This window comes from Mustelus asterias, chromosome 20 (assembly GCF_964213995.1).
Source record: "Mustelus asterias chromosome 20, sMusAst1.hap1.1, whole genome shotgun sequence".
NCBI lineage: Eukaryota > Metazoa > Chordata > Chondrichthyes > Carcharhiniformes > Triakidae > Mustelus > Mustelus asterias.
In genome coordinates, this window is record NC_135820.1 from 49,924,448 (window position 1) to 50,068,626 (window position 144,179).

General features: G+C 42.7%; 1 protein-coding gene across 1 annotated transcript; it reads left to right on the forward strand.

Moving 5' to 3' along the window:
* Nucleotides 1-4,845: 4,845 nt before the first annotated feature.
* Nucleotides 4,846-104,881, forward strand: jph2 (junctophilin 2). Its single transcript, XM_078236515.1, has 6 exons — nt 4,846-5,599; nt 20,886-21,696; nt 69,274-69,392; nt 90,865-91,808; nt 100,769-100,861; nt 101,652-104,881. The coding sequence occupies exons 1-5, from the start codon at nt 5,221-5,223 to the stop codon at nt 100,847-100,849; spliced, it is 2,334 nt and encodes a 777-aa protein (XP_078092641.1). The 5' UTR covers nt 4,846-5,220; the 3' UTR covers nt 100,850-100,861; nt 101,652-104,881.
* The last annotated feature ends 39,298 nt before the right edge of the window (nt 104,882-144,179 follow it).

A 144,179-nucleotide genomic window follows, 5' to 3' on the forward strand; every position in this document is an offset into this window, starting at 1 on the left:
TTTAAAAAGGCTATTAAAAGATTAGCTGGGTGGGAGTTCACAGCCTCACTTGAGCGAGATCGGAAATTCCTGCCCGAGGTCAATGGATATTTCCGTTGTCCGCCCCTCGTCTGGTCTGATTCCGTGGCGGGCGGGGCGGTAGAATTCCGACGGCTGTCTTTGATGCAGGGAATAGAAAATGAGAAATTAATCACTTTAGAATGCTTTCAAGTTTTTAATTGATATAAATGTGAGTTTTTTCTCCATCAAATGTGTGTGAGTAAGGGTTGTATTAGATAATTAGAAGTTGTTTTTCATATCCACATGGCTCCAGAGATCTGTCCATCATGTATATTGGGTGAGTGGCTAGGAGGTGGCATGGAGGGTGTGAGAGCCATGTGGGATGAATGGGGGGAGTTGGCATTGAGTTGGCATGAAGGGTGTGAGGGGCCATGGGGGTGATTGAGGGAGAGGGCTTGAGGACCTAACAGCTTCTGATACAGCTGGGATGAAGTCCAAGCGAACGGAGGCATGGCTTCTAATCAGACTTCTTCAACACTTGCCCGTCTCTGTGGTCACTGATGCTCTGCTTCTGGGGTTGGTGAACCCAACTCCATCCCGCACCCCTATCACCCCACCCTACCTTCATCCCCCTGAGCAAATATCATGCATGATTTGGGCTACTTTTTACTGGAGTGAGTCAAGAAATTTCTCAACCCAAATCACCCACCTTATTAGTGGCAATCTAGCCGATAATGCCAGATTTTTGATCCTTTCTTGCATTCTGTGCATTTCTGGCAAACTGGGGCCTGATCAAGGAAACTCCTGTTTGAAACATGTGTAAATGGTATAGCAGCACTGTTCTAACATCCCAGACATATTTTTTGTTTGTTTAATAACAAGTCAATGCTGCTCGACAACAACAATCATTTTGAAGGTGGAATCTAGTGTGGCTGAATGCTGATCAAGGCAGCCAAATGGATGTGAACGACTATAGAAAAGACTCCTTTATCAGTCTGGAGAACACTTATGGCCTGCTTCTTTTTAATTTGTTGTTCTCCTAACACTTAACTGTTCTAAAACCTTGTGAAATTCATTTTTTATTTTGTTCGCAGCACAGTTACTAACATCAGGGGAATTGTACTATGAAAAATGCTGGGAAGAAAAGAATCACCAAAATGAACTTGGACTAGGTGGACAAGTGATGACTGTTCATTGGCATTTGTTCAGCTGCATTTGCAAATAAAGGTGGCCAGAACTCAGTATAATTAGTTCATGAGAAGACTCCAATTCTCAAGCTAAGTTGTGACAGCAAACTCAATGACAAATGTGTGTGCAGGCCAGACTAACTATTATACTGGAATGTTCTTCAGAAGCACCCTAATTAAGTCATGCTATGTTTTACTGCACAAAAAAAAAGAGATGCCAGGATGAACATCAGCCAGCAAATCCTGATTGGCCACACCAATCAGAACATTGTCAAAATTACCTGACAACAGCTGTGGGTAAGTGCCTACGCAGATTCTGGGGGAGCAGAATGCGCTAACTGCAAAGTTGTAACATCTACCATAAGGACATCTTTGGCAAACATGTATCAGAATTAGTCAGCTGCAGCCTCAAACCTGCAGAATGCCTCCTTTCTTTTTAGATTTGGGTGTCGTTTTTTAATCCTCTGTTTGCCTGACTTTGTATATACTCATGAGTTCTAATGCCGTTTGAGTTTTCTAAAGAAATTCACAATTTTAATGACACCCCCTACCACCACCCCAACCATTTGGACAACTCCATTCATTTTCCCTGGTTGGTTTACATTTCACAAAAATGCAACTTTTCATGCCTGTAAATAATTCCCACTGCCCTGAGCTACGGAGGAAGGGGGGGGGGGGGGGTGATCTACAAGTAATGATGAAAATAAGTTGATTCAAGAGGTTTGAGTGCCGTTAGGGCATTAGCATTCAGGTGGGATCAACACTTTTTACACATAATTTTCAAAAGTAGAGGAAAATCGGTCACAATCTTCTGACCTGTTTTCAGAGACGTTGCACACTTTGTGCTTTGAGATTTAGATTTCTATTTATTCTTTACTACAGTACAAACAGTTGCACAAAGTTATTGTAGCTTTTACCAGAAGGAAATTATTGCCAGACCATTATAAATCAATGTATTTGACATTTTAAAATTAATTTTGTTTTTTCAGATTACTGTTGCTAATTTATGACATTAATTTCTAGCTGCATATTCTTTGGCTGAGAAAGGAGAAAATGTTATGATAAAACTCAACATTCAAACTCCTTTAAAACATAGATAAGAGAGGGCAGGAAAGATGAGAAAAGTTGAATTGTTTTGTCATGAGGAAGAATGGCAAAGAAAATTAAAAGGGCACCAAAACCTCAAAGGTTAGCTTGTAAAGTTTTCTGTTATCCAAACAGGCAGCCTGATATTGTATTGGTGCCTTGCAAAACACTTTTGCATCATAGAAATCACACTGCCTAACTTGCACATGTCATTGTGTGTCATATTTGTCATAACTATATACAAAACCTCCCTTTGCAAGATGATAATTTCATCCATTTCACTACAAGATATTTTACCTTAATTTTGCTAGTAGACTGATTTTATTGTGACACACCATAAAGTTCTCTCAGGTGAGACATGTTATTACATTCTCTTTACTGGTTGGTACTGTCCAATATAATTTCATTTAATTCCAGGTGAATCTTCATTTTGAATTTAATATATTGACTGATTAAACAAATTAATATTTTCATTAATGTCCAATAATATCATAAAATATATTAAATATTTGCCAGCTAAAATCACCAATAGTAATTTCTACTCTTTGATTCTATGCAGAATGGCATTACAATGCTTAAGGACTGTAAGAACTTACAAATGGCAGCTCATATTACTTGTGTTAGTTACCAATTTGTACTTTTGGAAAATAGTACCCCTACAAATTTTCATTGTCTATGTTTAACATGAACAGTAAGTGTTCTGTGGGAGTATATCTATCTATATTAGCTGAGTAAGCTCTATCTGGACACGAGGGTCATCTAATGTGGAATGAGCCTGTACAGACCACCTGTCTGAAATAGGCTCTGCGAGATCCAATTTTTAGCCCATGCCACCTTAAGTTCATATTTTTTTATTCATTCATGGAACATTAGTGTCGCTGGCTGGCCAGCAGTTATTGCCCATCCCTAGTTGTCCTTGAGAAGGTGGTGGTGAGCTGCCTTCTTGAATCGCTGCAGTCCACGTGCTGTGGGTTGACCCACAATGCCAGTAGGAAGGAAATTCCAGGATTTTGACCCAGCGACTGCAAAGGAATGGTGATATATTTCCAAGTCAGGATGGTGGGTGGCTTGGAGGGGAACTTGCACGTGGTGGTGTTCCCATGTATCTACTGCACTTGTCCTTCTAGATGGAAGTGGTCCTGAGTTTGGAAGGTGCTGTCTAAGGATCTTTTGGTGTTGTGATAGAATCTTTTTTTTATTTCTAACACTTCGTGGACACAATACAGGGGGAGCACAAAATTCCTGTAGTTATGTTCATAAACGTACATCTATAAAGTATTTAACTGTCATTTGCAATGGTGCCATAATATGGGAATGTCATTGTTTTGTTGCTGGCTTTTAGAAATTTAAATGTAATTTTCGCCTGTTGCGAGAGGGGGCTCCCTGCACGAGGAACTGTTTCCAGATTTGCTCTTATGCTGGGTCCCTCCGCTTGGAAATTAAACTTTGTAATCCGTGTCAACACTTCGTCGGGGAGTGGGAAACTATTACGGATGTGAACTCATTATCAACCAAAATATTACGGATGTGAACTCATTATCAACCTTGCTGCCTACGTATATAACTATATGGGAATCTGTCCTTCAATACACAATAGGTCCACATGCAAGGAAAATGTTAATACTCCCGGAAACTTCAGTTCCACCACATATAAATAATCTTTACTCACTGGTGTATCCAGAGCGACCAATTAAGGATCGAAACAAAAAAATGATAATTGCAGCAAGATGTACGTTTTAAGTGTAGTAGATGTTCTTGAAAATGAAAAATGTATATAATGTAAAAAGATGCTGAAAGGTGGATGCAGTGTAAATAGAATAGTTTATAGGGTTAATGACCATTGTAGTTTGACTGGGGCGTGAGTCAATCACAGTGGCTGAAGCTTTAGTGTATCACACTTACATTTTGTCGGCTTGCAGTGGTGGGAATTGCAAGGTGCTCCCACCCACGGCGTAGGACAAGCTCGCACCCTTGAACCTTTGAAACAGTTATCTGAAGAACAGATTTAGCAAAGGAAACCACTCCTTCGAAACAGCAAAGGCTATCCCATTCCACGTCCAATTAAAGAGAAAAGGGAATTTCAGTGACACATGAGAAATTTACAGAACAGCTTTGGAGAGAGACCTGTCACTGGAGACGATTCCTGGTGGAGTGGGGGGGGGGGGGGGGGCATTTAATTGTTGCTTCAGTTTCTGGGAGGCTTAAGTGAAAGGCAAAACTGCAGTGTGGTGAGCTGATAACACTGGGATGAGATACAAGAAAACACTAAATTGAATGATGAAAACTGATGGGTGAAGGAGGGGAATTCAGAATTAAAGAAAAATGATTAATGCCCCGAAGTGTGAAATGCAGCGAGATGTCACTACATATTTTTGAAGTAAAAGAAAGGACTTTGGTTCATTGCATTGTGTGCTCACTGTTTGAAATATTAGTCCAGCTACCACCCCAATCCTCCACCCCCTCCTCAAGGATGCGGGTAAAAGGCGTTTGCGGAGATTGTTGATTGGGTTTTATTTTTGGAGGCGAGTGGGATCTGATAGCCTTGTTAGGTATGTTATAACATTCCGGCTGTGGAGAGAGAGAGAGAGGAGAGAGAGAGGAGGGAGAGAGTCGCTGACTGCTCCCCACACTGAGGACTGGCTGTTGGTCGGGAGAGGCAGCGTTCAAGTCGGGTTACCTGCTGTAAGGAGGGATCGCCCTGTGTCACCCCCAACCCTCCCCAGCCATCACTCTCCTCTGGTCAGGTTCGCCTCCCCCACCCCCTCCTCTTCCTCTCCCCCCCCCCCCCCTCTCTCTCCCCTTTCCCCACCCCACCTATCTGTTTATTATCTCCCTCTGTGCCCCCTCCGGGGGTAGTAACACTCACCCTCTCCCCACCCATCCATCACCCTCACCCACCCACTAAACAACACACTCCCCCACCAACCCCCCACCCCCCGATTCATGCATGAGCGGAGGAAGGTTTGACTTCGACGATGGCGGGGCGTACTGCGGGGGCTGGGAGGGTGGCAAGGCTCACGGCCACGGCATCTGCACCGGCCCCAAGGGCCAGGGCGAGTACTCGGGCTCCTGGAACTACGGCTTCGAGGTGGTGGGCGTCTACACCTGGCCCAGCGGCAACGCCTACCAGGGCTACTGGTCGCAGGGCAAGAGGCACGGCCTGGGCTCGGAGACCAAGGGGCGCTGGCTGTACCGCGGCGAGTGGACTCACGGCTTCAAGGGCAGGTACGGGGTCCGCCAGAGCCAGGCCAGCGGCGCCAGGTACGAGGGCACCTGGAATAACGGTCTCCAGGACGGCTACGGCACCGAGAAATACGCCGATGAAGGTAAGATCGCTCCCCCCCCCCCCCACCTCGCCATTAATAATCATCATAATAATCGTAATCATTATTGACAATAAGAATCATAATTATTAATAATAAATAATCATAACAATCTCAATTATTCTTGATAATCAATAAGAATCACAATGATCAATAATAAGTAAAAAACCATTATTAATAAATAATATTGATAATGTATAGAAATCATAATTCTTAACAACAAATAATAATTATTGATAATTAACAAGGATCACAATTATTGATATAAAATCATAATTATTAATAATAATGAATAGAATCACAATTATTGATCATTATTATTGATAACTGATAAGAATCATAATTGTTGATAATAAATAGCAAGAATCATAATTATGAATAATGAATAAGAATCAGTTATTAATAATAATCACGATAAACGTAATTATTATTGATAATAAGTACCACAATTATTAATAATACATAAGAATCAATTATAATTGATTAATAATCACAATAATCAATAATGAATATAATCATAATTATTAATACATCATAATTATCAATAATGAATAATAATCATAATTGTTATGATAATTGTAAGAATCAATAATTAGGATTCTTATTCATTATCAATAATTATTTAATAATAAATCACAATAAATAACAATTATGCCTTTATTATGATCCTATTAATTATCAATAATTATTAATAAATCACAATAAATAACAATTATGCCTTTATCATTTATTATTAATTATTATTAATAATTAATAGGATCGTAATTATGAATAATAATAATAAATAATAATAATCACTGACAACAAATTTCCCCAGACTCAACAACCATCACATTTTATATTAAAAGAGACAGTCCCCCCCCCCCCCCAGATGATCAACATTCACATTTGTAATATTCCCCCGCTTCCCAAAAAAGGAGGATATATTTGCGATCGGGTTTGTTTTTATTTGTGTAAACAGTGTGTTTTTTAATTGGGCTGTTTTGATTTGAATTTCTTTCCCGGCCTCTTGTCAACGGTATTTGTGATTTTTCTTCCCACGCGTTGTCATGGTAACCGCATCAACACGAACCGCCAGCACAGAACTTGGGTGTAAACTGTTTAAGCTAAATGGACTGCTCCTCTTTCATTCTCTTTTTTAAAAACATGGTCTACGTGTTGGATGGGTTGGTGTGAGAGGAAAGGATTTGTTATTTTTGCTCAACTCACGTGGACCTCTTTGTTGGAGCTGCCAGCAGGAATCAGTTTTTGAAAACATGTGGTGATGTTATCTTAAAAAAAAAGGTTTATCTACTTGAGTTGAGGAAATAGGAATCGGTTTGAAGGCTGGGGAAATAATTCCTCTCATTGCTGTGTGTACATGGTGGGCCAGGGAAGGCCTTGTTCCTCTCATCGCTTAGAAAGAAGAGTTTTTTAAAATCCAAATTTAAATTTGTTTGTTGCGGGGGTGGAGTGGGGGGGGGGGGGGTTGGTGGGGGTGGTGGGGGGGGGGGGGGGTGGTGGGGGTGGGTGGGTGTGCTAAGTCAGAGACTCAGGGTCAAGATAGTTCCACGAAATCGAGCCAGGTGTCAGTGATGGAAGTTCAGAACCAAGTCAACCCTCTCCAGCAAATTTGGTAATCCAATGTCTCACACCCAGCCAGGCCCACAATGCTCCATCCAGGTCACAGCTGATAAACTTTGACCATCCAGACTGCTCCACCAGAGGAACCCAGAGGGGTAGGTATTTCAAACAGGGGAGCTGAAATTCTTCAGATTCCCCTGCAAGCCGATGCACTAATATTAGGGTGATGGTAACAGAGGAGGGAAAAGCTAGACAAGCAAAGGAGGGAAAAGCTCTGGTAAACTATGGTTAGAACTGGTTAAACTCCAACAGCATCCCTGCGTGCACCACGCCCTTCGTGACTTTGTAAGTTTATACTTAAGATGGACATGAACAAGTGGGAGCTGTCCTGACAAAGTGTGCACAACATCTGGAAAAATTAGAGATCCTATTTGGTGAGTGTGTTTTCCCAGTAACTTAATTTGCACATTCTTTGTCATGGCGATGAGGAATATCAAACTTAAAAAAGTATCAATTTTGAAGAGAGAGTTTTTGGTTTCCAGTTTTCTTCTAGCAACACATAGTTACAACATGAAAATAAGCCATTCTGGCCAATCAGTTTGCCAATGTTTAACTTCACAACGGCAGCAAACAGTTCTATTCTTGTTTACCCATCTTATTCTGATCTCCCTTAAGCCATTTTTTCTTCATCCAACAATCCAATCTAACCTTGAACATTCACAATTTCTGCCTCAACCATCAATCCTAACCATGAATTCACGGGGCGGCACGGTAGCACAGTGGTTAGCACTGCTGCTTCACAGCTCCAGGGTCCCAGGTTTGATTCCCGGCTCGGGTCACTGTCTGTGTGGAGTTTGCACATTCTCCCCGTGTCTGCGTGGGTTTCCTCCGGGTGCTCCGGTTTCCTCCTACAGTCCAAAGATGTGTGGGTTAGGTTGATTGGCCAGGTTAAAAATTGCCCCTTAGAGTCCTGAGATGTGTAGATTAGTGGGTAAATATGTGGGGGTAGGGCCTGGGTGGGATTGTGGTCGGTGCAGACTCGATGGGCCGAATGGCCTCCTTCTGCACTGTAGGGTTTCTATGATTTCTATATCTTTAAAGCTCTGAATGTACAGAGGTTTCTCTTGTTCTACATCTCTTACATTTAATCTCGTATGCATGGCCCCTTTTGACTCCTCAACTAGTGAAAACTACTGTCCAATTTTCCCTATCTCAAGCTTTCATTATCTGAAACACTTTAATAATATGATACGATAGCAGCATTTAAGGGGCAACTAGATGAACACATGAATAGGATGGGAATGGAAGGATACGGACTCTGTAAGTGCATACGGTTTTAGTTTAGGCAGGCATCATGATTGGCACAGGCTTGGAGGGCCGAAGGGCCTGCTCCTGTGCTGTACTTTTCTTTGTTCTTTGTTCTTTGATATCACCTCATATCTGTGTTATTCTAATGATGACACAATTTTTCATATCATTTGTACTTAATTTTCTTCATAACCAGGCATTATCCTAACAAATCTGTATTATACTCCTAAAGCCTTAACATCTTTTCTTTAGTGTGGAGCACAGGGCTGCACATAGAACTTTAATTCTTATTAAGACTTTATATAGGTTTATCATTGGTTCATAAGATATAGGAGCAGTATTAGGCCATTCGGCCCATCAAGTCCATTCTGCCATTCAATCATGGCTGATATGTTCCTCATCCCCATTTTCCTGCCTTCTCCCCAGAACCCTTCAACCCATTAACAATTAAAAATCTGTCTAACTCCTCCTTAAATTTACTAATTGTCCCAGCACCCCACTGCACTTTGGGGTAGCAAATTCCATAGATTCACAACCCTTTAGGAGTAGTAGTTACTCCTTAACTCTGTTTTAAATTTGCTACCCCTTATCCTAAGACTATGACCTCTTGTCTTAATTTATTCATACCTTTTATCATCTTGTAAACCTCAATTTGATCTCCCCTCATTCTTCTAAATTCCAGAGAGTATTGGCCTAAACTGTTCAATCTCTCTTCATACGACAAACCCCTCATCTCTGGAATCAATCTAGTGAACCTCTTCTGAACTGCCTCCAATGCCACTACATCTTTCCTCAAATAGGGGGACCAAAACTGCGCACAATACTCCCGGTGCAGCCTCACCAATGCCCGGATTAATTGCAACAATACTTCCTTTCCTTTATATTCCATTCCTTTAGCTATAAATGCCAACATTCCGTTTGCTTTCTTTGTTATCTGCTGTACCTACAAGCTAGCTTTCTGTGACTCATGAACGAGAACACCCAGATCCCTCTGCACCCCAAAGTCTCTCCCCATTTAAATAATAAGTCGCCTTCTCATTTTTCCGACCAAAATGCATAACCTCACACTTATCACACATATGGGCAGCATGGTGGCACAGTGGTTAGCACTGCTACCTCACAACGCCAGGATCCGGGTTTGATTCCCGGCTTGGGTCACTGTCTGTGTGAAGTTTGCACATTCTCCCTGTGTATGCATGGGTTTCCTCCAGGTGTTCCGGTTTTCTCCCACAGTCCAAAGATATGCAATTTAGGTGAATTGGCCATGCCAAATTCTCCCTCAGTGTACCCGAACAGGTGCCGGAGTGTGACGACTAGGGGATTTTCACAGTAACTTCATTGCAGTGTTAATGTAGGACTACTTGTGACTAATAAATAAACTTTAACTTATCCACGTAAAATTCCATCTGCCACATTTTGGCCCACTCTCCTAACCTATCTTTATCCATTTGTAAGGTTCTTATTTCCTCATTGCAACTTACTGTCCTGCCTATTTTTGTGTCATTACCTCTTGGCTTTAATATTCTCGACCTTATGATGAAACCCAGAAGTTTATTTGCTTTTTTTAAACAACCTTATTAATCTTAGACACTTGTGTTCTATGAAACTGCACTCCAGAGTTTCTCTGCTTGTCCAAAGTGTCAAACCTACTTGCATTTACTAAAATGCATCGCATCACACTTACTGACATTGAATCCCACCTATTACTTTTTAGCCCATTCCCTCCTCATATCAATATTCCATTGCTGTTTCCTTTCTCATTGAAAAAGACTTAGCTAAACCTCCTATTTTGGTATCATCTGCAAATTTTAACTCTCTGTTGGCCTGTATCCAAATCATTGGTGTTGACAGTGAACAGAAATGGCCAAGAACTGAACCTTGAGAGATTTGACTATTTACTTCCAAACGTTCTGAAAAGAACCCATAATGACTAGTCTAATTTCTGCTTTCCTACAGTTTTCAATCTAGCTTGCTATCCCCCTATCGATTCCACTTCCCCCGTTTAATCTGTTCCAGTAATTTTCCATATGGTACCTTGTCAAAGGCCTTTATGAAGTCTATGTACCCTATACACAATCACTCATTAATGCATAATTACCAAGCTTCGGTCTTCTTTTCAAAAATGGGCACCAAATCAGCCAGTTGAATCCTGAATCCCCAAGGATCTCTTTCCCTCACCTGTGGATTGCAGGTATTGAATGACTGTTTCCTATTTGAAAAAAGTACACCGAGAAATATAGAAAATAAGAGTACGAGTAGGCTACTCGACCTTTCGAGCCTGCTTCACTTTTCATTATGATCATGGCTGAATCTCCAACTCGTAACCTGTTCTCACTGTCCCCCCATATCCTTTGATCCCTTTAGACCAAAGAGCTATGCCTAACTCCTTGGAAATAAACTTTTGAAAATATATTATGAAAACATTATGAAAAGCTTATTCAACAATATGATCTCAGAATTCAGTAGCTCCTGTAAATTGCAACCAGCTGAATCTTACATTTTCTTGGCCCAATCAGTATAATTATTACCCTAATAGGAATTCTATTGCAGCTACAGTGGGCTATCTGTCTGCCAAGTCTGTAGTCTGCTGCTTATGTTATAACAATAGGTGTTTCCTTTAACATCTCAATCTCCTTTTAACCTGACCTCCAGGGCTGCATTTCTGTAAGCTGTAATATATTTGAACTTAGATTTCGAACTGCAAATTAAATTTTTCAGGTAATCCGCATTTTATTCTAAGGTAGAATGTTCATACATAACTGGATATTGATAATTACTTCTAATTGGGCTGTTGTTACAGTTGATTACTCTATTTAGAACATGATTGGTTTGCTCAAATTATCTTTGATATTTTGGAAGTTAAGTATGCAGCCTTTAGGTTAGTGTACAGCTAGCGATTAATGAACGACCAGTAATTATTGAACATCTGTCATCAGTTCTCAGAATGATTCTAGTCTGGAAAGTGAGGTGTTATTGGACTCAAATTGGAATAAATTCTCATAAATATTGCAATTTAATTTTCTTTGATCAAATTATTAGGAGTCAACATTATCAAAACATTATCAAAACTAACACTTCAAATAAAGATGTATCAGACGAATTCATGTCCACAATTCAGTTTTACATTTTATAGCTAGCAGCAAGGAAATTACAAATACAGAGATTTATAAAATCCATTATACAGCCTATCAAAATATCTAGTATAGATCTTGGTTAAATCAATTGATGGGAAAAAAAAATTCTTCCATTAAAATTATTACAGAGAATCATTACGCATGAATAGACATTAAATTTGTTTCTGTAAATAAATTTTTAAAATTGTTCCAATCAAAAATATCTCTCATATTATTAGTTACAAGAACATAATCAACATTAGTCCCTTCATGTGCCAGATTATTGTAGCAGTTAATACAGTGTGTCTAAATTAATAAAATATTCCAATTTAGATAGCAATTTAACATTTTGTGTACTGAGTGCACTAAACAGTGATGTTGCCAGAGGTGTTGGCTGGTTTCCATAGTAACAAATCAACCCACACTGCATAAACTCTTAGCTGCAAGATAAAGCTGCAGTATTCATATATAAATGAATATCTTTGAGAAATGTTATTCACATGTATTTTATCAAGACTAAAAACAGATCAATTTATAAATCCAGAGCCCGAGGGCAAGATCTGGGTACCTGGGTTAAACACCCACCATGGCAGCTGGTAAAATTGAATTCAATGACAATCTGGAATTTAAAAATCTAATGATAACCATAAATCGATTGTCGTAAAAACTCATCTGGTTCACTAATGAATATTCAGGAAGGAAATCTGCTATCCATACCTGGTCTGGCCTACATGTGCCTCCAGATCCATAGCAATGTGGTTGGCTCTCAAATGCCCTCAAACGTACAGTTAGGCCCAGTCTGTGATGCTCACGTCCCATAACATGAATAAAAAAACATGTTGAATCAGTGTACAGTTATGGGTAAAGATTACTTTGGATGACCTAAGCCAGTCTAATTCATACAGGATTATAGCTTCATTTTCATTTTGCTAAAGTGTTAAAAATCTACATTCTGAAAATTCACAACTTCAACTGAAAACCACAATAAATAATGTATCAACTAAATTAGTGCCTTTAAGTGACTATAGTATTCTTTCCGGATGTTGTTTAGTTTTACACTTTATAGTTGGCATCAGGGAAGTAACAAATGTCATTTTACTATCCATTAATTAGTTGTTAATATCATTCCTAATGTATGGTTACATTTAGTTTCAAACCTGACACTGAATAGCTTAGCATGAGAGCTGCCGGTTATACAAAGGCAAGACAATGGCTGGGATTTGCCCCCCCCCCCCGCCCCAGGGAGGCCGAGGCCAAGGGGGCGCCCACTGGGCAGTGCCAGGGTGCGGGGCCTATGGAGGATGGGTCTATGGCGGTCGGGACACATGGAGGACAGGGCACATGGGGCGGAGCCTGAAGTTGCTGGGCCTGAAGGGGCGGTCTGATGGGGGAGGGGGACCCACTCCAGTGTGCAATGTGATTGGATCAGGGGGAGGGGGACCTGCTGCCGCCCTGCAACATGATTGGATCAGAGGGAGGGGGGCCTGCTGCCGCTCTGCAACGCAATTGGATTGGGGGGGAAGGGGGGACCTGCTGCCACTCTGCAACACAATCGGATTGGGGGAGGGGGGGTACTGAATGCGGCGGGAGCTGCATCTCGGGTGGTGTGGGGCTCGCGATTGGCTGAGGGCCCCCGCAATTGCGGTGTTGTGGGGGCGGGGGGGGGCGGGGGGGGAGAGAGTTTGTGAGGCTGCCTGCAATAACAGTGGCTTGACAGGTCTGCACATGCGCAATAACTCCCTCTACAGGCTGGCTGGTGAATTAAGCCCAGCCCACTACCTGTAACAGCTAGAAACTGTCAAGCCCATATTTTCAACTCAGTGCATAACCCTGAAAATTTGCCCAAAGAATGGATCAGGAACTCTCTCATTTTCACACTAGCTGGACACTTCGAATCAATCTTGTAAAATTCCGCCCAGTGTATCAGAAAATAAAGAAATTTTAAAATGTCAGTGTAATAATCAAATTATAGGTATGCAGGTTCCATGTTTTGGAATCCCAGAGACCATCTTACACTTAGTTTTATTTGATATAAAACTCCTTTGTGTGTTGAATACTTTCAGGTGTCAATCTTCGTACTGTGGTAACACTTTGATCTCTGAATTGGAAGATTGTAGGTTCAAGTTCCACACCAGAGATTTGAATGCATAACCCAGATAGGCACTCTAGTGCGTTACTGAGGAAGTACTACACTGTTGGAAATGCTGTTTTTCAGATGAATTTTAAACCAAAGCGCTGCCTGCTCTCTACAGTGAATATAAAATATTTCATGTCATATATATGATACATTTGACAGAAGAAGCCAGCTCTCCTGTTGTTTTGGCCAAAATTCATCCCTCAACGAATTTCCCTAAAAGATTATCTGGTCATTATGTTACTGCTGTTTGTGGATACTAGCTGTGAGCAAATTGACTACTGTGTTTTTGCGCTACTTCAAAACATACTTCTTTAGTTGTAAAGCATTTTGGGATATCCTGAGAGCTGTGTAAGTGCAAGTACTTCCTCACTTTCTGTCAGTGATTCTTTCTTGGCCTGTTACATTTTAAATTATTTCTAATACTTTACATTTCCGATTTAAGTTAGTAGATTGAAACACTAAAAGTGGAGATGTTATTAACGTGTAACCAGAAATAGTACATTTCAGTGTTCTAGAAGGTTTAGTACTAACTTAATGATCAAAATAAATCTGCTGCAACATACTTTCTACAAATATTTTGAGGAGTGTGCAGTTTTGTATCGTATATGCAAGGATAGCTCAGGAGTAAATGGACAATATGTTATTGGCCATTAGTTATTTACCCACCTGATATTCAGTTTCATTGACTGCAGTACAACCCATTTTGCACTACTGTAAAGACAAATTTCTATCTCAATGAGTTTGCAATTAAACCTATGTCATGTTGTGAAAACCAGGCCTTTCTTTCGAAGTTAAGAGCTCTTTCATATCCTAGTGGTTGATCGTAACATGATATTGGTAAAGCTACAAACAGATCTTCTCAGCCTTTTAACCTAAAGGTTTGTGAGGCATGGGTAGGCTCCAGACACATGTTTGCTCTGTGCTTAATGGGCAATAAACGCTGGCCAGCCAGTGAAGCCCATATTGCACAAATTAATATAAAAAAAGAATATGAAAATATAAAATATAAAAAACTCTCATTCAATTAAAATCTTAAAATGCTGAGGTTTGTCAAATGATCTCTTCCATAAATTAAGTATTCGTTCTGATGACAAAGGGGTACATTAGCCAATGATCAGTGTCTGTCTCCGTCCCCATTCTTAAGTTGACTGTTTTAGAATCATCATTGTGTTTTGAAATTTTACAACTTATTCTCCCTTTGGAATTGGTATAACTGTTCCAGCTTTAGCGAAGGTAAACAGGCTTTTTAGCTAAGCTTGTCATTTAAGACAAATATCCAACCTAAAAGCCACAATTTCTTTACAGCACTTAGGCCTTATATCAGATATGTCTAAGTCTGTAACAAAACCTGATTTTTATCAAATTGATGATTGAGTAGATTGTAAAGTTCGTATCGGACACTTTTGGGAATGGTCACAATTAACTCTTCTTAATAATTATATGAGTTGCAGGACCCTATTTTAACTGGCACACTCTATTTTAACTGGCACATCCCTGCCTTCACCTCGTCAGAATCAGACAGGGCAGTTAAAATGGAATGGGAGAACTACCCATTAATTTTCCGTCCTGATCTGACTGCCTCCAATTTAAACTTTCAGGTCGATAGGACCTCCACCCCATGTATATCAGCCTCCAATGATAGAATTGACAATATCTTTGCTCACACTTGGAAAGGTTACTTTTTCAGAGAGACAAAGTGAGTATAATGAAAACAGAGGATTTGCTTCTTATCATAGGTCAAGGTGATCACACTACTTCCAGATGAGTTGGAAGATTTTCAGTTTTCTGTATGTCGAATTTATTCAGATACATTTCAAATTATTGTACCTATTGTATGCTTTATTTATTTTAAAATGATGACGCTATATTTACATTTATTCTGTTAAATGTGATATCAAACTTATCATAGAATCATAGAATCCCTACAATGCAGAAGGAGGCCATTTGGCCCATCGAGTCTGCACCGACCCTCTGAAGATCATCCCATACAGACCCACCCCTAACTCTAATACCCTGCAACCCAGCACATCCATCATAACTAATACACCTAACGTACACATTAGGGGCAATTTAGCGTGGCCAATCATCTACCCTGCACATCTTTGGACTGTGGAAGGAACCCGGAGCACCCGGAGGAAACCCACGCTATTATTGCTATTAACATTAACTGAGTTATCTGTTTTTCAATGCTTTCTCTATTGTATTCATCCATTTCATTCTATAGTAACTTCACATGTAGGAACCACTTTAAACAAGTCAACATATTTTTTTCTTAACTAAATTATCGTACCATTTAAATTGTAATAAAAATTAATCTCGAGAATTATAATGAACTAGATTCCAAAGGTTGCTGTTAGTAACAATAGTTAAAGTTGACAATTTTTTTATCATTGCTACCGTAAAATGTAGAAATCCATAAGATGCTGTCAGTAACTCTATGCTTCTCCATGGGATGCATGATTGAAGTTCCCACATTGTCTGCGATTAATAAAAAAAAAACGGAGTTGCTGAGAATCTGCCTTTTATGATATTATTCTCACTGTAAAAACCCTTGAAAAAGCCAAAAGCTTATTGTGAGGTGAATCTGGCTCTTTAATGGCATATTAAGTTCATAATTCATGCTGAACAGTCTTGCTGACTGAAAAACAAATTTGATGTTTGTGAAATATCAAATTTCTCCATTATGATAAAATCAGATCTTTAAAATAATGTTTTAAATGTTTATGATTTTTCACTGTAATCCCATGAGTCTGTCCCAATCATTTTTATTCAGCTCTGTAACATTTGATTAAGAGTGAAGAATAGTCAGTGCATGTACTTCTGAGGTTTTCTGTCTGTGAGAAGTGATTGACTGCTTCAGTGTGATTGACTGCTTAATGACTTAAGAACTAGGAGCAGGAGTAGGCCATCTGGCCCCTCGAGCCTGCTCCGCCATTCAATAAGATCATGGCTGATCTTTTTGTGGACTCAGCTCCACTTACCCGCCCGCTCACCATAACCCTTAATTCCTTTACTGTTCAAAAATGTATCTATCCTTGCCTTAAAAACATTCAATGAGGTAGCCTCAACTGCTTCACTGGGCAGGGAATTCCACAGATTCACAACCCTTTGTGTGAAGAAGTTCCTCCTCAACTCAGTCCTAAATCTGCTTCCCCTTATTTTGAGGCTATGTCCCCTAGTTCTTGTTTCACCCGCCAGTGGAAACAACTTCCCTGCTTCTATCTTATCTATTCCCTTCATAATCTTATATGTTTCTGTTAAATCTCCCCTCATTCTTCTGAATTCCAATGAGTATAGCCCCAGTCTACTCAGTCTCTCCTCATAAGCCAACCCTCTCAACTCTAGAATCAACCTAGTGAATCTCCTCTGCACCCCCTCCAGTGCCAGTATATCCTTTCTAACGTAAGGAAGCCAAAACTGTACACAGTACTCCAGGTGTCGCCTCACCAGCACCTTATACAGCTGCAACATAATCTCGCTGTTCTTAAACTCCATCCCTCTAGCAATGAAGGACAAAATTCCATTTGCCTTCTTAATTACCTGCTGCACCTGCAAACCAACTCCTTGAGATTCCTGCACAAGGACACCCAGGTCCCTCTGCACAGCAGCATGCTGCAATTTTTAACCATTTAAATAATAGTCCATTTTGCTGTTATTCCTACCAAAATGGATGACCTCACATTTACCAACATTGTACTCCATCTGCCAGACCCTCGCCCACTGACTTAGACTATCTATATCTCTTTGCAGACTTTCAGCGTCCTCTGCACACTTTGCTCTTCCACCCATCTTAGTGTCATCTGCGAATTTTGACACACTACACTTGGTCCCCAACTCCAAATCATCTATGTAAATCGTAAACAATTGCGGTCCCAACACTGATCCCTGAGGCACACCACTGGTCACTGATCGCCAACCAAAACAACACCCATTTACCCCCACTCTTTGCTTTCTGATAGTTAACCAATCGTCTATCCATGCTAATACATTATCCGTAACACTGTGCACCTTTATCTTATGTAGCAGTCTTTGGTGTGGCACCTTGTCAAATGCCTTTTGGAAATCCAGATACACCACATCCACAGGTTCCCCATTGTCCACTGCACCTGTAATGTTCTCAAAGAATTCCACCAAATTAGTCAAACATGACCTGCCCTTCATGAACCCATGCTGCGTCTTACCAATGTGACAATTTATATCCAGATGTCTCGCTATTTCTTCCTTGATGATAGATTCAAGCATTTTCCCTACTACAGAAGTTAAGCTAACCGGCCTATAGTTACCTGCCTTTTCTCTACCTCCTTTTTAAACAGTGGCGTCACATTTGCTGTTTTCCAATCTGCGGGATCCACCCCAGAGTCCAGCGAATTTTAGTAAATTACCACCAGTGCATTTGCTATTTCTCCCGCCATCTCTTTTAGTACCCTGGGATGCATTCCATCAGGATCAGGAGACTTGTCTACCTTTAGCCCCATTAACCTGCCCAACACTACCTCTTTTGTGATAATGATAGTTTCTAGGTTCTCACCTGCCATAGCCTTCCTGTCATCAATTTTTGGCATGTTATTTGTGTCTTCCATTGTGAAGACTGACACAAAATACCTGTTGCTAGATGTCTGGGGATCCTCCTTGGTGCCTGATTCAAACTTACTTTGGAAAGGGGGAAATCCATGCCACTGAGAACACCAAATCTCTGTGAGCAGTTTGTTTTGAGGTCAGTGATGAGTGCTGCGAAATCCAGGCCATAGAGTTTACAACACAGGAAATGGCCATTGGAAACAGAATCACAGAATTGTTACAGTGCAGAAGGAGGCCATTTGGGCCATCATGTCTGCACCGGCTCTCCAAATGAACATCATGTCTCAGTGCCATTTCCCTGCCTTTTCATTGTTTCTATTCAAGAAATCATGTAACTCCCTCTTGAATGTCTCGATTGAACCCACCTCCACCACACTTCCAGACAACGCATTCAAAACCCGAACCACTCGTTGCGTGAAAAAGTTTTTTCTCACATCACATTTGCTTCTTTTGCAAATCACTTTAATCTTTACCCTCTTGTTTGTGATCCTTTTATGAGCAGGAACAGTTCCTCCCTATCTGTTCTGTTCAGCCCGCTCGTGATTTTGAACAACTCTGTCAAATCTTCTCTCCAAGGAGAACAGTCCCAACCTTTCCAATCTATCCTCACAACTGAAATTTCTCAGCTCTGAAACCATACTTGTAAACCTCCTACACGCTCTCCAATGTGTTCACTTCCTTCCCATTTGATGGAATTACACACAATTACATATGGAACTACACACAATATTCTAACTGATATCTAACAAGTATCTTGTATAAGTTAAGCATAACCTTGCTCTTGTACTCTATGCACCTATTAATAAAGCCCAGGATACCATATACTTTATTAACTGTTCTCTCTACCTTTCCTGTCAACTTCAATGATCTATGCACATATACACCCGGGTCCTTTTGCTTCAGCACCCGTTTACGAATGTTACCCCTTATTTCATGTTGTCTCGAGACGCAACCAGTCATGCTTCCACAAGCATTCTGTCAAAATACTTAATCTTACCCAAACGTAATGCCTTCTATTCCCTGCTCTCTCATGTACTTATCTAGCTTTCCCTTACATATATCCATATTGTTTGCCTCAACTGTGTGGATATGGTACTGAGTTCTAACCACACTTAAAGTTTTTCTCCCGAATTCCCTACTTAGTTTATAAGTGAGTGTTTTGTATTTATGATCCTTAGTTTTGGGCTCATACTTGGAAACATGTGGGAGATTGGTTTTGGTGGGGCAGGAATGGGGTGTGATTGAGAATCGATTGGGAGTCCTCAAATGGCTTTTACGCTGGTGGGATGTCCTGTTCTGCCCCACCACCCGCATCAATGACACAATGGTGCTCCTGCCATGAAAGTTGCCATACATTTAAATATCATTCGCAGACTTCCCCACTGCATTGTCCCCACTGAAAGGACTGCGCCCCCCCCCCCCCCCCACTCCCCCTCCACTGACATGAAGTCACATCAGTGGGGTTTACAACATCTTTTGACAAACAAGGACTTAGCGATAAGTGCAGCCTGCAGGAGGAGAGGGTTATGCCTGGGCCTTGTCAGTGCCAGAGACCAGTGCCAGGGACTGGCTTCTGTTGGGGAAATTTGGGGTTGGAGATGGGTGTCTGTGAGGGAAGGGGTTCTGTTTGCAGGGCAGAGGGTGTGATCCTTTGTTTTATTTTGTTTTCAAATCAGGGTGCCCTTTGAAAAGGATGCTTTGATGTGTCAGGATGGAGGTTGCTGGTGGGGTGGGTTCATCCAGTATGACGTTGTGGGTCCCGCCCTTTTCTCTTTGTTTCAAAGTGGTTGAAAATTTGGTAAGGTTGCTGGTGAGCTACTTTCTGCTTTTCCCGCCTGAGACAGCACTTTGAAAACAAATGATAAAATTTTGCCCATTATCTCTACATCGACCGTATCAAATTGCTTTCATTTCAAATACATCTATTAAGTCAACCTTCTCTTTTCTAGAGAAAAGAATGTCCAGGCCATTCAGTTTTGCATGATGGCTATAACCTTTCAGTTCTTTGTAATGTGCCTTCTGCAGTGTGTCTATATCCTACATGGAGATCAAACTGTGACAGTACTCTGGAAGTGTGTTCTATCAAAGATTCTAAATTCAGTAGGATGTCTTTTCTTTAAAAGGCACTTCTCACTTTTGGGTTAAAGATAAATCTTGCATTTATATAGTGAGAAGTCTCACAACACCAGGTTAAAGTCCAACAGGTTTATTTGGTATCACGAGCTTTCAGAGTGCTGCTCCTTCATCATGCACCTGATGAAGAAGCAGTGCTCCGGAAGGTCATGATACCAAATAAACCTGTTGGACTTTAACCTGGTGTTGTGAGACTTCTTGCTGTGCCCACCTCAGTCCAATGTTGGCATCTCCACACCTTGCATTTATATAGCCCTCTCAGGGTGTCTCACTCCATAGATAGTGAATGATTCACTTCTGAAGTGTTAAGTAAGCAAGGATTCACAACCAGCAATGAGGGTCATGACCAGACATCACCCTTAGCTATGAGCTATCTATTCAGATGATTTTCACTAGTCTGGGGATAATTATTGGGGCTATCTATTAATGAGTATTTATTTTCTGATTGCATTTCCAGGTACATACCAGGGCCAGTTTACAGGAGGGATGCGCCATGGATATGGAGTACGCCAGAGTGTTCCCTATGGGATGGCCACCATGATCCGCTCACCCCTGCGCACCTCACTTACCTCCCTCCGCAGTGAGCACAGTAACGGGACCGTGCTGCAACTGGAGCCACCAGCTGATTCGCTGGCCTTGGCCACCCCCTCTGCCGCCACTGCCTCAGCCTCTGCCTCCGCCATCGGGCCGAGTCGTGGCGGTTTCGCCCTGAGCCTCCACAGTGCTGGTGATGCTGAGCAGAAGCCTAAGAAGAAGGGTCTATTCCGGCGTGGCTCACTGCTGGGCAAGCTGAGAAAGAGCGAGTCCAAGAGTTCACTATCCAGCCAAAGGAGCAAGCTCAGCTTCCTCAGGAGTGATGCCGGCCTCAGCTCGGCTGCCAGTGACGCCAACTCCACTGTCAGCCTGGGTGAAGGCGGTGACGACTTCCCGCCTGTTGAATCTGACATCGACGCCACCACCACCGAGAGTTACATGGGCGAATGGAAGAATGACAAGCGCTCAGGATATGGGGTCAGCGAGAGGTCAAGTGGCCTCAAGTACGAGGGCGAGTGGTACGACAACCTGAGGCACGGCTATGGCTGCACCACCTTCCCAGATGGCCATAAGGAAGAGGGCAAATACAAAAACAATGTGCTGGTGAAGGGCAAGAAGAAGCACCTGATACCCCTGAGGACCAACAAGCTGAGGGAGAAGGTGGAAAGGAGCATGGAAGGGGCACAAAGGGCAGCAGCTATTGCTCGGCAGAAGTCAGAGATCGCCTTGTCCAGGTAAGCAAGTCTGAAACATTTGCGGTTTAGAAACCAAGCTTGGATCAATAGAGGAAAATAGGTGATATTGAATTAAATAGCCATCATAAGTAACTTCTGAAAGTTCAGTCCCTATTCCTGCAGACAATCTGATATCACCTATTTTGCGTCACTGCCCAAGATCAATTTCTACCCTTGGTTCCAATTTTGGGGAAGGAAAATTGGACTACCAATCACTGACATAAGAATCAAATAGTAATGCTGAAGAATACTGAAATAAGTAACTTAATAAATAAGTGGGTTTCCTGTGGGGGCTCCGGTTTCCTCCCGCAGTCCAAAGATGTGCGGGTTAGCTTGATTGGCCATGCTAAATTTACCCTACTGTCAGGGGGATTAGCAGAGTAAATATGTTTGGGCCTGGGTTGATTGCGGTCCATGCAGACTTGATGGGGTGAATGGCCTACTTCTGCACTGTAGGGATTCTATGATTCTATTCCCTGACCTTCCAGCTGAGCTATGGTGTTGCCAAGAGTTGAGAATGATAAGTGTTCAGAAGTTCACCAGTGAGGATATCATGGGTAAGAAATGTGGGTGCTTGGGACATAGGAGCCCAAATGTTCACTGTGGGGCCAGGAAGTGCAGGTAAACCTACTAAACAGAGTTCTTCCTGAACATTTATTTAAATATGGAAGCAGGTACCCAGTTCAGTCAGCATTTAAAATGCCATTGAGATCCTAATGAACTAACAGGACAGTTGGCTTCTGTTAATGATTAAGCAGCCATCTATAGCAAAATGTCCAGTTAAAGTGGTGACAGGCAGGAATCGAGTGAGAACAGGACAATACGTTTTTGGAGACAGGTTTGGTAAAACTATTTCTGATGTTTCCTATTTGACTTCCTCTACCTCGTCTCACCTTCTTGTTAAATTCTGCATTTCTTTAATCACTGGTACTAGTCTGAAGTTCATTCAGTTGCTATTCTATTCTTTTCATTGCTGTTAACAGGGTGTTCCTCTCTGGGTATTGTTTTATACATCTTTCTCACTGCTCTGTCTTAACTCTCTGTCTTAACTCTCTGTCTTGCTTCTCTGTAATATGATTGATATTCCTGTCATCCACCCGTTCCTTTTCTGGTGTAGCTATTTATTTTGGTTTATCTCTCCAGGACTGAATTGGATCTCTGTCAACTTCCTTCTCAAGTGGGATTTTATATCACTGTCAGATGCCTGGCCATCTCTTTTGCTGCCTCTCTTGCACAACTATTTGCCCTTCTTGCCCTATGTTCACTAAATATGTATTTATCACCTTTCTGTTTCTCTCCTGCGTACTCTGTGCTTCTATTCATTTGTCTGCCTCTGTTAAAATTCCTTAATTGTGCCTGTTTTCATCATTCTGTTTCTTTCTTTGACATATCTAAATTATTTGTTTTTTTCTCTTATTAAATTACTTTGTCCATCCCTTTTGCGACATCCATTTCCCTTTTAAATACCACTTTTCAATCTTGGGTGTCTGTTTGTCTCTTCCACATCTCTGAGGCTCTGATTTCTCTCTTAAATATTATGATCTGCTGCTTCTTTGTTCCATCCTTGTGTCTTCCATCTATCAGTCCTTTTCTTTCAGCTCTTCAATGCCCACCATACCATTATTCACAACTTATTGATCTCCTGCTGCTAAGTATCTCTTGTTTATTTAACACTGACTGATCTTTCCTCTTCTTCCTAGTTTATTTGGCACCATGACAACATTATATTACATCACATCACGTTATTCAGTCAATATAGTTGCCAAAACCAACTTGACTCTTAGTAATTAGTACATTGAAACCAACATGTACATCTGAAGTACCAACATAATATCCAACTGAAAGTTTGGATGAGGTTTTACATTTCCTTAAATTTTCTTCTCACTGTTCCCAAGCAGAGGCACAAGATGGATGCTAAACCTTTGCCAAAAGTGAAGGATGGAAAATTACACTAATTGTTAACTCAGCTAATCTCACTTCCTAATGACAAAATACAGAGTACCTTTGGCAGAACAAGTTACTTGTTCTACTCCCAAACAGGGGATTGTGCTTAATGGGGATAAACCTCAAAAATTGTACTGTGGGAGTGAATACAAAATAAATTCAAAGTGAAAATTTAGAAAAAGTAAACTGAGTCTAACATTTTACCATCACTGGTTGACCTGATACTTTCTGTACACTTTTAAGGAGCAATTTTATAAAGTTGCCAGGACTTCCAATAGAACACTTGGGCATTTTTAAGTAAAGCTAATATTTCACAAGGTTATTTGGCACTTAATGCAAAATTAAAAATTTAAGAGACTACTTTCTTGCGTTTGTCTCACTTCAGTGCAATGAAAGAATTTTGTTATATTAAGCTGCTGGTTCATTGAAAAGTTTATGAATGTGCTTGTGGAAGTAAATTTTCAGTAGAAACTTGAAACCAAACCTAGCATTCCATGTGCATTTTGGGGTAGTTTCCTGATTGCACACATCAACCCCCACCCCACTCCTCCCTATCTCTTTGGTGGGTGTGTTTACTTGTTCTTGGCTTTACCTTTGCTCCGTGTCGGAGAACCATAACCAAAATGACCAACTTTACCAAACAATCCCCAAAATGAAGAAATTGCCAACAAGGGGGCAAATTTGACCACCTAGGGACTAAGACTCACTTGGGGGGTGTGGGGGGGGGGGGGGGGGGGGGGGAGGTGGTGGGGGAAAGGGGAGGTGGAGAGCAGAATAGTGGAATGTTACCCACTATGGAGGCCAGCAGGAAAACGCGCCAAATCCTCTGTCCCAATCTCATTAATTATGCACTTGGGTCTTTTGCGCCGTATTCTGTGGCAGGGCAGACCTGATGGCGTGTAATACTTCAAATAAAATATAAATTTCATTTTAAATTGTTGATTCAACAAAGATATGTCATACACAAACACAAGTATCCCACCCACATCCCCACAGACATATGGCACCATGTGCATCCAAAATTCTCCAACTCAGCCTCTGGTATGTAGGATCTCTCATGCTCCCACTCAATCAATGTGACCCCAGAGTTACATTCATCAGCAGCTGCAATCCATCCCTGGTCCCCAAAGAAGGTCACCACCCAAATGGTACATTGCTTCAAAACCTCTTTAGCTGGGTTCATGACATTCTTGATGGCACAAATTCCCTAGAGATTCCTTTAGCTATTTCTTTTAATAAAACCTCATTTATCAGTCTGGTCGGCTGTGGTAAAACTGAAGCATAGCAGTGGAATTATCCAATTCACAATCCCTGCTCTAACCATGACTTTTTTCTCTCCTTTTTAACTGTATTACACACACAACTCCTTGTAAATGTGTCCTCGCTGTTCTGCTTTACAGTTTCTTTGCCTCTGGCTTCATGGCATCCGTAACTTAACTTTCTTTGGTACTGCTTGCTTCAGGTCAAGGGTCACTTCTGGACCAGTACTTCTTACTAGTCAAGAAAATTATAATTGATTGCATTACAATTGATGCAAACTTTTTGAAATCCCTTTCAAACATTCTTAAAAACGATTACAGATTCCCTAGACATTTTAAAGAAATTATAATGTTCCTTACTGTTTCAGTTCAAGGGTCATAACACCTTTCTTTCAGATTACTTCTAGCTACAAAAATAAACTGGCCTATTGCAATTTTTTGTCTCAAGGTCTGGGCAAGCGCTGTCTCATAGTCATCTGTTCTAAACTTCAGAGTCCCCAGACATTGGGGGTGGCCAGGATGTCAACTTCCTCCCCCCCCCAGAATGTGAAGGCACATTTCACTGTTATCCAAATAAATGGAAGACATCCTAGCCAATGTGTATGGGATGAAATAATTTACAATCATTGTATTGGTTGTCGACCTAGCCTGTCTGATTTCACTATGTATATTCAATGTGTATAGCGTGGGGCCTTGCTTTTAAACTTGTGCAAATTGATATTGATATGTAAACTGGTATATTAAATCAACATGTTATGACATTTTTGCACGTATACCGAAATGTTCTTTTCTCAACAAAAAGCTAATAGCAAACTTATTGCAGCGATAATGAACTGATCGAAAATTGACAAGCCCAAATTTTTAACTTTCTGAATGGGCCGTTAAGTCAAAAGCAATATAATTGTGCTGGCAATTTTGCATAAACATTTTAAAAAATCACATATAGTTGTAAATGTGTGTTACCTTCAGCAATATAAGTCCATAGGGGGATTTCTTCCTCACACCTGCCACGGGAATCAGGTGGGGGGCGGTATTGGGGCAGACCATGCAAAGGTCCATTGACCTTGGGCCGGATTTTCCGGTTTTGAGGTGAGCGCGGCCGGAAAATCCCGCCCCATATTTCTACTTCAGTATGAAGAAGTACAGTGGTAGAGTTTACTCGAGTAGTTAGAAAGCAGATGCTATGAGATCAAATATGGGGGGGGTGTGTGGGGTATTTTCCTATCTCGCCGGCCATGGGAATCGTAGCGGGCAGGGGGAGCGGACCATGCGAAGATCTGTTGACCGGGCGGGTTTTCCGGTTTTGGGGCGAGCGTGGCTGGAAAATCCCGCCCATGGTGTTGTAATAAGTCAGTCACCAATTATTATCTTCCGCTTCAGTCCCTATACATCCTATTGTCATCTTCTTTAACCAGTAGATAAGCATATTCTTGGCTGCAGACTTCAGCATGACCCCCATAATATCACTCCAAGAGGAGAGTGGGGAAGGTCTGCAGTTTCTTTCCATCCAATGTTTAGTTTATGTGACAACCCCTCTGTTATCCATGCTGAGAATCTTGGAACCAATCAGAAACAAACACAAAAATATTCTACATATCACTCTCTGGCCTAGTGCAGTTCTACCAGAAAAGCTACAGGGTAATAGATGAGTACAGTTTATTTGGAAATTGAAAACGTTTGTTCTTAATTCTTCTTGCAATGAGTAATAGAGTTATGTGAGATTTATCTTGTTTTGCAACATCCATCCTGGCTTGTTTGTAAGAACCACTTAGATGCTTCCAATAACCAAAATAAGGCAAGAGCTTTTATCCACAGACATTCAGAGATGATATTGGCAAGAACATGAAATGAAGTGTCTGTAGGAATTGTTCATTAATTTACAAGAAAAACTTAACTGTTTGGATAGATGGCTACGCTGAATTAGTCATACGTTTCCTTGGTTACTATTCACAACAGATCACGCTTGAATGATTTAAAATGCAAAATCAGAGCTATATTGTTTTCTTGAAAAATATGAGCTGGGGAAGATCATATAGTTAGTCCATCTGCTATAGCTTGTTTTGTGTGTTGCCACCAATTCCATAAGAGGAATTTTAATTCCCTCCAGCCAGTTAGCGCCAGATGGAATGAGACTTAAAATCCAAGTGGTGGATTTATCACCCTTTCCACTCCCAGTAACCATTTAACAGAACTTCGTTGAATAAACATAAATGAGGATTCAATGATGCCATTGAGACCCAGATGCAATTTTAAGTGCCAGCGAGCAGATGCACTGCTCAGTAAAACTTGGCACATACCAAGTGGATGACTTGTCAGGTATAAACCTTAACTTTTCATGAACTCAAGGAGATGGAGTGCTTCTCCAGGCCCCATGAACAATATTTGGGCTGCTTCTTAACCACAAGACACCCCTCTCAATTTGCCTGATTGCCAGCGTGGTGGCCTTTGGGAGGCCCCAACTTTGACAAGCCAATCTAACCAATTGTCCCTGAATGTCCATTTTGGACAGGCAGCTGGTTGCTGGAATGGTATCAAGGAACAGCCAATAAAATTATGTCCCACTGGCTTCCTGCCTGGGAGTTAAAGTTCCCCTTCACATACTAGAAGCTGATTTGAAGACTGAAAGTGCCCTCTGTTTAATTTCACCCGTCAGAATTCAAATTATTTTGCACCATGGAGCACATTTTAAAATGGGCTTCTCCGTTTTTAGCTAGTGTTGCAGTTTTATTGTTACGACATTTATATGTGAAGTGTAAAGTCTGTATTGCACATTTTCTCTGACACAAAGCTCCTGCTCATTCTCCTCCTGCTGTGTCACCCAGAAATCAAACAACCCTTTGAAATGCCACGTTTCATCTCTAAATGCAACAATTGAGCTGCGAAGAATTGATTACAATATGTAAAAACTGCCATTTCAAGTTTACTTCAACCTTATTGATCAATTTTGCATTTGAGGAAATAATTAAAATTTATCGAGGTTCATGCAACTTGAAAGAGTAAGTGGATCCAAGCTGATAACTTTTAGAAATTCAAATTTCTGGCGTCTTATACAGTGACATTGGTACTGCATTGGCCAATAATGACATCAGTGTGTCTATGCTATTTTAATGGTCAAAGATAATGATCAGATTGTTGTCTGTGGATTACGGCATTGCTATGTGGTACCACTGTTAGTTTAAGAAGTGCACAAACAAAATATGCATTTTAAATGTTGCAACCTACATTAGAACCCTGAGAATTAATTTCTGCTAAAGCTTTGGCTTCAGTATTACTTAAAAAGATCTAGCAGTTCACATTTTTTAAAAGGAGTAGCTTCTGCAAGATCAAACTTTTGGAGGTCAGCAGGAATACAACTCTACCACAATGCTGAGAGAATTGACAATGTATGTTAAATTTTATACTCCTTCCTATATATATATATTATATACATATATAAAAATGACTTGGAAGTAAACGTAGCTGGTCTGATTAGCAAGTTTGCAGATGATATTAAGATTGCTGGAGTTGCAGACAGTGATGAAGATTGTCAGAGAATACAGCAGGATATAGATAGGCTGGAAATTGGGCGGAGGAATGGCAGATGGAATTTAATCTGGACAAATGCGAGGTGATGCATTTTGTTAGATCCAATTCAGGTGGGAACTATAAAAAAAATGGCAGATTCATCAGTAGCATAGACACACAGAGAGATCTGGGAGTACAGGTCCACAGATCCTTAAAAGTGGAGTAAGCATATTGCATGCTTGCCTTCATCGGCTAGGGCATCGAGTAAATTATGTTACAGTTATATAAAATGCTGGTTTGGCCACATTTGGAATACTGTGTCCAATTCTGGTCACCACACTACCAGAAAGATGGGGAGGCTTTGGAGGGAGTACAGAAAAGGTTTACCAGGATGTTGCCTGATATGGAGGATATTAGCTATGAGGAGAGATTGAATAAACCGGGATTGTTCTCCCTGCAAAGACAAAGAATGAGGGCTGACCTGATAGAAGTTTATAAAATGATGAGAGACATAGATAAGGTGAACAGTTAGAAGCTTTCTCCCAGGGCAGAAATGACAATTACGAGGGGGCACAAGTTCAAGGTAAGGGGGGAAAGGTTGAGTAGAGATGTGTGGAGGAAAGTTTTTACACAGAGGGTGATGGGGGCCTGGAATGCACTGCCAAGTGAGCTGGTTGAGACAGACACAATTTAAGACTTATCTGGATAGACACATGAACAGGAGGGGAATAGAGGGATACAGGTGGTTGGTCTAGATAGGACAACGTGATCGGCGCAGGTTTGGTGGGCTGAAGGGCCTGTTCCTGTGCTGTACTGTTCTTTGTTCTTTGTTCCTCTGGTTGGTTCTGGTGCAGGGGTGGAGTTGCACAGATTGAATTCCCTGCGGGTTTCCGTTTGCCCCAACCCTGCAGCAATTTTGTGGTTGAGTGGTTAGGACCTTGGATGGGAAACCCACCTTTGCCCCACTTAAAGCTCTGAGCGGCAACTTAATGGCCACTTAAGGGCTGCTTCCAGCCAGTCTCCGTTTTTCGGTTGGTGGGCAGATGACAGCTCAGAGGGAAAAGTGCCAATAAAGATGGTTGGATCTCAGCAAGAAGGACAGGGCACCTCCATCAGAAGCCCCCTTCTGACTGGGGGTACCCTCCCTTTAAGGCCTCCCTCCCCCTCCTACCTCAGCCTACCACAGGACTCCAATAGTCCTTGGCAAGCCTTGCCACTTACCTTGTCCTCCGTTTATTTTTCAGCAAGCTCCCTGCAGTGCCGCTTCCGGCCACTGCAGTGCTGTGCATGGGTGCTGCAGGCCAACGGTGGGACTTTCTCTTGAGTGAGGGATGGAAGCCTTGCCTTATTCCAATCAAGCCCCTGTCATCCTGAAAATTTTGGGCTTGGTATTGTTTGAGTAGGGTGATGATAGAAGATTCAAAGGAGAATGGACAGAACCATTTACAATATGGGCTAACATGGAGGCCAGGAGGGAAAGTTGGGTTATCAGTAGTTTGTTGGAAATCAGATCAAAGGAAATGAAGGTGGGTCTTGCGGACAAGATGAGCTCATATGGTAAGGGCTCAGGACTAAAGCAGGAGTGCGTGGAGTGAGGGGGCATTATAGGTAGCTTTGTGGATGAACTATTGGAACAGTCTGTAATGACTCCTTCGTGCATTAGTCAATTGCCGAACAAATTAAGGCACACCAGAAGCTGTTTGTTTGGATAAACCGCTCTACAAAACATTGTACTCTTGCCTATCTCAGTGGCAGTTTTTGTCTCTTGGCTATATTAAAGCTGAACTGTTCCACCGGTGCTGCAAGAATCTGATTGTCTGACAAACAAATTGGCGGGAGGTCTGCTGAAGTTCTGATTCTTCAACATCCAGTGTCATTGGCCTATGTCAGGCAACAGTTCCATCTGTGGCAACATTCTGATAAGAGGCAGCTTCCTTTTTTTTCCCTCTGCATAGTCACCGATCAGTACAGTGGCTGCTACCTCTGAGGCTGGATTTTGTCTCCCAGTGGAGATGTGAATCAGAACACAAAATGCTGAACTTAGCTTTTTTGGCTGGGGAAACAATTTTCCTTTGCCTCCCTGACCCCACACCTTTTTTGTGTGGCCTTTGTGGATTGGGAAGACCTTGGGTGAAAAATGTACACACACCTCTTCCGAGATTGGGAACCCCATTGTGAGGACCACAGGAGAATTGTATTTTCTCCTGCACACAAATTTAATCTGCTAGTGTGGGTTTTGGAAGCCCTTAAAAACATATACATCTGGGGAAGCCTGCTGGGGAGTTGGAATATTCTGAAAGGTAATTTCTAGACTGTTTTGACACCTCCAGCTGTCAGTATTAGATGCTGCATCATAACCTAGATAACATTTTTAATGCAGCGATTCAGCCACAGGGATCTGTCCTGCAAAGGTTAGTTGACTCTTGCGTTGATCACCATTATTTAGGTGTTTGCCATTGAAGAAAGTGTCATAATGCAGTTAAATAAAAGTTTTTAAAATGTTTTTGTCAGCCTACACTGTCATGTTTTATGCTGTGATTTAAATTTACTGACAGCTCTGGCTCTTTAAAAAACCCTGCTTTTGAAAGTTGAAAAACATTTCTGCATCTGTTCCTCCCCATGGATCGACAAGTAACCTGCTTAAAATGGAAATAATACACTGTTGTGTTCTGTCAATTTCAGGCAATGTAGTTGGAAGTTTTAGTTATGGCAAATGTAGTCATTATGAATTCTTGGCAGGGTTTGAAAATGTGGTGGGGGGGTGGGGGGTGAGGGGGCGATTCTCCCATCCCTCTGCGCAGCGGGCCAGGAGATTGTCACGTTGGCCGACCTGCGGAGTTTGTGCTTGCGTTCCCACCCGATAGTGTCTCCCAGCGCCGGATTTCCAGCGGCATCAGCTCCGTGGTCGAAATTAGTGGGAAAGCGCAAAGACCATTTAAGTGGTCATTTTAATACAATTTAAATATAATTAGCGGACCCGGAGACCTCAGTCATCTCTCTCTCCCCGCCAGAGTGGTTCATACCAATGGGGATTACATGAGCTCCCCACTAACAGGGAACTAATGGCCTGACCCTGCTGAAATGTAGGGGGGGCAATTGGGGCCCCCCAGAACGTCAGGCAGTTGGGGGGTACCCCCGGGCATGGGCACCCTGGCAGTGCCAGCCTGGGCCCTCTGGCACTGCCCAAGGGGAAAAGTGCCAAAGCCAAGGGGGCACCTTGGCACTGCCCATTGGGCATGGGGCAGTGCCAAGGGGGCAGGGCCTATGGAGGGCAGGACTTATGGGGACGAGGTCTGATGGGGGCAGGGCCTGATGGGACAATATGTGGGGATGGGAATTCCATCTGCCACTCTGCAGACAGGATCAGTGGGGGAAGAAGGGAGGTCAGCGATCAGGGCGGGCTGGGGAGTGGGGGGTGGAGATTAGCCTGCTTAGGGGTTTGGGACTGTGGAGGGAATGTTAGGACACGGGGATAGGGAATCGGGGCAGGGTGCTGGAGATCGGGGTGGTCCGGGATGGGTGTTTCCGGGGCTGGCCTGGGAATGGTCAGGGGGCCAGCGATTGGGCTGGGGGGGGGGGGGGGGGGGGGGGGGTGGTGGGGGGCGAGCGTGGAGGGCTGGCGATGTGGGGATTGCGGGGCTGGCCAGCGATCGTGCTGCCCAGCAATCGGGAGGCCGGCAGTGCGGGGCTACTCCGCATGGGCTGATCTCAGTGCTATGCTGCTGGCCTCTCCAGCGGGAATAGGCCCTGCCCACTGAGTTTTAATGATATACACGCTAGTGATCTCTGCAGTGCAGAGTGTGGGAGATTCTTCTCTGAACTCCCACTCAAAAAACCAGCATGACTTCCTCCAGTTTTCATGCAAATTCGACACTTAGAATTTTTTTGGGAGAATTCCCGCCGTGATATTTGCTTCAGCTCAGTCAGTGGTCTATTGATGAAAAATGATTGACACTTTAAGAATCTGTAATAACATGCCTTTAATGGGGTTTCTCATTTGTTTACAAACCTAATAGGCACTTAAAGGATTGCATTTTTTTTTACAGGAATAAGTTGTTTTTCTTTCCAGCATCCAATGATATTGTGTTTGAATTCAGGGTTTTATTAGACTGTTGGAAGTTTAATTTATTTCCAATGATTTTTAAATAATTTCAATTGCTATTCCATGGCTCCTGTGTATTTTACATTGTGGATATTGGGTGAGTGATTATGGAGGGTACATGAAGGGCTTGGAGATGTCAGAGGCTATCCGAATGTGCACGTGGTGATGTGAGGTGGATGGAGGTTGATGGGATATGGGGTGGCAAGGGTGATCTGAAGAGGTATCGGGGGATTGCAGGGGTTGGTTGTGGTTGAGGTATAGGGGACCTTTGAACAATGTTAGGAGCTGGGCTGCTTTGTTGGAGAACTGAGGCAGGCCTTAGGCAGGTCTACCCCTGCACTCCTCATGCACTCCATCGTGCCACATGAACTCAGCACCTGTATGAAATGTCAGATGTGCAGGGAAAAGTCATACATGGGCCAGGTGTACATTTCAGAAGGTGCATGAGTCAGGTTTTCCCAAGCCTGCAGGAAAATTCCCCCCCATGTCTAGCAATTATTGTGAACAAGTCGAGGTCTACTTTGCAAATGCCATCTCAACTCCCTCTGGCTATATATTGAGAAACCGTAGGTAACGGGTGGAATTTTCTCAGAAAAATTCGAAGTGTGGAACAGGTGAGAAAATGGGAGGTTTTCTTGCCCGTTTTTTCAATGAGCTGAGATTCGTGAATTTACGGTACTCTGTGCAATCCAGGCGCCGTAATCTGTTCCCCACTGTGGTGAACCATCGTTGGTTCCCACTAGGTAGTACTGAGCCAGGGTCTGGCCAGTACTACGAGTATGTGTATATGTTGCTGTTGGGGTTAGGGATGGGTTGTTCTACTTGTTGCTGTTGGGGTTAGGGTTGGGCTGTTACACCTGTATTATAGTTATTATGGTACATCCCAGTTGGGCTCCGCCTCCTGGGAGAGGTATAAAGGTCACTGCTCTGTCTGGGACCCCTCAGTCTGGGATCGTGTACTATACATGGTAGCTTCGTTGTAATAGTAAATAAAAGCCTTTATTTCCTTGAGCATCTCAAGCCTCGTGTGTGATAACGCGCATCACCCACCAGTAGGGGGAGTGGGCGGAGACTATTTACGACTGCTAGAACTGTCAACCAACCTCCCCCCCGCCCCCGGACCCTTCCCCCGATCACCGCCCCCGCCCCTGATGGGCAGCTCCCTCAATCGCTGGTCTCCTGATCACCAGCTCCAACCCCCAACCAGCCCCACTGACCCAGCCCCCACTGCCCTGATGCAAAGTTACCCCCTTGCATCCCCTTCTACTGAACTCCCCCCCCCCCCATGTCCACGTCAGACCCCGCCCCCATTAGGCCCTGCCCCCTTGGCACTGCCTGTTGCCAAGGCTGGCAGTGCCAGGCTGGCACTGCCCACCCCTGCCCCCCGACCACCAGGGAGATTTCAATTACCTCCAATTCCACGAGCGAGGCCATCACATCTGGTCCCCATTGGTGGGGATCATCTGGGATCCTCACCAGTTAGGACGGGCAAGATTGGAAAGTTCAGTGAGCCCAGATTAGTATGTTCTGAGCTCATTAATAACATTACAATTAGATTATACATATTTACATCAGCCTGGGTGCGAGGCTGATTACGCCGGCATGTCAGGGCTGGCAATAACATGGGGGTCGAGAAATTGTTTGTGATCCCAATTTTTCGCCTTTCGCTCATATTTCCCGCTATTACTCTACTCGATTAGCGCAGCAGGGCGGAAAAATCCCACCCAACATTTTCTTGATTTTTAGATATGCTGTGGGAGGGATGAGAAACCCATTAGAAAAAAAATAATTAGTACTTAGAAAATGTATTATCCTTTACTACTGTGATCAAAGTTTCTTGCATACAGTTTGTAGATCAAATGGGATGCAATCATAATATGAGCTGCTGTTTCCCTCTTCAAATAATCACTTTGAGATAACTTTATTTTATATTATATGCTGGCAACTCATGGTTGTCAGTCAGATGTCAGTAGCATGCCCTGTGAAGTTGATATGTAATATTGTCCTCAGAGTAACTGATAATTGTGATGCTGAATGTTTATCAAATGATGAATTACAGTTCATTACTAAAAAAATAGCTGGTATGTTTAATAAATATTTAAATGTGTTTGTTCTGCAATGTAAAAACATAACAAACTTTTGCGGATTTATTTCCTCTAAAAAAAAAACTTTCAATAGCCCACCAAACACAGACCGGCAAAACTGATGATTGTTCAATAATACTGAACATGACTAGTCATAATGATTAGTGAATACCTTCAAACATGAGTAAATTTCCTTTGGTCTTATGTCCAGGAAGTTTCTTGTATCAGACTTACTGTATAGAACTGACAGGAAGTATACTTTTCATGTGATGGATTGCTGCCTATTGCTGTTTAATGTTTCAGCTTTGCGTTAGTGCTGCTCCTCGGCTTATGGAGGGGATTAACGTTCCTTCACTTTCACTATACTGTCCTGTGGGTGATATAGCTTACTTTTTTGATTGACAAATTAGGAACAAGAAAGTCAGGCATAAACCAGCTTGCTTTGTTACTGCTAAAAATATTCAGAAATGTACATAGTTAGACATGATGGGAGAAATTTTCCACTCTGTGCATGGAGTGCTGGCTCCATGCAGACCCGTAGGAGGAAAAAGAGAAAAAAAAACATTAGATTGGATAAAAACAAGCTTGTATAGAAAGCAACTGCTTGTGGTTTTGCCTCTTAAAAGGACAACATTGTGAGATTAGATATTGTAGCCTTGGCCAGAAGAGTGCGAGTTTGGAGAGACAGGACTAGATTTAGGGAAACGCAGACTATTCAAGTACTACTAAAGCTGTCCATGTTTATAATGCAGTGCACTCTGCAAATGTTTTATTAAAAGGTCATGAGGGATAAGACCAAATAAAGACAAGAAGCAGACGAAGCACAGCGTTTACTCCCTGTAACAAATCAGAATCAGCCTGATGAATTTTAAGATTCCAAGAGAGTTTAATGGTCCTGCAAGGCATTGTGTGCACAGTTTAAGCATAGATCTCTTTTATTTTATGCTTCTGATAATAGAATGTGAAAAGCAGAGATTATTTCAGTTATCTAATTTATTTATTCTTTGAAACAATGTTATCATTGCCAACATATCTGTTCTCCGATGAATTTTAAACCGTGGGCTTGATTAGATGCCAAGTCCATTTAGCAGACATTTAAACATGTTTTTTTCCTAATTTGACTGATTTTGAATCGAACTCTGGAAAAAGAAAATAAGTCATTTTAAAAATAAAAGCTTAGCTAGGGCAAAGTTTGACCAACATAAGTAACATATTCTATAGTACTTTCATCAGCCTTTTCAAATCACAGTTCTGTCTACCTATTTAATTCTGATTGCCATTGAGTATCCAGTGCTCATGTAGTCTATACAGCTGGAAATGAGAGTCTCTTTGGGCCAGTCAAGCAGGGTGAAAATGACGCACATGTTTCCCAGAGTCAGCAGTGAGCCCTTACTAAATAAGGCAATGTACAAGCTAGTTTATCATTACTGAAAGAGAATGCAACAGCTGATAGCCGACGTCTGCTCCTATTCCCGATTAGTACTTAGATCCACACAGAGGCATCTCCTCTTTGTAGCTGTAGTGGTCAGATTGGTGAACACTTCAAGCTGTAAAGCATTCAAAAGCTAGAGCCAAAATCAAACAATTAATTTTATTGATCCTGTCTGAGCTTTTGCCCATTACTAAACTAAGAGTTCCACATCAAATTAACACAGGAGCATTGTTTTTTTAAAATTAAAACCATATTGTCTGTTATATATTTGAACCCACATGTGTTTGTACAATGTTTGCATTGTAAAGAAATATAGACTCATTTTTTGTTTCACTGCTGCCCTTGTTTTTACGCACAAAAATGACATTAACTGAACAAACATGGATACCTCCAGTGGTAAAGTCAGACTGACTTGCCCCTGGAAGTTCAGCCATTCCAATTTTTGAGTGGATCTTGACCTATGCAGCCTGAGCCTCCATTGTAAGCATCAAGAATCTTGTTAATATCAGGATTGGTTGATGTGGGTAGTCTCTATTTATATCACTATCAGTAGTTTCACAAGCCAGGATTTTGCCATTTCCAGAAGTATTTCAAAAGATCCTTGGGTGCAGCCAGGAGTAGATTTGGCGTTAATGTTTTCAACAGTCACAGCCCAGGGGTTTTGCCCAGTGCTTGTGGGGGGCTGGGGGTGGTTGCCCCAATGCTTGTGTGTGTGTGTGTGAGTGTGAGAGTGGGTGGGGGGTTTCACCTATCTGTGGGGAGGACAGGGTTCCCTAAGTGTGCATGGGGGGTGGTTCCCCTTATCTGTTGGGTGGAAGGGAAGTGGTTTTTAGTGCAGATTGGGGCGCCCTTTAAAAACGAAGCCTTGATCTCTGGAGCTGGCATTGCTGGCTCTGTCAGGGCCTGTTCCACCACCATGACGGTGTGCACCACACCTTCAGATTTTTGTGTATAGACTACTGGAATATCTGGAGAGAAACCTCCGCTCTGCAGCTAAAGAGTTGCATGCCGTTTTTCTTGCCTCAGCCAGCAGTCCATGCAGAGTGGAAAATTTCACCCATCAGGTCTAACTATGTACATTTCTAAATGTTTTAGAAGTAACAAAGCCTGCTGGTTTTTACCTGACTCTTTGTTCCTAATTTGTCGATCAAAGAGTAAGCTAAATCACCCACAGGATAGTATAGTGAAAGTGAAGGAATGTTAATCCCCTCCATAAGTTGAGCAAATGGCATATGGACAATTTAAGTATCTGATACAACTCAGTGCTAAAAGTCTTGCTGCATGGAGTCAGAAGTGACATGCAATTCATGGAACTGATGGTCATGTCTGCCTAGAAGCAGCAGATGCATAAAATGTTGGTGGAATCTGCTGCAAATAGGCTGTATCAATCAGCCAGCAGATTGTCACTTGTGATTGACTCAAATACAGTACCTCACAATGCCAAACCTGGAGCTAATAGAGCCCAAGAAAGCAGTCAGTGAAATATGTAGCCAGATAGCACACAGCTGAACAATGTACTGAAAGTATATTTGTCATTGTTTATTATATATCAGGAGCTCAGCATTAAGAGACAATGGATGACGTTTCAAGAACTATAATAGACAACCTAAACATATGGCTTCCCTACTTTTACCAGTAGGTCTTACATAACTATATAATTGTACCAAGGAACTGTACCTTCCTACTGATTTGTCTATTATGATTTTTAAATTGAACATGATGCTGTGCTACCAATGCAGTTTTTATGTGAGCTTTTTTCTTTTTCAGATCCTCCCATAATCCTATATTTTATCCTGTCTTTACCACTTTTTCTGCACCTGATTCAATATTGAATTCCCTGATTTTAATTTATAATTCTTTCACATTTCTTGCACTGTTCATTTCATAACTCTTCAATATGATTGGAAAGAGATGCACAGGGTGGATTTCTATTTCGGGACTGAGTTCTGTGGTGAGGTCGGGATGGGGAGTGTTTCCCACTGTAGAGGCCTACAGGAAACCACACCATATGTTCCGTCCCTGGCATTTATTAATTTGGGGGTTTTGCGCAGTCTTCCAAGGCAGGGCAAGGCTTGATGGTTCCGCCTTCATACCCAGTTGCCATATTTAAAAGGTGCCTGAGACATCACTAACCCATCATTGAAGAAAGAAGTTGGACATCCTGAAGAAAGAAGATGGACCTCCTCCATGACAGGGAAGCTGGAAGATCCACCGGATAGTTGCTTCTCCACCCACTGCTGAGGTGTTCTCAGGTCCAATATCACTAGCGGCCTCCACCCTGAAAGGTAAGTTCAACTCTTGTACGTCATCTTGGTCAAGATATATTCTAGACTGGCGTGTTTTAGCGCTGGCATCACGGAGAATTGTGTGTGGGCAAGATTACACTCGGGCCTTCATCTGTATCCCGTTAGCGGGATGCAAATCAGTTTCACTTCGGCCTCCAGCAGTACTCTGATCTGTCATGCGGGCAACATTGGAGGATCCTGCTGTGACTTCACGCTGCTGTGAAACCATTTTTTGAGTCTCCTGCCGAATTCTCCCCCCACCATTCTCCCCCCACCATTGATCCCACCAGCGGGGAGAATTCTGCCCACAGTTGCTTGGCGCATTCATTCAGGTCACAGACATCCAGTTTTCTTTACTGTGACATAATTAGCTCACACTTTCAGCAACTTTCCACCCGAAGAATTTAAAAATCCAAAAAGGCAACGTTCAGTATAACTAATGGCAGATGTCTTTAGATACCCTGTCACTGCAAAGGCTGACCTATAGTGCTGAATTTTCACTTGGGGATTGAGAATTAACCTGACATGCGGGATAGGTGCGATAGCTCTGGGTCTCCAACCTGCAGGGTGCATCATAGACATGTCCACCACTATTTCGAAGTGGAGAATTAATTAAAGGTCAGGATAGTGGTCAAGCTCCTAATGCTGGAGAACCAATTTGAAGCCCTCCTGCACTTACAGCCACAACGGCTGAGGTTCAAACTGCTGATGTGAAGAGGCAAACAGCAAAGGAGAAGGCCAGCAAAATTTTTAATTTGTGTTCAAATGGCCACAGCTGCCTGGACATGATCTTCCAATGGACACAATCGGCCACAGTTATGTTTTGACCGACTTAATGGATGGGGGTTCCTTTCTTGAACCATCACAACACCAACCTCTCGCCATTCCATACTTACTGCTCTGGGCTCCCACCATATTGACCGCATTGCCGTCTCAAATTCCTAGTTGATGTGGGAATGGGCACTAATAAACACCTTAATAAAATTGATTTGCAGGTAGTTGACTGCCCGTTGTTTGCTAGTGAGTAGCTACTCCTGACCCAAGCTGGTTGAAAATGGATCGGCAAGGTGGCAGAAAACTGGCAAAATGGCCGACAGCACCAAATTGTGTGGCTATCCATCTCTGATCTGGACCCTGACGTTGACTTAAAATTTGCTCCCTAGAGTCAATTGCTAATTTTATTTCCACCCTAATTCTGAGAATGCAAACAGAGATATATATATATAAGAAGCTTGTGCTAGGTCACATGGAAATAGCAGACATGCAAAGATTGTGTAATGGAGACTGCAAAATAGTAAAGCAGATTAACTGTGTATTGCCAATACATTTCTGATTCCACATGTATGGCATTACCGAGTACCAGATTAGCAAATCAGCAATAATTGGAAGTAGGTGTAAGAGATACAGAAGGATCATCAATGTTCTGTTCATCTTTAGAACTGCTGCTGCTATGCTGGGTCAGCAAAGGCTGGATTGAAATTTGACTTTGGCAGCACTGGGTATTGGGTGATAGTGAATCTGTGACTCATTTTACACCCAGCCCTATTTTCTTTTCTTGCGGATCAGGTGAGGTATGAGACGAACTTCTGATTTACTGTTGGTCATTGTACTATCACTGAAGTTGTATTTGCACCTCTTCCAGACTTCAATTGTTCTTAGATTATGTGAAGAAAATGAATTATTATTCTTTATCAAACTGACAAATTGCCTATATTTGAGAATATATTCACTGTGGTATTTTCTCATTGTAAGGCACACTGCTAGTATTATTGATAATACTTGCAGTATTATCTCTTAACAAATTTCACTACTTCATTCAAATACAAAATTCCATCATTTGCTAATTCAAAATTGTTTTTTGCTTGAGAAAGGTATTCTAAGTCACAATTAAGCAATACAAAGAAAAGCACATGTTCATTTTTGTATGATTTTAATTCAAAATGGAAAGTAATTTGAACTAAATCACTATGATAAAGGGGAAAAAAACGGTAGCTCTAGTACAATCATCTGCTGCCTCTGTTGGATGACCATTCCAAGAAAAAAATTGACTTTGTCCCTGTGAACATATGGAGTCCCATAGTGACACCATGTATGTGTTGGTTAGATGCAAAAATATGTTTGTTTCCCATGGACAAAAACATACAGAAAGTTTTAGTTGCGCCACAGATTTATTAATTCAGAATTTTCTCTCCAATTGATGAATTGTCTAGCTGAGACTGGTTTAAACACCAGGCTAATTCTAGGTGTAATGTCTGATTCATGCTAAATCAGCTGATCTCAATTGGCCTTAGTGGCACTATCACCCAATACCCAGTGTTAAGGGTGGGAAAATCGACTGAAGTTTCTAATGTCTATTCAATGCCGAAAGATCACAATTTCGGGTGTCAATTCAGGCCAGAGTTTGGTTTGGATGTGATGACTTCCTATGGTAAAATGTTCACATTTCATGTCAAGGCTCATACATGAATTAATCTGTGTGGAGTTTGCACATTCTCCTCGTGTCTGCATGGGTTTCCTCCGGGTGCTCCGGTTTCCTCCCACAGTCCAAAGATGTGCGGGTTAGGTCGATTGGCCATGCTAAAAATTTGCCCCTTAGTGTCCTGAGATGCGTAGGTTAGAGGGATTAGCGGGTAAATATGTAGGCATATGGGATAGGGCCTGGGTGGGATTGTGGTCGGTGCAGACTCAATGGGCCGAATGGCCTCTTTCTGCACTGTAGGGTTTCTATGATTCTATGATTCTAAGATTGTGCAGTAGTACACTACCTCTGGGCACCATTTTTCAGAAGAAGAGAATAAGGTCTAAATTCTTAGTGATCCAGACCAGGGATGGGATTTTCTGGCCGCGCTCGCCCCAAAACTGGAAAACCCCACCGAGGTCAATGGACCTTTGCATGGTCCGTGTCCCGCCTGCTATGATTCCCATGGCAGGTGGGACAGGAAGATTCCGCACTGGGCTGGAGTTCTTCCTTCTGGGATTAAGGCCCATGGTGGTTGCAGGAATGTGGGGTGTTTCCTACTGCAAAGACCGAAGGGAATCTTCTTCATATCTTCTCATTCCAACCTCATTAGTTATGCAACCAAGTAATGTTTTGTACTCTATTCCATGGTCGGCCAGGCCTGATGGTAGTCTGTCATCGTACCTGGACGCCATGTTGAAAAGGCACTCAACATCATTGACGCATTATTCAAGAAGGAAAATAGACCTCCTGAAAATGAAGATGGATCTCCAGGTGCACTCTAAAGCTGGAAGATAGACTCCTGAGGAAGAAGATGGATTTCCAGAAACCCTCTGAGGCTGGAAGACAGACCTCAATAAAACTGAATGTGAAAGCTGTATCTGTAAATGGCCCTCCCATCCACTGCTGTGGTGTTCCAGGGTCAGAGGTTGCTGACGGCCTCCATTCTGTACTTTAGAAGCAGTCCCAGGCATTGTTCAGGTGAGTCCTGACATCTGCACACTACGCTGTTCCAGACATGTCATGCACCGGCATGTTTTCCCACTGGCATTGCACAGAATCAGGCATGGGATGGAAGGCTGTGGTCGGGCCTTCATCTGCATTCCCTTGGCGGATGCAAATCAGTTTCACACCAGCCTCCACCAGGTTTCCCGATCTGCCGTTGCGGACACTAGCGGAAGATACTTCCAAGATACCATGAGAAATTCATGCGGGCGTATAACTGATTTTTGCCCTCTCGCTAAATTCTCCCCACTCGCCCACTATTGAACCCGCCAACAGAATCATGGGAAAATTCTGCCCCAGATGTGATTCTGAACAATCCCAATCTCTTCAGTCAAGCCCCAAGTGCAACATGTTTATTTTTGCTGCAAGCACATCCATAATGGACTGATTCTAGATGTATTTGTTCATTTGTTAATAACACAGCTAAGACTAGTTTTTGTACAATGTATTTACCTCCCTCAGCATGACAGTGGATTTTGGCAGTGCCTTCATTTGAAGAAATGCAGGCATTTTATGTTTCTTTGACTTTTGTCAGCAAGTTGAGAGTGGTTACAGTTTTTCCTTGTTCAGATTTGGGAGCATTTCCGTTACCCAAAGATACATCCAGAAAAGGTAGCAAAGCTATAATACAACAGACTACTGGAGGTTTAGGATTTGCTAATTGTTCCATCGGGACATATCATTTACTTGCTGATCTAAGTGAACACATTTATTTCTGAACACGTGTAAAGTTACAATATTTGAAAAATTTGCAGAGTGATCATATATAATTCTTTGTGGAATTAAAACATAGCTGTTCCACACTATGCATTAGAAAAAATAAATTAAGTTGCACTCTATCATGTCACAGAGGTCAGACCTGTATGGTGATCCATGGGTGGATATGTGGTCAATGTATAATCGTAAGAAAACTTACTAACCAGCATTACAATTTTATTAATAGAAATCCACAGATGCACATTGGATTTGAGTGGCCAGGATTTAACTGCTGTTCAGCCTCTACTGCCGGATCTGTGGTCTTCCACATTTTGATTGGCATAATTAAATGAAATGCTAGTGACAGAAGTCATCATGTTATGTATTTTCCATCATTTGTGCCTGCCTTATTAATGTTGCTGTAATGACTTCAATTGTTTGCTTGTCATCTAATGTTGCTGAGGCATCAAACAGAGGGTTTAGAAATTTAATGGTTGTCATTTAATGGTTGTCAGAGCCTACTGCAGTTGGTGCCATGCAGGTTTTGCAGGAGTGGCATGGTGGCACAGTGGTTAGCATTGCTGCCTCACAGCGCCAGGGACCCGGGTTCGATTCCCGGCTTGGGTCACTGTCTGTGTGGAGTTTGCACATTCTCCCTGTGTCTGCTTGGGTTTCCTCTGGGTGCTCCGGTTTCTTCCCACAGTCTGAAAGACGTGCTGGTTAGGTGCATTGACCCGAATAGGTGCCGGAGTGTGGAGACTAGGGGAATTTCACAGTAACTTCATTGCAGTGTTAATGTAAGCCTTATTTGTGACTAATAAAATAAACTTTTTTCACTTATCTGTTTCTAGTATAACATCTTTTGTATTTATATGTCGGAGAAGACTACGCATAATAAGAGGCATTGAACACAGGAAGGAGTGGGATGGATTGGGTGTATTTTTCAGTGTATTGTACAGTTTTACTTGGAGCTGATGTACTTTGTCAATGCCTTTGTCCCCTCTGACACGGCATGCTTGGCCAGTTCCCCGGGCAGCAGCAGATGCTTGGCAGTCTGTATCTCCTGGGAGCTGATGATGCTGCACTTGTTGTATTGGGCCAGACGGGAAGTCTCACCTGCGATGCGCTCGAAGATGTCATTCACGAACAAGTTCATAAAGCTCATGGCTTGGGAGGAGATGCCGGTGTCCAGGTGAACCTGCTTCATCACTTTGTAGATAGAACAACTCTCCTTTCAGGACCTCCTCCTCTTCTTGCCACTCTTCATTGGCGGTTTCTTCTGGGCTTTCTTCCTGCCCTTCTTGGACGTCTGTATTTTCTTTTCTTCGGACATGGTGCATGCAAACTGCAGACACATTGGGTGGGTCATAAAAACTGTCATTTTTAATTGCTTAGAGCCAATAATGATGGAGAGCATACAATGCACAGAGATTCATCGGGCTCCTACTTCTGGAAAATCATACATTGAGACATATTTTTCTTTTGGAACATTGAGGCATCTAAGGCATTCAACGCTTTCCAATAAGGGCCTTCAGTTAGAGTGTCAGAACAGTGCCAGCTGCATTGTACCAGTATTACCACAACAGGGCTTTGTGCAGAGAAGTCCTCATTTGCTTGGGCAAACCTAACATCTTAAATGATTTGGCTAGGGCTTTACAAACCATGGGCTTTAATTTACAGCAGTGTCCCTTGTCCACATTCACCAAGTTAAGAATCAGACTTATATTAACTGTAATGCATTGATTCAACAATACCAGTACCAGTTTGTACTCTCAAAGTGGGTTGAGCAACAGGTAATGGTAGTGAATTGGCAGAAGCTGGCCTTCGAGTATTTTTCTCATAATGTCTACAGATGTTTTTTGTTGAATACACAGATCCAGGCAGTCATTACAAGAAGCTCAGTGTTGTCTGGACGCATAGGAATATTTATTACCTATTTATTACCTATATTTCATAGGAATATTTATTACCTATTTATTACCTATATTTCATAGGAATATTTATTACCTACTCTTGAATAGATCCTGAAAGCCCCTTTAGAAGGAGTTAGGACATTGGGCAGTTAGATTGAGAGTTTCTGTGTCTTAATGTGCAGATGGACAAGATAAACGTGATGCTTTATTTCATACATTTGGGGATGAATGTTGTGCGTTGGAGGTGTAACCCTTGTTGACTAAGCTGTTCATTGTACAGACTGATGTTGTCATGCTTATCTTCTTCCTTCAGTTGCTGCTACCTTTTCCTCATCTCTCAACTTGGGCTATGGAGAGGATTTTGTGCCCCCATTTGCCTCGTGTGCAAATGGTGACAGGGGTGCCAAGTATTTCAGGGATAGAAATGCGATTTGTGATGGCAGGACTTCTCAGAGCGATTGTCCCTGCCATCACCAATGAAGGAAAAGGGTTCCCGCCATGCAATGTTTGAATACATTATAATATAATTAGCGGACATCCCCACAGCGATCTCCCCAACACTGGAAAGTCCGCCCATTGTAGCATGACATCACATTGGCGTGATTCACAACAGCTTTTTAAAGACATGAAACTGGCAAACTCACCTCCATGGGCAGTCGGTTCCCACACCTTATCCAGTATTATTTTTGAAGCAAATAAAAGGAAATGCAGATCCACTGCAAGTGTAAATCAGCTTTGGGCTACAGTGGATCAGCTGCCTGTTTATGAACGCCACACGGTTTTACTTTCCATTGCTTTATTCAGTCTTCTCATTTTCACATTCTAGTCTCTTTTATACGTTTGTGTGCCCCAGCAACTGAATTGAGATTTGGAGCTTAGGTTTTTGAAAGGCAGAGAAGAGAAGCTGTTATCTATCACTCTGGCAGTTCACTGTTGTATTACGGGATTGTTTTGCTCTTATAGGCAGATGAGCTTTACTCTTTTGCTCTCATGGGCAGATGAGCTTTACTTAATGTTAATGTGTAAATTGAAGCTCTAAAACTGTTCAAAATATATTAAGGGTGTTCATAAACATTTAACAAGAACCACTTTCTTATAGACTTATTTATACTACACTCCTTAGCTTACTGCTGGGACACACACCTTTGGGTTTTAATAACACTTTATAAACTTTTGATTTGAAGGATCATCTTCTGTCTTTGCACTCTTCTTAGCAGGGAGCCTCAGCGACCAAGAGCAGGTTGGAATTTTCATGGTGTACTCTGACTTTGAGGGTCTCTACTGGAAGTACAACATTGAAAAGTTTTCTCCACATTGCCACTTTCTATTGAAGCATACCCATGACAAAGAGAAGCATTAAAACAGCCTTCATCTCCGTTTACACCATAAAAGCTATTTTTGTTTTATGTAATGTTGGATGAAGCTTTTCATACCTAGTTCATGGTTTATGATTCCATTAAAGATGAATTTAAGTGAACAGATTAAGTTATAATTTTCTCTCCTTATCTTTCTATTTTGCTATTAACATTTATGTATGTTAGAAGAGATTAAAATTTGATTGGACGGTTACACTGTGTATATGAGTATTGTAGCAATACTATTTTAAGAACGTTGTACGAGGGAGGCACGGTGGCACAGTGGTTAGCACTGTTGCCTCACAGCCGGATTCAATTTTAGCCTTAGGTGACTGTGTGGAGCTTGCATGTTCTCCCGTGACTGCGTGCGTGGGTTTCCTCTGGGTGCCCTGGTTTCCTCCCACATTCCAGAGATGTGCAGGTTAGGTGGATTGGCCATGCTAAATTGCCCCTTAGGTGTGTAGGTGAGGGGAATTAGTGGGTTAAATACATGGGGTTAAGGGGATAGAATTGGGACTGGGTAAGATGCCTGTCTGGTGGTGGAGGTACCCATTGGAGGTCGCACTACGCAGGGATCCTCCCCCACTATCTTGGGGACCTGGCAGTTCCATATAACCGTGGGCACTGGTTCACGGGCTCCCAAGACACATGCCCTTTTTGCAATCTTGTGGAGTCCGTGGATCATGTCCATGTTACATGCTATATAGTGCACTTCCTTTTAAGAACCTTTTATTGATGTTTTGTTTGCATTTCAGTCCCACGCTCCTGATCTAAGGGCACCCGGTGCGGAGGGGAGCAGGAAAGGCGAAGGACCTCCTCGTGAATTTGCTCCTGGGTCTCCCCAAATTTGCCATCAACAGGTCCAGACTCCGGGCGACTGGGGAGTCGTCCGACCTGACTGTCTGTCCCTCTACCGCAGCTGCATTAGTTGCCAGGTATCCCTGGAAAGGGAGCATGTGGTGTCCGAGGGCACTGTTGAGGCCTTCCGTGCTTGCTGGGCACCGCAGGGGCTGGGTGTATTGACAACCCTTGTAATCACATTGTAGTTTGATGTTTTTAAGTTTCCTTTCTACTTTGGTTTTTGTTTCAGGTGGTCCCTTTCTTTTTAGGGGCTGCACCTTTTAATTTGTCAGTTGATTTGATTTGGTTAGTCAAAAAGATTGACTGGATAAGATGCTCTGCTGGAGAGTTGGTGCAGATTTGGATTTACTGTGCATAACACTTAGAAATTTTGTATAAACCTTTTAAAATGATGTATAGAAAAGAACAGTCATTTGAAACATAGAGACATGTAAAGTGAAAGGCATTGCCAAGAGCGTTCTGTACATGCTCTGATTCAGCTTCATAACTAAAACTGTATCCTTAGGCTTGGTTTTACATTTCCCCATTGAAGGCAGGGTGGGGCTCATTATTTCCAGTGCGCTGCCTTCCCACTGCATAGCCATCCATCCTAGCCCCCACCACAATCTACTAGCAAGGGTGGTGGCATCAGTGAACCAACTGAAATCCTGAAAAGAACAATTAATTCCCACTTAAAGGCCTCATCCGGCCACTGCCAGGACTTCACTACTAGCGGGAGAGACCCATGCCAAGTGGCCGACCTGCATGGACTGGTGGTGTGCAGGGGAGAATGCTCTGTAATGCGGTTATTGGATGGCACCCTTCTAAGGTTGTACTCTCACTGAGTTGCCCTTGCCCGTTGGACTCTCAAGTCATAGCCTTCCTTCAACCTATTGTCACAGATTCCATGATTCTCACTGTGTTCTGTAATTTTAGTTATTCTTTGGTTCCATTGTACTTTCCTTGGGCTGACCTGAAATGTGTTGCATTTGAAGATGCATTAACCCCAACCTGGAATGGTGGTGAGTTCTTGTGGTGCATTTAGACCATTAGAATTTTTATGTTGAATCCCCGGACACAGTGCTCCTTAACATTAGAAAGCCCAGGTGCATACTACAAATTGAAAGCTATTATTAGCAAAATCTCAACTGTATATTCATCATTCAAGACGATAGCCGATTTACTTGGTGGCCTCACAATCAGTATTTGTCATCTCCACATTTTTGGGTGAGGAATGCTGCATGTGTTGGGTTTTATCTACAAAGTATAACTGGATGATATGAAAATGTATAATTCTACAAAAGAATGTGTCACAATAGGATAAATGTAGTGAACTTAACTCCAAATGTAAAGCTATACTTGAAGCAAGTACAGATGAGAAAATCGAGGGTAGAGTGCTGCATGCAGCTCTCTTCCTGAACAGTCCCCCTTTGTGAGTGCAGCTCATTGGAGAAATTGTTGAATTCACCATCATGATATTGTGGCTGCAGTTTTACTGCCCGCCACCGGGAATTGGAGTGGGCGAGGGGCGGACAATGGGAAGATCTGTTGACCTTGGGTAGAATTCTACAGTTTCAGGACGAGTGAGGCTGTACAATCGTGCCCTATAAGTCAGAGATATAATACAGCATAACAAACAAACATAATAGGGTTTGATAGGGAATTCTGACTAATGCAATCTTACCGTATGGTTAAAGATTTTAGCACATTTCCCATTGTGTGAGAGACATGGCCCTGACATGTAAAAGGGTTGGGGCAGTAAACCCGGAAATCTTGGGAATGCGGTTTGTTCAACTGGGCCTAATTGTCAATATTTTATCCAGTTTCCTGAGCAGTAGCAGATCAGGGGGGCGTTTTTCCTGCCCGCATTTTGGGCGAGCGTAGTGGAATGAATTTACGGCACTCTGCATCACAGAGTTCGTCACATGATTTATGCCAGTAGTGGTGGGGTTGGGGGGGTGGGGGGGGGGGGGGGGGGGGGAGCCTAATCCTGCCCGAGAAGCCAGCATCGGACTTCATATGGGGCTAGTGCGCATGCGCTGATCTCCCAGTATAATGGGAGATCGGTTGACAAGTGTTTCCCCCACCCCCATCGCCAGCCTCCCAGTCTCTAGCCTCCCCGAATGCCGGCCTGCTGAATGCCAGCCTCCTGATGGCCAGACTTAGCTCTGATCGCCGGCCCCAGACTCCCAATGACCAGATGCGCCCTCCCGATAGAGGCTCCCACCCCCAATTGTCCCCCTGCTCTCCGATGGCTGGCCTCTGAGCGCCGGCCCCACCATCAGCCCCCACTACCCATGCAGAGTTCCCCCCTTTCCTCCCCTCCTACCTCCCGGCAACCCTGGTCTGGCTCCATCCCCATCTGGTCCTGCCCCAGCCCATTGGCACTGCCTGATGCCCAGTGGGCACTGCCAGGGTGGCAGGCTGGCAGTGCCAGAGTGGCACTGTCCAGGGGGCACTCCCCTTTCCCCCCAGCCTCCTGGGGGGCCTCAATGGCCACTTGTTACTTGTCTGCCCAAGTCTGGATATTGTCCAGATCTTGTTGCATTTGAACATGGGCTGCTTCAGTGTTTGGGGAGTCAGAATAGTGCAGAATATTATACAATCATTGGCACACATTCCCACTTCTGACCTTATGATGGAGAGAAGGTCATTGATGAAACAGCTGAAGATGGTTGGGCCGAGGACACTACCCTGAGGGACTCCTGCAGAGATGTTCTGGAGCTGAGATGACTGACCACCCCCCCACCCCCCCCCCCCCCCCCCACCACAACCACAGCTATCTTCCTATGTGCGAGGTATGACTCCAGCAAGTGGAGAGTTTGCCCATTGAGACTCATTGATTCCAATTTTGCTAGGGCTCCTCGATGCCATACTCAGTCAAATGTGGCCTTAATGTGAAGGGCTGTTTCTCTCACCTCACCTTTGGAATTCAGCTCTTTTTTGTCCATATTTCAATCAAGGCTGTAATGAGGTCAGGAGCTGAGTGACCCTGGCGAAACTCAAATTGGGCATAATTAAGCAATTTATTGCTGAACAGGTGCTGCTTGATCGTGCTGTTGATGACCCCTTCCATCACTTTACTGATGATTGAGAGTAGACTGATGGGGTGGTAATTAACTGGGTTGGATTTGTCCTGCTTTTTGTGTACAAGACACATCTGGACAATTTTCCACATTGTCGGGTAGATGCCAGTGTTGTAACTATTCTGGAAGAGCTTGCCTAGGGGAGCGGCAAGTTCTGGGGCACAAGTCTTCAGTACTAATGCCGGAATGTTGTCAGGGCCCATAACCTTTGCAATATCCAATGCCTCCAACCATTTCTTGATATCATGTGGAGTGAATCAAATTGGCTTGAGACTGGCATCTGTGATGTTGGGGACCAGTGGAGGAGACCAAAATGGATTATCCACTTGGCACTTCTGGCTGAAGATTGCTGCAATTGCTCCAGCCTTATCTTTTGCGCTCATGTGCTGAGCTCCTCCATAATTGAGGATGGGGATGTTTGTGGAGCCTCCTCCTCCAGTGAGTTATTTAATTGTCCACCACCATTCATGACAGGATGTGCGGGATTGCAGAGCTTTTATCTGATCTGTTGGTTGTGGGATTGCTTAGCTCTGTCTATAACTTGCTGTTGATGCTGTTTGGCATGCAAGAAGTCCTGTTTGGTAGCTTCACCAGGTTGACACCGCATTTTTAGATATGCAAGGTGCTGCTCCTACCCTGTCCTCCTGCGCTCTCCATTGAATCAAGGTTGATGATAATGGTTGAGTGGGGAATATGCCGGGCCATGAGGTTGTGCGAGAGTACAGATTTGTTGCTATTGATGGCCCACAGCGCTTCATGGATGCCCAGTCTTGAGTTCGAAGTCTGTCCCATTTAGAATGGTGATAGTGCCACACAACATGACGGAGGTTATTCTCAATGTGAAGGCAGGATTTTATCTCCACAAGGACGGTGGTCACTGATACTTTTGTAGACAGAGTCCATCTGCAGCCGGCAGATTGGTAAGGGTGAGGACAAGAATGTATTTCCCTCTTGTTGGTTCCCTCGCCCCCTGCTGCACACCCAGTTATATCCTTCAGTCACATTGGCCCTGATACTTACTCAGGAGTAGGAGGAGAATGGTGGGGAGAGTTTCTTACATGTCCTGCAGAAATTAATCATAAGACGTCTTGTTTTCAATCGATTTCCTGACATTGATAGGCTGACTGCCTGTCACGGGTGGGGCTCGGAAATCACAAAGGAAATGTGATTTGAATATCATGATAGCTGGGTTTGGACATTGCGAGCAAGAGGAGGGTGTGGAATGGGAGCGGCTTGGGTTGGGGTTGTCTGACCATGGGGATCCGATCGCTTGTTGGGCCTGGGGAATCACTCCACAATCCCGGTTCACAAACAGTGCAATAGGGGGACTTAATTCATGGATCTGACCCTTGTTGCCATCTTTTACCAGTTGCTGTTTTTGAGGCCTGGCAATGCTAGCCCTCAAATTGAAAATAACATTTTAGTTTGAATGGAGGCACACAGCCTACTTCAAAAGATTTTAGTGATTGATCCGCCCATCACCTGGAAGCAAATTGGTTGCCTTCCCCCTCCACTCGTCTCTGAAAGAATGGACATGGCTGGGGTGGAGGAGTGTTGGGCACAGATTTGCAATGTTAACTTCCCATCTGTCCTCCAACTCATCTATCCTTGTGGGAAGATAAATATTGGTACTTTAGCCAATACTTAAACCAAAATATTAAATGGCAGGACAGTGGGTGGAGTGCACCTGTCATCTGCCTATTGTTGCAGTGTCACCCATTTTGAGAGTTGGGCCAAATTTAATTGAGTCACTCATTCTCCTTGTCTTCCTTAATCCCTTTAGTAATACATTGTGGAATTGCATCATGCATTCATTACCTCTCCCATAAGTTTTGAAGCCTTAACTAATAGTCTGTAGCTTTCGCAAGGCTCAATTTCAAAACATATTCTAAAAAAAATAAGGAAAACAAGAAAAATGAGTAAGCAAGTGCCTCTAGTACAACCACAAAGTTATTGAGAAATTTCTATGGGTGCTGATTTTCATCCTGCATAATTAATAAGTCCCGATCTATTGAGTTTCCCCATGACCTTCCAAACCGCTATGAAAACTGGAACTGCTGTTTTCAAGAACACTATTGCTTGTATAATTGCTCTGTCAATGTCTGGAAAAGCACTTGACCGTTCTGTCAGCAGTTGAAAATAATAAGCTGGCAAAATTCTTGTTGCATTTTTAAATTCTAAATTCTGCACACTCCCTCAGTGTTACAGCCATTACCACAGGAGCTAAATTAATTAGTGTAATCTGAGCAGTGCTTTGATTTTGTGATATTGAAGTTCATATCATAGAAAATGCTGTAGAGACTCTTCAGCAGCATGTAGACATAAATAGAAACAGGTCAGAACCCAGTGATAATACTAGTACGCAGTTTCCTGAATAACATTATACAGTATTTTTATAATCTGAAAATTAAAGTTAACTATTGAACCTATTGAATGACCTATTTAATTTTAGAGTAAGTAAGGAATGCTCATGTACAAGTCTCAAAAATAATCTATAAGATAATTTTATCTTTAAATATTTAGGTAAAAATTAGCCTTGCGTGTATGATACAAATTAATATATCTCAAGAGAGCATTGCGTAAGGGATCAAATGCAATCTTCAGATGAAGCAGGATTGGAGGACATGAAATAATTGGACCAGAGCATGCAAACATAATTCAGTTCCCCCCAATTTAAAACCTTATTTTTGTATTTAAATTATAAATTCTCATGTCCACATTTATACTTGAAGCTGTTAATGTAAACATGTCACATTAATTATTCACTGATGGGATTGTAGTCATGAACATGGCTGAGGACATTTGGTGCTGTGGTGCAAATATTAATGTGTAAGCTTTGATTTATGTACATGAAAGTGCATACCATTTCTGCTTTTTGATTTGCTTTGATTGGATTTGATTTATTATTGGCGTACAGTGAAAAGTATTGTTTCTTGCGCACTATACAGACAAAGCATACCATTCATAGATAAGGAAAGGAGAGAGTGCAAAATGTAGTGTTACAGTCATAGCTAGGGTGTAGAGAAAGATCAAGTTAATGTGAGGTAGGTCTATTCAAAAGTCTGATGGTAGCAGGAAAGAAACTGTTCTTAAGTCGGTTGGCACGTGACCTCAGACTTTTGTATCTTTTTCCTGACGGAAGAAGGTGGAAGAGAGAATGTCAGGCGTGCGTGGAGTCCTTAATTCTGCTGGCTGCTTTTCCGAGGCAGCGGGAAGTGTAGACAGTATCAATGGGTGGGAGGCTGGTTTAAATGATGGACTGGACTTCGTTCACGATGTTTTGTAGTTTCTTGCTGTCTTGAATGACGCAGGAGCCATACCAAGCTGCGATACAACAAGAAAGAATGCTTTCTATGGTGCATCTGTAAAGGTTGGTTAGAATCGTGGTGGACATACCAAATTTCATTAGGCTTCTGAGAAAGTAGAGGTGTTGGTGGGCTTTCTTAACTGTAGTGTCAGCACGGGGACCAGGACAGGTCGTGTGTGATCGGGACACCTAAAAGCTTGAAGCTCTCAACCATTCCTAATTCGTCCCCATTGATGTAAACAGGGGCAGGTCCTCCACTGTGCTTCCTGAAGTTGTTGACAATCTCCTTCGTTTTGTTGACATTGAGGAAGAGATTATTGTCGTTGCACCAGTTCACCAGATTCTCTATCTCTTTCCTGTACTCTGTCTCATTATTGTTTGAGAGCCAACCCACTATGGGTGATCAGCAAATTTGAAAATTGAGTTGGAGGGGCATCTGGCCACACAGTCATAGGTGTATAAGGAGTATAGTAAGGAGCTGAGGACGCAGCCTTGTTGGGCACTGGTTGATGCACTATCAATAAGGCGAAAGACTACCGATATGCCAATATAAGTGTAGGCTTTTATTCACAACAGAATGAGGAGCAGATCCCAACAATTAACCGACCTGGACTGAACAAGGGGGAGGAGACAGCCACCTTTATACTAGGTGCTGAGGGGAGGAACCAAACTGGAAGGGGATGTGTCCAGGTATGACAAACACACACAACGGTGGTCCATATAGGACAAAGGCACAACTGAGGTCCACCACATTGGTGTTGAGGATGATCGTGGAGGAGGTGTTGTTGCCTATCCTTACTGATTGCGGTCTGTCGGTTAGGAAGTTTAGGATCCAGTTGCAGATGGAGGAGCCAAGCCCCAGGCCATGGAGTTTGGAGATGAGTTTCGTAAGAATAATGGTGTTGAAGGCTGAGCTGTAGTCATTACCGCCATTACCGGGTTTGACAGCCAATTCACCAGCTTCCTGCCATTCATCCGGCCTGCCAGCGGGAACGGCATCAGGCAGGTTTTACATGTGCTACCTACAAGCAGGAACATGGCGTGCTGGACCCCGAGAATCCAAGGGAGCACCACCAATCCCTGAGAAAAGAGGGGCATCCTCATGCCACACCACATAAGCAGAAGGGTGACCCAACCCAACCCCCTCACAGTCCCCCTTCCCATCAGACCACCCACTCCCTCAGTCTCCCTCAGGCCACATACTTTGGCTGTGCCTACAGTGCACTGCTCCCTGGCACCCTAACACAGACACCCTGAACCCGAGCGTACTCGAGGAGATAGGTCCAGTGGCCATTTGCCCCTCAGCTGCTGCCATACTGCAGGGTCCTGGGGGTTGGGCGCGCTTGGGCTGGGGGCAAAAAGTTGACCTCGCCACACTCCACCGGGATGGGGGTGTTGTGGTTGGACAGCCTCTTCTAGCCCTGGCAGACCTCAAATCACCATGCCAGAGGTGATCTTCAGGCAGCCATGTGATCAATGTCTGCATTCCTACCTGTCAGCTGTGAAAATTCTGAGGTGGTCACTTTAATCTCCATGCTCCCTGGCCTGGTCACCTGGCAGGATTTTAAATCATTGCAACACTCTATTCTGCAGCATATATCTCCCTGCCTTCCTGTCAGAAGGTGCAGGTGTGATCAGACCCCTTTTGAAGTCCTCTGACAGAGAGAGTACACCTCAAATATCCCATTGATCTTGACCACAATGTTGGCAGAATCTAAGCCTGATTGATAGTCTGTGGTTTCACTTCCTCTTTGAAGTTGCAGTGTGGTTGACTCTCAACTGCCCTCTGAAATGGCCTAGCAAGCCACTCAGTTCAAGGGCAACTAGGGATGGGCACCAAATGCTGACCCTGCCAGCGACACAAACGTCCCATGAATGAATTTTTAAAAAGTTGTATTCGATGCCAAGCCAGGGTGTCAGTGCCAGGGTCCCAGGGGGCAGTGCACTGTTGGCACTGTCAAGGCAAGTGGCCAGAAGGGAGATTGAGTAGGAGGTCTGAGGGGGGAGGTGGCCTTAGAAGTGAATCTGAGAGTAAAGGGGGCTGAGTTGGGGTTCTGAGGGGGAAGGGGGGAATGAGTGGGAGTCGGGTCACCCTTATGCCAGCCTGGTGTGGGGAGTTGGGGCTACCTGTTATTTGTCAGTTAGGGGGGAGGATGCCTCTCTTTGCTGAGAGGTTTATGATGCTTCCCTGGTCAGTGGAGAGGCCACCATTTATTTTTTGTGTCAAGGAAGGGCTGTCTCTGAGCACGGAGATCAGGTCACCCTTTCAAAATGGTGGCCCGGTCTCTGAACAGCAGGAATGGCTGGTGGGTCGCTTGAAATGAGTGCATAAGCATTTTTCAGGTGAGCGAATCCCACCTGATCGCTGCCAACGGCAGCAGGAAACACTTTTGCTTTCCCACTGATGTGAGCACTTAGTCCTAAGTGGGAAGATCAGGCACAATGTTACAGTTGCCATCTGCTGCTAGGTGACCTGTAACCAACCTGCACTATGTGGTAGCTCTGTCTGGTAGACCAAAGCTATGGGGGTCATGTTAATCCACAAAACAGGCTGGTTTTGGGTTGGGTGGGAGATTGCAAGATTAAAAATCTGAAACAGGAACCAACCTGCCTTGAACCTGCTCATATCCGATTTTAAGAGGGGCAGTGATAATTTGTGTCAGTCATTAAAATCATCTAAGAAGGTCCCATGAGTTTACTCTAAAACATTTTTTATTTTTAACCCATGTGGGAAACCTGGCTGGTAAAAGGAAGGAAGAAGGGTAGAAGCAATGCTTGTGGACCAAGAGAAATAGGAATGTTTCTCTGGGCCCAAACTACCATCTAAGCCCTTCTCGAAATAAACACTTTCTCCCCCACCTGTCGTGCATCTACCCACCCCACCCCCACCACAGTGACCTGTCTATAATCCCCTATGATTTCTCCCCATGACCACTCCCTTGTTCCTCCCTCGATTGCCTCTTCGCTCTTTCCTCCAACTGCCCTCTCACTTCTCCCGTACCTCACTACTGACACCCCAATACTTTCCCAAACCTGAGCATCATTTTTCCCTTGTTCCCCAATAAACCACCACCACCATGCTTCCCTCAACCATGTACCAGCCTCGACCACATTTCCTGCCTGGACCACATTCCCTGCCTGCCTCTTTACTAATACTGTGCTACAGGCCTCTGCCTATAGGCTCCACCTGACAGGCAGCTAACCTGTCAGTCAGCCTGGCTGTCAAGAGAAAATCTGAAGAAAATGCTTTAAAATATTCAGGAAACTTGTATTTTCGGGGTCCTCTTTCATTGCTCCTCCCCACAGCTCAATAAATATAGAGATCCATGTCCTCTATATTTCTACTGTCACCTATTTTCAGGTTAGTACAGAGATCATTTGCAGTATTAAGCCAGACATGTATTAAGCAAGTGCCACAACTCTTCCATCTCTTTTCCTACTGAGTACCAGCTGCAGTCTGGCGTGACTGTTGTTAACACAAATGTGTTTTTTGAAGTAGATGAGGTGATTAATTAACATTTTGGCATGTTAGTTATGGCCACGACAAGCAGCCTTGCCTTTGTGCAAGAATGTTGTGGAACTAAGAGTCCAGAGAGTTGAGCACTAGTTTAAGCTAACATTTCAATATAAGGGACAGTTGAAATTGTTGCCTTTTGGATGAAACATTAAACCGATGCATTACTTGCCATGTCTGATGGGCATTAAGGATTCCATGGCCCAATTCGAAGATGAGTAGGGGAGTTCTGAAATATCCTTGTCAGTACTTACTGTTGTAGGGTGTTAGTTACAGCTTGGTAGGTCTGAAGAAGTCTTCGTAGTCATGTGTAGGTTAACTGTAAGTCTTTGCAGAGCTATTTACAAAAGTACAATAATGGGTAAAGCGAGGAGCTGTCTCTATGCTTGCTGGTACACACTGCTCTGTCCAACATCAAGCTGACCTGAGATTTTTATCCTGTGCTCTCTTACGTCACTGTGTGGGTGGTACTCGACTCAGTTCCACATTAACCCTATATGCGCCAGACCCTTATACTACACATCTCTCGGCTAACATCACTGAAGCAGATTCACCCTGTTGCTATTTGAAACTTTGCTGTGTTTCCTCACATGATTTGTATCTAACAGAAAATATCCAAGGACATTCTCTTTTATATCTTTTAGGAGGAGAAACAGTGCAGGGAGGAGAAAAGAAGAATGAGACAGCTTTTGAGGAGATTGTGCATTCCCTTTTTCCACTCCACATAGGAGTTACAGATTTTGTAGAACTTATGCAGATCTTAGTGGGTGGTTTTGTGGCACAACTGGGGCAATGACTATCTGCTTGATTAGGCATATCTGACCATGGTTCTGATGACTGCACATAACCTTTGTGGCTCAGGCTTGTTTCAGTCAGCCACAGGGGACAAGTGCAACATCACCTAGAGTACCACTGAGGTATGAATATATCAGGTAATTACAGACCTTTTTGGAGAGTTGAGAAATTTAAGCAGGTTAGCATGAATGACATCCAGATATCAGTATGGTGGGGCTACCAATATTTTTGATTGTTGGATTTCCAAGATCACAAGATGGTACCCACATACTGTTAATGTCCTGAATGTCCAAATTGTGTTTTATTGTTACACAGCTTCTTTTATGAGCTATGGACAAAAATTCCTTCAATAATTGCACCCTTATTTACTGCCTGTATGCATTAGTATAATATAACATATCTTTATACTTTCTTATACCTTTTCTTTCTTACTGACAAATAGCCATACTCATTGAATAATATGATACAGCCAATGTCCCAGACTTCTCGATCGCTATTCCTGAGTATGTCCTGTCTCACAAACAAGACAGACCTACCAGAGGTGGCAGCACATAAGATACGGTTGGGAAGGAGGGGCTAGCTTTGGGAGGCCACAACATTGACTTATGACGCCATGATGTTTATGACATTGAGTTAAACATTGCCAAGGAAACCTCCTGCTGACCATCTACAGCCCTCCCTCAGCTGATGAATCAGTACTCCACCATGTTAAAAAACACTTGGAAAAGAGCACTGATGGTAACAAGAGTACTTCAATGTCCATCAAAAATACTGGTTTGATACCACCACTACTAACAGAGCTGGCTGAATCCTGATGGACATACATGTCATCCCACCATAAAAGGTCAGGAACAATTACCATACATTTACATATCATTAGCGCCCTTTTCCACTGTATTATCCCCTATGTAAAGAATTTCCCCCCTGCAGGTGTGACGTCACATCAGCAGAGTTTACAAAAGGTCTGAATCAGTAGGGACCCGGCAACAGGTAAGTACAGCTGCTGGGAGGGAGAGAGGATCATGCTTGGACAGTAACCTTGTAGTGTCGGAGTGGCTTCCATTTGGGTGTTTTGGGGTGGGGGGGTGTTCCCAGAGGGGGAGGGGGGTTCCATGTCTGCTAGTAGCGGGGGGGGGGGGGGGGGAGGAGGTGGGGGGGATTTCTGTGGGGGAAAGGCATCTTATTTTTTTATTTTTACTTTTAGATCGGGGAAATCTGATCTGTCAGGACTGAGGTTGCTGGTGGATGGGCTCGCTCATTCAGAGTCCCCCCCACCCCCCACCCACCCGGTCAGCATAATGTCATGGATCCCATCCCTTCCATTTTTTTCAAAGTGCTTGAAAATTTGATAGGAATAGCCGGCAAGGTGCTGGCGGGCTGCCTCCTGCTTTTGCTGCCTGAGACAACATTGGAAAAAAAAAAATCATAAAATTCCACCCCAAGCCACCGAGGCATGTTGTCAGGGAGAAGTTGAATCTGACTCTGATTGCCACTCCATAGAAGTTCAGGGCCAAAGAGATAAAAAAAATGTTTCTTAGTGGGTGTGGTCACCTTGCCTTTTGCATTGTGAAGCAATTCAGGACACCTTAAAATGATATGCCGATTACTTTTCGAGATCTACATTGCTCTTTTCACATTGTTTTTTACAGATACTGAGCTTTGGTTACTGGCCAGATTTTTTTAAAACTCTCCTGGCTCCTTGTGTGCTTTTCCAGCCCATTCCCACGCTCTCTAGCTCCAAATCACAGACATCCAAACTTTGAAACTCAAGCGTAGCCTGCATCCAAACCTTTGCAGTCATCAATCAGATGTTTGTCATCATTCTGCTGAAGAACGTTGACGACATGGCCAAGAATCGGCGCTACAGCGAAGGGGAGTCTGCTGTACTGCCGGGGTCGCTACTTTACTCACCCTCCTCCCTCAAACTTTCTTCATTTATCTGTTTAAGGTGCTGACTACTGCTTGTGAAGGTTGTGTACGTGCTGGCATTTCCAGTATTTCACGCATGTGTTTGTCCAAGTGTGAACAAAGACAATGACTGTCCATCAGTCATTTCCAGAGGACATCACAGCTGAACTCACCGGCCACCAACACATGTGGACTTTCCATCAAAAGTCATTGGTAATCAAGAGGGGGAAATACAGCTGAGTTTTCACTTTCCTGATCTCTGGTGGTGTGGATATTTTTAACAGCCTGGCTGCTAAAGATTGCTTACTTAATGTTCACTCAGTACAATTAGTTAACTCTTTCACTGGCGCAAACCATTTTATCTGTTTTGAATTAATTACACCCCAAACAATGTGAACCTATATTTGTGTTTATATCAAACACAAAACTAACGATATTAAGTCAGTCTATAAAATTAATCAGAGATTTATAGAAAAAAGCGACAATGAGATAAGTGCAGTTAAAGTATATTGGGGAAAAAAGGGAGAATTTTTAACACCCCTTGTGTTAGATGGTGTTGATAAAATTGAGCAGGTCAGTCAGTCATCCCTCTACTCTCATCCCATGGGGATTTTAACACCACTATTTAAAATGGTGGATGATTGGGTCTCTTACATGTATGTAAATCGGGGCCTTTTAATTGTAATCTGAGCAGGAGGATCACCTTGCTTACTGAAAGTCGCCCTGAGGATTGAAGGAACCTTGAAAAGTAAGTGTTAAACTTTCCTTTGTGAGGCCAGAAGTAGCGCGAGTGTTTCTTCAAACCTAAAAGGAGTGAATCAGAGTCAACAGCATGTTTCCTTCCCTCCTGCAACAGCCAGAAAAATCTCTCTCCCTGTTACTTATCCTCCAACGGTGAGTGGCATCTAGGTCGCCACAGTCCAAAGATGTGTGGGTTAGGTGATTGATCATGCTCAATTGCCCCTTAGTGTCAGGTGGACTAGCTAGGGTGAATGCATGGGGTTAGGGGGATAGGACCTGGGTGGGATTGTGGTTGGTGCCGACTCGATGGGCCAAATGGCCTCCTTCTGCACCATGGGATTCTATGATTCTATGGTAACAAGCCAGCTCCCAGTCAACTCTCTGTTTTGGAAGAGCATCTGACTAATTAGATGTGAATGAGCTAAGAAGTTAAAATATTTGGGGCCTCAAGTTGTTAAGGATTATGATCCAAAGCTTTCCAATGTGAAGTGTGGTGAAATGGTTAAATAGCGTGGACTTTCTCAAAATTGAAGCATTAATCATTGTATAAAATTCAAGTTACAAAGACACATTCACCGTTAAGAGATTGAAGAAAAAGCTGTGAAAATTATCCAAAAAAAACCTAACTTAACTTTAAAGTATATTCGATGTGAAATGTTTGTAATTAAAAAAAAACTAGATGTGACCCATGATGGATGAGATTTTCCAGCTGCATGCGCCCCAAGACCGGAAATTCCGGCCCAAGGTCAATGGACCTTTAAATAGTCAGCCAAATTTTCTGTCCCGCCCGCCACTATTTCCACAATGGGCCGGATGGGAAAATTCCCCCCGATATGTTGAAATATTCACACTGGGCTTTATTGATGCAAACTATTGATTGACATAAACACTGAGAAGGTATCCATATGCTAAAAATGCACTTGACATCTGTTTTGTGTGATTGCCGCATTATTCATCATTCAGAACCATTACTTGAATATTATACATACGTCAATAGATAGCAATATAATTTGAAACAAGCTGTGTTTTTGGTGTTGCTATTTTTATCAGTTTTGTTCACAAAAAATAATTCTGTATTTTAAAAATTGTTAAACACATTCTTCATGTGATAACTGAGACAATTAGAAACCATAGAAGGTTTCTACAGTGTAGAAGGAGGCCGTTCGGCCCATCGAGTCTGCACCAACTACAATCCCACGTAGGCCCTATCCCCGTAACCCCACATATTTACCCTGCTAATCCCTCTAACCTGCGCATCCTGGGACACTAAGGGGCAATTTAGTATGGCCGATGCACCGAACCTGCACATCTTTGGACTTTGGGAGGAAACCGGAGTACCTGGGGGAAACCCACGCAGACATGGGGAGAACGTACAAACTCCACACAGACAGTGACCCAAGCTGGGAATCGAACCCAGGTCTCTGGAGCTGTGAGTTTGATTCCTGGCTTGGGTCACTGTGTCAACGTGTGTGTTGTAGTTAGGTTTGACTTATGAGCTACCGGTAGTTAAAATGGAATTATTTCCTGTGAGTCAAAGCCAGTATGAGGATTTTTATTTGTTAGTCAACGAAAACAGAATGCTTGAAAATAATTACTGAATGCAGAACTTTGGGAGGAGGGAAAATGACTTGCAGAAGTGATCAATGTGAATGAGTTATACATGTCTTTCTTCAGCTTTGTGTCAATTTCGATATGACTGGAAAATGTGCAATACAATATTGTCATGCAAATACTTAACATATTCATATCCAGATCCTTCATCTGTTATTTTAACAGAGGCATTATACTGTTTAAAATAGTATAGATATAATGTCATAGCTTAAACTATCAAAGCTGCCATGAATGCATCCTTGCGCTAACTACAGAGAGGAGAGATTTTTTCTGCATTCCTTTCTTTCCCAGACGTTCTATTTAAAACTAATTTAAATTTCATAGCCCCAAATTTCTAGCAGCGAATCGGCCCTTGACTAGAGTTCAGGTCAGTTGTTTTGCTACTGTAGCTGGTTGGGAGAAGATATCAGTTTCCTGGGTGTTCGTTGGAAGGCCCATTTTCTCATATACTGCAGAGGAGTCAACAATGACCTAGAGTTCAGTTTTGAATTCAAAGTGTCTATTCAATGTGCTATAACCCAAATGGTGTCAAAAGTCAAAACTTGTGACAAAGCTGAATCATTATCAGTAAACAGTAATTATCTTGAAGAATTTGTGTCTTGTCATTTCGTATGTTGATTCATTCTCCCATACCATCAGGCTCATTAATTGCTAATGGCCAGGTCGTCCTGTTATTATTACCTTTCGCCCAGCCTTTCAAAAAGAATAACCGCCCGCTGGACAAAAGTGACCCAAGACCTACTCTGACAGTAAAACCATTTAGGCAGCTCGCAGATTGCAAATGCCCTGCCTGAGTCTCTAGATTCAGCCAGATGCCAGTGCTACATTGAGTGCAAAGGTTTGGCATCCTATCTTATGCCTATGTTATGTGCATAACTGCATAGTTATCTATACTGAAGAATATTTGCAAAACTTCAGGTCACTTCCCCTAATCTATTCCACATCCAGTTGCAATTCATTTCCCTCCTCTATATTACTTCTAAATATGCCATTTGCAAATGTAATTTCTTGGCTCTCCTCCAGATTGTTAATCAACAGAAGAGGACCCAGCACTGAGTTCCAGGCCAAACCCTGTTGGAAAGTTATCCCATTTAAAATCATTCCTTGTTGATGGTCTCATAACATTGTTGGAACACAAGTGGAACATTTCTTGTAACCATAACAATAAGCATAAACATTATCAAAATTAATTTAGTAAGATGCTATGGTGATTAAAAGATGTTGCTTATAACTGAATTCTGAAATCATGTTCTGATGGTATTATCTTTATAATTGACACAACTTTGCTGAATCTCCCTGTGGGAGGAACCTACATACCAAGTGGCTTTGCACTTAAAATACTCATTATTAACTGTTGACAGACCATTGTTGGGTTCTGCTTACAAAAATGTCATTTCAACAATCTAACATTGCTTCCCATTCAATAGTTGTTTAATTAGGTGTTAGCTTTGGCACAGTTTAGCATATCGCCTCTGAAGGTTTTGGGTTCAAATTATACATCAGAGACCACATATCTCATCATCTAGCCTAACACCAATACATCCCTGAGGGAGTGCTGTTGAAGATATCATTGTTCAGTTGAGATATTAAACAGAAGCCCCATATGCTCTATCAGGTGTACATAAAAGTCCTTTGGAATTAACCACATAGCAGTGTGTTCTCCCGAGTGTACTGGCCAATATTTACCTTTCAATCCAAATCTGAATTCCATATTCATGCTGTTTATTGATTAGTGTGCCCAACTGAGTTAACAATTTCTAATCATGTTACACATTCATTGAATAATTATATGGAATGGCCATTATATTCTTGTACTATTTCTAGAGGTGAAACATGTGTGTCTTATTATCTGGAAAATGAAATGGGAAGTGTAAGTTTTACTTAGGGCGATCATTGGTGGAATCATAAATATCAGATGCAAACCATGCTACTTGGTTCACTAATTCCCAGTAAAAAAATGGCTATGAGGCAAGCTATGGCCTCGCTGAGTTGCCGATATAATTAATTACATTGAATATGGAGCACTGTTGCTGCTTCAATTGTATTAATCACTTTATTGATTATGTTTAAATACTAATTACACTAACAACTAACACTTGTTGGAGAATAACACAGATGCACATATATTTATATGCATATATTAAAATAGTTTGTAACAATGTCAACAATTCAAAGCAACCACCATGGGAACGATTAGTTTTTATAGTTGTGTCCATTTCTGGTGGCTGCATTTCGAAGTGTTCTGTTCCCCAAGAACTCAGTATACAGGTCTTTGTACTGTTTTGAAAAATTGATCTGGAGCTCAGCTTTTGGACTATCCACTTCCAGTCTGTTACTCTTCGTTCTCCAAGTAGTGATCATCATGGAGAACATGCATTCATTTTGAGCATTGCTGCATGGTATGGAGAATATCCAGGAAATTATTTTCTTTTGGGACAAATTTGAGCCTGTGCACTCCATCTGTGGGAATAGTGGTGCATACTCAAAACCCAGAAAGCGAATTCGCGCCAGCGAATTTTGATCTTCCCGGGTCCTTGCCGGCGGAGTAGTGTGAAACAAATAGCGGGATCGCAGAAAGTCCATTTTAATACTTTAGCATGTCATTAGTGAGCACACTCTCCGGGAATTCCTCATTCACCGTATATTCAGCAGGCGTCAGAATATATTTTACAATGGCCCCACATAAGCGTGAACCTGGCACCTTCACCTTTGAGGGGGAGTTTGGAGGTGAGTGCTCAGGCAGCCAGCATCCTCTGGGGTGTTCACTGCTCAGGGTGCACTGGAGAGTACGTGGGGCATTCAGATAAGTGACACTCGGAGAGGGGTCCACAGGGGTCACTTGTAGACCTGACCTTCCCTTTATCGGAGTATCCCTTGCTTTAGAGGGGTTGTGAAGGCTGGTGTGCAGGCAATGCTTCCCGTTTCCTCCTCCTGTGTTCCTGTCCATTATCACAGCTGAAGAAGTGCCCTTCCTTAGTGGGGGCTGGCCACAATGTGGGAGTGCTTGAAAACAGGAGGCTCAGCACTATGGGTGACTGTGAGTTACCTGAGTGAGTCCCATGAGAGGCCGGGCTGTCAGGGCACAGTAGGGGAATCAGGAATGGGCTACATCTCCTTTCATGCGGCCTAAGGGGCCTCGCACTTGGAGGAGGATGACTGCGGTGTGATCAGAACGCAAACTGAGGCAGCAGTGTGAGGACAAATGAAGGCCCAAACAAATTGTCAGGGGTGTTTGCGTAAATAACTCAAAAATGCCTGATCCAAACGTTTCATGTTTAGTTCTTTAAATAGCACTACTGGGAGTGTGGTTGTTGGGACGGTGGGCAGTGGTGGGGGCGTGGGAAGAAGGGTGGTGTCTCATGCTATTGAACTCATGTTCAAATGGGAATGATTAAGATAGGTTGCTAACAGGATCTATATTGTCCAAGATGACAGCTCGTGTGTCAGATCAGTGTTAAAGGGTGGTTGGCACCACAATCAGTTCACCCTCCATGCTTCTGTCGCCTGTACAGAGCATCCACACTGGCACCCTTACAGTCAGCACATACTGCGCAGGCCACCCCAATATTCCAGACAATAGTTTTCTTTAGTTTCAGGTTTCCGTAGCACCAACCAAGCAACCAAATTTTGTAGCCCATATTCCCAATGTGGAGCATCCAACTGCATGCACCTTTATTAGATTTAGATTTTTATCTCCTTCATGTAATCGATGAAATCCCATTATTGTCAGAAGTTCACTTGGATTTCTGCTTGGGAGATCTCGGAATGAGATCTTCCCCCCCCCCCCCCCCCCCCTCTAAAGTGCTCTAAAATGTATTCAACGAGGTCATTGCATCTCCTCCTGTTGCCCTGATGTGAGATATGGATTGATGCAAGGAGAACTCAGGGTGAGTTAAGCAGGGAATGTAAGTGGCAAGAAACACTGTCGATACAGTTTCAAGGTTGAAGAAATGAAGCTCTACATTGTCTTATTAGCAGTAGAAAACCAGAGGGTTTCACACATGTCTGGAGAAAGCTGTGGTTGGCACGTCCAATTGTTAATGGATTTGTCATTTTTGAGCTAACATGCAAATGAAGTAACCATGGAGGTAACGGGCAAGATAGCTTTAACTGCAAAGAGGATTAAGTGTAGGATTAATGCTTCTTTGCGTTAACCAAATAAACTTAATCAACAAACTGTAATAAATTAAAAATGTACTTCCCTAAAGAGATAGGTTTAAGGAGATGCGTGTGCAGCTGATCGAAGGCTTTGTGAAACTTCACATTTGTTTGGCCTGCTAATCCCCTCACTGACGGTTATAGTAGACTTTACCACCAAAGTGCACTGGACCTCATTAAAGGACTGGGATCTTAGTCCGTTAAGTTAGAGAGAGTAAAATGGACCTGTGTGTTGGACTGCGGCAAGGATGGTGAGGCTATCCATGTAAAGCATGGTGAATGGAAAGGTCTGGACTGTTGCTACTCAGTAACCCATAGTGCAGGTGAGGTTCTCCCAGCGAATGAACTCAAAAGTGTGCAATCACATTCCGGACATTCTAAGGTGCCTCCAGCATTGCCTTTCGCTCATCTGTAGATAGCTGCACTGCCTATGATATACCTATGGTTGGACCAATACTCGCTTGTTGCACTGGCCCCTGGTTGCCAGCATCCTAACCTTCTTGAGGCCCCATTGCCTGTTGTTGCTCAGGCCGTTGCACCTCCTGGCCCTGTGCCTACCTGCACCAGACCCTGCTCCTTCTCATCTGGATGAGAGGCACCAAAAAAAAGGAAAGTTATCTGGAGCCTACATCATCTAGGCCTCAGTGGATCTGTGAATGAATTACAGTACTCAATCTACTGAGCATTTTCCATTCAGGTTTCCACCAAACCAGAGGCACCAAGCCACTTCTGAGCCCTATGCCTGGCTTTCATCTAAACTTGGCTTCCCCATCCTACTCCTTTTAGATAAAGGATATCCTGAGCAGAGATGATTGTTCTTTCTGTTCAAATATGACTTTGCATGGAGACATTGCTCTTCGCCAGGGTGGTGATAGCCATGTGCGAGAACTCTCCTTTAGACACTGTTCAGTTTGCCTCCATTACCCTGAAGACTCTATAGAGAGACCATTGCATTGGCAGCATAGAAAGACTTACCATTTGAGCCCTTGTCAGCGAGGACCATTCATCCAGGAGAATGGAGGTTTAGAGTCAGGACTTTGCTACCATCCACTAGCTGTGTCCATTGGAGTCATCCACCTCCCTCCTTCATCACTGCCTCTGACAGCAGCTAATGGCAAATCGTACAGAATCAATTGCAGCTCCAGATGTTGTTGGGATCTCAATGTTATGAGACCCATGAGTCCAGCTGCCATGTGGGATTCACCAAAAAGAGGAGAACACAACTGAGCATGATTTTCATCAGTTGTCTGATTATTAGGATGTCCTTTTAGTCAGTCAATTGTGCTTACCTTGGACTCCACCTTACCAGCATCTGAAAAGACCCTCCACCCACTTCGAGGGATCGCAGTTTCAGAGCAATAGCATTGCATAACTGAGAATCCCAAAATGGTGCGCATGGTATTTGAGACTCAGTCCACCACCTTCGACTCTCCTCTATCACCCACCAACTTCTCCCCACCATCTTAAACCAACCCAGTACAATCATTCTTCTCCCCTTCTGTCACCCTTGAAACTCTCTCCAATTACTCTTATGCCTATAATCATCCCTCAACATACGCCTACCCTGCCCTCCGAGCCCCAACCCCATGCTCATCCTATTCCTAACTCCTCCTGTTATCCAAACCAACTGCTTAATCTGTTTTCGTGAACTCTCCATGAAACCTTCAGCTACCAGACTATCACACTCGACCTGCCACCCGATTGTATCCCACTTACCCCACTCTTACTGTGATTGTTTTATCTGCTGCTCAGCATCCTCAGTTCAATCCCAGGGACCCCACCACCCTTCCCGGAAAGCACAGTCCCTGCCCTCTCGGACCATCTCTCTCCCACCATCCCTGCCCGGAAAGCCCCTCTTTCACTCAACAACAGGACCTCCAGACCCAACAATCAAGGCTCTTCCCTCCATCCCATGTTACTGCTAACTCATATTGCTAGGCTGCCTTTCTCCCTGTCCAAGACCGTCCGTTTTCCTTCCCTGGACAGGCTCCCTCTCTGATCCAGACAATTTGACTTCCTTCCCTGGACAGCCTCTCTCCCTTCCACACTTCACCTTCTTCACATGTCCAGCCTCCATTTAACCCTTCCACCCTACAGCCCTTCCACCCTTAGACTGCCTCCCATATCTAGTCTCTGCTCCACCCTTCCCACCTTAGCCTGCCTTTTGTATAGCTAGAGAGGTTCCCTGACTTTTTTTTGATTAATGTAACAGAAGCTGAGTTGGATATACAGGGTCATATATTCATGTGATACTAGAAGTAGGAGGAGCTAGGTTTGTAGCAAAAAAACAGTTTTACCTGTGTTCAGTTGCTGGAGAGGGCTATTTAAAGATAGAAGCCTCCCATCTGCTTTCTCTCTCTCTTTCCCTGCAAAGTCTCTCCGGAATTTCAAGCACAACTTAAAGCAAGTATGCCTGAGTTTGCTAACTGTATTTGAAGTGGGGTTTAAGTCTATGTTAAGACTGTTGCTTAATTGGAACTGAAAGAGTGATAAGTTAGAAATTAAGAGTTGTTTCTTTTCATGTTTAAAGATTGTTCAATGGTTAAGAGTTAAACTGCTTCATTTTGTTAGCATTATGCTTAAACTGTGTTATGAATAAAGCTTGATTTGATAAAAAGATCCTTAATTTGTCAGTGGATTTACTCCTGAGACAAAGCATCCTTCCTTTGCATTTATGTCAAAATGGGAAAATTGTTGTGGTCTAGTCTGACTTCATAATACAACTTGGGGTTGGGGTCCAGCACCCTAACACTAGTATTTCATCTGTGTACTAGTAAAGTCCTCTGCACATAAATTAGTGAATCTGGATGTCGGCTAATGCTGCATTTTGAACTCCAGTCCATTGAACAGAAATCCAATACTCTCTTTGTCTCTGCAGCTAGAGCTACTAAATGCAAAACTATGTTAATATCACATGCTATTAAAAAACTTAGGAAAATAAAAGTAAAACAAAAGAAGGTAATTCTGTTTGTGAAAATAGCTGTATCAAGAGAAATAAAGAATAATTTAAAGTGTTTGTGGCCTTTAAGTATGATGTATTTTTATCCTTTAAATTTTTGAAATTAGCTTAATGGAGTAAAACTTTGGAAATATTGCTATATAGATAAAAGTCATGAAATATTGGGCGAGTTCATTAAATCAGTCTACTTCACCAAAGTGACTTACTAACTTGGAGTCAAACAATATTATTATTACAAAACCAAAATAGATATCACAGTGGTTTCCCAACATTCTGTGCCTAGAATTGTCATGATATTTGTTTGGACCACGTGATAACTTCCTGATTTCTGGCCTCAAATCACCATTGAGAAGGAAAAGCAACAGTGAGCTACATAAACTCTACTCCAGAATAGAAGAGATTCAATAAAAACAAAATTGCAATGGAATAATGGGGATTATAACAGTGGGGCATTCTGATGCAAACGTTTTATAAACGGTGTCAACTTCTTGCCTACCTTTCAGTGATATTGAGAATTACATTGATTTAGTCAAAAATCGAACTTTATGCTGTTTTAAATTATATTCCGTGCTTTAAATGTTTAAGTGTCAGTTTCTAAGCACCTTTACTGTTTCCTTTCAGATCTTCACATGCAAAAACCAAGGCTGAAGCAGCAGATCAGGCTTCACAGGCTGCAGGCAATGAATCCGCTATTGCGAGGGCGATTGCCAGAGAGCTGTCTCCAACCTTTTACCAGCCAGGTTGTTTTTATGATTTTAAAATTCTGTAAGATATTCTGTACATACGAAAACAGAAATAGATTCTTCCATAGGAAATCAGGAAACAGTTGAATAAACTCAATATCAGATTAAAACGCTGAAGCTCAATGGGTGGAACTGCTCATTCTCATTGCATGGCTTCTTGTGCATTTAAGTCGTGCAGTGTTTTATATAATATCTGATTTGTTTAACAAGCTGCTCTCTTGGCGAAATGATGATTAGATTACAAGAGAAAATCCAGGCTTTCCAAGTCCTGTATAGAGTTCAAAAGCGTATTTATTACTGACATTTAAATTTGAACAGAAATTACCTGCTAGTTTTCCAATGTGCCTTCATAAAGCCATGGGCCCCGATATGTACTCAGGATTGGTAGGGACTAGAAGGATTTTCTGATGGGAAACCTAGATGTAAGGGCTTCCAGACACCTGGCAGCAGAAGTTAACTGAAGAAAGTCTTTGAAATTGTTTTGATTTATTTCCTGCATGACAGACAATCTAATTGACAGGTTGCTGCCTCTCAGGATGGAAAGCTTCTGGGAAACAGAAGACAACACAGGTTGTGGGGAGCAGGGGCAGTGGTTGGTAGGGGTGGGTGTCCAGTTATGTGCAGGTAAGATGTTCAACCTGGAGGGAAAAAACTCCTGTGCCTCCTGGCCTATAAACAGTGCATTAACTGCACATAACTCGTGGATCCAACACTTTGGGTGGAATTTTGGCAAAAAGTTACAAAGGCTGGAATTTTTTGGCTGTTCACACTCCACCGTCACTGCCAGCAAGGCGCTCTGAGAAATCTCCATTCACTGCAGCGTGACCAGAGAATCCTGCGGGCATGAATGGCTGGAAAATTCTGGCCTAAGTGTCATAAAGACGAGAAAACCAGAGTAATCTGCAGCAGTCTGTACGGAGTGGATCAGACTGCAATCGCGATCTTTCAACCTTGTCTTACCCGACTTTCAGCGAGGCGAGGCGGTAAGATCGGGCGAGAGGCAAAAAAATCAGGTTCGCACCTGGTTTTTTGTCCTCCCTCGATTGTACCAGCACTATTTTGCTGGCGAAATCGGCTTCGTGCTCAGAAAGGGCACAGAGCTGAGTTAAATATTAATGACATGCTTTTCGCTCATTTGGCACTTAGAATCTTTTTGTAAAATTCCGCCCTTACTCTTTTTTTGAGAGAGTGGTGAGTTCCGTGCCAGTTCTTGGAAGGGCGGGGCCTTGAAGGGGCCCTCAACATGCTGGTGAATCTGGCTGTAAAACACTCGGGCGCCATTTTGAAAGAGCACTCCGATCTCACAAAGCATTGTAAGACCCCCGTCACGGACGCACCCCACCTCCCCCAGTAGCAGCTTGTTTCTCCTCCCTCCTCTCCAACATGAGTCAACAACATTGAGGCATTGGGGCCTTCCTAATGTTTCCCCTTCATAGCCACCCACCCCTTGGCAGTGCCACTTGGCACACTGGCAGTGCCACCTGGCACTCTGACAGTGTCCAGCAAGCACTCCTAGTGTGCCAAGTGGGCATTGCCAGTGTGCCAGGTGGGCACTGCCAGATGGGCATTGTCCAGCCATGAGCCAGACCTCCCAGGGGCTTCGATGGCATGGTCATCATATCTGGTCTCTGCTAGTGAGGACCAGTAGTGATTTTCACTGGGTTCTCGCCACCCCAAAGGTTGGAAGATCCCAGGAACTCGGAGAATCCGTCATCGAATGGATTAAGCGTATTTAAATGCTACTTTAAATAGGCTAATCAGCTTCGCGCCCTTTCTGAGCGAGATCCGGTTTGCGCCAATAGCAAGGGGCCGGAATGATTGCAACCCTTTTGGTGCTGGGCATGGAGCCCGATTTTGGGGCCACATGCAATTTCCCAGATTAGCGTAATCTGCTCCAGGTGTGGCGAGGCCAGAAAACACCCCCCTTTTGTATCTTTTATGTACCACGATTCCTAAGGCCCAGGAAACGTGACCTTCACCCACTTACAAATTAAAATGCTGTTAAACTGAGGACAGGCATCCTCTTTAAAAGATTTCAATAGCTGACCCATCCACCACCTGAGAATGAATTGTCCACTTCCCCACCACAAGTCATTGAAACCGGAAATGGATGGACTTGAAATTTTAAATATTTTTGTGCATTCCTACCCACGCCCAATCCCCACCAGTCTATGAGGATTAAAATTGCCGTCATAACATTCAACTGAAGAAAGATTTTCAGCCCATTGGCCTCATCATTCTACAATTCCAAACCTACTGTTACAGTATACTTCTTCGAGTAAAAGCACTGTAGAGGTGTTGGTTGTAGAAATCCAATATGAATCCACATTCTTGCCCAGCCACAAGATAGATACTAGTTTATCTAGGCACCTAATCGTAATTTGACACTGCAATGTGTCAGATCAACCAATTCAAATTGAATGAAAAGGAGTCAGTAGATTTGGATTAATTTAATTCCTGTTGCTTTCTTATCCTGTATTCCTGTAATCAAGGACAATATAACTGTAGGGTTCTCATTTGTAAAACTCTGCAGGGCTTCTGAATTATCTTGCAAGGAGTAAAATTCTCTCTAAATCTATATGGCATTCAGTATGAGAAGCACGTCAGTATGAAGCAAATATGGAGCTTTATATTGTTATTTGAACTTTTTTTAATGAATTTAAATTAACATTAAAAACTGATGAATAATTTTTCTCATTATCTATTAAACCACGGGGCAGCATTTCCAGTGTTCATTCAATATTTTTGTGGATTATTCCCATTAGAGTAATCAGTATTTTTGTTGTACATTGACAAAGAGCAAATAAAGATTTAACAGTAATATTTTACTGGAATCCAAGGGTGTGAATTGATCAAGTTCTGCTCTTCTGCTGAAAGTGCAAGTAGGGCTGGACAGGAAGTGATCGAGTTTGGCATGAGAGTGACCTCAACCCAAAACCTGGGACACAATCTTTAGCATAAAAGGGGCCGATGCATCCGTCATTTTCTGTGGTATGTGAATGTCCGCCATGCATCCAAGTATACTGTAATAATAGGTTTGGTATTGTAGATGAAAATCAAAACAGTACCTTGCTGTTTATCAGGGTGTGAGTCCTTGTAGTCATCAACATAATTCTTTTGAACTCTCAAAATGCTCTTTTGCTGTTTTCCTAATGGCAATTGAGCATTCAGCTAAGAATTGCCACAGGGAATCAGGCCTTTGCTGCCATCTTGGTAAAATAAGTAAACTTGCTTCATGTCTTCATACCTTCAGTTGGCTCTAGTAAAGATGAAACTGGCACTATATCTGGTCATTCTGCCTCTTTGGATAATGTCACGATGGAAAAGAAGAATAGTTGCACAAAACGTTTATTACTCTGAGAGAAGAGGAGTGAATGGCAGGGACTAAAGGAGAGGAAGAAGAGAGAAAAGTGGAAAAGGAGAAAGAGCAATAATGGCAAGACAGAAGGGGAGAGGAAGATATGGGAAAAAATGGAGAGAGGATGATGATGGAGATGGATTGGGTCAAACAGAAGGATGGGGAAAGGGCAAAAAGAAAGAGGAGAAGGGATGTTATTACTCAGTTCTGGTGGAAGAACTCAACTCTTTAATCTTCTGTTTGGTTCACTTTGTAAACTGTGCTGTGCTTGGGTTTTATTCTGCAGTATTGAACACTTTCAGGACTTTGTGGGCCACTTCAGTTTAATCGTCAGTTTGATGTTCAATATCAGGGAGCATTTTATTCTGGGTTTTTCTCCGGTTATACAAGGCTGTCCTTTGCAATGTCACATTCTGCTGAGGTGAGCATGGCCTCCTTTCAGCTCAGTTTAGGTGCATTGACCCGAACAGATGCCGGACTGTGGTGACTCGGGGAATTTCACAGTAACTTCATTGCAGTGTTCATGTCAGCCTTACTTGTGACTAATAAATAAACTTTAAAAAAACATGGGGATGTTTTACTATCTTAAAGACACCACATAAAAGCAAGTGGTTTTGTTTTTCATTTCTGTTCCAAGTTCAATCTGTTCAGTTAATTCTTCCACTGCTGCTTTGTTTTTTTAGATTGTATTTATTTTAGATTAAACTTTTGGATTTCCCTTTTCATGTTTTAAATAGCCCTGGCACATAACCTTGTGTCTCCTAACATTATGTTCCCAGCACTATCAGCAAGTGCAGTGCATTTGGAATATTGCCATTATGTACCATTTTTAATAAGCATAATGAGAGGCTAACATTTGTAATGAACTAAATGACAAGCATAAATTAAATATGAATTCTTCAATCTATTTTAATAGATTGTAAGATTGGGAGATGCAATCATTAAAATAGACAGTAAATGGCAGACTATAGCCAGCTTATTCCATTTTCAGCAGGTTGACAGCTGGTGTAATGGTAGTAGTTTTTAAAAGTCCAGACTGGATAGTTGTAACATTGACCACACCTTTATTTTTATGACTAGCATGTATGTGAATCCTGGGCATGCAGCCATCCTGAAATGGAACCGCTCACTCAGTTTGAAAAGTGTCAGCATTAACCTTCGTTTGGTTTCACAGGGAACTTTGACTGTAAAATTGGATCTTGATTAATTTGTTTTGTGTTCAGCCAATAAAAACAACCACAGTCCAAGGTATTGCTCCTTCTGAGACCCCAGCCAAGGCCAAAGACGAGAATAGCCAGAGAAACCTTGTAAATGATCCACTGGCTCCAGTTAGAGTTGAAGAGAGACTTATTTTAGTTGCATTGCAGTGCTCTGATATTCTGGCTGGTGGTTTGCGATGGAAGTTGCTGAAGCATTCTTATTGGCATGATGCACCAATCCGTGTATGCTAATGACCCAGTTGCTGCAATGGATGGGCCCTGTCCTTCTCTGCTTGTGCAGAAATTGATTCCATTCTGCCATTCATCCGCTGGTAGGAAGGCCCAAATTAAACTTCACAGCTTTGGTCGATGCTCATCATTCGCCTCTGCTGACATGGATAAGACAGGAGCCCAATTATTATGTGAAAGTGTCAATTGAGAGGATATTTGATAGAGCTATTAAAATCATGAGAGGTCTGGACAGCATAGAGGGAGAGAAATTGTTCCCACTCATGAAAGTATCAAGAATGAGAGGGCACAGGTTTAAAGTAATTAGTAAAAGATGCAATAGTAAGTGATTTAAGGTAAACATTTTCGTGCAGCGGGTTGTTGGAGTCTGGAATGTTCTGCCTGAAAATTTGTTAAATGTAAGTTCAATTGAAGCGTTTAAAGAGGAAATAGACTGTTATCTGAAAAGGAAGCATGTGCAGAGTTTTAGGGAGAAGGCGGGAGAATGGAATTAGGTGAATTGCTCATTCGATGACCTGGTGAAGACATGAAGGGCCAAATGTTCTCCTTCTGTGCCTTACATTTCTGTGATACTGTGAATTTAAACCAGTTTTCTATTAATTTGTTGGCATGATATTGAAACATATAAGATTCTTGGGGACTTGACAGGATGGATACTGGGATGATGTTTCCTCTAGTTTCAAATTAGGGACAGTTTAAAAATTAGGAGTCTTCCATTTAAGATTGAGATAAGCATAATTTCTTTTTCTCAGAGAGTCGTGAGTTTGTGGAATTCTCTTCTCCAGAGGCTGGGTCATTGAATACATTCAAGGCCGCGTTAGATAGATTTTAAATAAACTAGGGAGTTAAAGTAATGGGGGAGCAGACAGGAAAGAGTAGTTGAAGCCACAGTCAGATCAGGCATGATCTTATTGCAGTGCTTCCCAAATGTTTTCCCACTGGGACCCCAATTTGAGTCTTCAAAAGTGCCATAACTCTCAGAGGAAATTGTGAGAGGGTGATAGGAGAGAAAGACAAGCTTGCAACCCCAGAATCATCTCATAACCCCAGTTTAGGAAGCCTTGTCTTATTGAATGGCAGAACAAGCTCAAGGCATCAAATGGTTTACTCCTATTCCTAATTTTGTGTTCTTGTGCACAATGCCAATGCACATTGTCAACTTTTTAAATGGGCAAAGATCTTAGTTTTTCTTCTGTTACTGAAATGAATCATAGAATCATAGAAACCCTACAGTGCAGAAGGAGGCCATTCGGCCCATCGAGTCTGCACCGACCACAATCCCACCCAGGCCCTACCCCCACATATTTACCCGCTAAGCCCTCTAACCTACGCATCTCAGGATTCTAAGGGGCAATTTTTTTTTTAACCTGGCCAATCAACCTAACCCGCACATCTTTGGACTGTGGGAGGAAACCGGAGCACCCGGAGGAAACCCACGCAGACACGAGGAGAATGTGCAAACTCCACACAGACAGTGACCCGAGCTGGGAATCGAACCCAGGACCCTGGAGCTGTGAAGCAGCAGTGCTAACCACTGCGCTACCGTGCCGCCCTGTAAATGATTATAAGATGGAACAGAAAAATGCATGGAATGGGATCTAAATCAAAGAATTAAGTATTCAAATATAAAATACTGCAGATGTTGAAAACTGAAATAAAAAGGGAAAACTCTGGACTTATTCAGCATGTCATGCAGCCTCTGTGGAGATAGAATTAGTATTTTGGTTTGATTACTTTTTGTCCAAACTGGTAAAAGTTAGACATGTAGTACGTTTTATGTAAGTACAGAGGCTGGAAATAGAGGAGGCAGGGGAGGAGGAACAAGAGGAAAGTGTGTGTTATAAGGTGGAAGGCCAGAGAGATTAAATTGACAAAAGGGGTGAGAGCACAAGGCAAGAATGATGGTAATAAGAACATAAGAACATAAGAAATAGGAGCAGGAGCAGGCCATCTAGCCCCTCGAGCCTGCCCCGCCACTCAACAAGATCATGGCTGATCTGACGTGGATCAGTACCACTTACCCGCCTGATCCCCATAACCCTTAATTCCCTTACCGATCAGGAATCCATCCATCCGCGCTTTAAACATATTCAGCGAGGTAGCCTCCACCACCTCAGTGGGCAGAGAATTCCAGAGATTCACCACCCTCTGGGAGAAGAAGTTCCTCCTCAACTCTGTCTTAAACCGGGGGAAAAAAAATTAGATGGGTCCAGAGAAAGTATAAGTGAGAAAAGCAGAAATATTATCAACTGCAGTCCGAAAATTGGTTAAAACCTAAAATTGTTGAACTCTGTGTTGGGTTTAGAAGGCTGTAAAAAAAAAATTGAAAGATGACATGCCGTTCCTCACGCTTCCGTTCAGCCTAATCGGAACAGTCTTGGGAACTTTCCTCCCTCTTCCCCTGCCTCTGGACTTACAACCTTGCGGGGATGACTCTCCCAGCCTGCTGCGCAAAAGCAGCACAGCGGGCAGGGAGATTCAAGTAGAGAACGTTTAACGGGCTCCCTGCTGAACGCCACGGCCTCCGCGAATCTCTGGCAGCTGGATTTTCAGCACCGTCAGCTCTATGCCAGAAATCGGTGTGGAGCTGTTTAATTTATTTAAATCCTAATTTGAATCTATTTTGCATATAATTAGCAGGCCTGGGACTGAAGTCTCTGCGCCCGCTGGAGTCTCTGCCCCCGCCAGGAGTGTTTCACTCCAGGAGGGTTTACAATAGCTCTCCACTAGCGGGGAGCTGGCGGCCCAAACCCTTGGAGTGAAGGGGGGGCCAATCGAGGTCGCCCAGCAGATCTGGGGGATTGCTCTCTGGGCATTGCCAGGTTGGCAGTGCCAGCCTGGCCCCCAGGCACTGCCCAAGAGGCAAAGTGCCAATGCCCATCAGGCATCGGGCAATGCCTAGGGGGCAGGGCCTAGTGGGGGCAAGGCTTATAGGGAGCAGGGCCTCTGTCAGGGGGAGATCGGTGGACGTGGTTGTCCCACTGCCACTTTGCACTGTCAGAGGTGGGAAACCAGCAATCGGGGCTGGCCATCGGAGTGGGGGGGGGGTTGTCAGCCTGCTGTGTGGGGTGAGGGCTGCGGGGGGATGTCTGGATGTAAGTTGTGGAGGGGTGGGGAGGAGATCGGACCGTTTGGGACTTGGGTGGGGGGGGGGAGGGGGTCGAGGAGGTTGGCCCAAACAGGTTTGGGGGGGGGCTAGCGATCGGTGTGTGGCAGTGTGGGGGTCACGGTGCTGGCCAACGATCAGGAGGCAGGCAGTGCAGTGCTACTGCGCATGTACCAATCTCAGTGCTGAGAGCACTATACTGCCAGCCTCGCCAGCGGGAATAGGCCCCACCCACTAATTTCTCACGAGATTCGGGCTAGTGCACTCTGCAGTGCACAGAGTGTGGGAGATTCATTTTGAAACTCCCACTGAAAAAAAAAGCGGGATTTGCTCCAGTTTTTATGTGAATTCGACACTTAGAATTCTTTTGGGAGAATCGTCCCCTACACCTTTAACTTTTTACACTCCTGATGAAAGGTTATCAACCTGAAATGTTAAATCTGTTTCTCCATTAGATAGTCAATGTTTCGCAATAAATTAAATCCTTGTTCTGATTCAACTTTTTCATTTCTGTTGTAATTTAAACTTCAGAAAGCTTAGCGATAAACTGACTGAACTGAAATCTGCACTATGCAAATAGGTTATGAATCATTTATTTTTGAAACAATTAAAGTTTTCGTGCCTAGAATAAAAGAGATGGTTTTACACCACTAAACGGTTGGAAAATATTTTTCCTCCTATTTATACACATAAAGCCCAATGTAGTGGCAGCTCTGCCTCTCCTTACTAACTATTTATAGGCCACAGTCTTGAGGTGCTTCCATCCCTTTTAATTCTAGCAGCAAGACACCAGTTTGTAACATAAGTGCCCTGCACAACTGATGGCTGCCAATCTAAGAAAACAGGTTAGAGTTGGACAGTCATTCAGTCTTGCCCAGATCCTCCTCCAACATTGAACTCTCCATAGAACAAAATCCATTGTGCTACCTTTAAATATTGTTAGAATGACCAGCCAACATCAACATTTTTCAAGACTCTCTGTATTCAAAATGGGATTCAATGCCTTTAATAGAGTTTTGGGGAATGGTGAAAATATAGTAGGACCTTTGCTTGGATTGGCTGAGTTGGATTTTATAACAGAATATTTCTATGCCTATAAGGGCTTAAATCTTTATGATCAAGGTTTCTCATACTATAGTAGTATTACCCTAGACATGGCAGCATCACATTTTACTTGTGAAATGCTCAAATATTGGACATTTGGAACAACCCCCAGTGGTCAGTTCGTTCAAATTGTCATATTATTTATTATGATCATACTAAAAGAATACATCTAGTGTTGTGAATATTTAGTTCATGGGTTCATGTGTCTTACTATATATTTTATAGTTTTAGGAACTGAAGTTAACTGTAGAAATTGGGATAAATGCAATTAAACAAACTTCAGAGTCTATTACTCTTGAAAGTTTGGAGCTGGGTTGACTAAAGAGGTTAACAGCTGTGAAAGATAAGATCATAAATCAGCAGGTGATCTTACTGGGCTAAAGAGCTCGAGGTGGAATGTTTGCAATCCTTGCTAGAATGACAGTCCAGAGGGACGTTTTGGTTTTGGGAGGTAGAGCTAAATTAGTTCAAAAGCATTCAGTGAATCCTTAAAGGTTGTAGAACTCAGTTACTTTATTAGATCAAAGAAGAAATTGTAAATGAGGGATAATTAACTTAAATTTATCTGGATGTTTCTTAGAAAAGTTGGTTGCAGTTTGGATCTCGTATGGTTTGCTGTTCATTGAAAAAAGACAGCTAAAATAAATGATAGTTAGATAAACCTGCAATGGAAGCAGAGTGAAAACCTATCTTCGTCATTTACCATGTGGAATGTGGTGAGGTTTAATTTCAGGCCAGAATTTTCCGCTCCTGTTCTTTTTCAGGCACCAAGAGCTGACAGATGCATTCTTCACATGGGCACATAACTACGTCCATTTCAGCTGGGATCAGGCTAGCCAGAATGCAAGAACCATGGGATTTGCCCAATTTTCTGGCTTTCCACAGGTGCAGGGTGCCACTGGAGCACTGGAGCACTTTGTGGCTCTCTGGCTTCTGTGGTGCAAGGACAGCAGCTCATCAATCACTTGCAGTTCATTCCACTTCCCAAAGTGTTCAGTTGGTCTACGATCACAAAAAGCATATTCTCCAAGTATCTGCTAGGTTCTGAGGAGTGTGCACAGCTCATACATCCTGAGCCGCTCTCAGATCCCTGCCATTTTTGACAGTCCACAGGGGCTACAGGATTGGCTCCTCAGGAACGTGGGGTACCCACTGAGGACATGGCTAACGATGCCTGTACGGAGGCTGCAAAGTGCAGTTGAAACCGGATACAATGAGGCTCATACTGGAACTCACACTTTGGTGGAGCAGACTATCGGGATGCTGAAATTGAGACTCTGGAGCCTGGACTGGTCTGATGAAATCCTGCAGTACAGTCCACAGAAGGTGTCAAACATTGTGGTCACTTGCTGCCCCTTTCACAACTTGGCACTTCAACAGGGGGAAGGAACGGCCTGAGGAGGAGATGGAGGAGTGGTATGTTTCCTTGGATGAGGAGGACTTGAGGTGGAAGATGAAAAGGAGGTCCTGAAGGATGAGGAGGCTGGCCATGAGGCTATGATCATGGCCAGATGGGGCAGACCAATTCAGGCTGTGCTTATAGCCACCCGATTCATGGATTATGATGATGATGCAAAATGCTCTTATGTCTGTCTGCTGGTAGGCACACACTTACTGGTAAGGCTTGTGTTATGGGAAGCGAGTGGCTGTCCATAGTCCCAAAACTGCAGGAGGATGATGACGACTTGAAGTGGGGAAAGTTCATTGCTCTTTAAAGAGCTAGTGTGAATGCTTGACTCCTGTGTGGTACTCTGTGACCTGAATCATATCATGGCAATGTTGCACAGAGTGTTTCACCTCACCCAAACTCAGGAAACTATGTCATCAGAACAAGGAGCCATAAAGAGGGTGCAAGAAATGAAAATTTATTTACAGAGATGAGCCCTATCTACAAGTGGCTAAAACCCATGACCATGCTATGCAACTAGACTTTCTTAATCGTTCTAACTCTGCCGCTATGTCTTGGTATATCCCCAGGATCCACAGGGAAGATGGGAGGCAGCCTGTCAGCCACGCCCTGTTGCCTGTGATGACCCTGGTGGGCGTCCTCTAGAGGGCTGAGACCTGGAGGACCCTGGCATGCATTCAGGGTCCCGCTGTGTGGCAATGGCACTCTCCTCGGCCTGTGGAGCTGGAGCCAAAATGGTCACCGGAAGAAGGGCTGGACACACCCAGAGTTACCTGAGTGGATGGCCCTGAGCTGTGCACCGGCTTTTCCTCATCTCTTTGGATGCTCAAGGGCCTCTGGCTTCCTTCTTGGGATAGATGGGCAACTGGAGTGAGCTCAAGATGCCCCGCTGTCTTATAGCATTGGCACTCATGGATGCCCACAAGTGCCTGCGCCATGGAGTGCATGACCTGAAGCAGTGCAGGAAAGAGCTTTGCACTGCAGTCATCACCCAGGTGTTAACCTATTGACTCAGAGTATTGGCGCTATCTCCTCAGACAGAAGGCAGTAGGACTCCTCCGTTCTGTCTTTCAATCTGAGCAGTGTAGCTGACATCCCTTCCTGATGTTCCTGACTTTGCCTTTGGAGTTCCAGCAACTGAGGCATAATCGAGTCTAGAGGCATGTGATCTGCCTCAGCAGATTTTTGGCCTCCAGCAGTCCTCCAAGTGCAGGCACTCGGGGACATCCTGCCTCCGCCTGCTTTGGATCAGAGAGAGTGAGGTGCTTACCAGTTTGTGACCCTGAGGCCTCTCTGTGATGGTTCTTCAATTTCCACATCAGAGAGATCAGCTTTGCTGGTGTCATACCTTTCTTGGACCTAGCTGATGGACTCTCTGGGCTACTCCTCTAATACGCCTATGAGAGAAGGGAGATTTCATTAGTGCATGATCGATATGATTCAGATACAGGAGACATGACTTACATCAGTTTGGTGTGATAGATGATGTGTTCTGGATCCTCACTTGGATTATTGGTACCCACCTCACGATCGATACAGGAGTGGCTAGGTTCCTCCCTGGCCAACTGGAAGACTCTCTCCTTGAATTTGGCGAAAATTTACAACGAGGGCATCCCTCCGCCATCTGGCATCTCTCTCTCTTATTGTGAGCCAACTTGTCTTACATAGAGACTGATGGAGAGAATGTAAGCAAGACGTGTGCCAGGGCAGATGCTAAGGATGCCAGACTTGTGTGGATGGTGAATGGGAGCAGTGAGGTGATGAGGACATGACCCACAGGAGAGATGAAGATGTGTATAGGAGAGTGAGTGGTGTTGTTCCTTGAGCTGGCAGTGAGTGAGTTTCCTGTGGATGTGTGATGGATGTGTGAGAATTGAGAATGATGGGAAGAGTGACTTACCCTTGCAGGACGGAAGAGATCATTCATCCTTTTGCGACACTGTCCTCCTGTGCAGAGAGTTGGCACTGACCATCAGAGAGTGTTGATAAATGTTATGTGTTTGATGTAGTCTGTATGGACTTTCAAAAGGTATTTGATAAAGTACCACATACGAGCTTGTCAGCAAAGCTGAAGCCTATGTAATAAAAATGGTAGCATGGGTATATAGTTGCGTGAGTGACAATTGTTTTTCAGACTGGAGGAAGGTATACAGTGGCATTCTCCAGGGGTTGGTGTTAGGACCACTACTTGATCTGTATTTGTGATATAGATTTTAGCGCCCAGGAGAAAATTTCAAAGTTTGCAGATGACACAAAACTTTGAAGCATTGTTGTGGTAGCATGGCCCCTTTAAGAGGTGCGCCTTCATGGGCCACATGACCATGCCAGAGCCAATGGAACATGAGCACATGAACCTGGGCCAATTGGGAGCGAGGGCGAGTAATCCCAGGGCTGGAGGACTTCAGTTGGAGTCAGGGTATTGTGAGTAGACCTGTATTAGTAGTGCTGTTGAACCCTTCATGTATTTAGTTCTTCTTATCAATAAACTCTTTAGTTAATTGTTTGCCACATTGAGTCACCTTGAGTTATTGCACTGGTGATGAGGAAAAACCGGATCAGTCATTGAGAAGCCCGCAAGTGCAGAGTTGGAGGGGGTGGAGAGTAATCACTTGAACTCAAAGTACAAAAGGGTAAAGACTCTGTCTTAAGATGCCATTGTTTGGGAAGATAGAACCATTTGACCCCGAGATCGAGAGTTGGGGGCAGTATATTGAGAGACTGCGGTATTTCTTTGTGGCAAACTAAATTGCAACTGAGGAGAAAGAGGAGGTGATACTGCTCAGTCTGTGACCCACACACTTAAAACCTGATGTGGAGTTTGACGTCACCTGAAACTCTGGACACAAACTTGGACCAGTTAGTCAATTTGGTTAAGGATCATTACAACCCCTGACCTTCCATAATCATGCAAAGATACAAATTTCATTCAGCAGCGAGAGAGCTAGGAGAGCTAGTGGCCAGACTTCGACGGTTGACTGAGCACTGTGAGTTTGGTTCTTCATTGCGAAACATGTTGAGGGACCGTTTAGTATGTGGGAGCAACGACCCCAAAGATGCTGCTGGCAGATACAAAACTTTCACTGGAGAAAGCAGTGAAGATGGCCCAAGTGACTGAGTGCGCCAAGCGAAAGGTGTGTGAGCTGCAAGGCATACAGAACGAACCAGTTGTGGCGGGAAATGACTGCTGCTAGGAACAACCCAAGTGACGGTGCAGCAGAGCCTGAAGAGTCATTCAGCACCTCGTCTGAGACGTGTTTTACGTGTGAGAGAGACTACCCCCCAGAGATGTGCCGATGCAGACATTTTGTCTGCTTCAGATGTAAAAAGAAGAATCATCTGTAAGCTAAATGCATAGCGAATCAGGCTGCACAGAATACTCCACGATCTCGTGTTGGCACAAAACTATGGTGGTGAACCTGCCTGGGTGCCAGGAAGATTTGTGGAGAAGACAGGGCCAGTCTCGTACGTGGTGGAGGCACAGGGCCGCCGAGTGAAGAAGCATGTCGATCACCTAACGCAAAAGAATGGAGCCAACTCCAGGTGATGATTAAGTGTGCCCCGCTTCAAATTTGTATGTACCGACCATTGAACAAGACACTTCCATGCCCACGGTGGGACCAAGCCAGCCTTGGCTTCAGTGGTCGAGGCAAGGAGCCGACCAGGGCTTAGCTCCAGAGGTGGCTGAAGAGTCTGCTCCATTAGTGGATCCTGTGTTGTCGGCTGCTGAAGAACCCCTGGCAGAGTTGCAGTCTTCTTCCAGAGTCTGGAAGTCTCTGGAGTGGCTGATGTTATGAACTGTTTTCTCCTGGTTTCCCTTCTGTAATATTCTTGTTTCTCTGCCTATACGTTAACTGTTGTTCTTTTGTTTTACCATAAGTAGTCCAAGAAGTTAGGGGGGAAGGATTGTGGTAACATGGCTCACTTAACAGGGCGGCACGGTAGCACAGTGGTTAGCACTGCTGCTTCACAGCTCCAGGGACCTGGGTTCGATTCCCGGCTTGGGTCACTGTCTGTGTGGAGTTTGCACATTCTCCTCGTGTCTGCGTGGGTTTCCTCCGGGTGCTCCGGTTTCCTCCCACAGTCCAAAGATGTACGGGTTAGGTTGATTGGCCAGGTTAAAAATTGCCCCTTAGAGTCCTGAGATGCGTAGGTTAGAGGGATTAACGGGTAAATATGTGGGGGTAGGGCCTGGGTGGGATTGTGGTCGGTGCAGACTCGATGGGCCGAATGGCCTCCTTCTGCACTGTAGGATTTCTATGATTAAGGGGTGATCCTTCACGGGCCACGTGACCAGGCTGAAGCCAATGGAACGTGAGCATGTGTACCTCGGCCAATCAGGAACGAGGGCAAGCAGTCCAGGATTGGAGGGCTTCATTTGGAGTTAGGGCGTTTATAGTAGACCTGTACTGGTAATGCTGTTGAACCCTTCCTTCTTCATATCAATAAACTCTTTAGTTAATTGTTTGCCATATTGAGTCATCTCAAGTGTGAGGTGGGGAGTGATGGATTCAAAGAGGGTATTGAAAGGCTGATGGAATGAGTGTACAACTGGCAGATGAAGTTTATTGCAGAGAAGTATGAAGTAATTCATTTTAGTAAGAAGAATGAGGAGAGGCATAAAGAATAGAATTTTAAGGGGGGGGGGGGTGCAGGGGCAGAGGAACCTGGAGGGATATGTGTACAAACAGTAAACCTGTAAAAACCCTGGTTCAGCCTCAACTGGAGTATTGTGTCCCACTTCTGGGCACCACACTCTGGGAAGGATATAAATGCGATAGTGAGGGTGCAGAAAATATTTAGTACACTTGTTAAACCACTAATTAATTTGTATGTTTCCTTCAAATAAAATATAGGCACATAAAATTCCATTAAATGTTTAACAAAATATTAAAGTATTGCCGTTATTTTTCTTAAATGATTACCCTTTTATAAAATATACCAGAACAAATTTATAAATCTGTTGTATAGTTATAGAACAAAAAGCCCCTTCTAGATTAACACAGTACATAATTCTGAAGGGAAATTAAGAATAGGCCATAAATGTGGGCTTTGCCAATGACACTCACATCTCAGGAATGAATAAAAAGAAATGATTCCACAGAGTTTTACGATGCATGTTTAACAAGAACTTAACAACTACATTCTTTCCTGTTAACTCCTTTCCTCAGTTTTATCATGCTGTAAATTTTATTTTGAAGGAATCAACTAAACATGATGATGTCAGTGTGACAGCAGTAAGAGTCTCTAAATCACGATAGTTGCTGGAAAGTTCATGACCTTTGTGTTATTCCAAAGTATACTCACGTCCACTTTTACTCACAGTGACCAAAGAAATTAATGTCCCTAAAGGCCACTTGCATTACTTAAAGAACCTAGCAGATTGTAGGATAGTGCTGACTTTCACACAAATTTACCATAGAAAGTACCTCTGTTTGAAAACACGATGTGGAGTTGCTGGCGTTGGACTGGGGTAAGCACAGTAAATAGTCTCACAACACCAGGTTAAAGTCCAACAGGTTTATTTGATATCATGAGCTTTCAGAGCGCTGCTCCTTCATCAGGCGAGTGCAGGATTTGTTTCACAAGCAGGACATATATATAGACACAAACTCAACGGTTAGAATGTGAGTCTTGACAGGTAATCAAGTCTTTACAGGTGCAGACAATGTGAGTGGAGAGAGGGTTAAGCACAGGTTAAAGAGGTGTGAATTGTCTCCAGCCAGGACAGTTAGTGAGATTTTGCAAACCCAGGCAAGTTGTGGGTATTACAGATAGTGTGACATGAACCCAACATCCCAGTTGAGGCCGTCCTCGTGTGCGGAACTTGGCTATCAGTTTCTGCTCGGCGATTCTGCATTGTCGTGTGTTGTGAAGGCCACCTTGGAGAACGCTTACCTGAAGTTCAGAGGCTGAATGAAAACACATTCTAGTTTATACCACTATTCTACTGAGAGATGAGGTGGAGCTGAGTGTCATCAGTGTAGATGTGGAAACTGATAATAAATAATCCAGTTGAATTATTTATGTCAGCTTTTACAAGACCCCAGAATGTACACCAAAGCAAGATATTCTCAGGGATCTTAAAAAGATGTTGGCCGGAATTCTCCATTCATGCTGGCAATGCACCCCTGCCCATAGCTCTCCCACCAGCGTGGGGTGAGGCCAATGGGAATTCCCATTGACAGTGGCGGGACTAGAGAATCCCGCTGCTAGCAAATAACGCCTCACCTCCTGTCAGCAGGAAACAGGTGGCTGGGAGGTCGGAGAATCTCGCCCGTTATTCTTCAAATTCCTCACTATATATCAGTCACATTTATTTATTACAAAGTGCCACTGTCATAAATGTTAAAGTTAATTGATTTCTTTGTAACCAATTTATAAGCAGGGTATGAATGACAACAGTCCCGCCTAAAATATAAATTAACTTTGCATTTTTATAAATTAATCCCAAATTCTATGCTTAAAATGCTTCATTGTTTAATAATAATTGATTGCATTAAAGAGGGATCAAAACATTCATCCATCATATTCTACAGCATTGACTTTCCAAACTGTCATAATCCAATAATCTTCATGGCAATTGCGTCTGCAATGTTTTCATCATCACAGCTGTCAACAATTGGATTGTGCAATCTGTTCCTTATCTGAAGGCATTGGAAATTCTTAACACACCTTAACAGCAATTTAACCAGTGGTATAATATGTTTTCTCTCAGTTCATTTGTCATTTCTAATTGCTTACCTGAGCGGAAATCTCCTCCAGTTAAATATTGGGAAGACTAAATATCTTCAGGCCCTGCCACAACTTCCATTTCCTAGCCATCGATTCTGTCTCTCTCACTGCTTGAACCAGACTCATTACAATCTTGTTGTTGTGTTTGGCACTAAGGTGAGCTTCCAAACACGTATTTACACCAGCATTAAGGCCAGTTATTTATATCTCTGTAACAATGTGACATAAGCATATAAGACTTTTATCTTTTATAAAACACTCTCCTTACCTATAGTTATTTTGATCTGCAACTTACAAGAGAACAAACTGATTTAGAAACATAGAAAATAGGTGCAAGAGTGGGCCATTTGGCCCTATGAGCCTGCACCACCAGTCAATATAATTATGGCTGCTCATGCACTTTCAGTATCCCACTCCCGCTTTCTCTCCATACCCCTTGATCCCTTTAACCGCAAGGGCCACGTCCAGCTCCCCCTTGAACATATCTACTGAACTGGCCCCAACAGTTTTCTGTGGTAGAGAATTCCACGGGTTCACAACACTCTGAGTGAAGAAGTTCTTCCTCATCTCAGTCCTGAATGGCTTACTCCTTATTCTTAGATTGTGACCCCTAGTTCTGAACTTCCCAACAGCAGGAACTTTCTTCCCACATCTAGCCTCTTCAGTCCCATCAGGATTTTATATGTTTCTATGAGATCCCCTTTCATTCTCCTAAATTCCAGTGAGTACAAGCTCAGTCGATTCAGTCTCTCTTCATATGTCAGTCTTGCCATTCCGGGAATCAGTCTGGTGAACCTTCGCTGGACTCCCTCAATAGCAAGAATGTCCTTCCTCAGACTAGGAGACCAAAACTGCACACAATACTCAATGTGTGGCCTCACCAAGGCTTTGTATTAATGAGCAAAACTTCCTTACTCTTATACTCAAATCCTTTTGCTATAAAGGCCAGAATGCTTTCCTCACCGCCTGCTGTACCTGCATGCCAACCTTCAGTTCCACCATGACACCCAGGTCATATCGCACTTCCCCTTTTCCTAAACTGTCACCGTTCAGATAATAATCTTCCTTCCTGTTTTTGCCACCAAAGTGGATAACCTCACATTTATTCACATTATATTGCATTTGCCAAGTATTTACTCACCCAGTCAGCCTGTCCAAGTCACCCTGCAGCCTCTTAACATCCTCCTCACAGCACACATTGCCACCCAGCTTAGTGTCGTCTGCAAATTTGGAGATATTGCATTCAATTCCTTCATCCAAATCATTTATATATATATATAGACTCACTCAAATTCAGATTGAATGAATATTTAAAGCAAAATAATGTCCAGGGCTATGGAGAAAATAAATCATGCAGTATATTCACTTTTGGATTGCTTAAATGCAACAGCATAGACAACGTGGACCAAATAGTCTCATCCTATGCTGACTCCAGGATTAATTGCTTTTTATTTAATTAATTGAATGCATATTCTTCAGAATGAGTTACAACAGCCATTACGATCAGGTGAGGAAATTCAAATGGCTCCCTTATTTTCCCCGCCTTTGATTGCAAGGTTTTTGTTAAAAAGAATATACATTCTAATACCGAGTATTTAACTGTGAGTAACCCAGAAACAGAAATGGGCTAATAGGCCCACCAAGTCTGTCATTCAGTTAGATCATGGCTGATTACCTATCTCAATGTTATTTTCCTGTGCTATCCCCATAACCCTTGGTATCATTAGTGTTCAGTAATCTATCAATTTCTGTCTTGAACTTGCTCCATGATTGAGCTTCCACATCCATCTGGGGTAGAGAATTCCAAAGATTCACCACCCTTTGAGTGGAGAAATTCCTCTTCGTCTCAGTCCATGATGGCTGGCCCTTTACTCTGAGACTGTGCCCATTGGTTCTCAACTCATCAGCCAGGGAAAACATCCAATCTACATCTACCCAGTCACACCTTGTAATAATTTTGTAAATTTTAATGAGTTCACCTCTCAATCTTCAAAACTCTAGAGAATATAGGCTTCGTTTCCGCTATCTCATCATAAGACAATCCTGTCATCCCAGGGATTAGTTTGGTGAATCACTATGCATGGCAAGTATATCCTTCCTTAGCTAAGGAGATCAAAACTGTATACAGTACTCCAACTGGGGTCCCACCAAGACTATATACAATTTTCAGCAAGACATCTTTACTCTTGTACACAAATCCCCTTGCGGTGAAAGGCAACATACCATTTGCCTCCCTAATTGTTTGCTCCACCTGCATGCTAACTTTTAGTGACTCACAAACAAAAAACCTAGGTTGCTTTGAAAATTAACATTTACCAACACCTCACCATTTAAGAAATACTCTGTCTTTCTATTGAAGTGGATAATTTCCCATTTATTCACATTATATTCCATCTGCCATGTTCTTGCCCATTCACTTAACTTCTTTATGTGTTCGGACCAAAAAAGACACGACGGGCAGAATTCTCCTATGTGGGACTAAGTCCTGTTGTGAATTCACGTTGATGTGAAATCAATTTTTGGGACTCCCACTGAATTCTCCATTCCTCCCCCCACATCCATTATTTATCCTGCCAGTGGGGGCATGGGAGAAATCAACCCAAACAGATAGACTTATTTGAATTTTATTTAAGGGTAAAGAGGGTAGTTTTTTTTATTATGCTTAACCCAGTGAAAGTAAAAATAAATTTCAGAAAGCTCTGACTTTCACAGACACACAAACATATATGCAGGTGTGCATGTGCACATACACATGTACCACAGAGTGGAGGGGATAGATTAGGTAATGTAAAATTCAGGAAAATTAAGGTGTGTATGGCTGCTGAAGGTTGGGTGACTTGGTTGGCTTCAGGCTGAACTCGGTGGTCCTGCTGCCTCCACTTGGTGTGCTTTTGGCTTCAGGATGTTTTAAAGCTGTAGCCAAATTATCTATCTATTCTCCTGGGGTTGAGTTCTTTGTTTAAATCTCTATCTGTGGCACCTGGGTAGTCAAAATCAGCAGACGGAGTTCAATTCTTGCAAATTGGATGGAGAATGGGGAAAAAGAGAGAGAGAGAGAACCGATTCAGGGTCTTTTTCCTTCAGTGTCTTAGTTGCTTGTCTAGTTCTGCAGAGAAAACAAGTGCTTAAACTTATTGTTGGCTTGTGACCATTTCCTGGCTACATGACATTGCCCTGCAATTGCCCAGTGACCCAAATATGGTTTGGCTTCTGTCTTCTGATTACCTCGATTAGATCAAAGCTAGGAATTCCTCTCTCAGTCCGGGTTCCATCATCCAAATGTCTAATGACTTATCTCTGACCAGTTGAGTACCAAGGTGATTGAATGATTTACTAATGAGTTAGGAGATGGCCCCTGTTCATCTCTTTCAAGACCTGGTGCAGCTTTTCAGACAGGTTGGCTTCATTTCAGTAGTTTTGGAATGCAGAAGCAACAGTGATGCAAATGTGCATCCATCTTTTACTGCGATCCCAAGTCACTGGAATGTGACTTTAGCCTATTAAAAAAAAAACAATTGGGTTTCCAGTCAGTAAATCTAAAATTCTTTTTTTGACATAAAGCATCGTCTCATATCATAGCCCAAATGTTGTCAAGGAAGATATGTAAAATGGTTCAGACGAATTTCTGAACCATTGAAGTGATAAGTGGAGACAAACGCAAAATAGGGCAGAAGGTAGAAACCTGAAATAAAAACAGAAAGTACTGGAAATACTCAGCAGGGTTGGCAGTGTATTTGGAAAGAGAAACAAAGTTAAAGGGCAAGATTTTCCCACGGGCTGTGGAACCCTGATTTTAACACCAAATAGAGGTCCTGAGGCCGCACTTACTGGGAACCAATTGGGGAATATATTTTCCTGGAGGCTGCCTTTGCGTTCCTGGTATGCACGATTAGTAATATCTTGGAAGCATTGTTCACATTCCAAGAGTGAATGATGGAGGTCATTATCCAAGTGTTCACTAGCAGCAAAGAACTTTGTATATTCAAATAGAGATAAGCTGCCATCGAATTGTGGACCATGACACATAGTAATAGTTCTCCAGTATATGCTGGTAGTGGATAAGTTACCAGAGATGCAGCTAGCTGCCATGGACTGAGGATTAACTGTAATATTTGGAACTATTTGACAATTCAGTATAATACAATTTCCTTTTGGTGCAGATATCATTGATTATTTTTTATTAATGTCTCTGTTTAGCTTCTTTGGTGCAAAGGAAGTGAACAGGTTTGCTTGCATTGTTACTCTGATGAAATAATGTAGAGAAGTCTGCATATCCTGAAATTGTACTGAAACAGCTAATTATTCTTTTTCAGGTCCTGAATATCAGAAGAGAAGATTACTTCAGGAATTAATAGAGAATGGGGATCATGTGGAAAATATAGAGCAGGAACCCCCATCAATCGAAGAGCCTCCACCTACCCCTCCAGAGAGTCCTGGACTCCATGAGAAAGCAGCAACACCAATTGAGTCATCTCCTGCTGGTACTCCTTCACCAAGTCCTTTGGAGACACCGCCAGAGGTCAGGAAAGTTAGAGGATCAAATTCCAAGATGGAGGACTCCAGCCACTTGAGTCCTGGAAACTGGAACGGAGAGCAAAATAAAAGTAACCAGTCTAATAGCCGTCCTGGAACACCTTCTGGTTTACTGACCTTGCAAGTTGAGAACACATCGGCTGCCAACAACCGAAATCTTCCCAGGCCGTCCAGTCATCAGAACAACAGAAGAACACCAACAAAATTGGAGGAGCAACTACCAAACAACTATGATTTGGACATAAAGCCGCTAGAAAGAATTGAAAGCAAGCCTATTACAAATCAAAAGATCAAGTCAAGAGAACCTATCCCACTCCACCACCTGCATGATGCCAAATTCCACGAAAGCTATCACAGTTATGCTGTGCGGACACAAGTAGGACCTCCTCCTTTAGATTTAGTGGATGATGAAGCTCCTGTCAAATTATTGCCAGTCAAGAAAGAAGAAATCCCAGCAAAACCTTCAACACCAGAGCCAAAACCAGAAGTCAAAGTAAAAAAGCCAGAACCAGAACCAAAGCCAGCGCAAGTGCAACAAACTGCACCGCATCCCAAACAGGAAAAACAGTTGCAACCCCAGCCAGAATCCAGACTTCAGTCCAAGCCTGAGCCCAAGCCTGGGCTTAAACCAGTGTCAAAACCAGTGTCAAAACCAGTACCTAAGTTAGTAACACAACCTGAAGTAACAGGGAAGGAGGTTGCAGAGGTGGCACCGTTTGATCAGGTGAGTTGATTAGGGCACAGGGATTATGCATGGATTTACAAATTGATTTTACGAATAGTTGCCTTCTATGACACAAAGTAGATTTTAGCACAGCCAGATAATTAGTCTACTTTATAAATACCCTCCTGGTATATTTGGAAATTGCCATTAAAATCCTGGCATGAACAGAGTGGGAATGGAGGGATACAAAAGAGTGGTCTAGTTTGGACCAGGGAGTGGCGCGGGCTAATTGTTCCTTGTTTCTCGTTTCAAGGCTTCATTCTATGATCATCTTGCTGGTGCCAGTACAGAGCGAGACTGTGGATAGTTGGGAACCTGTCTCGGGGGCAGGGAATTCATATGGGGTTCGTGGAAGTGGAAATGACTAGGGTTGGGAAGCATTTTCCGATCAGGGCCATTGTGATCTCCTGGACTCATTTTGATCGCCTCAGGGGGTCGGAGAGGAATTTCCCAGATTTTTTTTCCCCATATTGGCCCTGGGGTTTTTCACTCTGGGTTTTCGCCTCTCCCTGGAGATCACATGGTCTGGAATGGGGGGGTGGGGGTGAGGTAATAGGTTGTAATGAACAAAGCATCGTAGCTGTGAGGGACAGCTCGGTGGATAGGATATTGGTATGTAGATAGGCTGGAAAATTGGGCGGGGATCCTGGATTCAGGATTCAATCCTGGACCGGGGAGCGGCGCGGGCTTGGAGGGCCGAAGGGCCTGTTCCTGTGCTGTATTGTTCTTTGTTCTTTGTTGTTCTTTGTTAAAGGGGCAAGGCCACATTGTTAATTGTATATCAATTGTACGCAGGTGACAAGCATTAATTTGAGCACTGATAAATAGACGCTCACTGAAACTGTGATGGTTGAGTTTGGAGGTGTATGTGCATCTCTAAATATATAATATATATATTATATATAGAAGTGTTTAAAGATTAGTCCTAGTGCTATCCTTCACCAACTGGCTTTCAAGTATAGAACACACATGCCATGTCATTAGTAGTTTGATTTATTTAAGCATGGACTTAAATAATAGTTTAGAACTTATATTGGGTTAAGACACGAGCTTGTACCTCTATATTTTCCTACATGCATGCAAGTGTGAGAAAGTTGTCTATGTCTGATTTAGTGAAGCATTCAAGGCACAGAAGGTACTTGTGCCAACTACTTACAACAGAACAAGAAGGTGAACTTAATAAGTATAATAATCTTCTGTTTAGTGAAAATAACTTGCTGGATTCTTTTGAGATTACTGGATGCTGTGATGGGGACTTCAGGTTGTTTCTGCAGAAATGAGCAGAATGATCTTCCTAAACATTCAGGTTCCTTAAATTCATAGAGGAAGAGAGCTTAAAGAGGCTCTAAGTGACATCAAAATGTTGTGAATGTATTCAAGAGGCGGCTAGATATAGCACTTGGCTTGAATGGGGTCAAAGGTTATGGGGAGAAAGCAGAATTAGGCCACTGAGTTGGACAATTAGCCATGAATGTAATGAATTGCGGTGTAGGTTCAAAGTGTCAAATGGCATCCTCCTGCTCCTATCTTCTATGTTTCTATGTGAACGAGATCTGCAATATGTTGCAAACAGCTCTACTTGACAGCCTAGCACCAAGGCTGTTTCATCAGAATAATAAAAAGGAATATTGGCAATAGGAGGAGAAGAAGGAATCAGGAAGGCCTGAAACTTTAGTGGGTTGGCATCTGGACCGATACCCAATGCCATTTCACTTCCATTGAAAGTAAGTTCTGGGCTGGAAAGCCCAAGTTTCACCTTCCTGTCCCACCTCCACTCTTAAATAGCCAAAGTTATAATAATTCTATACACATACCTTGGGCAGCGTTATCCCCAAGTTAACCCTTGCTCTGCCGAGCACCTTTTCATTACAATGGCATGCAGGTACATAATACAACATCCCCCTTTTTTCTCAGGAGAAAACTTTTCTCCCTTCCAACTATTTGCAATGCAATCTTTACTTACTATCCCTTCTCCCTCACCTCAAGTCTCTGACTTTATAAGCTTGGACAGTGTTTTCCATGGTGTCTGCCATATTTTACCATTTGGTTTCCCAAATGGAACTTTCATATCCACATGTTTCTCAATTTTAGCCAAATATTTGTTTGTTATTTCATTTTCAGATCATTTGGCAAGCTTAGGAATCTTTTGATTCAGCTGAATGATTTTCAGTACGTCTGAGATATCTAGTGTTTTTCTTCAATGAATACATTGCGCTCCAGGGTCAGATTCATATTTTCCAATCACATTTCTGTCTTTTTGTTCTCTGACTGCAGTTGGACTTTGCCCTTGTCCTTCACCTTGGTGGTTAGCACTGCTGCCTCACGGCGCCAAGGACACTGGTTCAATTCTGGCTTTGGGTGACTGTCTGTGTGGAGTTTGCATGTTCTCCCTGTGTCTGTGTGGATTTCCTCCAGATGCTCCGGTTTCCTCCCATAGTCTATAGGTGTGCAGGTTAGGTTGATTGGCCATGCTAAGTTCTCCCTCGTGTCCCAAGATGTATAGGTGAGGGTAGGTATATATGTGGGGTTACGGGTATAGGGCCTGGGTATGATGCTTTGTCGGAGAGTCGGTGCAGACTATATGGACAAATGGTCTCCTGCACTGTAAGGATTCGATGTGGTTTCACTGTTGGCCAGGTCTGTCTCTGGGGAAGACTTAATCTGTTTCAGTTCTGTAACTGTGCTACTCATGGCTTCATTATCCACTCGCAGCATTGAAAGTTCTCTCGCTTTTCCTTTCAATTTTTTCTCTTTTCCATTCAATTGCTTCTTCAGCTCTTCAGTCTGTTTCTTGTAGCTGTTGGCTTCCTTTTGGAATATGGAACGAATGCTGAATCCGTTCTGCTAACTGGTTCTTCAGTTTGTTCAGTCATGTGAAATTCATTTTGCCTCTCTTCGTGATTTCCCAGTGGAACAAACTTCAAGTTGAAGGATGAAATAAAAGCAAAATATTGCAGGTGTTGTAGATCTGAAATAAAAACAGAGAATTCTGGATAAACTCCGCAGGGCTGGCAGCATCTGTAGAGAGATAATCAGAGTTAATGGGCGGGAATTTAAGGCCTCACTTGTCCCGAAACCGTAAAATCCCTCCCGTGGTCAACGGACCTTCCCATTGTCCGCCCCTCACCCATTCTGATATCCGTGGTGGGCGGAGCGGTAAAATCCCAGCTAATGTTTCGAGTCCATATCACCCTTCCACAGAACTGCTCTGTTAACTTTGTTTACCTCTCCACAGATGCTGTCAGCCCTGCTGAGTTTATCCAGCATTTTTGTTTTATTTGACTTGAGGGATTCTTGTAGCATGTGAAGGTCCGTCAACAGGTTTTCCTTTTCATTGCGAAGCTCATTTGTGTCATCTTACATTTTTCAGTAATTCAACAAAGTCTCCTCTAATTTATTATGCTGTGCTTCATTCTGCTGTTCAAAACACTCTTCATTTCTTCATGTTGCTCAATGGTGACATTCCTTTTGCATTTCATCTTGAAGGACAATCAGCTGTGCTTTCGGATATTTATTTTCTTGTTGACCTTTTGCCAACTCATTCTGGACTTCAGTTCATCGTCTCGTTGCCTCAACTTGAATCTTGTGCTTCAAATCTTCCAGTTCAGCACTGATCCAAATATTTACCCGTGGAAAAGTTTAATTTACGTTTAGTGTGTTTTGTTTTTTTCAGTTACTTCAGTTCCATTCACAGCCATCTGTGCACTCCGCACTGCCATCTGCTGTTGCAATTTGGATACTGTGTCAGCATTTTCAAGAAACTTTTTTTTTGCTCAGGTTGTCTGCAGCTGTCCATTTTCTTTGTTGCGAGTTCCCTGCGCTTTTCAGATGCTGGTGAGCTCCCCAGCAATCATGGCTGCTTTTGTTTATAACTTTCAAAACTGCAGCAATTTCTTTGCAGGGCTGCAAAGACCAGTTTCAGGATGATTCTTTTGTGTTTTTTCAACTGTGCAAGAATTTTAGATGTTAGACATCCCATGCTTCAAGAGTTTTAGCAGCTGTGTGCTTTTTCAAAGTTACAAGCTGTTACTAACTCTGCAGCACTTTTCTATAAGGAAGCCAGGAGCTCAATATCTCTCCCAAGCTCTGTAGGTCCTTCTCTTTACTCTGCAAGTTTTTTTCTCTCAAACCTTTGACTCTGCCAACCAATTTTTATGTCACTATTTTTAACTTCAGTGCCACATGGCCACCACCTTTTTTTTAATTCATTCATGTGACGTGGGTGTTGAACTTGGTGTTCCCCAGCCATTTCAGAGATCATTTGAGAGTCAACCACATTACTGTGGATCTGAAGTCACATGTAGGCCAGACCAGGTAAGGATGGCAGATTTCCTTTCCTAAAGGACACTGGTGAATCAGATGCGTTTTTATGATCACCTTTAGACTTTTGATTCCAGATGTTTAATTGGCAACACGGTGGCACAATGGTTAGCTCTGCTGCCTCACAGCTCCAGGGACCTGGGTGGCTGTGTGGAGTTTGCACATTCTCCCCATGCCTTTGTGGGTTTCCTCTGGGTGCTCCAGTTTCCTCCCATTGTCTAAAGATGTGCAGGTTAGGCGGATTGGCCATGGTAAATTGCTCTTTAGTGTCCCAAGATGTGTAGGTTAGATGTAGTAGCCATGGTAAATGTGGGGTTACAGGGATGGGTAGAGTGCCTGGGTAAGATACTCTGTCAGAAAGTCAGTGAAAACTAGATGGGCCAAATGGCTTCTTCTGGGATTCTATGAATTTAAATGTCATCATTTGCCATGGTGGGATTCGAGCCTGGGTCCCCACAGCATTATCTTGGATTACTTGTCCAGTAACAATATCACTACTGTAATCTGCTGAGCCCTGGGACAGCCATCACTTCTGCAATGTAAGTACAACTTTGTTTTTGTAATTTCACTCCCATCTTGTAAACTGACCAGGTTCTTTGACTCTTGTGTTACTCAGGATCTTGTAATTTTTGTTTTTGTTCAGCTGTCTTCATGATCTAACCAGGTTTATCTTTTTCTTTTACTCTCAACACTTGGGGGTCTTGCATTGGATTCCCACTCTCTCTGGTGGATTCCTCAACTTCTAGGTCTATAATGAAGCTTCTTCAATTGTTTCTTCAATTTTTCTTCTTAGGCACACATTTCTGTGGTCTGGCTTCAGCTGGTTTTAATTTTTCATACCGTGTGATACTGTTCTGAGTTCATTTCAAATGCCACCTTTCATACCAATGCTGACGTTTGGCATGTTGTGTCCCACCGCTGACGTGATATCTTTTAGGAGCTTCAGTGCTGCCAACCATGTTGTAATAAGGTGTTAATACTGTGCACCATGTTGCATTTTGGATTTGTCTATGGTGTCTCATTTATGGGGGGCTTGATACTTGTATGTTTAAACACAAATTGTTTATTGTTGATCTTGAACTATTTATAGATCCCAACCAGATATTGTCATGCATGGAGCTGCTTCTCCATACAAGCTACTTCGAGTGTTCTATCTGAGTCCAAAACCATGAGATTCCATACATTGTTAGGGACCAGATCAGAAACCCCAAGGTATATTGTGAAGTTAGACTGGACCCCAGCTATTTTTTGATTTTGGCATTTGTGTGAAGATAAGGTGTTTCACTCCAGGTGTGATTCAATTGACACACCAGGAAGCTTTTATTAAAGCAAACTTTAGTTAACTATAATGAATGAATTAGCTTAACTTTTACTGATTGAAATACTTAAACTTGACAAGATGCAATTCTTAACTTCTAACTTATCTCTATTAGTTCCAATTTGAGCAATATTCCTCATAGGCTTAAACACTTCTTCTAAAATCAGTTAGCAAACAACACATGCTTGCTTGCTTTTTACTTGTTATTAGTCCTAGAGCCTTTGAACACCCCTGGAAAAAAATACAAAGGGATACCTGCCGTCTGACACTCAAACAGCAGCCTGTAGAGTACGAGAGAAAAACACCTCTTGCTTCTTTCAGGCTCAAGCAGAAACTAAACGTCTTCCCTGTAAACTTAGCTCCATCCATTCACATGACTCTATCTCTTGTCAACCAACCTGATTAAACCCTGCTCTGAAGCCCCAGGAGAAAACCCTAAAATACACACAAATGCATTATCTCAGATTAAAACAAACACCCCATTATCTCAGAGCAACTATTCTCCTGCATTCTCAGCATGCGGGCTGCCTTCATAGAATCCCCATAGTGCAGGAGGAGGCCATGTGGCCCATCAAGTCTGCACCGACCATCATCCCACCCAGGCCCTATTCCCGTAACCCCACATTTACCCTGCTAATCTTCCTGACACTAGGGCCAATTTAGCATGGCCAGTAAACCTAACCTGCACATCTTTGGACTGTGGAAGGAAACCGGAGCACCCGGAGGAAACCCACACAGACATGGGAATGCGCAAACTCCACACAGACAGTGTCCCAAGGCTGGAATTGAACCCTGGTCCCTGGTGCTGTGAGGCAGCAGTGCTAATCTGCACCATGTAAATAGAGCTGACTTCTAAACATACCCTTCACAAGAATCATTATATAAATACATTTCTTAAAGGCACAGCATCATCACAACATCATACCATGGGGAGTGCTAGTCCAGTCCTACATTAACCCTTGCTCTGCCATGCACTTTTTACTACAACAGCATGCCACACAACTTCATTATAACATTAAATAACCACCTTGCCTTCTTGGAACCCCTGGCATGCCTTTGTTAAACTGTAAATAGACAATCTGCAATCAGGTTTGAAATTTAAAAAAATATTCATATCTCACCTGACCCAAACCCATCCGTTTTTGGGTGGGTTTAATTCTCATGCCAAGTTAAGGAGATCTCTGGGAATGCCACAGCAATGATGTTAGCAAGCAGGGTAAGCAGTCAATCATATTTGAAGTATTCTCAAAGACAGCAAGTCAGGAAATTAAAAGCACTAATTAACCTTCACTTTATATTTAATTTTTCAGAGAGTAAAGTCATGATTTGACTGAAATAGAAGCTAAAATATCAATGTAAATTTTAAGGAAATACTTGAAAAATATGTAAAATTTATCATAGTGGAGAAATTTGACATTCCACAAATACAAAATTTCAAAACATAAATATTTATAAAATACTTATAAAATATTGGGTGGGATTTTAAGGCCTTGCTGGAGCGAGACTAGAAAATCCCGCCCGAGGTCAATGGACATTTCCATTGTCCACTCCTCGCCCACTCTGATTCTGTGGTGGGCGGAGCGGTAAAATTCCGGCTGTTAGTTAATTAAAATATTAGATCAGTTATCTAGTTATTTAGCAATAATTATAGAATTAGTCTGGTGTTTAAAAATCCAATTATGCCTCATGCAACAGGGTGTAATTTTATCAAGTATTTTACAGTGAGACTAACAGTGTAAAAGTGAAGTGAAAGTTCTCATCAATGAATTGATTGCTCAAGGTTGCAGTCTGGGGATGACTCAATGGCACACTTTCTCTGGAGGAACATTGAATCATTGAGAGAAACTTCTGGATTTCCATTTTATTTTGTGCATTTGCAGACCCCTGAACTTGCTCTCAGGTTCAGTGGAATAATGATAGCAAAGTCTGACAGGTGTGCCACCATTATGATCGTAAGCTCTGATGGCAATATAAAAAGAAAAGAATCCTGGTTAGAATCTACATTGCTAGAATGTTGGTTGTAACAAGGATAAATCTTGCTCACAAAAGTTTGGGATGAAATCTTTAATAAAAACATGTTCCCTGAAATTCCAAATCTACACCCAACTGCAGGACTTCTGTTTGTTCAGTGTTCAGTATAGACTTACCCACCATTTATCTAATCCAGATAATGTAGAATCAAGCTGTCAGAACAAAGATTGAGGAGATCCCATGATTGAGGTTCATGCAGGAGCACTGCTAAAGTTTAAGCATCTCAAAGCACTGGTAAACGTTTGGGCATTGTTTCAAATTCTGATCATGGTACCCATTTAAGCTTTGATCATCAAATTATCTGGAGCTCACTCGAAGAACCCCAATTCCTGATGACAGATCTATCCACTAATGTGCATGAATGACCCAACAGCACCTTGGTGTTGTGTGGATTTGCTCAGATAAGATTACGAAACCTGTACGGAGGTTTGACTTGATTCTAAGCTACAATTGCCAGGCAGGTTATCCTGCAGCTATCCCATATAATAAAATACAGTTTCTTCAAGAAAAATAGAAAGCAGTTAGACATCAGATAAACATGAGATTGAACCCTTTCTGGATGGACTGAAGTGCTAAAAGCTCAAAATTTGTGGCATGGTGAGCAACATAAAGTATGGGGTGATCGCCTTGCCACTATCCTCCTGATTACAACCTGCATACACTCCATGTCCTGTTCAATAGTGCTTCATCTCAATCTGTATGAACGCCAGCCAACATGGGAAGTACTAGAGTATTAAAGCATTCTATTTAGCAACATTATGCCATCAAAGTTGACAATGGAATTATTTTTACACATATTTGCAACAAGTATTTTTAGTAAGTCTGTGATATCAATGTTGAAAGTTGTTTGAACTGTAGCACTACCTTAACTGATACCATATGTGGTTTCAAATCTTGTAAGAATAACATTGCAATGAATCCCTCTCATTTCCTTTCAACTAAGTGTGCATGGTCTTTTCAAAAACATTTAATAAATCATTTTATTTTGTATAAACTAAGCCTGTGATGTGATATGTCTCCTGCTTCAGCAAATGTCATTGAAAGCATGTCGAGACTGATCCTGTGGGAGGATGTGTAAAGGTCCAGATTTCTGAATTGCTTTTCTCGTTACCAGTTTCATGCTGCAACTCTAAAATGCAATTCAATTCTAAAACATTATTGGAAAAATCAAACACTTATGGAATGTAAAAATGATTTAAAAATCTTATTTGCACCTGCTCTAAATGAATAGTAAAAAAGAATGTTACACTCTCGAAGCTGCATGTTGACAAATGATTTATGTTTATTTCAGGGACCTAATACCATTATGATTGCCATGGTCATTCTGCTGAACATCGGCCTAGCCATCTTGTTTGTCCATTTACTCACATGACTTGTTTCTGAGGTAAGAAGCACATTTTCATTCAGTTAACCGAGCAGTAAAAACAACTTAGCAACTTTAATATAAAAAGAGACATTCCATGGCACCTCACTGCAGCATTTTCATTAGAAGAGGGCAGGTTTAAAGGAAAGAGAAACAAGACCCTTGAAGAGAAAGAATCGTTAACAATATCGGTGAAAATGGGACCAGCAGGGAAAGGTGGGTGATCAGCAGTTTAGTGCAGATAGGATCAGTGGAACAGGAGGTGGGTCTCATGGACAAGAGGAGCTCAGAGAGGGCATGAGAGGGGAGATGAGAAAGAAACTGGAGAAATATGTGAGTTCAGGGCGAGGAAGGGGGGATCTTTAGAAGATGTTTGGCTCGGTAAGCCAGTGGAAGTGAGGAATGCAGCAGAGATAGCTGATAAGATGGTCTCGATCTCAGTGACAAAGAAGTTCATGAACTTCTCACAATTGGTGTTAGATCTGAGGGTGTAGGGGACAGGAGAGGGGGGGGTGCGGTTTAAGCACCATAACATTTCTGATCCTTTAAAAGATCTTCGTTTGGTCCAGTAGTAAAAATAGAAGCTTAAGGCCGAACTTTCCGGCTGTTCACGCCAGTAGAATCTTCTGGACCGCTGATGCACAATCCCGCCATGGGTTTCTCTGCGGTATGGAGTGGATCTGCCTCCCACCCCGAGAAACACGTAGTGGGGAAGCCAGAGAATCCCACCCAATGGTTTTCTTGTAATGCTCTTAGAATGTTACACTTCAAACAAGAGTGTCGTCACTCAAATTCTTTGTGGTTATTGCAGAAGCTCTTGCACTATTTCCTGCCGAAAATAAGGAAGAAGACCTTTGGAAAGTTGTACATCCTGCAAGACTTGACACTCAGAGACACTGCAGAGTTTGACTTCAGTGGCCCCTTTTGAAGAATTCCCTGATTTGTTTTCTGTCACCATTCTGTGCCCTACAATTTTGGAAATGAGCAACATTGGAAGATGTACATCTGACCTGAATTTATTTGTAGAAACTAACAGCTGCCTTACCTTTTGCCTGTGTTTATATTATACAGTACTAGCTGCCAAGGATTGTGCTTGAAAGCTTGAATTATTGTACAAAAGGGAGGGGAGAGGGAGAGAAAAAAATTCTTATGGTTCTATTTCATAAACAAGAAAAAGTTGAGTTAGTTCAGGGAGATCTTGCTCACATATTTTTGTAGCTTGATGACACTTTTGGTTAAATTGAGTACAATGAAACATGGGTATTATTGTATACTTAACTCTTAACTCAAAGATTTAGGGCTATATTTTCCTCTGTTCTTTATTGCTGGCGAAAGAAAGTAAAGTGGTATTCCCCATTTTATGCACATCTTTTCCCACTAAAAATACCTAACAGAGGAGAATTCTTCCTTAGAGGTTGTCTTTTGAAAAAAGAGAACATGGATGCTTTGCACTGCATTCATAGGGCTTTTTATATGTCATGAAGGGGAATATTGGTCTACTGTGAATTTTTAACACATTTTCTCTCTCTCTGCATTATCGTCCTAATCAGATGAGCAAGAGAATTATGATTCATGTTTGTCGCATGTTTGTCAGTGAACTGTTTTTACCACATTTTAAGACTAATTATGCCAACCCACCATATTTATATACAGTCAGTATTCATTTTTTGAGCAATGCTGTTATAAGCTAAGTAAAAAGGGAATGCACAAATTTGCTCTTAACATCACAGTGCTTTCAGAATTAAATTGATTAAAAATTCAAGGAAGGCCAAAACTTCTTTGCAACAAATTTAATACTTTACATTTTGAAGGCCATATTAGTGTAAAAAAATGTAAACTTGCAGTTTGTAACCATATATTTTTGACAAAAACCTTTGGCATTTTGAGCAGTTGTGCATCTTCAAGGTACAGACCTTGTTCTGCATTCAGATTTCCTTTAAATGCCTTGCAGTATTTCTGTCAATACATTCACAGTACTTTAGTCAGTTTAAAGCAGCAATGTCACACAATATTTGTTACTTAGATTGCTTTCAGAATATAACCTTTCCATCTTTGTGCTGAAGTACAAAATGTTTTGAGCTGTTTTCTTCCTTTGCTCTGCATGTGTGCACTTTGTAGGACAATAGCATAGGTGGTTTTAAATTTTGTTTTACATATAACAAGGTATGTATGCTTTTGTGTGGCTATACATTCAGGACTGTTTTTACCTTGTAAGATTTATATATAAAAAGATAAAATTACCTCAGAGATGCATGCTTCTCCAAAAGTTTGATTGAAATGCTCATTTGGTATTTTCAGGTCTTATTACAATGTGAACAAGTTCACAAGCCACACTGAACAGTTATCTTCCAGATATTTATTCATTTCTATAAATAAGCATTACTAAATACTACCATGTCTGGCACTACCACATGAAGGATTTTGTGGAATGTGGTCAAGTAAAGTAAAATGTATTTATAACTTGCGGCATGTAGTATTTAAGGAAGTTTCCTTCAGAATTTGAATATCCAAAATATCATATAGTATTATTCTCTGATTATGTTTGTTTTTACACTGCCTCATGATGAGACAAAGAACTGAAGTGAAATGAATGGTAATTAATGTAACTGATCTGAAAGACAGCTGTCGCATCAAGCAGTTTTGCAATTGTATACCAAGAGAGGAAAACTTAATTCAGTCACATTTATTATCCAAACCATGAGGATTAGTGCCTTAAACGACAGATATATGTTGCCACAGACAAAACATTTCAGATAGCAAATTTTCATTTTCTTATTGCTGATGTTTGAATTTCAAAGCTCTGTATTAGAATAAATGCACCATCATTTTATGACCTAGGATCATAAGAGACAGGAAATCACATGGTTAAACCTGACATAACAACTTCCTGGAAAATGCATTATCTGGTAAAGATTATAAACTACAGTAAAATCAGCAGACTTCAAAGCTCAACAATGCGTGGTACTTCCTTGAATATTTCTTTTGTCAATTTGCAATTGTAGGGCTGACCAACACCTAAAGTTAAAATCAATTGTCTTATTGTTTAACTTGCTGACTTTCATTGTGTTGGGACTGATATTAACCAGCTAGAATTGATGTTAATGATGAGTTAAAGGACAGGACTTTCCGGTCTCGCTCACCCCGAAACCGGAAAATCCCGCATCCAAGGTCAACAGACCTTTCCGTGGTCCACCCCTCGTCTGCTCCGATTCCCGTGGCAGGTGGAATGGGAAAATTCTCCCCAATGTCCTCAAATTGGATTTGGGTAGATTTATGGCCCACGGGCACTGTTACATTGTGCCATTTTTAAAGGATCTTCCCATCAGCACAAAGGCACTTGCAATTTCGGACAGTGGGCCTCTATTATGTAAATCAGAATGCTATGATATAGTTAGGATGCAATGTTAAGGTGACATGGTTGGAGCATTCCTTGCACACTGTTCATTCATGTCTCTTCCAATTTGGCAACTTAAGCTGTAAGCTCCAGAAGCAGCACCAAAACTTTTTCCAAGTTAGATTTGTGTGGAAAAAAAAGTGTGCCTCTCATAGTTTCGGAAGAATACTGCAGACTGTTGCTTCCTTGGATTCACTTCCCTCACTTTGCCTCTATCTCCCCTTGTGCAACCCCAAAATTAGCACACTGCAGTGGGGCACCTATTCAGGTCTTCAGCTTCCATGTATAAAATAGCTGTGGATGGAACTTTGCTGAGTCATGCCTCCACAGACCTTTAAATATGGTGGATGGGACCTGCATCTGGAAGTCCTGTCTACACTTCCTGGCAAATCTAATTTGCACCTGTAGGGGAAAGGGGATGGGACATGACTCACACGTGAGGGAAACCCAAAATCAGCTGGACCATTTGAATTTAATTCTGAGTTCAAACAGACCCAGTTTTCACTGCAGCTTATCCCGCAGTGGGGGAGTTGGAAATCTTGAGAGGTTGTAAGTGCTTTTGAAGGATATAGGTATGTAGAACTTTCAAAACTGTCTAGTTATTTAAATGGTCAGCCTTTAAAAAAAATAAAAACAACTGCCTCATCGTCTGAGAATTGAATACGAAATCTGTTCTGGCAGTTTCAATAGCTGTTTGTTGACATAATCATAAGTGTTTTCATTATTAATTATTAACTGCTTTCCACAACCTATCACCACCACAACAGGGGATGTTTGTAAGTTCACAGTTTAATTGACAGATCAAAGGGGTTATTAAAATTAGCTATCTTTGATGTGGAATTTTGAATACCTCTTTTATGTACTTAAGTACTTCAGGAGATTTTGTGGATGGGACTATGTTTTATATAATTAAGTCTGTAATAGACACTTAGAATTTTATTTTATTTCACCTCAGCATGGTGTCTGAGATCTGCCAATGATAGATTCTGAGTGAGTTGGCATGGAGGTTGTCAGGGCTAAGGGCGTTTAGTGGTAGATGGGGGGCATAGCTTGGCATGAGTATGCATTAAATTGCCATGGGTGTGGGTAGAGGGTATCATGAGTTGGATTAGGGGCTCTAGGGGTCATCGGCATGGGTGAGAGTCATGGGTTGGTATGGGAGCCTTTGGGCTTGGAAGGAGGGCGTGAATTGGCATAAGTTGACATGGATGGTCATGGGGACTGGGTGGGAGGAGAGGTGAAAGTGAGGGCTAGAGGGCCTAACGTTTAAGACAACAACTAGGATGAAGTCCCAGTGAACTCAGGCAGGTCTTTTTAACAGACCACCTCAGCATTTGCAACTCCTGTGGCCACCACCAGCCTGCATCCCGGAACAAGGGGCCTGACTCCATCCGCGCCTGCACTGACACTCCTTCCCCATCCCCCGCACAGAAATTCATATCATTTGGGGTACTTTTTCCCAAGCTGCAAGCGCCAAGCCAGAGAATTTCCCAACTCGAGCTACCCATCTCTGGAGTGTAAATCTGGCCCTAAGTCTCGCAACCAATAGGAATGGATGGAAGGGGAGTGGGGGGTGGGAGGGAGTATCACTGTGCTCCACCAGCCAGCTGGCTGTGAAATTTAAAAACTACCCCTTTGTTTCCTTTATTTCCTTTTCAAAGAAGTATTTTTCAAATAATGCAAAGATTATACTTAAATTTTAGATGCACTGTAATGCCACCAGTTTTGAAAAGGAATCTGCTACTACTGATTTTCTACACACATTGAAGTTGAAAATTATCCTAATTAATAAAGGTCATGAGATAAAAATCTTTGCTGAACCATCCTGTAATTGTTGCTATGATTGATATAACTAGTGCACACAGATCTTTTTTTGCAACTGAAAACATTGTTTCTAAATATGGAATCTAATTTTAAAGTGCTTTTCTTTTAAACTGTAAGTATGTTTTGCTGAAGGAAATAGAGGAATTTCTATTAAGCCAATTATATCCTTTGCTATAAGCAATATGAAGAAGTAAGAGCAGGCACAGGCTGATAGAAAATAAAAAGTTTAAATCATAATCTTCTACTTGAAAATGTCAAAGCAGTTTTGATGAAATATTTCAAAGAAAATATACGTCCTGTCTTTTGTGGGATCCGCAATCAATTGCAGCAATGCTTTGGGGAGTTGTGATTGAACAGGTAAACTATTTTGATAGGCTGCCATCCTTTCTTTAACTTTGACCTGGTAAATGAAGCAAAAAGAGATAATGGGCCATATTTTCTGTGTCCGTTTCCAACGGAGTCTACCATTGAGTTTGACTTGCCCTTGCATGATAGGTTTTCAAATTTTTGTATGGCAGACAGTTGCATGTGTGAGCTGATAATGCTGCAGCAAAGGCATCTGGGATCTAAGTGAACAGGGCAAGCAACTGTGTACCTCCTGCACCAATTAGCCTGAAGGGTTCTGAAATAAACTGTGCAAGGACTGCAAGAGGAAGTGCGCTTGAGAGTGGGCAAATTCAATGTCATATCAAGTATGGAAAGAGAAATGAAGAGCTGGAAAGAAAGATTGGATTAAAAGCCAGAGATAAAAGAAATAAAATACAATGTTACACTTTTAAAAACCGAAAAACAATATTAACTTGATGGAATAAGATTTCACATTTGTTATAGTTAATTCAAACTACCAGAGAGGTTGATCACCAGCAAACACAGGAAGTTCACACCATTCAGTACATGTTAGTAGTGAGCCAGATAGTGAGAGGCCATTTTTGCAAAGCCATTGGTAGAATGGTGTGTCTTGGATATCAACCTTTTGATCTCCATATTTAAAAACTAAGTCTTCTCCTCACCTGGAGTTGGTGTACAATTTATGAATAAACAATAGTGAAGACAATTAGTCTTACTGTTATGTTTTTCTGTGAATTATGGCCAGTTGAATAGTTTTAATTAGATTTTATGATCTCAATTTAAAATCAAAATTCCAGTTCTTTTCTAAATTTGAAACAATTTTTTTTCACCATATCAACTAAGAAAGCAAACACAAAATCTTTAACCACCTGTGCTTGGACACCCAGGATTAACATAAATTAAACATGAATTAACAGGCAAATTGTAGACGATAAACTATAAATGAGGTGTTAAATGGCTTTTACAACCAAGACAGATCTTACCAATTGGCTCAGCCAGCTACTCAGTCAATAGGGAATCAAAGTCATTCACAAAGTCCTTCAAAACTTGGTCTTCGTTCCAAAAAATCACCTGATCCCTGGCCAACAGCAGTACACAGCCAACCAATTCCACAGGCATAATCTTCACCATAACTGCCACAAGTCTGCAGAACTTCCTAAACTCTGCTTATGATAGTACAGCAACAATGTTACCTTCAAGCAACAGAAACAGCTGCAGCTACTATCTCTGCTTCTAGATCTAGTGTCTGTCTTCTTCAGCTTGCCTGTACTGCACCATTAGACGCATCAATTTCAGTTCCTGAGCTTGGATGGTTCTGCATCCCTTTATATAGCCTTAACCAGTCTTGTCTGCCCAGAAGTTTTAGTTTCCTTAGAAATTGGTGGGTCAGTTTCCTTTCTCTGTGTCCATTTTCTATTTCATTTTTTGCTTTCCCTTTTCATTAAGGCGGTCTTTAAAAATATGAAGTTTTGAAACCACAGATTCCACCACAACAATTAAGCCGAGACAATTTGACCAGTGCCATTTTAATACCGGTGGTAACCCATGTTAACTGATTTGAAAATCTAGGTAAAACTCTTATTTTAAAATGAGATTTGTTAGTTTTGCATTTAAAACCAAAAATATATATATTCAAGATAACAATTCTATAAGTATGTTCCAATGATTTTTATGTGTCCTATGTCTTACAAGTGGCTGATCCTTTGCAATAAAGTATGGTTTCTATCAACACCATCAGATTAGCACACAGAACATGGAACTAAAGATTATTTTGTTGTAATGAGATACTTTGGACTCTGAATGTAAAGTACGACACAAACGTCGATCTTGCTGCAGTGGTCTACTGCAGTCAATATTTGTCACTTTAAAAAATAATGAGAAGCACTGCATGCAGAAAGAGAATCTTAAATCTTTGGTAGTTCATTGCCACTGCTGGCCAAATGGTTCCATATTATTTCTTAATGCTTATGAACATACAATTAATATTAATGATCCTGAAAAGAATGTCCATGTATGTTTATTTGATGTAGTTTGCAAAATCAGCCATCCATTTACTTGCTGTTGAACAGTCTCCTCAAACTCAGAAAAAAATGCTACACTGTTTTAAATGTAACCTTGTTAATTTACAACAGAATGCATTCATCATTTAGATGCGTTTATAATATAATGGTATGACTGTGTGCAATTAAACCTCGTTCTCTCTTTTTAGTTACTGTTACAGTATATGAAACATAAAACCACTTTTGGTCCACATTCCACTTACGTTTGACCTTATCATGAACTTTATTCATGTTTCAAAACTAGTTTCACCTGTTACAGGACAAGATTTTGTCACCTGTACAAGAATCATAAAGTACAGAAACCATGAAACACAGCAATTGAATTGAAACTAACAGTATTATGAGTATTTGTTTTTCTTAATACAGCGGCATGGTGGCACAATGCTAAACAATGCTGCCTCACAGCACCAGGACCTGGGTTTGATTCTGGCCTTGGGTGACTGTGTGGAGTTTGCACGTTCTCCCTGTGTCTGCGTGAGTTTCCTGCGGGTGCTCTGGTTTCCTCCCACAGTCCAAAGATGTCCAAAGGTGGACTGGCCGTGCTAAATTTCCCCTTAATGCCCATAGATGTGCGGGTTAGGTGGATTAGCCATGGTAAATGTACAGGATTATATGGATAGAACGGAGGAGTGGACCTTAGGTAGAATGCTCTTTCAAAGAATTAGTGCAGACTTGATGGGCCGAATGGCCTCTTTCTGCACTGTAAGGAATCTGTGGATACTTAAGAAGTCCTAGGAATCCAATTTCAGTTTGTACTTTGCTTCAGACAACAGCAATGTGTCTTTGTATTTTACCTGGCTAAAAACTGCAGTGGCATAAATCTCCACTCCATGAAGCATAACCTGTGGCCATTTCCAAATTTTAACATGAACTGAATATTAACAATATTTAGCCTCTGTTTCTTTAAACTGTGGTTGACTTGCATGTATCCTTTGACGGACAGCTAGGGCTACCAGGGTTTCAGTTTCATTATCTCTCCGGATGATTGAAATAAATAATTGTAGGAGTAAGCTGTTGTAAAATTTGAGGTTAATAAAACATATTAATTTCTTGTAATTAATTTTATTGATATGAAATTTTCTTCAGAATAGAGCAGCAATTACATCGTTAACAAAATAACCACCAACAGGAATTACTTTATATCTAAACCTGAGAAGTGACCTTATTTGTACATGGGTAGTTAGAATTCCAAAGATTGAACCTTGGTGGTGAAACAGTTGAAAAATCCTGGATTAATTGTTCTTTGGCTGAATGGAAACTTGGAGTAACATCAAGTTTACACTATTATTGAGCAGGAGGGAGAGATGTTATTGGTTCAGGCTTGGGTCAAACTTGATTGCGAACTGTGTGTGTTCATCCTTACCATACTGAGGATTTTTGAAAGAAAACCAATGAAGCAACATATGTAAATGTGACCAGATTGGGGTTACATCATATAGAACTTAGTAAGATGTGACAAAACAAATTCAATTGCCGTATGATTCTTGTTACACGTGATAGGATATAGCTGGATCTTAATAGCATTTGCTAGAATATTGATACCGTCGCATGTATACAAGCAGGCTGTGATCAGTCACTGAGAAGGTTGTATGGAAAGCAAAGGGATAAATTATGCCAAAATTGGGACTTCACTTCAAGTTTCCCCGATTAAAAGGTGAGGCTACTGAATAGCACAGGTAATTTATATCTCTAATAACCTCACATCCCAAACATTAATTATTTTGTTGATCATATGTATGTGTGCACACTGAAACGCAAATTGAAGTCTAATTATTGTATGACCCTCAGTCCAACCATGTTGCATTAGTAAACCTCCTGATGAAAAATAAGCCACTATTATGTCTCCACAGACTACTGAGATGGTATGAGCACTGTAAACACTGTACAAAGCTAAATCCATAACCTTGTTGGTTTACTTTATGGTGATTATTAATCTGTTTTCTCTTTTCATACTCGTACAGACATTTTCTCTTCACTGTCGCTTTTAAATAAACATATTTTTCATTCTTTGGTTTCTTTGTACTGATCATTTGTTCAGTTTGATCATTTGGAGTCTGCTGAGTTTATTGGTCTCAGGCAGAATGACAACAAATAAATGTAAATGGCTTCAGCATCTCCAAGAGGAGTGAAGAGAAATTGGTCAGGATTCTCACTGCTATTTTCTACCCAGTGATACTCTTCCAGAAGTGCATGTGTGCAATGGGTGAGGATTGATCTAGCTTTGGCAACCCACTTCCACAGTCAAATAGTTTGTCAGTATTCACTGAATGGCTAGATATGTAAGGTAGCAAAGGGCCGCTGGCATTCTTATAGACAAATCTAAGTTAATGCTTTTTTGAATCTGCACTGTACCCTCTACAAGAACAATATAAATGCATTGGATCCCACCCCCCCCCCCCCCAAAAAAAACCCAATAAACTTGCATTTACATCACCTTTTTAACACAGTGAAACATCTCAAGTGCTTCACAGGAGCATTGTTAAGTACAATTTCACACCAAATCATACTAAGACAGATGATCAAAAGCTTGCTGAAAGAAGTAGTTTTTAAGGAGTTTCTTAAAGGAAGTGAGAGAGGTATTGAGAGAATTCCGGACCTTGGGGATTAGGCAAGTGAAAATTGAAGAAAGTTGCAGTACTCCAAATGGAGGCCAGACCAAAGATTTGTACTATTGAAACATTACTTCCACACCTGCACTCCAACCCCCAGTGAAATAAAGACCGACATTTATAACTTGAGTTCACTGCAGCAGTTATGTCCAAGTTAAGTAAGAGAGTGTTGAGCAACAATAGCCTGACTGAGAATACCAAACTGCGCATCATGCCTACATCCTCAGTTGACTGGTCTATAGTAGTCAGACCTGCACACCACACTCTAGGCAGGAGAAAAGACTGAAGAGTTTCCACCTTTATTGCCTCAGACATATCCTTGGCATCTCTTGGCAGGACAAGGTTATCAATTCAGATAGCCTGGAGCATGCTCGTTCCATCAAGCATACACTCAGTACTAAACCAATGATGTCTGTGTTTGTCCACATTCACTGAATGGACGGATACCCAAAAACTCCCTGCACGAGGACCTGGCCATTAGGTCACAATCTCTTGGGTGCCCATAACCAAGGGCGCCCGCAAGCAAGATATAAATATGGCAAACATTGACACTGGCAGCTGGGAGACAAGTTGCTGATGGCCATGACCTCCGGAGGTTGACTGAAAGGACTTTGGAAGAGGTGAGCAGAAATGGAAAGCTCAGCAGGCCTAGAAGAATGCTCAGATAAAACAGAGGCTACTGAATCGACCACCTTCTTAACCCTGTGTCTTCATCTGAAGCAAATGTGGCAGTGACCGTCATGGCAGAGTGGGGCTCCTGAGCAATACCAGACAACGCGTAACACAGAGTTGACCATCATAGTGCAACCCATCATCTCACGAGACACATGGCCAAAGCAGTGATTTATTTTGTGCCAATTTGGAAATATCTATGGTGATTACCTGAAAACAAAAACAGAAATCCTGTCTTCCTCTTCAGCAACACAGGTCCATGATTTTTTATAAAGGAAAAGGGGTTAATAAAGGTTTAGCCTGCATTTTTGATTGGGGAATGTGAATGTTAATGCTTCATTTGGTGACAGCGGGTGAGATTGAGCTGTCTGTACTGTCAATGTGGTTGACAGTCTGCTGACCTTATGGGCAGTAGATCTGCTGGAGGTGATTGAAAGACAGCGTGCGCCTCTTAAAGGAGCAATGCTCTTCAGCTGCAGGCAATCGGAACTTGTTTTACAATAGTCAAAACGGCAGACAGAGGTGCTGCTGCAAGGGCCCTGGGTCCTCTAATGCTACATTGAAGATTCTAGTGCAGGGGGCAAGTGGAGGAGAGAGGTACTCATCTCACTGGGATTCAGGGTCTTCCAACAAATGCTTTGGCTGCAATGGTCATAGAGAAAGAAATGCCAGGAGCCAATGCCATGAATATGGAAGTAGTTTACAGGCTGTTAAAGTAAATCACTTAAGTCTCATTCTGTTGTCCTCAACGAAGTTCTGCATAGAATCATAGAATTCCTGCAGTGCAGAAAGAGGCCATTCGATCCATCTAACCTGCACTGACTACAATCCCACCCAGGTCCTATCCCCGTAACCCCACGTATTTACCCTGCTAATCTCCCTGACACTGAGGAGCAATTGAGCATAGCCAATCAACTTAACCTGCACATCTTTGGAGGGTGGGAGGAAACCAGAAAACCCAGAGGAAACACATACATCCATGGGGAGAACACAGATAGTCCGTCAAGGCTGGAATTGAACCCGGGTCCCTGATGCTGTGAGGCAGCAGTGCTAACCACTGTGCCATCATGCCACCCATACATCACCTATCACCAAAGATATATCATCTTTCATTATACATCCATGACATTCACCCTCAGGACACTTAACTTGCACTAACACACCTTTTTTTCTTGCCCGAGGAGCTGGCACACAATCCATGCCAGCAGATAAGAGGAGGGAGCTCAGAGCTGCATGCCCTATTCCTATTGAGTGATGCTACAAATCATTGGCACAGTGGTTGGCACTGCTGCCTCGTAGCACCAGTGACCCATGTTCGATTCCTGGCTTGCATCACTATCTCTGCGAAGTCTGCACACACAAAGAATGAAGTATTATGTATAGGCACCAGCTCAAAGATTCAGGGGGAAATGAAGATGGGTCCGTTCTTTGAAATAGACCAAAGCAATTATGACCAAGGAAACAGTTTGCCAGAGGAGGCTCACATTACAGCCCAGCTGCAGTTGGCACAGATGAAGTTTTGGAGTGATTGGCTTTTAAATAGCCAATGTTGTTCCTTTGTTAGAATAGCCAATGTTGTTCCTTTGTTAGAATAGCCAATGTTGTTCCTTTGTTTAAGAAGGATAGCAAGAATAATCCAGGTAATTACAGGCCGGTAAGCCTTACGTCAGTGGTAGGGAAATTATTGGAGAGGATTCTTCGAGACAGGATTTATTCCCACTTGGAAATAAGTGGACGTATTAGCGAGAGGCAACATGGTTTTGTGAAGGGGAGGTCATGTCTCACTAACTTGATCGAGTTTTTCGAGGAAGTGATGAAGATGATTGATGAGGGTAGGGCAGTGGATGTTGTCGACATGGACTTCAGTAAGGCCTTTGACAAGGTCCCTCATGGCATACTGGTGCAGAAGGTGAAGTCACATAGGATCCGAGGTGAGCTGGCAAGGTGGATACAGAACTGGCTCGGTTATAGAAGACAGAGAGTAGCAGTGGAAGGATGTGTTTCTGAATGGAGGGCTGTGACAAGTGGCGTTCCTCAGGGATCAGTGCTGGGACCTTTGCTGTTCGTAATATATATAAATGATTTGGAAGAAAATGTAACTGGTTTGATTAGTAAGTTTGCGGATGGCACAAAAGTTGGTGGATTTGTGGATAGCGATGAGGACCATCAGAGGATACAGCAGGATATAGATAGGTTGGAGGCTTGGGCAGAGAGATGGCAGATGGAGTTTAATCTGGACAAATGTGAGCTAATGCATTTTAGAAGGTCTAATAAAGATAGCAAATGTACGGTAAATGCCAGAACCCTTAAGAATATTGATAGGCAAAGGGATCTGGGTGTACAGGTGCACAGGTCACTGAAAGTGGCAACGCAGGTGGAGAAGGTAGTCAAGAAGGCATATGGCATGCTTGCCTTCATTGGCCGGGGCACTGAGTTTAAAAATTGGCAAGTCATGTTACAGCTTTATAGAACCTTAGTTAAGTCGCACTTGGAATATAGTGTTCAATTCTGGTCGCCACACTATCAGAAGGATGTGGAGGTTTTGGTGAGGGTACAGGAAAGATTTATCAGGATGTTGCCTGGCATGGAGGGCATTAGCTATGAGAAGAGGTTGGAGAAACTTGGTTTGTTCTCACTGGAACAACGGAGGTTAAGGGACGATGTGGTGGAAGTCTACAAGATATTGAGGGGCATGGACAGAGTGGATAGTCAGAAGTTTTTTCCCAGGGTGGAAGAGTCAATTATTAGGAGGCATAGGTTTAAGGTGCGAGGGGCAAGATTTAAAGGAGATATACGAGGCAAGTTTTTTCACACAGAGTGGTGGGTGACTGGAACTCGCTGCTGGGGGAGGTAGTGGAAGTGGATACGATAATGAGCTTTAAGGGGCGTCTGGACAAATACATGAAAAGGATGGGAATAGAGGGATATAGTCCCCGGAAGGGTAGGGGGTTTTAGTTCAGTCGGGCAGCATGGTCGGTGCAGGCTTGGAGGGCTGAAGAGCCTGTTCCTGTGCTGTAATTTTCTTTGTTCTTTGTTCTTTAAAAGCCCGCGAGGTCTAAAAGCCTGAGCAGGGTCTTCTGAGTGCATTGGGCTGTTTACCAGTGAACCTGTGCATAATGGAAGAGTCTATGGGTGAAATTTTACCACTCTGTCGTGGCGCGCTGGGGCTGGAAAATGCCTTGTCCGTGCCTAGGATTTTCCAGTCCTACTGCAGTGAACGGAGATTTGGCTGAGCCCCAAATTCTCCATTCTCACTGGCAACGATGGCGAGATGTGAACGGCCTGAGAATTCCTCCCATTATCTTTGGCAAGACTGTAAAAAACCACCAGCGGGAGTGGCCATAATGTTCCATCCCATAATTCTAATTTATATATCGTAGCAGCGCCATCCCCCCACCTCTCCCTCCCCAATTTGCATTTTAAACAGACATATAGCCTGATTCAGTAGAACAGACCTCAACAAACACCTTTGCACCAATTATGCTGATATTCGTACTTTTGCCTCCACTTTTGACCCAGAGAAAAATAGGGGCCAGTGACTTGCTGGAGCCATCCTGCCGGTGGCTGCAGTATCAGCCCAGGCAGCTGCTCTTACAGAGCAAACCGCAAGAGGTCAGAGTCCCCACACCTGCTGCCATCTGTCCAGCAAACTGTCTGTCGGGAAGCTAATACTTGGCAAAGGAGACAGTTCTGAAATAGACGGTAATATTAGTAAACGCTGGTATTAAATAGCAGCCTGTGGCAGCTTGAAAGCTATCAGCTTATCTAATTACATAGAAAACAAACCTCACTCGGGGACTGCCTTTAGATCAGATTGTTTGACTTGCTGCCACTTTTCTTTAAAACTTTCCACCGGGACTATTTATTTTTTGAATGGTAAATCTTTAAAAGGTTAAGTTACAAAGCGTTTATTTTTAACCACACACCTGTTTCTCATTTCCACAACCACATTAGTGTTCCACACATTCCAGCACACATGACAGACTTGGGAACATTTATACACTGCTTTTAGTAATGAGTTTGAATGGAATCTGAAACAATTGGTTGTCTGGAGATCCGATCGTAAATTCAAAGCAATACAGCCATCATAACTTTCAGCTAAAAGCTGGATTACAAGACCAGCAGTCAGGTTCAGTAAATAATTACTTACTTTAAAATTAAAAAAAACAGTTTTGTCTCACTCTACAAACGCTACTAATCGTGTTTAAAGACGGAACCTTACCCCCAGGGCTCCATTACAAATCAAACTCTAACAATTGCAGAATACTCACATCTTTTGTGCTGTTATCAGTTTGGTTAATACATTTTTCTAAATATTGGATCTCGGGGTAATGATTTGGACAGAGCCCTGACCTCACGGTGTGTAAATTAAAAAGCAGATTGATGGTGAAATATTTCTAGATTAGTTAATGTGTTGCTTTTCATGTTAATTCAGCTCCTTCAAACTGTTGGTGTCAGTAATTTGAGCTACTATGCCTGTCTCTCAGCAGGATGGCTGATGGGAAGACAGATGCTTTCAAGTTAATTTAGTTAAGATCATATAATAAAATGCTCCACACCCATGCATTCCATTCATTGCAAGTATCAAGGCTGCAAAATGAAATGTCTTAGTCGATAGTAAAACAAAAATGTCTACACAAATTTCTTTAATCTACACTTATTTGGGTCGGCACTGTGGCACAGTGGTTAGCACTTCTGCCTTACAGCACCAGGGACCCGGATTGCACAGTCTGTGTGGAGTTTGCACATTCTCCCCTTGTCTGCAAGGGTTTCCTCCGGGTGCTCCGGTTTCCTCCCACAGTCTGAAAAATGTACTGGTTAGGTGCATTGACCTGAACAGGTGCCTGAGTGTGGCGACTAGGGGGAATTTCACAGAAACTTCATTGCAGTGTTAATGTGAGCCTTACTTGTGACACTAATAAATCAACTTTAACTTTTGGGATTAGTTCCCCTGTCTCCTTCCTCTCAAACAAACTTAAGATCCACATGAATTAGGATCTCAAATACAAAAATCACCACTTTAGTATGGGATAGCAAACATAAATGGCTGTCTTGCATTTGGATAATGTTAAGGTTTGTAGCAGTTTGAAGCCTGCTTTAACTCTGGCCCGGTCTCCATAAAGATACACCTTGGGACTCCTAAACAGAAACTCTGATTGAATATCACTCCTGGCACTTGGATTTAAACTCAGCTGTCTTTTATGAGCAGTTCTGTGGCTGGACAACATAGTCTACAGTAACAGAGTGCTTTGCCATCTAAAAGCAAAACTAACAAGTAGCCTTCTCTTACTTAAACATGTCTCCTACTGATAGATAATTATAAACAGCAACAAGGGCAGAAACTCAGTGAATGGATTTAACAGGCTTACAGTAACTATGGGTGCACAGTGGCACAGTGGTTAGCACTGCTGCCTCACAGCACTAGGGACCCAGATTCGATTCCTGGCTTGGGTCACTGTCTGTGCGGAGTCTGCATGTTCTCCTCATGTCTGCATGGGTTTCCTCCGGGTGCTCTGGCTTCCTCCCACATCCGAAAGATGTGCTGGTTAGGTGTGTTGGCCATGCTAAAATTCTCCCTCAGTGTACCCGAACAGGTGCCAGAGTGTGGCAACTAGGGGATTTTCACAGTAACTTCATTGCAGTGTTAATGTAAACCTACTTGTGACACTAATAAATAAACTAAACAATATTCAATTATCTTCAGATTTACTTTTCAGTAATTAAGCAATTTTTTTTCCTCGTGAGCTGAAATGATTTTATATTTCAAGGACAGGTAAATGTGTATTTAAGTAAATTTATTGTACATCTTAAGTTATCTGGGGAAAGATTTGGAGAAACCGCTAAGAGACAAATTTTTTCTGATGTTAAAAAAATGTAGATAAATACATTCAACAACTCGATATTTCTAATACAGGTATGTGTGTAAAGGTAAAGTTGCCAAAATCCCAGTTAACCATCTGCTGCTCTCCCCTTTGAAGAAGAGAATTGACTGGTGGTGATTTAATATGTCCCTTTGGGCTGCTACATAACTCTTGGTCACTTTCTCCACCATCTGGTCACAAGGCGGTACTGCAGACTTCAATGAATCAATTCCATTCACACACAAAAACAATAGGGAGGGTGTGTGGGGAGCACAGGGAAAATCCACCAAGGCGAAGAACGTAGAAGTCCTGGGCTCGATTGCAGAACTTCACCAGGAATAATTCCTTCCAACTTATGGCCGGCAGCCGGCTAAATGTACAAGCGGTGAAGCAAAGGCGTGTGCCACTGACTAAAGTTATAACTTTTCTCCTGGATTGTCCAGCTGGAACTTGCTCTCCCATCTGCCAGTTGGATACATTGGTGAGGTGAGGCCTTGGAGCAAAGGACAATTCCAATCTTTTGAAGATGAATCATTTGAGGTCTGCCTTCAACTCAGTCAGAGTTTTAACAACAACAGGTTAAAGTCCAACAGGTTTATTTGGTAGCAAATTCCATTAGCTTTCGGAGCGCTGCTCCTTCGTCAGATGGAGTGGAAATCTGGAGTGGAAAGAGCAGATTTCCACTTCATCTGACGAAGGAGCAGCGCTCCGAAAGCTAATGGCATTTGCTACCAAATAAACCTGTTGGACTTTAACCTGGTGTTGTTAACACTCTTACTGTGTTTACCCCAGTCCAACGCCGGCATCTCCACATCATGACTACCTTCAACTCAGCGGCAGATTAAGGGCCCGATTCTCCCATCCCAATGCGCATGATTTTTGGCGCGTCGGGTTGGGGGATGCGCATGTTGACCATTTCGCGGGATTCGCGCATGCGTCCCCGACGCATATGCGTTTCCCACAGCCAGAGAGCAGGCGCAGTCGGGACCACGCTGGGAACCACTGAGAAGACAAGGTGAGTAATTTAAATCTATTTTTAATCGATTTTAAATGTCATTATTGGGTCCAGGATTGAATTCTTCGGGCCCACTGGTTCCCCCACCCGGCCAGGAGTATTACACTCCGGCAGGGTTTAGAGCAGCTCTCCACTTGCAGGGAACAATCGGGGCCCCCCCAGGGGGTCGGGCGGCCCGGGGGGGGGGGGTGGTGCCCCCTCAGCATGGGCACCCTAGCAGTGCCACTCTGTGCCTCTTGGCACTGACCAAGGGGCAAAGTGCTCATGCCCAGGGGGTATCTGGGCACCGCCCACGAGGCATCGGGCAGTGCCAAGGGGCTGGGGCCAGGGGTGGGGCGAAGGGGACGGAGCCTATTGCGGGCAGGGCCTAGGGGGTGATTGGTGCGGGTGGGGGTCCCTCTGCCTCTCTGCACATAGGATCAGTTGGGGCTGGAGGGAGGCCAGTGTTCGGGGCGGGCTCGGCCGGAGTGGGGAGGGTGATCTGCCTCCTGGGGCGTCTGCCTCCCGGCGGGGGGAAGGGGGGGGGAGGGGGTCTGCCGGGGGGCATTGGTGGGGGGAATCATCACTGCTGGGGGGAGGTGGTGGCTGGAGATTGCAGTGCTCTGGAACGGGAAGGGGGTCGGGGCTGGCCCGTGAATGGTCATGGGGGCCGCAATCAGGCAGTGGAGGGGGGTGTAGGGGTAGCAGTGCGAGGGTCCCGGGCGGGCCAGCGTTCTGTCCCTTTGCTACCCTCGATGCTTCTTCCAAGTGACGTCCAACAATGATGCAGGTGGTCATCAGCAGGTTTCCGTGTCCATGAGACTCCACAAGGTCCAGAGTTAATCGATTATTCCCACTGCCACTCCTTCCTGACTGTACATCACAGTGCTTCTGTCGGTGGTCAGCCTGCCCTGCCAGTGGGAGAGGACATACCCAAGGATAGTGTTGGAGGAGTCGGGGAGATTGTCAGAAAAATATCATCCTGTGAGCATGACTATGGGTCAGGCTGGTAGTTTGACTAGAATGTGGGACAGCTCTGCCAGTGTTGGCACGTGACCCCAAATGATGACATTGCAGGGTCGACTGGCCAGCCTGAGTCCTCATCAATTCCAATGCTAAGTGGTCCATCTGTTTTGTTCTGATTCTACTTTTCAACAGGGGTTTGATACAGCTGAGTAATCTGTTGGGACATTCCAGAGGATAGCGAGGAATCAACCACATTGCTGTGAGCTTGGAGTCACATGTAGGCCAGACTGGGTAAGAATGGCAGATTTCCATCCCTGATGGTCAATTGTGGACCAGAAGTGTTTTCATAAAATCCAGAAACTTCCTGATTATTCTCACTGCCACTAGCTCGCATGACTCTGCCCTATCTTCCTTCAGCTGTTGGTTCAAGTCCTGATACTGCTTTTGAGCTGTTATTGAAGAGTCAGTGAAGCCAGGCGCTGGGAGTGAGTGTATAAGAAAGATGACAAAGGTGAAAGATGATTCATTGATGATCTTTCATTAATGGACGATGAGGAAAGATTCATCTTGAACATTATAACATTTACAAGATGCATCTGGGACACAGGGATGTTGCTAGAAACTGCTGCAAAGAGAGAGTGTAACTGGAACGGATGTCAAGAAGCATTTCATATAAAGAATGATCAACATCTGCGTTAGGTCCTGGGTGGAATTGCAGAAGCAAAAACTGTGCACTTACTCAACAAATCACGTTAGGTTGGGAATGTTCTCAGATAGTTAAAAAGAAGATTATTTAAGGGGTCTAGATGGTGTAGATAAGGAGGAACTGCCCCATTGGGAGATTAGTCAAGAACCAAAGGGTACCCATTTAAAATGATTGGCAAAGGAAGCAGCGATGAGATGAGGAAAAGCTATTTTATGATCTGGAATGCGTTACCTATGGATGTGAAGCAGGGAGATTCAGCTGTGTCTTTCAAAGGCAATTGGATCAGTAGAGAAAACTAAAAGCAGGGTTATGGGGAAAGGATGAGTGCATTGGACTTGCCCTTGCAAAGAGCCAGCATGAGAATAATGGGCTGAATGGCCTCATTGGGTGGAATTTCATACCTACCCCCAGGGAGTGTTTGGAGGTGGGGTGACGTTTGATCGGGCTAGTATGTATGAAGGCAGGGGTGGGGCTGCCCCACCATTGCCCTGCCTCGATTAAGTCCAGCATGGCTCCCAACCCGATGCCAGTTGAGGCCCTTAATTGGAAAATAAATGCCCACTTCACGGCCGCCTCATCCTGACACTTGGTATTTGACAAGTGGCGGGTGGGACAATCGGCATGCAGGGATCTCGAGAAACAAACCCGGCCATGTGTATTGGTGGGCTCCTGGGAGGGGTCACTCATTGTCAGGCACTTAGTACCTGATTGAGGGACCTGACATCGGGAAGGGAGGATGGGAGCCAGCCTCCTGCCCTCTTCTCCACCTCCCCTACACCCCCAGCTCAGAGACACCCTCCTTCTGACCGTCCATCTTGCCCTCACCCTCCTGTGGCCTGGGTCATCTGCCGATCCTGAGCCTCTGGTGGCTGCATTGCTGATAAAATACAGCTGCTCTCTGTGGCACTGTCTCCAATGGGGAGCTCTTTTTTCATTTGTTCATGGGATGTGGGCATTGCTGGATGGTCCAGCATTTATTGCCTATCCCTAATTGCCCTGCTAGGCTATTTCAGAGGGCATTTACAAGTCAACCACATTGCTGTGGATCTGGAGTCACAGATAGGCCAGATCAGTAAGAGTACAGATTCGCTTGTCTAAAGGATATTAGTGAACCAGATGGGTTTTTAATCAACAATGATTTCATGGTCAATGTTGGACTTTCAATTTCAGAATTTTATTGAATTCAAATTTTAACATCTGCCGTGGTGGGATTTCAAGCCAGGTCCCCAGAGCATTAGCCTGGGTCTCTGGATTACTAGTCCAGTGATAATATTACAATGCCAGTGGCATTGCCTTCCCTGTCTTTGGTTGGCAGCTCTCGGGGGCAGGGTTTCACTAAATTTGTGTGTTGGGGGAGAGGCTACAGGTCGAGGATTTGAAAGGCCTCACACAAAATGTAAGTTTAGTCTTCAATCTGCATGGAATAATTGACTTCCGTCCATACTTCAATAATATTTTTGCTACTAAATCTCACAGTAAGAGGTTGGGTGAACTGGGTGAAAGACACAATTGAAACAGACCCCATTCTGTTCAATATTTGTACCCTCCGCTTTTGTAAGGCTTTTTAAAGGACATCACTGCAGAGACGAGCTCTATAAAATCCTCCAGTCACTGAGAGAATCAGCTGGCGTTCCCTCCTCCTCATTATCCAGTTCTTGTTTCTCATTTTCCAAAGTTGGAAGCTGAACGGGTGTAGATATGGGAAAGAGGACAGAATTAGGCGTGACTGTGGTGCCTTCCCTTGCTCAGCGGTTTGATGATGAGCTCAGACTCCCGTCAGCTCCAGAGGGATAGGCAGCACTAGTGACCCACTGAGAGTCAGCACCTGATTTCCCCAGTTATATGGTGACTGGACTTGAACCACTTTGTATCCCGCTGTGCCTAATGTGGGCTCATGGTGGTGCTGTAACACAGATTTTCCATACGGTGCCACCAAACAGTATGACAATTGCATAAATTAGATGAAAACTAACAGCTAAAATAAATCCGTGGCACCAAATGGCGATGAATTGGATGCACTTTGAACATCAGTCCAATATTAGTCTTGAAATTAAAGACAATGGTTATAAGACTCCCTGAGCACTGATTAACACAAGGAATACCTCACCCACACTGAACAAATGCGGTCCAGGTTCAATGCTTAGTCTCCATTGAGTTTGTTGATGAATATTGGCAGTGGAGAGGTAGATGCTAGGGGTACTAATTGATCTCAATGCCCGTGGATTGTTGTGAGAAGAAATCAAGGTCCATATCCCATCTCTCTCCAGAGCCGTGTGCAAACAATATTACCGATTAGGCATAGAAACGTAGAAACACAGAAACTCGAAGCCGGAATAGGCCATTCGGCCCTTCAATCCTGCTCCGCCATTAATTTTGATCATGGCTGATCATCAAATTCAATATCCTGATCCCCCCTTCCCCCATGTCCCTTGATCTCTTTAGCCCCAAGATCTAATATCTAATTTCTTCTTGAATTCAGACAACGTTTGGCCTGAACTACATTCTATGGTAAGTGAATTCCACACATTCACCATCCTCTGGATGAAGAAATTTCTCCTCACCTCAGTTCTAAAAGGTTTACCCCTTATCCTCAAACTATAACCCCTAGTTCTGCACTCCCCCACCATTGTGAACATTCTGAATCTACCCTGTCTAACCCTGTAGAATGTTATAATTTTCTATGAGATGCCCTCTCACTCTTCTAAACTGCAGTGAATATAATCCTAACCAATTTAGTCTCACCTCATGTGACAGACCTGTCATCATAGGGATCAGCCTGGTAAACCTTCGCTGTACTCCGTCTATAGCAAGGACATCCTTCCTCAGATAAGGACACCAAAACTGCACACAATACTCCAGGTGTGGCCTCACCAATGCCCTATACAATTGCAGCAAAACATCCCTATCCCTATACTCAAATCCTTTCGCTATGAAGGCCAACATATCAATTGCCTTCTTTACTGCCTGCTGTACCTGCGTGCTTACTTTTAGTGACTGATGCACAAGGACTCCAAGATCTCGTTGAATATCCACCTCTCTCAATTTACATCCATTCAAATAATAATCTGTCTTCCTATGATTGCCACCAAAGTGCATAACCTCACATTTATCCACATTATACTGCATCTGCCATTCAGATGCCCACACACTCAGCCTGTCCAAATCATGCTGAAGCATCTCTGGATCATCCTTACAGCTCACCCTCCAACCCAACTTTGTATCATTTACAAATTTGGACATAACATATTCAGTTCCCTCTTCCAAATCATGAACGTGTAATGCAAAGCCAAGGTCAGGCTGGGCTGATACGCTTTGTCCTGTTGAGTGACCTGTCCATCTTCATCTTCATGGGTCACACATGGAGATCAATGTGGGTCATACTTGGATGAGGCACCACAAGCCATCACTCACAGAACCCACACTCCCACCAGAATAAAGGAACTGGGGTTTCCAGGAAAAGGAGGAAGAACAGATAGGGTCAGGTTTACGGAAAGGTTTTTTTATTTCCCCCAAGCTGTGAAACTGAACAAGCAAGGATTAAACAAAGGCCTGAAATCCAATGCAGGGATGGCAAGTGGAGGATCACACAACAAAACTAATGGGGGGGAGGGGGGGCATTCAGCCCATCTCAGCTCAACCATACAGAAAAACCCCACAATTCCCCAATCACATCATCCAGCTGTTTCCACTGTTATTTTCCCTAGTTGTTCCCCAAGAACCCATTCCATGTACTAATCCTTCTCTGTGTGAAGAATTTGCAATTGCCATCATTAAATTCCCCATTTCCCCATTTACTTTTTCATATTGTTTCCTACATTAGACACCTCAGGGTGTCATTTTATCCTGAAAAGCTCAGATTTCACGAAGCTCTGCTCATAACTCTGGCTTCAGTGAATAGCTCTATATCTTTCTGATTTAATTTGTGTTTGCCAATGGATTTACCTGTGCATTAGTATCAGCCTGGTTCAGCGTCTACTACTCTCATGTATCAGTCTGAAGGTTATGGGTTGAGATCCTACTTTGGAACAATTACCATATTTTAAACTGACACATCAAGGTGGGACTGAGGGATTGCTACATTATTTGTATTAAAGAAAGACTTACATTTATATAGCACCTTTCATGACCTCAAGAGCTCTACAACAATTGAAGAATTTCTGTTGTAATCATAGAAATCATAGAAACTCTAGAGTGCAGGAAGCCATTCGGCCCATCAAGTCTGCACCGACAACAATCCCACCCAGGCCCGAAACCCCACATATTTACCTTGCTAATCCCTCTAACATACACATCCGGGACACTAAGAGGCAATTTAGCATGGCCGATCAACCTGTACTTCTTTGGACTGTAGGAGGAAACCGGAGCACCTGGAAGAAACCCACTCAGAAATGGGAAGAATGTGCAAACTCGACACAGACAGTGACCCAAGTCGGGGTTAAACCCAGGTACCTGGAGCTGTGAGGCAGCAATGCTAACCACTGTGCCGCCCAAATATTGGAAAACATGGCAAACAATGAATGTACAGGAAGATCCCATAGAGGGACATTAGTGTTTGTTTACTGATCCTCCCATTGAATCTGCAGTGGAGACAATACTGATGCTATTTCCCAGTGCTCTGATGAGTTGCTGATACAGTGTTGAGGTCTCGCTGCAGTACAGGAATGTGACAACAACTCTGTACCATAGGGCTTTTGTTGACTTGCGGAGGTCTTTGTTATCAAACACTCAGTGCCCTTGTCTATAGATGGCTGGACTGACACAGCTGATCCAGTCTTGGATCTCCTCATCAATGGTGGCCTTTTGAGATATTTGGCTGCCAAGGTATGGGAAGTATACAACTCACATTCCAGAAACACCATTGAGATAAATAGCCAAACAACCTGTTTTTCGTGAAATTGTACAAGTGATAAACATTAGGACATAATTCCCCTGTACATCTTTAAAATATAAATATATAATAAATATATAATTTGCACATTCTCCTCGTGTCTGCGTGGGTTTCCTCTGGGTGCTCTGGCTTCCTTCCACAGTCCAAAGATACGTGGGTTAGGTGGATTGGCCATGCTATATTGCCCCTTAGTGTCAGGGGGACTAGCTAGGGTAAATGCATTAGGTTATGGGAATAGGGCCTGGGTGGGATTATGGTCGATGCAGACTCGATGGGCCGAACGGCCTCCTTCTGCACTGTAGGATCCTATGATTCGCTGATTTTATGAAACTTAATGATTCGAGTACAATCTTCTTCAGAAACTCTGTTTCTCTCTCCATAGATGATGCCAGACTTGCTGAGTGTTTCCAATACTTTCTGTTTTTATTTCAGATTTCCAGCATCTGCGCCATTTTGCTTTACTGTGATCGAGCTCGATGTTACCGTGTTTCTGACATGTCCGATGTCCGAATTGGTGCTTTGGAAGGATTTGGTAGTTAGAGGCTTCATGCTGTACTAACTGCCATTCCCACTTATGCTTCTTTCTGGTGTTAGCTGATGGTCATCCTGCAGTAGGTATAACACATCAATATAGCCTACCTTGTGACATAGATGCAGCAAAGGTGGCTTACATGTGGGGAGATGTATAAATGTGGATCACTGGATAGTAAGGGGTACAGATAAAATACACAAGATGTTGCGTGCATTGTTGTGCCCTCATAAGCTCTTCTTCCATATCTAAATCATATAGCACAGAAGGAACCTTCTGTTCCCATCACTTTGTACAATGCCTTGTAAATTCCACCAGTTACCAAGAATGCGGAGGCAAAGCATTATCAGGAAGAAAGAAGGACAAACACAGGACCACCTAATAAAACTCAGGAAGCAAAATACAGCCAAATTCAAAGAATTAACAACAGGCATTGGGATTGATACCTCGCTTGGAGAAGTCTATTTTGCAGGGCTCCCACGTATCCATTTAAATGGGGAAAGCAGAAAACTGCAATGGCACAGCTTTCCGAGGAGCCTGCTGTTTCATATGATGAGAACACTGGACTGATCTCTGGTCTGTATCCTCAGATAGCGTGCAAAATGGAAAATGTAGGCAGCTATACATTCAAACCGAAAACAGCAAACCACTTCACCTCAATCCCAGGATTCAGGGGCACAATCTTCATCCCAACAGTCGTATTCTGGTAACATTTAGCAATGCAAAGAGCCAGATAATAAAACACTAAGTGATGAGCAAAGTTGGGAGTCTTGCTTTTATTCTGTGCATTTTATTCAGGACACGTGAAGATGTGTTGGATAGCTTTAATTTGTAATGTATTTCTTTAATACAATATGAACAGCAACTGCAATTGCTATCATAGATTTGATTCTTTCAATGATATTCATATGGCAGTCTAAATGGAGAGATGTAAAGAAGATCATGAGGTTTGGATGGTGGCCTCATGCATGCAGAGGTGTACTGATAAGAAATGCACCATGCATGATTGAAGGTTCAGCAAATAAAGTCTGCTTTGCAAATCTTGACCTACAGCTGCTTGTGAAGCTGCAGCATCTTCTTCATGTGTTTGCCTCTTAAGGCTTTTAAAGAGCAAATTTGATTTCCCCACCCACCCACCTGCCTGGTTCCCTTGTCTGAAGAGATGGGAACGGTAGCACAGTGGTTAGCACTGCTGCCTCACAGCTTCAGGGACCTGAGTTCGATTCAGTCACTGTCTGTGCAGAGTCTGCACGTTCTCCCTGTGTCTGCTTGGGCTTCCTCCTGGTTTCCTCCCACAGTCCGAAAGATGTGCCGGTTAGGTAGATTGACCATGCTAAAATTCTCCCTCAGTGGACCCAAACAGGCACTGGAATGTGGTAACTAGGGGATTTTCACAGTAGCTTCATTGCAGCGTTAATGTAAGCCTATTTGTGACAATAATAAATAAACTTTAACTTTACTCTGGAACAAAGGGGTTATTTGTAACCTGCCACACAAAGTAATGTAAAACAAATTGTTTAATTTGGTGGAAGTTGCCACAAACCCTCTGGGGTAATGTGGCAAAAACAATAGGGGCAGTTGTTATTTTCTCTGGTACTATGACGGTTATCCACACTCCTGATTTAGGCTGCAGCTCATCTTGTAAGAGGGAATAAAGCTCCGCCAAGGCTTCAAGGGTAAAATAAAGACTGGATACTCTCTGGTCAGGAGTAAAAGATCAGGATGCTCTGGCTGTAGGGCATCACTGAGGGCCAGGCTTTTCACAAATGCTGACCAATTCATTTGGCTAGTCCTGTTTATCATCCTCCTCTAAAATTTAGAACATTGGTGGCAGAGTAGCAGAGTGGTTAGCATTGCTTCCTCACTGTACCAGGGACCGGCCTCGGGGAACTGTCTGTGTGGAGTTTGCATGTTCTCCCTGTGTCTGCATGGGTTTCCTCCGGGTGCTCCGGTTTCCTCCCACAGTCCAAAAATGTGCAGGTTAGCTGGATTGGCCATGCTAAATTGTCCCTTAGTATCAGGGAGTCTAGCAAGGTAAATACGTGGGGTTTCGGGGATAGGGTGGGATTGTTGTCGGTGCAGACTGGATAGGCCGAATGGCCTCCTTCTGCACTGTAGGGATTCTATGATTCTATGATATACACATATGTAATATATATATGAGAGCATATTCCATATTGCAACCTTTTCTATTTTATCAACAAGTGAATTGTGCAAAGAAAATTCCCTAAACTATAACAAGAATTAAGCTTAAGGTTTCTGAAGCATAGCCATGATTCTGTTTAATACAAAGGTCAGGGAGAAAGACGTTACACAGCTAAAATAAGTTTTGGGTAGCTTTAGCCTTTGCTGTTCTTCAAGAAACTAATTTGACCTATATCACCAGATCCTGACAGATGTACCTGCATTACTCACTTGCTTCTAATATTTAATGCCCCCATAAATTCAGAATCATGACATTTCAACACCACTATTCTATAATGTTTTTGTTCTTCATACGTACAGTAATATTGATATGGTTTCACTTGGCATTCAGTTATCAGGACTTGGCTTGACTACTGTAAATTAAAATTGAATAATAGAAATCATAGAATCCCTGCAGTGCAGAAAGAGGCCATTCGACCCTTTCAGTCTGCACTAACTCAGCATCTTACCCATGCCCACACACCCCACCTTCCCGCCCCCCCCCACCCCCCACCCCCACCCCCATTCGCCTGATCCCCGTAACCCCTAATCTACCTTACCTCCATAACTTGGAACACACGAAGGGACAATTCAGCATGGCCAATCCACATAACCTGCACATCTTTGGACTGTGGGAGGAAACTGGAGCACCCGGAGGAAACCCACACAGACACGGGGAGAATGTGCAAATTCCACACAGACAGTGACCCAAGGCTGGAATTGAAGTTGAGCTGAAATTAAAGAGATACTACAGCGTTCTCATTGGAATCAGTGACCCTGGACATTATGCAATTCTTAATATTGTCCACATGATGGCATGCATGTAGACCATATAGTTTCCAGTGTTTCTGCCTTTACCTGGCTACTCATCAATAATATGAGATTTCCACATAACGCACACTTCATGCAACACACTTTTTGAACATTATCTCAGTCACTATTAACCAGAGTTATTATAATTTCACCAAATTTATTCAAGATTCATATTCTTATCTTGAAAACACTGGTTCCTGCATCATGATGTTACACTCGCAGTTCCTTCCCCGATGCTCTCAACTACATCTGAACCATGTTAAGTGAGGGATGGCTATCAGAAAATAAATGTTTAAAACCACATAAGAGTTTCTGTGCAATTGTAAAGTCAAGTTTGTTATAAGAAGTGCAAAGTTCAGACATTTTGTGTGTGTATTATTGTGTAGTTTCAAAAATTAATAGTTTTATGTGACTATCCTTATGTAGCTATTAAAGCATTTTGTGCTAAATTGATAAAAGCCTTTGTAATAAAGACTAAACTTGCATTATTGGAAACCAGCCAGATTAGTTAAATACACTGCCTTAATTGTAAGACAATTAAAGAACAAGTAATTCATTAATAGTGATGTTAGAAAGGTTGGCAACATAATCTGGAAGACAAAAGTTTATAATTTTAAAAATTATAAATGCAGCATTAATATTTTGATTGTTAATGTAGATTCTTAAAATGCCTTGGGAATTATAAAATGGACAGGGAAAAAAAATAATAATTTAACTTGTTAACCTTGACAGAAGGAATGAATAGGCTGCTGTTCAACTTTAAATGACAGACAGCTATGTTAACCAATTATTGGTTGACACTCAGGCTAACTTAAAATAAGATATATAGCTTGTCTTAAAGCTGAGATAATGTGCTTAATTAGCTAAAAACCAATGGGCCAACTCTTATTTCATTATTGACAAGTTATAGACCAATTAGCTATTTTCCAACAATTGACTGAGGTGGGCTTTCACTATATTTAAGGTATAAAAAAGGCGTTTCAAGAAATTATTTTTGGTGGAGAGAGAGATGTTTACAGAGTGGTGTTGATTTCCCGTGTTATCTATGTTTTTGGAGCCGGTATGTCAGGTCCTGGTCTTAGAAGGGTGGTGAGAAGTCTGTTCAATTGTTAAAGTTAAGTTTTCTCCTCTTACCGTCAATTACTGTTACTTGACACATTGCCTTTTATCTTTCTGAATTGTTAACTGTTTAATGGTTAATAAACTTAATGAATTCATTATTCAAAGCGTTCTTTTCTGTCATGTGGGTAAGTCTCTAGAACCTGGTGTGATTTACGATTGGGGGTTATTGCAAACAAGTAAACCCTGTAAATTTTAGTTCAGATAAATCAAAGTTGTTACAGTGCTGAACCAATGCCCAATTTGGATCTTGATCTTGAAGTAAGATGAAGATGGAAGGCATTTGAGTGATGCCGAATGAAAATTAATTGGACAAGATGAATGACTAATTTGGAATTTTTGAACTAGAATAAGAAAAAGTGATTAGACTGATTATGAAGAGAAAAGTTATATACTGTAGGACCCAGTGAGTGTTGGGAAAAGTTAATCACTAATTATTAGGCAAACAAAGAAGAATGCGGCGTAATGATTTGATGAAATGGGAAAAAACATGGCTACATTTGTGCAGCCCAGTACATATGGAGGAAACCAGCTTTTAACATTCAGAACACATTCATCCTCTCTACTAAAAGACAGAAGGAATGAAAATGCAAAGTGCTCCCTGCTCGTGAATGTGCCCAACTCCAGTCATATATTACAGAAAATATCTATTAGGCCTCACGATCACAAGAAACAACCCAGTGAAAATTGATCAGGGGAGCCAATGCAAATTGCATTTCTCAACTCAGTGCCACCTGAACATAATGGTACAGCAAAGATTAAAGTCCCTCTTCAGGGGCAAATGAAATAAAAAAGGTCGTCATTTGTTCTGTAAGGCTCTTCAAATGTCTATGGTGCTCCTATTTACTTACACGTGCCTGTCCACATTTTTATATTAAATGCAAGTGTTTTCAGACACAACAAATGGAAATGGGGGGGTGAGTAATGGTTTTCACCTTCATGGTGGCAGGACAGTGTGGCTCCACAGATGTTGGGGCGCCATCTTTAAAGGGTGCCCTGATCTGCATTGAAAACGTGGATATGAGGAGATTCACTCCCCAATGCTCTCACCACAAACACCAGAGCAACCCCCCACTATAGCACTGGGTCAACCTCCCGCCCACTCCCACTGCAACCGCTCCCCCCACTCCCCCAGACACACACACACACACACACTATTCAAAACAGTGGTTCCAATTCAAAGCTTGGCCCATTGGAGTACAGTGCAATGCAAATGAAGACTTACATTCAATTTAGTGAATATGATCCCGGAAGTGATTCCATGGTGTCATGTGAAAAGCTAAAGGTCCAAATTTTCTTCCTTGGTCTGTGGCCCTAGCCTGATGTCCCAGAGATGATAGACTGGGGTACTCAGCATCACAGTGCTCCCTTGCACAAAGCTTCGAGCCTCCTCCAACCCTGTGAGCACAGCAAGCAGACCTCCCTTTGCCTGATGACATCAAAGAAGTCCCATCGATCAGCATTGGTAATCTTCTGGTCTCACCTCCTTCTACCACTGCTTGCCTGACAGGGTCCCTGTGAGTTACTTGATCATAAAATAAAAGTCTTGATAAATCCAGAGAAAGCATGAGGAATCCTTTATTTGAAAATCACTTGAATACTCTGACAAAGCTGTAGAGGAAAGCAATCACAACACACTCCATCTACTTGTTTTAGCTCCAAGCACTTCCTGCCACTTTATGCTTTATGCTTTAAAAGTCTGCAGCAATAAGCTACCTTTATGACCGCCAAGACCCACCAAATGCCGCCCTTTCCCATCCCCATGATTTACTCTGATGTTACTCATGAGTTGTGCTCCTTGCCAATCTTTGTTTACTGTTCCCTGGGAGGAGGGGACATGGAGTATTCTGCCTCACTGGGGCACAATCTGCAATCTTTAATGCCTGTGTGTCTTCCTTTGTGTACTGTTCAGTCTGTTTTTTCGTAGCCTTTTTGTGTTGCCAGGAATGGCATTTCCAAAAGGAACAGCAAGGTTGCCACACACAGCATTTGCTGACAAGTATTAAGTGAGTAAAGAAAGGTATTTATTAAAGGAACTGGATAGTTGTTTAAAAATGAAGCAAGGACACAACATTGACAACCTGTCACCTGTTATACATCTCGTCCAGTTTTCCAGTGAAGTTGATGGAGGGGAAAATTGGACAGGTTGTTTGAAGGGCACATCAATCCATTCCTGCTCATTTTGCTGCCCCGCCAGAGTTGAATCTCACCGCTGACGACCATGAAAAAGTATGGGAAGTAAGTGGGTGAGTGGAATTAACATAAGTGGCTCAGGTCGAAAAATGCTGCACTGTGTTCTCGATGCTGGACCTTCCTACAATTCGATGAAATGGTACCCTCTTCTGTAAAATCCAAGCAGTATTCAAAGGAATGAAGTCTTGAGTGTGGATCATATTACTGGTATCGTGCTCCCATAAGATTTCTGGTCAGCTGTGCATCTTTCCATCCTTGCCCTGGGTTTCGAGATATTTCTCCTGTAGGTTTTCATGTATACAATGACAACTGTATAATCGGTGAAGTTTATAAAGCGATTTCATTTGGTGTGATTTGCAGTTTCCTGCTGGTGTGAAGCAGTAACAATGGGAAACTATAATTGTTTGACCTTGATTGGAGCTTGCAGGATAGCTGGTGTATTAAAATCATCATTCTACAGGCACTGAGGACATTGTTTTTATACGTACAATTAAAAGAAGCATAAGTATCAGTTCTGGATGATTTTGTTTCATAGTTGACTTATGTTTTCAATCTGGGTTTGCTCTCAGTGATGTTTCCAGTCCATTCCCTCTCTCACTCAGACACTTTATTTTCACAGTAACTTCATTGTAGTGTTAATGTAAGCCTGCTTGTCACTAATAAATAAAACTTTAACTTTATTAAAGAAAACATATGCACATTGCTCTAAAATAATCAATGAGAAGACATGTAATCCAATTCAGTATTTCTCAAGAAATTTGAAACCATTTTGAAAGTGGCAAAAAGGGCAGCAACACAAATCCTACAGGTTATTGGACTATTCTGCAGATGTATCTAAACAACTGTCCCTGCTAAATACGAAGACACCATTGATTTGGGAAAGCCACCAATTAATCCATTTTTACAATCATAAATTACTATTTATCTTTGTTGTTTTAGTGGCGTTCACCAAACATCCACACCAGCTATGCCAATAGTGTTATCAGCAGCCAAGAACAAGACAGAAGAATAAGTATATTTTAATTCTAATTTTCCTGACGATGAGAAATTCTTTTTAAACAATGGCTTGTATCTTATTGACTGTATCCTAAAACAAATAGCTGGTGAAACCTGGTCACACAGCATGTTCACCTATCTGGTCAATCCAGCTATCATGGATATGCTCTTTTGTTGGGCACACATTACAAAGATGGTTGTTAGTAATGACAATCTGCTGTCACCCAAGCAGCATGGACTGCCTGCAGATTATTTACCAACAGCTTGTTTCACACAGCGCTCGGAGAACAGCAATCCTTCTGGTAGTGGCAATTAGTGTGGGGAGGTGGTAGCATAGTGGTGTGGTTGCTGGACTAGTAATCCAGAGATTACTGCTCTGGGGACGTGGGTTACCACGGCAGATGGTAAAATGTGAATTCAACACAATTCTGGAATTAAAAGTCTAATGATGACCATGAAACCATTGTCAATTGTTGTAAAAACCCATCTGGTTCACTCATGCATTTTAGGGAAGAAATCTGTTGGCCTTACTTCCTCTGGCCTACATGTGACACCAGAGCCACAGCAATATGGTTGACCCTTATCTGCCCTTGGGGATGGGCAATAAACGCTGACCCGCAGCGACGTCCACATCCCATGAATGAATAACAAAAAATTATAATTCAGCCCGGCCTCTACCAGTATTCTTGCAATTCATTGTCACCAGATTGTGACTACATTGAGAGCCAGGAACAAATCAAGAAAAGTAGCACCCTGCTATCATTTGTGAATGATGTGCTCAGTTCTGTTTTGCTTCTCCAGCACGGGAGAATGAACTAAAGCATGAAAGAAGTGTCTGCACCAGGCTAGCTCAAACCAAGACAGGTGAGAAACCAGTTAGCCGGAGGAAATCATTTTCTGTTAGAAAGAGCTGAGCTAAAGAGTGACTAGACTTTTTAAAGACTCGGAGCGCAAAGAAAATTGATGCCATAAGTAGTTTTCAAAGCTGAAATATTACTCTGTTGTAAACTAGGCCTCATGCTTTGTAAGTTAAGCTATTGACAGTTAATTTTCTGTTCTGCTAATTTCAATGGAACTTGAAGGTTGAGTCCGAGGTGTTGGAACGAATGCTTCGGGAATGCCACAGTTCATGGGCTAAAGGTTTTATTGGCATGTTTAGTAAATAACGCAGACTTTCTTTAAAACAAAGGGGCCCAAAATATCAAAGAAAGATAAAAGGAATGTAGGAAGAAAGGAAAGAATGATCAAACTTGCATTGATACAACATCTTCCATAACCTCTTCTGTTTAAAGTGTTCCAACCAATGAAGTTCTATTCAAATTAAGTCAATGTTGTAATGTAGGAAAATCTGGCAGCCAATTATCCTGTCACTGGATTGAAGCTATAAAAGAGAAATAGGTACATGTCATAACTACAGTCGCTTGCATTTTGCTGCTGCAGGGCATCTGACTACATCTACCATTAATTAGATTTGTTCTTGCACAGTGAAGTTTTTAAATTTTTGGCAAGTTACTGAAAGTGTGAGCTGATAATATTTTTTATAATGTGCGCAGCAATCACCAAACCAGACAAAAGCTTCCACTGTGGATAAATGGAGCTTTCTGAGCCCTCCGTTGAACTTTGTCAGGGGGCAGTCTTCAACGATGTGAGTCACTGATTGCAGTCTGGGTTCCCTGTAAGCCCCCACTTGTGTTAATTTGCTGCATAAAGGCCTTGGCCAGTGCCAAAACGGTAGAGGAATGCCCAATGTTGGTGTGGCAAGTTGAAGACGGGGGTGGGTGGGCTGTGGGTTCTGTGATGAGGAAGTTGTTTTTAATGGTAGCATGTTGGGTCCATTGCTGCTGCCATTGGGCCTCTGCTATTATTTGTTGGCAAGGTGGTCTTAGCCATGCAGACTAGCATGATGAAAGGCAAGCAGCAAGTGGTTTAGTCAGGTCCTTAGGTAACGGCAGGCTTGGGTTGATGTATACCTTCAATGGGAACTTTTTTGTTGCAATCTCCTTCCTTATGTGAGGAGTGAGGATGTTGCTCAATATTGGGAGCCAGGAGAGTTGAGTTGATCAGAGGGTACCTGAGATGATATCCATTGTTGTGTTGAGCTGGGGAACTACTAGACTGGTGTGCGATGAGTTTTATCATACAGGTGTACCGTACTCTGCAGTCAAGTAGATGGTGGCAAGAGTTGAAGCCCTTAAAGTTTGAGTATCTGCACCCCATGAAGTTTGTTGTTTTGCATACTGATCTTTGGTGCTGTCTTGCTCAGATGGTTTTTGTATGTCAGTGTTTGGTCAAGGCTAACACCAGGATAAAGAGGGTATTGTTTACAGTTTATTGCCATTCAAGGAGATGTTAAGCTACCTCTTGGTGCTGGCATTCTGGAGGTAGAATATACTCGAACAGACTGTTTAGTTGTTGCTGGGCTGAAGGCACCATGTCTTACAGTATTGGCTAGCTTTACAACATTGTTGTTTCGTGCTGCCTTTAATTTAGAAAATGTCCAAGCTGACAACATGACGATGAAGGAAACTGTCAGCTGGGACCTAAGTGGACAAAGAAACAAACTGTGTGTCTTCTTAACCAATCAAATTGAAGAATTGTGAACAAAACAGAGAAAGGTCAGAGAAGGTACTGTAGAGAATTCAATATCAAATCAGGTACAGAAAAGGAAAAAGGAGGAAAAAATTAAACAGAGAGAGAGAAAAAAAAGACAAGGAAAAGTAATTTTAAAAAATCACTGACAACAATTAATACCTGAAGGCGTGAAACACTCCTAGTAATTATCAATGCTAGTGAGATTGATTGGCAGTAATTAATACTTATCACATTGTTAAAAGTACACTATTTTCTGTAGCAAGTTTTATTTATGTCTATCACACAAATAACGCCATAACATGTGTCTCAGTGATGAGGCAATTTTTTTTTGATATTTGAATTTAATTACATCATTTGATGTGATGCAATGATGCGATGTTCCTCGCATCATTGTCCAGATTTTCTATTGCTTCCACAGGTGTCCATGATGCCTCCATAAGTAGTCTTTATTTGACAGCTGGGATAAGAGGGTAAGTGAATCTGCTCTGGTGAGTCAACTTGACAGTTAATGGAAATTACGGTTTTCCCAATTTTTCCTTAAGGTAATTAGACTTTTGTTTCTGAAGCTTTCAATTAATTATTCATTCACGCACTATCATGCAAATGGCTGGCTCTGTGGTTGGAGGAATCAGTGTCAGGAGTTATACAGCATTGAGTTAATTACAAGATGCTAATAAAGCCTCTGTAATCTTCACTTCTTTGTTTCATTTTGACTGGCTTGCCTTTTCCCTTTGTCTCTTTGGTTGTGGTATTTATAAGTTTGTAACTGATACGGGTCTAATGTTTAATCTAAAACAAAACACCTTCACTCTCTTACCTCACTTGAGTCTTTTGCCAATCAGAATCTGTGTTGACACAAAGGCATACATTCTCTCGTCGGCCTTCTTTTGATGCTTCAGAGGCATACTGACATCATTTATCCGTGCCTGGTAGTGCAACTTGATATGCTGCCAGTGTCCAAAGCTGAAAATGGACAATGTCAACAAAATGTTTAAGCTGTAATTGCATGGCAAACCTGACTGGCACATGATCTAAATGTACGCACCTTGCAGAGTGATTGGGTGTTTTAAATGATCGCGGTTAAACAAGAAATTATAGCTTCCCTTCAGGCAGTCACTTTAGGCTATGATTCTTTAGATTAAAGTTTAAAGTTTATTTATTAGTGTCACAAGTAGGCTTACATTAATACTGCAATGAAGTTACTGTGAAAATCCCCTGGTCGCCACACTCCCAGCACCTTTTTGGGTACACTGAAGGAGAATTTAGCATGGCCAATGCACATAACCAGCACATCTTTGGACTGTGGGAGGAAACTGGAGCACCTGGTGGAAACCCATACAGCACAGGGAGAAAGTGCAAACTCCACACAGAGACCTGAGCCCGGAATTGAACCCGGGTCCCTGGCGCTGTGAGGCAGCAGTGCTAACCACTGTGCCACCCTTGATTGATACAACTGCGTGGCTTGCTAGGCCATTTCAGAGGGAAATTGAGAGTCAACCGCATTGCTGTGGCTTTGGAGTCACATGTAGGCCAGACTAGGTAAGGACAGCAGATTTCCTTCCCTAACGGACATTAGTGAACCAGATGGGTTTTCCAACAATCGGCAATGATTTCATGGTTATTAGTAGATTCTTATTTCCAGATTCTGTTTTTTATTGAATTCAAATTCCACCATCTGATGTGGTGGGATTCAAAACCAGGTCCCCTGAACATTAGCTGAGTTTCTGGATTAATTGTCTAGTGATAATACCACTAGGCCATCGCCTCCCCTAAAAAAGTGATGCTATCTTAGAGCAGCCAGAGTCTCATCCACTCAGGTCCTCCAACTGCTGATGCCCAGGGCACTCTCTGCCTCTGCCAACTCCTCTTACAAGTGTGCCATGCCATCCTGACTGTGCACTACTCTCTAAGCCAACAAGCTAATGCCACCCCCGATGTGCTTGTATCAGCACTGGTGCTTGGTTGTGAGAGAGGGTTTGACACAGGTGCATCTGTCCGTGGCTCATCCTTGGGTGTCATTCAGTGCCCTCGGGATTCCAGCAGCCTCTGAATGATGGTGCATCTGAAGCAGGGAAGACAATAGGTGAGTAGTATCAGTCATCACATAGCCAATGTGCTTGCTAGATGGGCTGGTGAGGCTATGGACAACTGCATCATGGTGAAATTGTGATTGCAGATCACTAGAGACTCTTGTTTAGAACCTCTCATTTGAGATAAGACGACCCAATATTGTTTACATTCTCCACCAGTCTCGCATCTGCTCACTGGATTCTTACTTTCCTCAGAGATCCCTGTCTTTCCGCGACCTGAGGACTTTGCTCCACACTCACATTCCAACTCAAAGGCGTTGAACTTGGTGAACATGAGCAGGTTGGTCACCCCGTTCCCATTTGTGTGTACTATGGCTTCTCTTCTTCTGTATGGACAAAAGTACATTCATTGGCCCATCCTCGGGGCGGCACGGTGGCACAATGGTTAGCACTGCCGCCTTACAACACCAGGGACCTGGGTTTGATTCCCGGCTTGGGTGACTGTGTGGAGTTTGCACATTCTCCCCATGTCTGCGGAGGTTTCCTCCGGGTGCTCCGGTTTCCTCCCACAGTCCAAAAATATGTGGATTAGGTTGATTGGCCATGCTAAATAACTCCTTAGTGCCAGGGGATTAGTAGGTAAATATGCGGGGTTATGGGAATAGGGCCTGGGGGGGATTGTTGTCGGTGCAAGCTTGATGGGCCGAATGATCTCCTTCTGCACTGTAGATGTTCTATGATTCTGTACCTCCAGCAGCCTCGCACACCACTTCCAGGTAACCAGGTTGAGCTGCCCATCAGGTTTGTTCACCTCATCCTTATATGCACCCAAGGCCATCAGCCAGATCCCCACATAGTACCATGCCAACTTGGTACTCATCATTGCTGAGCGCAGAGGATCATTAAATCTTTTGCATCACTGCATCCAGGATCAATGGCAAATGTCATGCCACACTTGACCAGGCCCCAGGCCTTCTTTGTCTGGTGTGGTGTCCTCCTCTTGGCATCCTGTGGCATGAGAATGTCCCACCTGGCACACAATGCCTTCACTAAAGTTTGCAGGCCCTCGTCTGAGAAATGGGGGCATTGCTCTCCTGCCCAGCATGTCCAGTGGGCACTGAGGCCAACAGCTGCCAAAATATTAGGATCTCCCTGGGACAGCTCGCTGAGGCTCCTCAGCAACTCTTGGCAGCCTCCAGGAAGTTTCCTCTGCTGCATTTAAATCCCCCACTGGGTTCCAATCAGACCCAATGCCCACCCAGCTCCCTGCCCTGCCAGCAGCTCTGTGCCAATGTCCAGGCACGATTCGTACTAGATGGCCCTTAATTGGCCAGCCTGCGTGAAATTGCGTGCTGAAAGATTGCTGTTGCTGCTGCGGGAATTGTGCTGAAGGAAGGTGATGCAATTTGAGACTGAAAAAGCACCAACCTGTATAAGCACTGCTACTAACAATGGGGACTTAAATTGCCAACCAAATTAATGCAATCACCCAGTCTGTAATTACATGGCTGGTAATGAGCAGGAGGTTTGCTAGCATAGGTTGTAAGGCAACGATGACTGTACCTGTCAATTTTAATCACATATTTTGTGGAATCCATCAACCTCAAATTCATACTCAATAAAAAACTTCCGTCCTCATTATAAGATGCTGTTTGAAGCATTGAGCGTAAGCTATATTTGCAGCACACTTCAAGGAAAGAGATGATAGTCAAATATCAGCAAACAGTGGTGTCCAGAATGAAGCTTCCTTCATCTGTTCTGAAAATTCTTCAAGGGATTAGCTGCCATTGATGTTGCAGGTAAACCCATTCCTTGAAGAATTATTAATCTGTTATTGCTTCTCCTTTAAATAATCACAGTGAAATGTTTCACAATGAAAACATAATACTTATTCTTCTAACAAGTTTCCACTGTTCAGTAAAAAAAACTCCATGTATACTAATTATTATCCAATGTATTGAAGTTAAGTTTATTTATTAGTGTCACAAGTAGGCTTACATTAACGTTGCAATGAATTTGCTGTGAAATCGCCTGTTCGGAGGAAACCCACGCAGACACGGGGAAAACGTGCAGACTCTGCACAGTCACTCAAGCCATTTAGAACATGCCACAGTCTATCAGAGACGTATGAGTTGGTATCTTAACAAATGTGTTGTTACATTATAATATCATATTCTCATTTATTTCTGCTTGGAATTTTTTTTTTCCAATTTTTTAAATTGAAATTTAAGGCACCAATTATAGTAAACCAAATCTTCAGTGTCCGTCTGTGAAAATAGTTCCTCGTTCCATTTATGAAGTAATGTGTGTCACACTTTGTTGTCCTTTCTTAGCCATTCAGGCAACCTTATCAATGAACTGGAACTAAAATTTCACATCTTAGCATTCAATGACCCTCACCAATTTTTACAGATGCAACATAGAAAGTATCCTTCCTGGATGTATCACAGCTTGGTATGGCTCCTGCTCTGACCAAGACTGCAAGAAACTACAAAGGGTTGTGAATGTAGTCTAATCCATCACGCAAATCAGCCTCTCATCCATCGACTCTGTCTACACTTCCTGCCGCCTCGGAAAAGCAGCCAGCATAATTAAAGACAACACACACCCTGGAGATACTCTCTTCCACCTTCTTCTGTTGGGAAAAAGATACAAAAGTCTGAGGTCACATACCAACCAACTTCAGAACTTTCTTCCCTGCTGACATCAGACTTTTGAATGGACCTACCTTATATTAAATTGCTCTTTCTCTACACCCTAACACTATTTTCTGCCCCCATTCCTTTCCTTCTCTATGAACGGTATGCTTTGTCTGTATTGCGTGCAAGAAACAATACTTTTCACTGTACACCAATACATGTGACAATACTAAATCAAATCAAATCTTAGCCATTCAGGCAACCTTACCAATGAACTAGAACAAAAATTTCACACTTTAGAATTCAATATTATTTAGAATTATTATTTTATATTGGAAAGAGTTAAGTCTGATAATAGCTACAGCTATCATGGTATGTGCTTTAGGAGCAATGTCATAGTGAGGTCACTCAATGGGAGAAGTTGAGAGTTGAGTAAGGAGCACCTCAGGGACTAACTGGAGCTCTGTCCTAATGATCTATAACCTTGTAAATAGTTAGTGATGTAAATAAACGTATTTCGAATGAAAAACCTTTGCCTCCAGCAGATTTCTTCTGAGAACGAAGCCTGAGACAAGCCCACAAAAACAGATGGTGGCAGCAGTGATTACACCCACATAGGAACAATAGAGAACAGCAGGAGCAGCCTGAAGAGTAACCAGCAGTAAAGAGTAGCAGATGCAGGACTTCAAGGCCAACCCAGCAACAACACCGGAGTGGAAAAACAAGCGGGCAGGCCAGTGACTAGTAAGGCAAACAGCATGAGAACATAGAACCTCAACCCAGAGTGAGAAATAGCTACTACCTTACCCCTGCCAGGATCATTTCAAATGATCACCTGATGAAGGAGCAACGCTCCGAAAGCTCATGATTCCAAGTAAACCTGTTGGACTTTCACCTAGTGTTGTGCTCACCCCAGTTTGACGCTGGCATCTCCACATCATGGCTACCAATTTCAAAAGGGGAGAGATGGTGTGGATTAGAGATCAGCAGCAAGAAGGTACTATAATAGGGAAGCAACAGAACTTCCCTGAATTCAATTGACAGAAAACCATTAACAGAATGGATTGCATATCCTGATATTCAGAAGAAAATCACATCTACGGAACCATAAATGAGGAAAACCAGCTGTGGCAGCCTTCAGGAACTGACTTTGGAACTAACAGATTCCCAACTATCTCAGAGGGACCTCCACTCATTCAGGAAGACTGGTGAAACCACCAAGCAGAATATCACTTTAAAAGCACAGATTTAGGAGATCGTATGTGGGTGAAGACTTGGGAGGGGCGGGGATGCAGAGCAAAGAGTTAACGCTAATGATAGCAACTGAACACTCCCCTTGACATTCAATGGCATTTCCATCACTGAATCCCCCATTACCAACATCTGGGGATTACCATTGACCAGGAACCAAACTCCGCTACCATATAAATACTGTGGCTACAAGAGCAGGTCAAAGGCCAGGAATTCTGTGGTGAGTAACTCACCTCCTGACTCCCCAAAGCCTGTCCACCATCCAAGGCACAAGTCAGGAGTGAGAGGGAATACTCTCCACTTGCCCGGATGAATGCAGCCTCAAAACATTCAAGAAGCTCGACACCATCCAGGATAAAGCAGCCCGCTTGATTGGCAGCCCATCCACAAGCATTCACTCCCTCCACTACTGATGAACAGGGGCAGCTGTACATACAATCTAAAAGATGCACTGCAGGAACTCACCAAGGCTCTTTCAGCAACACCTTCCAAACCATGACCACTGACATTTAGAAGGACAAGGGCAGTTGATACCTGGGCACATCACCACCTGGAATTTCCCCTCCAAGTCGCTCACCATCCAAGACTTGGAAATATTTTACTGTTCCTTCACTGTTGCTGGGTCAAAATCCTGGAACTCCCTCCCTAACAGCACTGTAGGTATACCTATATCGCAGGGACTGCAGCTGTTCAACAAGGCAGCTCTCCACCACCTTCTCGTGGGCAACTAGGGATGGGCAATAAATGCTGGCCCAGCCAGTGATGCCCACATGCCACAAATTAATTTGTAAGAAAGTACATGTATTAGGGGCTATGTCACAGTCATGTCACTCACTGAGAGATGAGTAAGAAGCACCTCAGGGAGTAGCTGTGGCTCTGTTCTGATGTTCTATAATCTTGTAAATAGTTAGTGATGAAAATAAAGGTATTTTGAATGAAAGACCTTTGCCCCTGGTAAGATCTCTTCCAGAGCAGGAAGGCAATGAATCCGAAGATGAACGCATAATAATAAAAGTGTTATCTGCCTGAATTCTTTTCTGGGCATATTTTCTAAAGATTTAATGTAAAATATGCAAACAAAGTGTTAAAATGAACTTGTCTACCTATCCAATGCATGCAAACATTTCCTGCAGAATATATCAATGAAGGAAAGAAAAGTGTGTTGAGAGTCCAGACATCAGGATTGTCCCTTTTCTCTTCAACCATGAAACCATCGTTTCTTCAGGGGGTTTAAAGAAAATCTTTTCAATATTTTAAATCAGGGTTTCGTAAGTAACTTAATCCCTGCTCTGACAAAGCACTCTATTTGTGAAGCATCACAAAAGAAGCCAATTAAAAACAGACCTTGCATTTGCAACATCAGAATATCCAGTTCTATTTGATTCTTCCTCCACCTCTTACAAAGCAGTGGGAGACCTACATTTCACGTTTTTATAATAATGCAAGCACATTATATAATGGCTTTCACAGCAAGCAGACAGCCAACCTCTTCTGTGGCCTATTGTGCTGAAACAGGGAAGAAAATTACAGCCTTAGAAATGTTTCTCCCATCATAAGCCCCATGCTTTGGCTGCCTGAACTCTGAGATCATCCCAGAGGTGATCCATTAAGACACCTCAACTGGGAGGGTGGATGACGGAAGCAGCATGCACAATGGGAGGGTTTGTAGTGATTGCCTGCTGGCACCCTGACTGGAAGTGGAGTGGGGGCTGCTGAGGCAGACGGGGGTTAGCGAGATGGAGGCGCCCTCTGGTGAAGTAAAAAACTTTAAAGCTTATGCGGTGTGGCCACGGCTACCAGGCTATGATTGTGGAGGTAGAACTCTCCACAGGATGGACTGCGGTTAAGACCCTGGCCCATTGGTCGCAATGGCTCTGGGAGGGGAAAGTGAAATTAATGGTTCCCCTAGCCTGCTTTTGGGAGGCCACCTCTCTCTGGTGGACTCCAGCTTCATTACGGGACCAAACTGTAACTTAAAGGTTTAACAGAGGGGCTATGCTAATATATGATGGCGATGTACTACTGACATCAATCAAGCATGTGTTAGATTCTCTCTCAAGAGAGAGATTGGGGTGGCACAGTGGTTAGCACTGCTGCCTCACAGCGCCAGGGAGCTGCGTTCGATTCCCGGCTTGGGTCACTGTCTATGCGGAGTCTGCACGTTCTCCCCATGTCTGCATGGGTTTCCTCCGTGTGCTCCGGTTTTCTCCCACAGTCCGGAAGATGTGCTGGTTAGGTACATTGGCCGTACTAAATTCTCCCTCAGTGTACCCGAACAGGTGCCGGAGTGTGGCGACTGGGGGATTTTCATGGTAACTTCATTACAATGTTAATGTAAACCTACTTGTGACTAATAAATAAACTTTAAAACTTTAAGGGACCATGCCTCGGAGCAATGTAACTTGTTTAGGTGTAGTATTAATAAACAAGTGTCAATCAGATACCGGACAACCTTCGACACCTGTCAGACTAGAGCAATATTGAATAATTGAACGAGCAAATTTTAACTCGTGCTCGTAATGATCTGGAGAATTGATTGAATTGTTTCTACCTATCTAGATTGCCTAGCTAGTTTTTTGCAGTGTGGGGAGATAGTCATGGGTGTTTGGGATGAAAAACTCTCTGATTTTTTGCAGACCAAAGATGTTCTTACTTTGGATCAACCGTCCAT

Coding starts and splice junctions, on each gene's coding strand:
- jph2 (XM_078236515.1), top strand. CDS start 5,221: ATGAGCGGAGGAAGGTTTGACTTCGACGATGGCGGGGCGTACTGCGGG. Junction 21,697..69,273: donor TCAGAGATCGCCTTGTCCAG/GTAAGCAAGTCT, acceptor GTTTCCTTTCAG/ATCTTCACATGCAAAAACCA. Junction 69,393..90,864: donor TCCAACCTTTTACCAGCCAG/GTTGTTTTTATG, acceptor ATTCTTTTTCAG/GTCCTGAATATCAGAAGAGA.